Below are 112,143 nucleotides of genomic sequence, written 5' to 3' on the forward strand. Positions count from 1 at the left end.
GGACCTGCCTGGCAGCACATGGACATGGGGAGTGTCAAGGGGCCCCTGGGGCGCAAGCCAGGCTGTGCCCCACTGTTGTCTCTCAACAGCCTGGGGGTTGGTTGTAGACACCCAGGAAGCCATCTATGCCCAGGTGAAGCAGGAGGGACTCAACTGGGGAGTGGCCACCTCTGCTCCCCCCTCCCCAACCCACCTGGCAGGGACAGACAGGACAGAGCCGGTGAAGGGGACACACTGTGGGCAGTCATGTAGGCCCCTTCCTCTCCAGCCCAGCCCCCCACCCTTTCACTGACTTCCCTTCCCCCACAGGCTACTGCCTCCACAGTTCTCCAGAATGTGGCCCAGCTGACTCTCAGGCAGGAGACAGCTCCCCCTTCTTCCTGGTGAGAGTAGCCCCCCAGGAGCCCAGCCTGTATGCTACTCTGTATGCTACTCTGGCCACCCACTAGCCCAGGGGACTGGACTGCAGGGACCCCAGAAGTCACAGAGCCTTATTCTTCTCTCCCCACCTCGACACTTGCTGATGGGCAGCCAGCGAGGACTCCCAGGGTCCTGAGGGTGGGGGAATCTCCCAACTCTACTCTCCCAGAGAACACTTCCATGTCTGTATAATAAAGCAGCTGGTTTCTTAACAATCAAGGTGTGAAGTGACAGCCAGAACAGGAGTGAGTGTGTCAGATACAGGACTGCAGGCAGCATGCAGCTAACCTCAGTCCATGACAGCTCACAGCGGGGAAAGTCAGGAAGCAGGGCATCTGCAACATCAGGAACTTAAAGAGAACTGCAAACCAGCTGAGAGTGATCAGAAGGGAAGATGCACATTCTAGAGACATGGGTCTCAGGGTCATCCAGTCGCTGCTGCCAAGGAGGAACACAGAGCTTCGCATCTCTGCTGTCGGATACTCACACACCCTGGAGAGTAAAGATATTGATTCGTTATCGGACAGGGGGTGGACAGCATAGTGGTTATGCAAGAGACTCTCATGTCTGAGGCTCTAAAGCCCAAGGTTCAATTTCCTACACCACCATAAACCAGAGTTGAGTAGTGCTCTGGGAAAAAAAAAAGAAATGTAAATAATACATACATACATATATATATATATATATTATATACATATATACATATATGAAAGAGAGAGATTCATGAATGAGTCTAAACCAGGAGGAAAAAGAATGTAGATTACATTGACAACATGAGCAAAAATAGATCTGAATTCTCTGTGGGACCTTGCATAAGACGAGTTCTAGCCTGGTGGGGGCCTGGCTCCTCCAGCTCCTCCCACCAGCAGTGGTCAGAGCTCAGCGACCCCCTGTATCTCGAGGTCACAGGTGAGAGGCCCTGCTTGTCCTGTCTCTCCAGGTGCCCATGATGCCCTAATCCATGTGCACAGTGGGCCCTGGGGGATCTGGGGAGGACCCTAAAAGCACGTGTCAGTGGGCCTAATGGTGTTGGGGTGACCTCCTGGGCTCAGAGGCCCAGAGGAGCCTGGGGGAGCACTGAGGAACTCAAGCCCCTTGAGCATGAGGTGAGTTCTGTGTGTCTGTTCGTCCCCAGGCGTGTTCGAGGAGCCCTACTTGGAAGCCCAGCCAGGCCCACTGGTACTGACTGGGGACAGCCTCACCCTGCAATGTCACTCCCAGGCTGGCTTTGTCACAATTGCTCTGGCCATGGATGAGGGGCCTCGGGGCCCCCAGAGGCTGGATGGGCAGCACAGCCCTGAATTTCTCCTGGGCTCTGTGAACAGCTCGAACAGGGGGGAAGTACTGGTGTCTCGGCGGTCACAGCCTGGCCCATGTGTGGTCGGCATCCAGTGACCCCCTGGACCTCCTGGTGGTGGGTGAGGAGCCCCCAGGGATCTGGGCCTCCCTACCCCTGTGTGATGGTGCAGGGGATGTGTGTGCTGGAGGAGGCTGGGGTAGGGTTGTGCCAGGAGCCATTTCTCTGCTTGATAGATGATAAGCTTTGAGACAATGGAACCCCTCAAGACAAGTGTTAATTCCCCCCTGGGCAGGCCATTTTCCCTTAGGTAAACCATTTATCAGTAATCAAGTGAGTCAACACAAGTGAGTCAACACACAGTTTGGTTCCTGCCATTTGTTGCAAGGAACATTCCACTTTGAAGATTGCTCCCCCTCCCCCTCCTGCAGCACTACCCCCCTTCCCCAAAGCCTTATAATGCCTGTGAACACAATAAAATTTTTGCAGCTTGATCAGAAACCTGTCTTGCTGTCGTTCTCTCGTGTCTTGTGTCCCTTTCATTCCAGATCTTTTTGAGTTCCTAGCCCCTGCTCACCGCCCTGCTGGTCGGGGCAGGGTGGAGGGGGAGGTTAGGAGGGACCACAGAGGGGTGGGGGATAGGAGGACCACAGCAGGGTCCTTGGAGAATAGGGGCTCCCAGACAGGGTCTCTGGGGTTGGGGCTTCTGTGACCCCCACAAACGGCCCCCAGGTGCACACAGCAGGCCCACCCTGTCAGCCCTGCCGGGACCCCAGGTGCCCTGGAGAGGGGACGTGACCCTGCAGTGCTGCTCTGACATCCCTGCTGACACCTTCCGGCTGTCCAGGGAGGGGTCCCCTGCTCCCCCGCAGCTCCTGCGGCTGCGGGACTTGGCTGCCCCCTCTCAGGCCAACTTCACCTTCAATGCCGTGACCCGGGAATAGGAGGGCACCTACAGGTGCTACAGCTCCCTCAGCCATGTCCCCCAACTGCTGTCCCTACCCAGTGCCCCCCTGCAGTTCCTGGTCTCAGTTGAGGCCCCTGTACTATATCCCGTGGAGTGCAGACCCAGGCACTGCCCTGTCCAGAGCTCAGAGCTGGGATGTCAGGAGGGAGACTGGAGAGACCAGCCCCAGGGCCCCATCCCATGGGGGATGGAGATGAAGGGATCCCCCAGCTTGGTCCCACCCCAGGTGCAGGTCAGGGGGACAGTGAGCACTGAGAGCTGGTGGCTCAGGGGGACGGGCAGGGACAGCCCTCAGCCTCCCCTGTCCTGTCCCTCAGCCCATGGACAGAGGGCATGTCTGCAGGTCAACAGGGGTCTCTCAGCTAAAGGAGTCCCCCAGCTGTCCCCTCCCCTGAGCCCCCCCAACCCACAGCAGGTTCAGGAGTTTAGGGGGCTAGGCCTCAGGCTCTGTAGGTCCTGATGCCCTGAGGCCTTGGGGAGGACACTCCTCAAAGGAGGGGCTCTGTGAGGGAAGGGGAGGGAGTGCATGCTGCCCGCTGGCCATGGTGCTGATCCCGAGGCCTTGGGCCCAGAGCTCCTGGCTCAGCTGCTCCCTGTGGGCTGCCAGGCCTCACTCAGGGGCAACTGCTGTGCCTGAGCCAGGAGGGAGGCTCAGGAAGAGAGATGCTCTGTGTCTGAGCCCATGTCATCCCCATGTTGAGAGACAGACACCGGTGCTGTCTTTTCAGACTCAGCCCCTCTGCCATCTGCCCGGGACCTCCCCTCCCAAGGACACAGGAGCTGCTCTGCCTGGGCTGTCAGCTCTGCTGACTCGGGGTCTCCTCCACTCCCCTCACTGTGGGAGAGGGCGCTCCAGGCTGCTGTGCCATCTCCATGAGCTCCGGGTGCCAGCCTGCGAGGGGCCCTGCAGCTCAGCCCCACAGGAGCTGCTTCAGTCTCCTGCCCCCACATGGGCCACTTGGTGTCCGTCTGTCCATCCAAGCCCGTCTTTACATCCATGGCATGGCTCCTGTGTCCATGTGCACTCACTGTGTTGTGTGTCTCCTAATGACTTTGCCACCAGAGGAGTCGGGTGAAAGGGGGTGATGACAGGTTCACATGGTGGGGCTGGCCGGCCAGGAGAGAGAACCAATTCTGTTTAATCTGCACAGAGTCTCAGGTGAGCCTGAACTATTGAGACGCTGGCTCACCTCCTCTCAGAATTACCTCAGGGCTGGAGGTTTGCAACACTTGCTGTTTCTAAGGGGCCAGTTGATGGATCAGGGGCAGGGACCTGGACTTGTGTCAACCTCAGGCTTAGACAAGGAGTTGCCTGGGGCACAGGAGGGGAAGGGTGCCACCCTTTCAGTCTTCTTGCTCCTTACTGGTGGGTCACAGGACCCCCAGGCCATCTTGCCCTCAGGAGAATGAGAGGAACTCCAGGGCACTGGCCTCAGGCACTGAGAGGTGCTGGGTGGGCTCAGGACTTGTGGAGCTCCGGCTGACACAGGCAGTGCTCTCTCAGACTCACTTCCCTTGGTCCCTGTGAGACCCTCCCACGGGGGCTGGTACTAGTGCTATGGGGGTCACAGCTGATCCTCCCTGTGGTCAGTACCCAGCAGCCACTTGGACATCCTGGTGGTAGGTGAGGAGCTTGCGGCTCAATCTGGACAGACTCTGACAGGGGAGCCCCAGGGTGAGGGCAGGGGAGGGATGTGGGATCCCCAGGGAGAGAGGGAGAGGTGGGCAAGAGAGGAAGAGAGACTGATGGGGCAGAGACAGAGAGGAGGGTCTTCAGAGACAGGCCCTGGGGACTGGGTTCAGAGCCAGGGGGCAGCAGCCCTCACCTCTTCCTCTCTCAAGGATGGCTGGCTGACACCCCCTCCCTCTCGGTACAGCCGGGCCCCTCTGTGGCCCCAGGAGAGAAGGTGACCCTGTGCTGTCAGACACAGAGCCCCAGGGACTCTTTCCTTCTGTCCAAGGAGGGAGCGCTCCTGCCCTCCAGCATCTGAGGTCAGAGTTCTGAGCTCAGGGGTTCTGGGTTGGTTTCTCCTTCCAGCCTGTGACCACAGCCCACGGGGGCACCTACAGGTGCTACAGCTCAAGTGACAGCGTCCCCCACCTGCTGTCCCAGCCCAGTGCCCCCCTGCAGCTCCTGGTCTCAGGTGAGGCCCCTGATGTGCCATCAGTTCCTGCCAGGTGTCTGAGCAGCAGTAGTTGAGGACCGAGCCCCAGGGCACAGCAGATGGCCGTGGTGACACTCTGCCTCTGGGCCTAGTGTCCTCAGCCCTCACCAGCTGCATGTCCACACTGAGTCCTACGTGAGAATTAATTTGAAAAGTGAAGATTTCTAAAGATTTTATTTATTTGTGAGAAAGATAGGAGGAGAGAGAGAAAGAGCCAGACATCACTCTGGCACATGTGCTGCTGGGGATTGAATTCAGGGCCTCATGCTTGAGGGTCCAGTACTCTATCCACTGCACCACCTCCTGGAGCAGAAAACCTTACTTCTTTATTGTGTAGATCATCTTGTTATGATTTTTTTTTAGTCTTAAAGTCAAAGTTTTGTGAAAAGAGGTAGAGGCTGGTGTGAGCGGGAGCTGAGGGAGCACAGAGAAGTAATGAGGGAGCAGAGGGGACCAGCACTGGGGACATAGGGGACCAGCATGGGAGAGACAGAGAGGACCAGCACTGGGGACATAGGGGACAAGCATGGGAGAGACAGAGAGGACCAGCATGGGGAACATAGGGGACCAGCATGGGGGAGACAGAGGGGACCAGCACTGGGGACAGAGGGGACCAGCATGGGGGAGACAGAGGGGACTAGCACTGGGGACATAGGGGAACAGCATGGGAGAGACAGAGAGGACCAGCACGGGGAACATAGTGGACCAGCATGGGGGAGACAGAGGGGACCAGCAAGGGTGACAGAGAGGACCAGCACAGGGATGAGGGTACCAGCATGGGTGACAGAGGGGACCAGCACAGGGAAGAGGGGATCAGCATGGGGACAGAGCCCCCAGCTCGCCACCTGCAGGCGGGTTGCTTCACAGGTGGTGTAGCAGGTCTGCAGGTGTCTGTCTTTTTTTTGCCTCTCTCTCCTTCCCCTCCTCTCTCCATTTCTCTCCGTCCTATCTAACAACAACAGAATCAATAACAATAAAACATCAAGGGCAACAAAAAGGAACAAATAAGTAAATATCTTTTAAAAGAGTAAAGACCACATTCAAGTCTTTAAAAGAAGATTTTTTGTTTTAGATTTATTTAGTGAGGAAGAGTGCTAGAGACATGGCCAGAGCATCTCTCTGGATGCTGGATTTCCCTTCAATCCACAGAAATCTCAGTTTTAATGGACTTGGACATGCCAGGGAATCCCTGGAGCAGCCTCCACTTGATAGACTCCTGCCTGTATCATGTGGCCTTCGTTGGGTCTCCCTGTGCTTTCTTCCTGTTTGTGATTTGTAGAAATGCCTCCTAGATTCTGCCCAGCTGGCTTCTCCAGAAAGACCATGAGAAGCAGTTTCTTCTGCCCAGATGTCTCACAATTAGCAGTGTCTTTTGGTTCACAAAAATTTCTATTGCTAGGAAATTAAACATTTTTCTAGAATGTTCATGATTTTTACATCAAATGTGAAACTGAGGGGGCTGACAGTGATGCACTCGGTGTTGTTTTCACCGGGCTGGCTTCACGGGTGGGTAACAGACGACCAGGGACTCATGGTTGGGTTGTACGCAGTATCTCTTTATTCATGCAGGACGCAGCACAATCTCACCTGAGCTAAGTTAAACTAACAACTACAAACAATCTTGTCCTTATAAATATACTAGCCCAGTAGGGTGGGAACAGGATGCGACGCAGAGAGGGTGGAGAGAAAAGTGACTGGTGAAAATCAGTGTATGACAAGGAGAGGGGGCGGAGCAGGTGAGAATTTTACCACTGAACCACCAATGCCCTGGAGGGAGGGTGGTGCTTGTTAACAGCGGTTATGTAAATAGAATGAAGTGGTTATGTAAATACAATGCAGTGTTAAGCAGGGGGGATTTAAACCAAATGAAACAGAAGGGGTTTTTAGAAGCATACCAACAACACGGTTAAGCAGACATACTGCTAAGCGCAAAGAGCCACGTGAAGACCTGGGCTTCCTGCTCTAACCACCTTCCAGGGGTCTATTCACATGCAGTGAAGCAGGTCTACATGTGTGTAGCTTACTCTCTCTATCTGCCCCTCCCTTCACAATGTATCTCTGTCCCATTGAATACAATTTTAAACACATAATAATAATAATGAAAAATGGCTGTCAGGCGCTGTGGATTCCTAGTGCTAGCACCGAGCCCCAGCATTAACCTGGCGGCAAGGAAAAAAAGAAAGTGACTGAGACCCAAGTTCCTAAAGAATGATCTGCTAGTCCATTCTACTTGAAGCACATTGTTATTTTTGGCCACCACTGGAGTTTCCCCATTTCAGGCCGCATTGTTTTCTCAGGTAGACACACACACACACACTGGGGCCGGGGCCACAGCACTGAAGCCGCCCGCAGGTGGTGGGGCTGGGCTTGAACCTGGGTTGTGTCCATGAGAAAGCACCTTCAGTATCCAAACAAGCTAACTTGCCCGCCACAGCGCAGTTTCTGTGTGGACTGCACGTGCGATGCACAGAACACTGGTTCTTCCCTCGGGGCCGCCGGCTCTTTGCCTTTTCCTAGGCTTTCTCTCCTGCGACAAGGGGAAGACTCCAGGGGACTTGGTCATTTCTGTGCCAGCTGCATTCTGCTGCGTGTCCACAAGGCGACAGCAAAGCACCAAAGTTGTCTAGCAGCTTGTGGAATGAGGAGCGCTCAGGCTTTGGACACAGCGCATTTTCATGTGTGAGTTGTACACGACTCACAAAGTGTGTGTGAGTGTGTGAGTGTGTGAGTGTGTGTGTGTGTCTGTGTGTGTGTGAAATTGCCACTAGTTGTTGTGGGCGTGCCCTAAGGACAGCAATGAGATTACTGGTAGAGGTTGAGGGGTTGCCCTAAGGACAGTAGCCAATGAGATTGCTGGCAGGGATTGTGGGCCTGCCCAAAGGTCCTGACCCATCAGAGCACAGACAGCAACCAGTGGGCGGACCTTATGATACCTGACCAATGTGAGCCCAGATGTGGGCTTTTGGGGCATGCTCAGTCACAGGCCAATCAGCATCAGGAGCTTGGAGGCGGACCTTACAGACGTCCAATGAGCATTAGTGGAGGCCCCTCTGGGCGGTCCTCCAGAAGGCTGGCCAATGGGAACAAGGAGCCCTGCCCTCACTGGGCAGAGCTGGAGAGCTCTGGCCAATGAGAGTCAAGCACAGGTCATGGACGAGTCTCCAGTCCCTGGAGCTGGTGGAGGGCAGCACCCTTGGGCGGCAGGTGGAGTCACAGGGCTGGCAGGAGAGTCCAGCCGCCCCCTGGTGGCAGCAGGGAGCCGGGGGCATGTCGCTGCCTGGGGGCCCTTCAGCTCTGTGTCTCTACATGTTGATCTGAGACTCCGTGGGGACTGACGCCCCGTCCTCGCCGTCTGCTGCGTGTCCACAAGGGTCGCGAGGCCGCGGGTGCAGATCTCGGCCTGTGCCCTGCACACCTGAGCTGAGAGTCCAGGTGCGCGGCAGCTCCCGGAGGCCTCTCTGCCTGCCGCCGCCTCCCTCCTGCCTCCATCCACACCCTCGCTCTGGATAAAGGAGACACGTGCCGCTCACCATCTTCAGACCCGCGAAGAGCCTGAGAACCGCCGTGCGAACACAGCTCAGCAGAACAGAGTGAAAAGCCCGTCCCTGGACGCACGGCAGCACCGGAGCGTCTGGCTCAGTCCGTGCGGTTCCCAGGCGCAGCCCCGGGCAGAGCGGAGCCCCGGAGGACACAGGCAGCTGCCGACACCCGACCCGGAGCTGCCGCGTGTGGACACCGCAGAATCAGCGGGAGAGGACGGGCAGCCGACAGCTGTGCGCACGTCAAGAGCCTTTAAATCCGGGGGCAGGGGCGGCGCCGGGGCGCCTGGTTACATACCAGACGTGCTGTGGGTGATGACCCAGGTTCGAGCCCCTGGGCCCCACCTGCATGGAGCTTCACAGGCCATGGAGCAGGGCTGCAGGTGTCTCTCCCTCCTGCGAGGCTGCCCCTGCAGGTGCTGTCCTGTGGCGATGGGTCCCTGAACCCACAGCAAGTGCAGGTTACAGGTGCACCAGGTGCACGTCTCCCCGCACCGCGCTGAGGAGCCTCCACCGGGGGCCGTCAGAGCTGGAGAGCGCCGAGGACACACGGACACTCAGCTCAGGACCTGAGTCCCAGGGAGGCCGGGCGGCGGCGCTGCTCCTCTGGCTCCTGGGCACTGTCTCCCTCCCCTCTCAGCGGCTCTCTGTCCTGTCACATAAAACAGAAGGAAGGAAAGACAAGAAAGGTCACCTTGAGAGGAGGGTTTGTAGTGCCCCTCACACGCAGCAACAGTCCACTTGGGGAAATATATTTACGAAATAAAATAAAATAAAATGATAAATAAAATAAATCTGGGGCGTCTGTCTGCAGGGAGCTGCCTGCCCGTCTTGCTCTCTCACACCGAGCTTTTGGCTTTATTCCGCGGTACAAGAAGCTGGTGCCGGTGGGGCAGGCAGCACAGGGCTTCTGCAAACAGACTCTCCTGCCTGAGGCTCCCAGGTCCCAGCTTCTATCCCCTGCACCACCAGAAGCCAGAGCTGAGCAGGGCTCTGGGGAAAATAATGACGATAAAATAAAATGAAAGAAGCTGATGCAAAAGGGGCATCAGGGCCCCCTGATCTCCCCAGCCCGCCATGAACCACGAGAGGCCTCGCAGCTGGTTTCTGTCAGCAAAGGTGCTGGGCTCTGCCAGAGACCTGAAGGGGCAGGCGGGAAGCCGGCAGGTCAAGTGAGGCTGAAGGAGCCCCGGCCCCAGTGCTGGGAGATGTCGGAGCAAGTGGAGAAAGGCCGTTTGTCCCAGTGTCAAAGTCCCTGGGTTTGGGGGGGTCAGGCCCTGGAACATGACGGAGGACCTCGTGGGGGTGAGCAGATATGTGGACAGTGGGAAATGTCCTGCAGGTACAAACTATTGTACTGTACAGCACGCTGCTGACTGGGAACCATGAATCCCCCATAGAGATTCTAAAGAATAAATCGGGGGCCAGGCAGTTGTGCACCTGGATACAAGCACACACCACAGTGAGGGCCATGGGAGGCAGCCCCAGCTGGACCCTCACTGCCCTTCTCTGCCTGGGTGAGCTTGGGGACAGAGGAGGGGTCCCCTCCCTCCCAGGTCCTGTCCCTGAGGGACCCCCGACTCAGTGGGGGCAGGCCTTCTGGGAGGGGGTGTGCTCATCCCAGAGGGGACCCCACGCTCAGGGCCCAGACCAGGCCTGGAGCTGCTGTGTGTGATGGGTGGGTGGGTGAGGGTCTCATAGGGACTCTCTTCCTGGGCTGTGTAGGGGGCTGTGGGACCAGGTCCAGGCAGGTGAGTCCCCCCACTCCTCAGCCTCAGCCCAGAAACCCTGGGAGATGGGCACAGTGGGGGTGGGGAGGTTCCCTTGTGGGAGGAGCCAGAGGACAGCTGGGGAAACGGAGGCAGAGGCAGCCCTGACTGTCAGCTCTGACTCCTCCCCAGGGACCCTCTCCAAACTCTCCATCTGGGCAGAGCCAGGCGCCATGGTCCCCAAGGGGAGCCGGGTGACCCTGTGGTGTGAGGGGTCCCTGCAGGCTGGTGGCCTCCGTCTGTATAAAGGGAACGTCTCTGTGGACTGGGAGAATGACGTCCTGCAGGAATCCTCAAACAAGACCGGGTTTGTCTTTGAGCCTGTAGTCTCACATTATGGGGGGCTGTACCAGTGTGGCCCTCAGCCCCACCTCCTCCTCAGAGTGCAGTGAGCCCCTGGCCCTGGTGGTGACAGGTGAGAGGGGACCCAGGGCCCTCCCCACGGGGGCTCCTCCTCACAGGAGAGGGGCAGAGTGTGGGCTCAGGGGCCTCAGCCCACAGTGCAGCCTGGGGTGTTGGGGTGACGGCCCCCTAACACAGCTCCTCTTCTCCCTCAGGAGTGTTCCCCCCACCCTCCCTCTCAGCCCAGCGGAGCCCTGTGGTGGAGGCAGGAGGGAGGGTGACCCTCTCCTGCAGCTCAGAGACAGCATCGGGCACTTTCCACCTTCTGAAGGAGGATGGCGCTGACCCGCCCCTCCACATGGAACAGAGACCCTCTTTTGAGAGACCCCAGGTCCTCTTCCCTGTGGGCCCCGTGAACGCCTCCCACAGGGGCACCTACAGGTGCTACGGCTCCTCCAGCTCCTACCCCCAGCAGTGGTCAGAGCCCAGTGACCCCCTGCATCTCGGGGTCACAGGTGAGGAGCCCTGCTTGTCCTGTCCCTCCAGGTGCCCTAAACCCTGCACTCAGTTGGTCCTGGGGGTGGTGGGATGACTCCATAAACCATGTGCCCAGTGGGCCTCAGGGATAGTTGGGGGTGACCTCCTGGGGTCAGAGGCCCAGATGAAACTGGGGGAGCAGTGAGGACCCCGAGCCCCTTGGGCATGAGGTGAGTTCTGTGTGTTTGTCTGTCCCCAGGCGGGTTCTAGGCACCATCCCTGGTGGCCCAGCCAGGCCAGCTGGTGCTGACTGGTGACAGCTTGACCCTGCAGTGTCACTCCCAGGCCGGCTTTGACAGATTTGCCCTGGCCAGGGAAGAGGGTTCTTGGGTCCCTCAGCGGCTGGATGGGCAGCACAGCCTTGACTTCCCTCAGGGCCCTGTCAACAATCCCCATAGGTGCTGGAACTGGTGTCTGGGGGAACACAGCCTGGCCCACATGTGGTTGGTCCCCAGAGAACCCCTAGATGTCCTGGTGCTGGGCCTCGCTACCCTTGGGTGATGGTGCAGGGAGGGGTGCTGGGAGGAGGCTGGGACAGGGAGGAGGGGTGGAGAGGGGGTACCCCAGAGGGGCTTGGGGCTGGGAGGGCCACAGCAGGGTCCTTGGAGGATGAGGGCCCCCAGACAGGGTCTCTGGGGTGGAGGCTGCTGTGACCCCCACAAGCCTCCCCCAGGCACAAACAGCAGGCCCACCCTGTCAGCCCTGCTGGGATCCTGGATGCCCTGGAGAGGGGATGTGACCCTTCAGTGCAACTCTGACACCTTCCCGCTGTCCAAGGAGGGATCCTCTGCTCCCATGCAGCTCCTGCATCTCAGAGACTTAGCTGCCCCCTCTTGGGCCAACTTCACCTTCAGTGCCGTGACCCAGGAACAGGGGGGCAGCTACAGGTGGTACAGCTCCCTCAGCAGCGCCCCCCACCTGCTGCCCCCTGCAGCTCCTGGTCTCAGGTGAGGCCCCTGCCCCATGCCCTGAGGGGAGAGAGAACAGCAGCCCTCAGCTGGGCCCAGGATTCAGCAGAAACACCTGTGCAGCGTGGGTGTCCCAGGTGGATCCCGGCTCCAGGGAGCTGATACTCAGACCCCTGTGACATCACCTTCATCCCTGGCCTCACAGATCACATTGTGGAGAATGCTGTCCGCATGGCTGTGGCCGCTTTGGTACTGGTGGTGCTTGGGGTCCTGCTGTTCCAACAGACTCAACAGCCTGTAAAGAACTCAGGACACAGCTGTGAAGAGGCCCGAGGGAGGACAGACTCCCGGGACTGTGCACTTGCCCTGCACCTCAGGGATCTGACCACCCAGGGACTTTGGATGGACTCTCCCCAGGATGCCTTTGCTTCCCTGACCCTGGTGGCCCCTGGGACCCCAACTTGGGACACTCCTGTACTGAGCCTTTAGGGTGGCTGCTAAAGCCTCACGTTCAGTAGGTTCTGGGAGATCATCTGGGTCCCAAATCCCGGGAACTGTCACTGAGAACACGGAGCAGTCAGGCTGTTGGCATTAGGAAACACGGGCTGTGAGAGATCTGGATTAAACCGGTTCTTCCCTCCCACAGTCTGGATGTGATGTCTGCCTTCCTTCTGCCCTGAACTGAGGCTGCAGCACACCACAGATTTGCACCCACATCCGACTTTGTGTGAGAATCAGCCACTTCACCCTAAATCCCAGCCCCTAACTGTCCCTGCAGAGGAGGCAGAGGGGCACAGGACGGGGAGCTCTGCCAGGAGACGGGACTGAGGGACAGGAGGGCCGGGGCTGCTCACAGAGGGAGGAGGAGTCAGCTGCCCAAACAGAGAAGTCCATGCGGGCGTGGTGGGGAGAAAGCCCACGCTCTGGGCTCTGCTTCCTTCCCTCTCTGCCTGGCTCTTCTGGGTGCCCAGACCACAGGGACCTGAGCTGACAGCACAGTAATCTGCGAGCCGAGTCTGCAGATCTGAGCCTGCAGGCAGCATCCTGAGAACCCTCACAGCTGGGGGGAGTGGGGGTCACTGGCCATGGGAGGGTCCAAGGGTCTGGGGGTCAGCTAAGGGGATGGGATCCTTGGGAGAGGCACTAGGGCTGGCTGCTCTCTTAGCAAATGAGGGTGAGCCTTCTATGGGGGGCAGTTCCCCTTCCTGTGGGGGTGCTGACGTGACAACCTTGTGACAGGGAGGTCCAGCCCTGAGAGACCATACTGTGTGTCTGTCCATCCTGCCGCTCTCAGAGGGGACTCTGGGCTCAGAGGAGGACACACCATGACCCCCACCCTCACAGCCCTGCTCTGCCTGGGTGAGATGGACCAGGGGGGACACCCCAGTCTGGGAGGGACCCCACAGCCAGGCCTGCTGGGTCAGGGCCCCAGGACTCATGGGGTGTGTGGGGGAGGGCTGGTGCTCAGGACTCAGGACACCCCTCTTACAGAGACTTTCTTCCAGGGCTGAGTGTGGGCCCCAGGACCTGTGTGCAGGCAGGTGAGTCTGTCCCCAGGCTCCCTGAACCCCTCACTGAGGACAGGGGACTCCTGGCCCTGGGGATGGAGAGGAGCAGATCTGAGCTGATGGGGATGTGGGGGGAGATCAGGGAGGGTCTTGTGTCAGGCTGCACTGTGGAGAAGAGAGAGGGGAGATCCAGAGCAAAGAGGGAACACACATCTTTATTCCCACAGGCACCTCAGAGTTGGGTGAGAGCGCAGTGGTTCAGGCCATGTGGAGGTAGCAAAAATGGCTGCCTCCCAGACCACCCTCCCTTGCGTCTAATCACTAATGTGAAAAACGGGCAAGAGGGGTGAGGGGTGAAGGGAGAAGGGCTTTATAGGGCAAAAACCGGGAGTGATGAGCCGGGACAGGAATGGTTGGGAAAGGCACTCCGAGAACGTCCCAACTCTCGTGGGAACTGGCACTAGCCTGAGGGGCCAGCTTGGCAGATGTGACTGCATCTGCATAATTCCCCAGCAGTCCTGGGCTGAGAGGTCTGGGGGTGGGACTGTGCTGTGACCCTATCTCTGATTTCTTTCCAGGAACTCTCCCCAAGCCCATCCTCTGGGCTGATCCAGGCCCTGTGGTCCCCTGGGGGAGCCCCGTGACCCTCTGGTGTCAGGGGACTCTGGGGGCCCAGAGCTGCAGTTTCTATAAAGACAGAAGCACAGAGGCCTGGAACATACCAAGGCCATTGGAGCCTGGAGACAAGGCCAAGTTCTCCATCACCAATGTGCTAGATCTCCATGCAGGCAGATACATCTGTTACTGTGTCAGCCCCACTGGCCTGTCAGAGCCCAGTGACCCGCTGGAGCTGGTGGTGATGACAGGTGAGACTCACTCAGGCGTCCCAGCTCAGGTTCTCCCTCAGGAAGGGGCTCTGCTCTCACGAGGCCCCATCACACCAGCCCTGGGGAGCAGGGGGACCCCATTTCCCATGCCGCCTCCTCCTCTCCTAGGATCCTACCTCACACCTTCCCTGTCAGCCCTGCCGAGCCCTGTGGTGAGCCCAGGAGGGACCATGACCTTCCAGTGTGCCTCAGGGCAGGGGTTTGACAGGATGGTTCTGACTCAGCAAGGAGAAGACACATCCCCCTGGACCCTGGACACACAGCCACACCCCAGTGGGCAGGTCCAGGCCCTGTTCCGTGTGGGCACCATGAGCCCTAACCACAGGGGGACCTTCAGATGCCATGGCTATTACAGTGACAGACCCCAGGTGTGGTCACCCCCCAGTGATCCCCTGCAGCTCCTGGTCCCAGGTGAGGGTCTCCTCCTGCTCCCTCCATGATCTGAGGCCCCACATAGATTACTGGGGTCTTTGCTCTTAGGGGAGCTCCAGGAAGGAGGCTGGGCAAGAGCACCTGGGTTTCCCTGTTCTGCCTGGGTGAGATGGACCAGGGGGACACCCCAGTCTGGGAGGGACCCCACAGACAGGCCTGCTGGGTCAGGGGCCCAGGACTCAGGGGCTGTGTGTGGGGGAGGCTTGTCTCAGGACTCAGGATACCCCTCTCACAGGAACTCTCTTTCATAGCTGCATGTGGGCCCCAGGGCCCTTGTGCAGGCAAGTGAGTCTGTCCCCAGGCTCTCAGGACCCTCACTGCAGGCAGTGGCCCCTAGGCCCTGGGAATAGGGAAGGGCAGATCTGGACTGACTGCAAGGGAGGGATGTTGGAGTGTCCAGGGCTGAGAGCTGGGGCCTGGGGTGGGACTGTGCTGTGACTCCACTTCTTACTTCCTTCCAGGGACCCTCCCTAAACCCACCATCTGGGCTGAGCCAGGCCTTGTACTATTCAGGGGGAGCCCTGTGACCCTTTGGTGTCAGGGGGTCCCGGGGGCCCAGGAGTTCCATCTCTATAAAGAAGGTGCAACAGCCCCCTGGGACAGACAGAGGCCGCGGGAGCCTGGGGACAAAGTTCACTTCTCTATGAACATGAAAGATGAACACACAGGGAACTACAGCTGCCGCTATCTCAGCCCCCCTGACTGCTCCGAGCCCAGTGACTCCCTGCAGCTGCTGGTGATAGGTGAGACTCACTCAGGGGCCCAGCTCAGCTTCTGCCCTCAGGGCATGCCATCACACCAGCCCTGGGCAGCAGGGGGACCCTATTTCCCATGCTGCCTCCTGCTCTCCTAGGATACTACAACAAACCCTCCCTGTCAGCCCTGCCGAGCCCTGTGGTGACTCCAGGAGGGACCGTGACCCTCCAGTGTGCCTCACAGCAGAGATTTGACAGGATGGTTCTGACTCAGCAAGGAGAAGACACGTCCCCCTGGACCCTGGACACACAGCCACACCCCGGTGGGCAGGTCCAGGCCCTGTTCCGTGTGGGCCCTGTGACCCCCAGCCACAGGGGGACATTCAGATGCCATGGCTATTACAGTGACAGGCCCCACAAATGGTCACCCCCCAGTGACCCCCTGCAGCTCCTGGTCTTAGGTGAGGCCCTGCCTGGTCCTTCCTGCAGATCAGGTTCTACCTCGGGAATATGAGTCATTATCAGTGAGGTGACCCCTGTGGTCTACTGAGAGCCACCCCTGCTCATGCCTGGGTCTCATTGGAGATAAAGAGGGAGGGCTGAGTACAGGGGTGTGTCTGCAGGGAGAGTCAGACCTTCTCCCCAGAATCTTTACCATAATCTGGGGCCGAGTGGGCTCCTGTTCAGCTCCTGGTGCTCAGGACTCATCTGGGCTGTGGTCCCCAAGTGGGAGCTCACAGGGCAGTGCTCACAGCTGACCTGCACAGAGACCCACAGAGTCCCCACAGGGAGCAGAGGCCAGGTGATGTCCCAGTGAGCTCACAGCTCAGGCAGGAGAGAGATGTGTGCAGACAGGGTGTGATGCCCTGTAAGCATGAATGAGTGGATGAATGAGTGAGGAATGATTGAATGAATGAAGGAATGAGTTAATGCTGGACCCCAGGTGATGAAAATGCAGAGCTGAGGGAGAGAGGGAGGGAGCTGTCTGGAGTGGAGAGAAGGGGCCCAGCCTGACTTCAGCCCCTGTGCTCCTGACACTGGGCCCCTCAGCCCAGCCCTCCCCCTGGAGCGAGTGCTCAGCTGGGAATCAGCATCAGACTCCTGTCCTGACAGTCAGCTCACTGCCCCGTGTTCCCGGCAGAGCACAGCCAGGGCGCAGGCATTTCTCTGCTGAGGGACAGTTCACCGTCTGGGATGTGCTCAGAAGCAAGCTCTAGATTTGAATCCAGGGAGGACTGAGAATTATTGAGGGGTCCTCCTGGAGCAGAGGAGGGTCACCCAGGGATGGCACTATCCGGAGAAGTGCAGGAGTTAGAACAGGGTCCAGGACAGACGTCAGGAATGTGAACCCCTGTGTCTCTCCTTGTCTGTGATTCCAGGAGCAGCTGATCCCCCCAGCCCCATACGGAACAAGCCCAGCTCTGAGAATGGTGAGGAGGGTCAGGGCTGGAGCTGGGCAGAGGGTCCCATCCTGTCAGGGGAGGAGGCGCCTGGGTGATGTCAGGGACTGGGTGACACTGACCTCCCCTGACCCCATGTCCTCTGTGTCCACAATTCCAGTCTCTCCCCTTGAAGACCACACTGCTGTGTCCACAGTGGCAGCCCCTCAGCCCCAGGACCACAGGGTGGAGAACGTGATCCGGATGGGCGTGGCTGCCCTGGTGCTGCTGGCCCTCGGGGTCCTGCTGTGGGAGGCTCGGCACAGCCAGAGGAGCACCCAGGGTGCCGCCACCTGCAGAAGGGACCCCCGGGGGACCCAGGTGCCATCTAGTGTGGAGAATCCTAGAACACATGATCCTTTCAGGACGTGACAGTGGAAATGGACCACAGGGGCCAACATCCAGTGACCCTTGGAGCTGCATGTGACCCTGCAGCAGACCCGGCCCAGCATGGCCACCATGAGTCAGAGCCTGCAGGGGGGAAGCCTGTGCAGAGACGGTCGCTGTCTGATGTCTCTCCTCCTCTCTCCCCCTCTCTCATTCTGTCTCTCACTGTCTATACAGAGGAAAGAAAGAAGGAAAAGTCTGCAGGTAGTGGTGGACTCATGTAGGCTCAGAGCCCTGTGTGAGGGCCAGGCTAGAGGACACAGTCAGGGAGAGATGGCCGCCTTCTCCTTCCTTCCCCACGCTGACACTCAGGGGTCTGTGAGCAGGGCTATGGTGTGGGGTGGAGACACAGCAAAGCCCCAGGGAGAGAGCAGCACCTGTCAACCTCAGGGTCAGGTGGGCTTCCTGGGCACAGTGCCCCTGGCAGGCAGGGACCAGCATATGTGAGATGGAAGAGCCTGAGGCTCTGGAGGCAGAAACAGCTGGCCCCCAGGTCTGTGCACCTCCTGCTATCTTCACACCTCATGTTGAAGTCACTGACTTGGCCGGGTGGGGAACACCTGGTACAGTGCACACATTACAGTGCCCAGGGACCCGGGTTCAAGCCCCCGGCCTACACCTGCGGCAGGGAAATCACACACACTGAATCAGGGATGCAGGTGTCTCTCTCTGCCTACCTCCCCTTCCCCTCTCAAGTCCTCTCTGTCTATCCTAATAAAAAACACAATATTAAAGAGAAAGACCTCGAGTCATGTAGTGCAGGCATGGCGTCACCTCAAGGGGGTGGGGGGCCTCAGGAGCCACAGGGCCTTTCTGCCTCCACACCTGGGTGTGTTTCTCTGCTTATCTCACTGTGGCTGATGGGAATTCCTGGGAACAGGGACCAGACACTTCTCCCTCTGCACTGCCCTGTGTCACTGGCAGCAGCCCTGAACCATTGTTTGTTTTTGCCTTCAGGGTTGTCACTTGTGCTCAGTGTTCGCACTAGGAATCCACCGGAAAAATAGTGGCCATTTTTCCTTTTTTTAAAAATCCTTTTTCATTTAATTCAATATGATAGAGAGGAATACAAAGAGGAGGGGGAGATAGAGATGGAGAGAGAAGAACAGAGACAAAGATAGAAACCTGTAGACCTGCTTCACCACTTTTGATGTAGCCTCACTGCAGGTGGGGTTCAGGGAAGAGAACCCAGGAACTCATGGGTTTGTGCATAGTATTATATGCAGGTAACCAGGTGCACCATGGCCTGGCCATAAAAAAAAGCCTATGGACAAAGAAAAGGTGAAGAAAGGGAAGAGAAAGGAAAAGGAGGGAAAAGAAGGAAAGGGAAGGGGATGGAAGGGAGGGGAATGGAAGGGAGGGGAATCACGTCTTGTTCTCTGTCAACTGGGTCTGGACAAGACAGCGGAGCAGTTCTGGCATTTCTCTGCTGGTGGGAATTCCCTAGGCCTGGGTGCAGGGCCTGGTGAGGGAGAGAGAGGCCGAGACATAGTGTCCAGTAAGGTGGCACCTAGCTCTGGGTAGTGCACAGCCCGGGGTCTACCCCACACACACACCAAAACCCTCCTCAGCCGTGAGGAGGCATCTGTCCATTGTGCTTCAGGCCGACGCTTCCTCTCACCCTCTTGCACTAGGTGTCCCTCCCCATGACTTCACTGCCTCCAGAAAGCTACTTCTGGGCCCACGTCTTCCTCTCTCAGGAAAGACACCTCGTCCCACAACTCAGAGCGTTGTCACCATGATTTGCAGGGGCAGGAAGGGTGCTGAGAGGGGAAGTGTCCCCCCCTCCTCCCTCCCTCCCTCCTGCAGTGGCTCTGCTCTGAGTATCTCCTGTGTGCTTGAATTTGTGTTCAGCCTCAGATGTTCTCTGATGGGCCCTGCTGCCTGGATCTGAAGAGGCCTCAGTGTGAGGAGGGGCCAACACCACAGCAGCTCTGAGAGGTGGGGCTGATGGGTGACTCAGCCTGCAGGGGGTCACTGCCAGGACCCAGAGGCCTTGGCCTCAGTCAGGGGGCTGTGTGAGCAGACTCCTGTGCTTGGCATCAGCAGGGAGACTGGAGTCTCCAGGGCTGAGAAGGTGGCAACCCTGGCCCCACGTGTGTTGTTGTGTGCGGGCCACAGAGAAGAGAGAGAGGGGGTCTGGAGCGAAGAGGAAACACAAATCTTTATTTGCGCTGGCACCTCAGAGTTGGGTGCTAGAGAAGCAGGTTGGGCCACGTGGAGGTAGCAAAAATGGCCGCCTCACGCAGTAACCTTTCCTGTGTCTGAACACCGGAGTGGAGCACTGGCAAGAGAGTGAGGTGCGGAAGAAGAAGCGCTTTTATAGGAGTAGCTTTCATGAGAATGGGAAGGGGGAGGAGTAACCATAGCACTGCAGGATAGGATAATAACTCTCGTGAGAATGGGGGGGGGAGTAACCAAAGCACTCCAAATATCGCGGGGATATAGACAATGCCCTGAGGGCACAACATGGCTGAACAGGCACTCCGAGAATGTCCCAACTCTCACGGGAACTAGCAGTAGCCTGAGGGGACAACATGGCAGATGTGACTGCATTGGCACAATATCCCAGCATCTCCCCCTTTCTTTTTATCTAATGCCCAGGGCAACAGTGTTTAAAGTCTATGAACTACTCAGGGTCAGTCTATGAAAAACCAGCAACGTGAAGGGAAGGAAGCTGCTGTAAAATTGTCTAAAGTGTCCAAAGGGTATACCAGCAAGTCCAATAGAAGTCTCAGTCCAAAGTAGGCGACTAGGGGGAGAAATGGCAGGGGATGAAATGCTGCATGAGGAAGGTCAGCCTCCGGAATTCCGCTTTTCTGTAGACTGTGAGCTGGAACCACCAAAACATGACAGGCAAAGCAGAAGCAGGAAAGGCAGACAGATGGTAAAAAAGTTCTGTCCTTGGAGTCTGTGAATCAGGTTCTTCAGATCGAGTCAGGTGACATCTAGGGTTTTGGGGGGTGGTGCCACTGTAGTTGTGCCATCTAGTGGGTGATGTCAGGGTGTGCAGGGGTCCAGATGTTTTTTTCCGGGATTCCTGTGGAAGAAACACAAACAATCTGCTTCTCGTGGTTAGCAGGGCATCTGATTTGAATGCTTTATAGAAAAAGAGGTTTGGTGCCTTAGCCAACTGAGTATTGAGGGATGTATCTTTCCTATTCATTTATTATTATATATTCATGGGGAAAAAGAACTTATCTTTTAACAAAGACTCTAAGGTGTGGGGAAGCGGGAACTATCTTATCCTTTTTTTTTGTATCTTGCCTTTTGTTGCCCTAGTTGTTTTATTGTTGTAATTATATTGTTGTTATTGCTGATATTGTGGTTGTTGGATAGAACAGAGAGAAATGGAGAGAGGAGGGGAAGACAGGGGGAGAGAAAAACACCTGTAGACCTGCTTCACTGCCCGTGAAGTGATTCCCCTGCAGGTGAGGAGCCGGGGGCTCAAGCTGGGATCTTCAAGCCAGTTCTTGCCCTTAGCACCACCTGTGCTAAACCCGCTGTGCCACCGCACGATTCCCAGGAACTATCTTTTAACATAAACTCTATGGCCATGCCAATAGCAACCTTGAGGGCACATGTGGCTCCCCACATGTCCCCCTGTCTTATATCATATTTTGATGTTTGGCGGACTTTGTTTTGTGGCAGGATGGACTGTGCCTGTCTTAGGTTGGATATCAGCCTTCCGTCTTACTCGTCATTGGAACACCTGGTCATTTTTGCCCAGTAGTACCACGTGCCCTGTCTTAGGTTGACTGGATAGCGCTAGTTTCCTCTTACCCGTCATTGGCTAGCCACCCCTCTACATTGTGGACGTTCTGATGGAGGGGGGCAAATCCTCCACAGCAACTCAATGTTCTGCCATGTCCAGCCTATGATAGTGAGTTTGTACAGGTTTCATCTTTATGGCATCAATCTGTTGCCGCAAAAAGGCCATGATCTTGTTAAGAATTATAGGGCCGTGGTCTGGGAGGTGTCACAGTGGATAAGGTGTTAGACTCTCAAGCATGAGGTCCCAAGTTCGATCCCTGGCAGCACATGTACCAGAAAGATATCTGGTTCTTTCTCTTTCCTTCTCTCTTTCTCATTAATGAATAAATTAAAATGTTTTTTGTAAAAAAGAATTATAGGACCTATTGTGAGCAGAAGTAAAACAAACTAGGGTCCCACAACTAAGGGTAGACAGGTAAGGAAGGGGGAATGTATCCATTGGTATGAAGAGGTGGGATCATATCTTAAGTCTAAGGGAAGCAGTCAGTGGATGTGATGTCCAGGGGAATAGCCATTTGTCTTTGGGGGTAGTAAAGGATGTCTGTGGCATGGGTGATGATATAAAGGGAAACATCTTTAAATTGTTGGCTGACAAAGGCAGGCCTATGGTGGAAAGACAAAATACACCAGTTAAATGTACAAGAAAATGTGAATGTTCTTAATTCACATAGGTTGGATATGGAGGAACTTCTTACAGTTTAATACCTTACCATATGAACAGATGACTTCTCTTATGAAAGCTTGATAGCTGTAATCGCTTACTTGTGAAAAAAATAAAACTTGGAACAAGTTAGAGGTTTACTACAATTGACTTTGGACTATAAACAGACTCAGGTTACTTAGAGAGTTAACGCATGTTAGTGACAATGGTTTTAACATTTAGAGTATTCTCAGCAGATGGGTCATACAAAAATTTTTGGTCATTCAACACACTCACTCACAAAACACAACTGGCCAGTCATAACATAAGACATTCAGGGAAGGGGTAGGAGAGAGGGTTCTGTGAGCCAACTTTTGTAGGTTCTGCCATGTCATATTATGGATCCTGGGATTTATCCTGCGGCTAGTCCTCTTGTATTTCTTGTTCTTCAGGGATAACAGTGCCATCATGAGGGTATTGTTGGACATGGCAGGCAGGAACCCAGACAGGTTTAGAGTAATTGTGTGGGAAAATGCATGCAAAACCTCTTCCCATGGTCAATAGAGGGTCAAGCCCTTTCCAAATTTTATCAAGTGGGTCTTTCCATTTGACCTTAATAGATGGGAGAGTAGATGGTGTTTGCCAGTGAAGAATAATAGGAGCTAAGTCCGAGTTATTGTAAATATTAAAGAGACTTAACGTAGTTAAGGCTTTTGCTAGCTGGATATTGGGGGGGTACATTCCTCCTTTATCTTTATTTAATTGAGCCTTAACGGTTTGATGGGCCCTCTCGACAATGCCTTGTCACAGTGGATTATAGGGAATGCCTGTGGTATGAGTAATGTTCCAGAGGGAACAAAAATCTTTAAATTGTTTGCTGGTAAACGCAGGACTATTGTCAGTTTTCAGTTGAAGATGTAAGCCCATCACAGAAAAACAGGAGAGCATAAGGCTTATAAGCTTTATAGAGCTTTCTCCTGTCTGAGCTGTTGCCCACATAAATTTAGAAAAGGTATCAATTGAGACAAACACATATTTTTGTTTGCCAAAGTTTGGTATGTGGGTGACATCAATTAGCCAAAGAGCATTGGCTTTTAAGCTTCAGGGGTTAACACCAAGAGCCTGAATATCAGGTGTTTTTATGAGACTTGCACAGGAAGAGCATGTAGCAAGGATATGTTTTAACTGTGGTAAAGGAACATCAGGAAATCGAGCTCGAAGGCCTTTAAGATTAATAGGTTAGAGAATGGAAATCAGCAGGATCAGAGACAGAGACTGGGAAAGTTCCTGTGGAGGCAAGGCGGTCAGATGCAGCATTCCCTTCAGACAGGGCACCAGGAAGAGGGCTGTGGGAACGAAGGTGCTGAATATGTAGTGGTTGGGTTCGAGAAGAGAGCATAGATGCGATTTGAATCAAGAGAGGGGAAAGTGGGTTGTCATCAGTTTTCACATAGGAACGAACAAGCCATGGAAGTAAGTTAACAGTATACACACTGTCAGAAAAAAGGTTGAAGGATTCTGGTACAACTTTTAATGCAAGTAAAACAGCATAAAGTTCTTTGTACTGAGGGGAATTCTCAGGAAGCTCAGTAAAGAGAGGTTTAGGGGGTTGTTTGTCCAGGTAATATATGAGGGCAGCAGCTCCCTTTTTTCCATCATCAGTGAAGACTGTAGGAGCAGAAGGGATGGGATCTCGAGAGAAAAGTTTAGGTGCTAGTAGAGGCAAAAGAGGTAAAGAATCTATCAATTTATTAGAAGGAAAATGGTTATCTATTTGTCCTGGAAACCCCACGAAGCTTATGGAAAAGTGGGAATGATGCATATGAGCCACTCTGTATCTGTGAGAGAAAAGGGCAGAATAATTAAATCCGGTTCTTTCCCTAAGACCTGCACAGACAGATTTCTCCCTTGGCGAACCATGAATGCTAACGCACCTATCTCAATGAGGAGTCTTGGAAATCCTCCTGCTGGTGTGTGAAGCCACTCAAGAACCCCATGGTCTTGCCACAGTGCCCCTACTACTGTGGGGGTGGAGTTGAAGATTAGAAGGTTTACCGGAGAGGAGGGGGAGAATCGAACAAGATGCATGTCCTGGAGGGCCTGGTTAACCCTTTCCAGTGCTGAGGAGGCCTGGGGAGTTAACTTACGTTTTGAGGAGGGCTGTTTGTTTCCTTTCAACAGGTCAAACTGTGGTTGGAGGCATCTTGTAGGCAGATAGAGATACTGCCTAAGCCAATTTAAATTTCCAAGAAAACTTTGTAAAGAAGCAAGAGTGAGGTTAGAAGGAAAAGCAACACTAGGTTATAAGGGACGAATTGGCGTTAGAGAAATCTCTGAACCTAAAAAAGGTATTGGAGGAATTAGCTGTATCTTCTCAGGGGCTACATTAAGGCCTGTTTTCTTTAATGCAGGAATGAGAAAATCACGTAAGGCATAGAGATCTGTATCTGATTTTCCCCATATTAATACGTCATCCATGTAATGAAAAACATTAAGGCCCTTATGGATATATGGAAAAAGGGCAGATTTAACAGCCTCTTGACAAATTGTAGGACTACTGGCCATGCCCTGGGGCAGCACCACCCATTCAAATCTGTCAGCAGGAATGGCATTATTAATAGAAGGAACAGAGAAGGCAAAACGTTTACAATCTTGTGGATGCAAGGGAATAGAGAAAAAACAATCTTGTATATCAATAGCTATGATTGGAATTCCAGTGGGAATTGCAGAAGCAAGAGGAAAACCCCTTTGGGGGGAGCCCCAGACCTGCATGGTTTTATTAACCACATGGAGATCTTGGAGGAGGCGCCATTTTCCCGAGCTCTTTTTAATCACAAAGACATTCCATGGGCTTTGAGAATGACGAATGTGTCCCAAGGACAACTGCTCTCAGATGAGCTCTTTTAAAATTTCTAGTTTATCTCTAGGTAAAGGCTACTGTTCCACGCAGACAGGCTCATTAGAAAGCCAGTTTAAGCAGGGTGTTTGGCTACGAACAGTGGCATTTAATATTGGGGGTGCTGATTAGATATGGTCTCGAGGGAGCGGGTGTTACGCTCTGCAGAGGCATCTGTGGATATCCTAATATCAAGACATTCTAAAAGATTCCTGCCCAGTAGGTTGGTGCTAATATTAGTTACCAAAGGGCGGAAGTGTCCGGTAGAACCTTCCGGGTCTTCCCACATGAGCGAATCTCATGTGCAAAATGATGGGGTCACCCCTCCTACTCCATGTATACTGGGACCAGGGAGGAGTTCCAAATATTAGGGAACCTCTGCTTGCCTTAAAATCGTCTTTTCTGCTCCTGTGTCAATCAAACATTTAAAAGGAATATTGCCAATCCTTACTGTCATAGAAGGGTGACCTCGTTCTAAAAGAGGAGTGGTCCACAAAATCTCAGGCCCCGAATTTGTACCATTCAGAGGCGTGCCATATTTGTGAAAATTTGACCAATAATCTCTCTTCCAGTGAAACCCTTTACGACATCTTGGACAGACCGTATGTGGCTTCTGGCTCCCTGACTGAAGGCGGGGTTGTCCTGATTGGAGGCGGGGTTGCCCTGACTGGAGGCGGGATTGCCCTGACTGGAGGCATGGTAGCTCTAACTGAAGGTGTGGTCGCAGCTTATCTGGACATTGGTTACACCAATGCCCTTGGCGACTGCACTGAAAGCAGGCCCTGTTTTGATTACATGGGGTAACTGCATAAACCTGTATCATAGAGGGTGCCCCATAATTGCCTGATGTAAGTTCCTGTGTCACTAAAATCCAATTATCTGGGTGTAGGTGTTTAAGACTAAGGCATGCCTGATGGAATTGTGGTATTATGCCATCTCAGACAATAGAACGCAGGAGGAAAGAGAGGATTTCAGGATTATAAACCTTTCTCTCTAAGGTTTGCCTCACTGTTGAGATGAAATTTTAAGATTTCATCAGTGTTTTGGCGAAGAGAGTTAATAGGGACTGAGGAATCTACATTGGTTGGGGTCACCCTTTCCCATGCTTGTGTTGTGCAGATGCATACCTGTTCAAAATAACCAGTTGGAAACTTAGCTTCTGCCTGCTGAGTTCCAGATTCAAACTCTCCTGCTCCAAACAATGCATCAAAATTCCATGCTATCTGTTTGTTACTATTTTCCTGAGATTGTCTAGAGCATTCATCACGGAAGTATGCTGTCCACTGTAGGTAGAGGGGGTCTGGGAGTGCAGCACAAACCAGGTCTTTCCAGTCCTGGGGGGTGTTAAGGTGCTGGTAAAAACTCCTTAAAATGGATTTGGCCTATGGAGCATGAATTTCGTCCTCCTTCACGGCTTGTCTGAGTTCCCTGAGCTCTTTGGAGGAGTATGGATGCCACACCTGAGGATTTTGTCTACTTGGGGCCACATTTACAGGGAAGGTGTGGATTTGGTTCGATGACACTGGGGAGAGATCTACGGAAGTGGAAGGTGCTGTAGTGGCAGGGGAAACTGAACACTTATCTATGGGGATGGAGCTCTTGGGGTGGACTTCAAATGGTTTAAGGTCCCTAAATGCTGAAAAAATATCCTTTAACTCTCGTATCTCACCCACAAGGTCTCGTAATGATGAGGTGTCAGCAGGGGGAGGAGTCAAAGAAGCGGAAGCCGCAGCAAGAGAAACTGAACCCGTGTCTGTGGGGACAGCTGGGGCAGGGGTCAAAGGAGCGACTGAACACGTGTCTGTGGGGACAGCTGGGGGAGGGATCAAAGGAGCAGAAGCCGCTGAAGAAGAAAGCAGACACGTGTCTCCAGGGGCAGTGGGGGGAGGGGTCGTGGAAGCGGAAGCTGCCGCAGGAGAAACCAAAGCAGTTTGGGGGGGTGACTGCAGATTGCTTAAGGCATTTAAGTCTTAAGCTAATATCCTTTAATTCCTGTATCTCAGCCTCAAGGTCACTTAACCTTTTGGCAGGAGGCCTTGTACATATCCTGAGAATAGTAAATATAGCCATGAAAATCCACGGTGTAGCGAAAATTAAAGTGTCTCTGAGATCAAAAGCCTGTCCCAGGAGAGAAGGATAGAATGTCTGGGACACCTCATAAAACGGAAAAAATCCCATGGTGGAGGGAAACGCAGGGCCACAGAGGCAGGTGGATGCCACTTACCTGTGTCTGGGCGGCTTTTCTGGACCTCAGGCTGGGCATGAGTGTGGGGCACGTCGGGCGCCAGATGTTGTTGTGCCAGATCTTGTTGAGCGCTGGCCGCAGAGAAGAGAGAGAGGGGATCGGAGCGAAGAGGAAACACAAATCTTTATTTGCGCTGGCACCTCAGAGTTGGGTGCTAGAGAAGCAGGTTGGGCCACGGGGAGGTAGCAAAAATGGCTGCCTCACGCAGTAACCTTTCCTGTGTCTGAACACCCGAGTGGAGCGCTGGAGAGTGAGGTGCCGAAGAAGAAGGGCTTTATTAGGAGTAGCTTTCGTGAGAATGGGAAGGGGGAGGAGTAACCATAACACCCATCTTTAAATTCTTCTGGAATCCATTTTCAATGTAAGTTGAGAGGGCCAGGACTTGTTCGCAGGTAGATCTTCCTGGGCGGAAACCAGCTTGGGCAGGTGATAGGAATTTCTCTGTGAGAGGAGAAATACATGACAGAAGCAGCCTCTCAAGGAGTTTGTAACACACGGAGAGGAGAGAAATTGGTCTATAGCTGTCGGCCAGTGTTGGGTCTTTCTTGGTTTCAAAACTGCTATTATCTTCGCACGACGCCAAATTTTGGGCATAGATTCGGATTCCAAGATGTGGGACAGGAATGAAGTGAGCCACTTCTTTGCCGCGGGGCCCAAATTAAGAATGAGTTCTGGGGTGATGTTATCATAGCCAGCAGCCGTTCCTGGTTTAACCCTCTTCAAAGCATCTTCCAGTTCAGACAGTGTAAAGGGAGAGAGTTTTGAAGATGGACAAGATAAACAGAAGTGGCATGACCACTCATGGGAAATTTCTCTTTTCCAGACTGGGTCGATCTTAGCACGTCCAACTTGAGTTAGGTGACTGTCCACTGAGTTTGGATATATGGGAGGATGGGAGATGGGAGAGGGTTGGCTACCGGCACCCAGACTATGAAGAAGCTTCCAGGCCTTCCTACTTTGTTGTTTTCGACGGGTTAGGTTGTTTTCGCTGGGCTAGCTTCACGGGCGGGTAACAGATGACCAGGGACTCATGGTTGAGCTGTAGGCAGTATCTCTTTATTCATGCAGGACGCAGCACAATCTAAGACGAGCTAAGTTAAACTCAAAGTACAGTACCATAAAACTCACAATGCTGTCTTTATATATACTTGCCAAGTAGGGTGGAAACAGGATATGACATAGAGAGGGTGGAGAGAAAAGTGACTGGTGAAAATCAGGGTGTAATAAAGAAGGGATCAGGGTGTGACAAGGAGGGGGGGTGGAGCAAAAACATCATGAAACAGTGGGGATTGAACCAATGCCCTGGAGGGAGGTGCTTGTTAACAGCGGTTATGTAAATAGAATGAAGTGGTTATGTAAATAGAATAGTGTTAAGCAGGGGGTATTTAAACCAAATGAAACAGAAGGGGTCTCATGCATACCAACACTACTTGAGTGGGTGAAGTTCAGACTTTCCGTGAGTTGTTGCCAGCGGGCTTGGCTTGCTGCATCCAGGGAGGCAATGAGATGGTCAGCCACATCTGGGTCGCCCGACTCATCATACTGCTTTTGTAGTTGCTCACATTCAGCATCAAGACAAGGCGTATAGTTAGCACGTCTCCCACGAGGAATAGCTTGGGAAGCTGCTTTGAAGATGGCTTGGTGGAAGCGCCTGTAGGAATCTTCAGAGGGGATAGAGTTAATTGGAATTGCAGGAATAGATTTGTTGGTAAGATCACTGAACAGATGCCAGTTTGCTTTCTGAAAGTTCCATCTTAGTTTCTCTGAGCACAGAATCAGTGGGAGCTGGAGACCAATGTGGATGATAGCTGGGCGGTGATGACTGTGCGGGAAGTCCTTGAGAACTTGTCTCATAGCGGGAAAGGCTTGGCCGTTGACTGTGCTAATCCAGCACAGGTCAGGTGATGAGTCTTTATTCCATCTAGCACTGTGAAAAGAGCCTGGCTGTTTGGGATCGTATAATAGGGAGAGATCATTCGCTGAAGCCCTGTCGGCTAAGATAGAGCTGTCAGCACAAGTGGAGGAATATCCCCAGTCTTGGTGATGACTATTAAAGTCTCCAACGTAAACGGCTGGGTGATTTGGGCTACGCAGTGCCCCGGCCTGTGGGGTTATCGACGGAAACCTAGGGTAGGGGGCGAGAGAATGGAGGGGACAAGAGGCATGAAGAATGAGAGCAAGACAGTTTTCTGATCAAACTCTGAAATTTTTTATTTTACAGCCGCGTTTTAAGCACACACCATGAGGAAGTTTTGCTAAGGTAGTGGGGGGAAGGAGGTGGGTGAGCAACTTTCCAAACAGTTAGATGGTAATCGCAGTTACAATGATCAGAATGTCCGTTCACCGGTTATGTGAGAGACTTAGCTAAGTTTTGGCTCCCGGCATGTCCTCCCTTTTTACAATTTAAGTGAGGCGGCAATTGAGGGTAAAAGCTAGGAATCTTATCAAGAGATAAGCAGGCATTAACCAGAGGGGAGAAGTATTGACCTGATTTCTCCCGGGTAAATATAGAACTGATCTTCCCGCATCTTATACGGCTCTTGGTGTCTTTTTTGGGAGAGAAGGAAGAGCCACTATTTCTAAGGTGGGAAAAACTCATGGCGAAGAGTTCTGATGACTGACAGCAACCTCCATGCAAATCAGGTTTGCTTCACGGGGGACTCAGAGGCGGACTATAGGGTCCTCCCCCTGCAGTGCTTAGCCCTGCACCCCTTACCGGTGCCCACGCCATGCCAAGGCTGGCGTGCATAAATCTGAGTTTTATGCAGCTCCTAAAAGAGGTGTGTCACCCTCAGGTTCAGCCAAGCCTCTGTCAGCCAAATCAAGTCTGTGGTAATATATTTGTAAGGGTTTCGATGCCAAGGAGTCAATTTGTTGTTTTATAAAGCCAATAATATTATTAAAAATAAAGGGTCCCAAGGTAATCATTAACAAAAGACTAATCAGGGGTCCCATAAGGGGCATCAAAATGTCCTAGCTCGCCACCAGCAAGTCTAAGGGAAGCAGTCAGTGGATGTGATGTCCAGGGGAAGAAACAGCACGTCTGGTCCTCCGGTGGGTCAGCGCCAGCTGATGAAATTCTTCTTCTTCATAGAGGGTCAGCTGTGGAACAAGCAAAACTAGGAGGCAAGGACCAGGTAGAGAAAAATTGACATGAAAATATAGGGGGGTGTTGTACCAAAACACAGAGGAGGTGCATACACATTAGGTAAGGTTCCTTGAACATGAGGAATATTTTGAGAAAAGTGAGCAGTCAATAAACATGTAAGGATGAAGTCAGCAGTGGTAGGTCAGCAGAAAGAGAAGACTTGGATAGGCTGGTCAGGTTAGCTGGACTATATACTGCCATGGCGTCCTTTGTGGTAAGGACTTGCCAACAGGGACTGTGAATTTTGCAAGATCAATAATGTCATCCACCATAATAAAAGGAAAACAAAACATGGACATCCAGTGTTGAAAAACAGAAGAAAAAGAATATGTCTGTCTCTATGGCTGGGAGAGTGGGTGGCTTTGTCAATGAGATATAATAAATGGACAATTCAAATTTTTGTAAATATTAAAAAGGCTTAGTATAATTACTTCATTGACTCTTTAGCCAACTGAATATTGGGGGGTGCATTCCCCTTCTTTCTTTCTTTATTTTTTGAGCTTTTAATGTTCTAAAGGAAACAAAAATACATGGATTGGATGTCTATTGAAGCAAAACAGAGCATATGACTCCTAAGGTTTTTGAGCTTTTTCTTGTTTGAGCTGTAGCCCACATAAATTTAGAAAAGGTATCAACTGAGAAAAAAAAATGTTTTTGTTTACTAAACATGGGCAGGTGAATTACATCAATCTGCCAGAGAGCATTGACTTTTATCAATGGGGATTAATCTTAAAAGTCTGAATAGCAGGATCTTAATTAAACAATGCAGGAGCCAGTAAAGTGCTCTCACTATGGCAGGTCAAGCATTAAAATTTTAAGAGGCTTGTAAAAAAATGAGAAAAATTTTAGGATATGAGTGACTTTAGGAGATCACCACACACCCATAAATAAAAAATTTAAAATGTTTAGTTTTAAATCTTACCATATGATCAGTCACTTCTTCATGTGCAGATGTACCTATAATTATACTTAGGGAGAGAACTTGTACTAAGTTAATTGATGATCTAATGGTTAGAATTAGCTTCAGTTCTTTCATATGATTTTAGAAGGCTCTTTATTAAAATATACCAATATGTTATAGAAAGTCAATACCTAATGTGTTGACATGATAAAATGTTTACCATTTTTTAGCATTATTTTAAACTGACTAGACAGTTTAAGCATACTATTATAACTTAGTTTATTAAGATCTTTACTCATCACAAGGCTATCATGAGTAAGCATAGATACAAAACTCTTAATAGATTTTGCTCTTTAGAACTCTAATATGGCAACTTAAAAGGCTAAAATAAAACCTCATAGCTTAATTGTTCAAAGTACTAATTTTGTTAAATCAGGATTTGCCAAAACAAATCTATCAGACAGAAGCACCATGTATTACCTTAATTTATTAAGAACAAACCTCTGACAGTGTCTTAAAACAAGCCAGATAATTTTTTGCTCTCTAAAAGAACTGATTAAAGTTTGACATGTAGAATATGTACTCTCAAAAACCAATTATTTGATAATTTTTGTAGCTTTTTTTAAATAGGGGAGTTATCTCAGTAACAACTTTATTAGAAGGAGTAAGTCACTGTAAAAGCAAAAGTAACTAACTCGTGAGTAGGATTTAAAAATCTCTTAGCAAGTTTTAAAATAAAAGTTTTAACTGGAACATTTTTGTCTATATCAGACATAAAACTCTCTTAACTTTTTACCTAGTCTCTCATGTTTTAATATCTAGAGTTCTTTTTCAGGGAAACCAGGGGCATACTTCTTGAATAAAATGTAAAAAGGTTAGCTAAAACATCTATACAGCTCTACATTAGGCCGCCCCATATTTATTTGATAAGTTTTATTTGGAAAAAAAAATTTTTTTACATACCTTATTTAAATTAAACCTCATTTATCAGAGCAAAAGCCTCTGGCGTTAGATAACTAACATAACCATTGTGTTATCTTTTACTAACCCAAGCCAGTTTTGCCTGTTTAGTTGAGAAAGTATTTTAAAAACTTTTTTTTTAATTCACTTAAACAATTTTAAGTAAAATGTTAAACTTTGTTAGGATCTTTGCTTATCACAAAGCTATCACACCCTTAGGGCAGCTATGAACAAGGGTGGGTATACAACTTAATTGATATTTCACTTTGATTTGGATAGGTAACTTAAAAAGCTAAGATAAACCTCATAGCTGAAAATGTTCAAAATAAATTTTTACTGTTAACATTTCTTTTAGATGACCATTTTATTCTAAATAATTTTGTTGAATCACATCTACCAAATGAAAAATTTTTATCAGGCCAGGAATACCACATTTAACCCTTTTTTCCTGGCAAGGCCACTGCTCTACACTGACTGGGTTATTAGAAAGCCATTTCAAGCATGAATCAACAAATTAACAAACAGTGGCAGTTGGTATTGGGGTGCTGGTAAGATTTACAATTCTCACAAGAGGGAGAGAGACTGCAGGGGCATTTTACCATGCCTAGAGATCTCAGAAAATCTTTTAACTAATGAATTGATGCTGATATTAGCTATCAGAAGGACGAAACTGTCCTATATTTTACTCTGGTAAAGGTGTGCCAACTCTATGAGTCGGGACCTTTAAAACCACATTTAGCTTAACTGAATCTTATTTAAAACTTAAAACAACCTTTAGTTACTTAGGAGTTAACACACATTAATGGAAACAAGATTAACACACAGACTTACAACAGACATTCTTGGTGAAAAGAAATATTTCCCTTTGAAAAACCGCTTTGGATTTTGGATTCTTAACTCCATCCTCTACACACACCCCCCACCAGGAGGGGCCTTTGTGGCTTAGGGGAATGATTGACTGAATTTGCCAATCTGTGGAGCAGTAGCTCTGTGCCATGATTGGCTGCACGGACAGAACAGGTGGGCTTAGTTTACCGCGCAGAGAAAAATCTTTGAAATTCTTTTTTCTGGGCTAAGGTACATTTTTAGAGTTTTAAAGAAACAAATCATTAAATTTCTATCAAAAGTGTGTACTGGATCTCTGATTAATAGTTTTTAAGTTAGAGCTCTGGTGGTAGCCAGAGGGAAAAACCTGGATCTTTTTTTTTTTTTTTTTTTTGCTGGCTAGTTTTAAGATAATGCCAAATCAAGAGCCCACAGTTCTTTAACTAATTGTAAATTGTCTCCTTTTTCTTCTACTAATTTTCTAAGGGAAGCTGTTTTTTGTGCTAGTTGAGTTTTAGCCTTGGTGGTGTCGGCCAAGTCGAGGACCGGAGCACAAAACGGAGGGGTGGTGGCATAGGGAGGCGGTCTGGACAAAGAAGAGCAAAGGGGTGGCCAGTCAGGACTATGGTATTTGGCCATAGTTCATCAAGGGATAAAGCCTCTTCAGGAGAAAGACTATCATCAGGCCCATCTTTGGCGGGGGGTCTTAAGGTTGTCAAAGGGGTAAATCTTAACCAGAGGAGACTTAGCAGGAGCCTCAGGGATGGGGTCTCCTGAATTAGGCATGGGAATAGAGACAGACTCACAAACAGAAGGTTATCTCTTAAACAGTTTCCTACTCTGGCCCATCTTTTTTCATCAGTATTCCCTTCTAAGGGAAACTATGGACAAACATCATTCACAAAATCGAAAAACTTTTTGAGATCCTTGTTCCTCGTGTCTTGAGGGACTCTTTGAGGCCCCTAAGAAATAAGTCATGCTTGCTCAATGCTTGTCCCATAATTGCGTCGCTCTTTCTTACCTTAAAACGGATCAATCTCACAGATGGGCGAATCTGCGGTGATCACCACGCGGATCTTCACTCACTCTGGGCTAAAGCGGCGATCCTATGTGAACCTTCACTCACTCCTTCTCTGAAGTGGTGGTCCTATGCTCCTTGGTCGACCATCGGGGAGCGACGTTCTCTCAGACCCCAGACCCAAAAAGGGCCTGCGGGGTTATCGACGGAAACCTAGGGTAGGGGGCGAGAGAATGGAGGGGACAAGAGGCACGAAGAACGAGAACAAGACAGGTTTCTGATCAAGCTCTGAAAATTTTATTTTACAGCTGCATTTTAAGCACACACCATGAGGAAGTTCTGCTAAGGTAGTGGGGGGAAGGAGGTGGGTGAGCAACTTTCCAAACAGTTAGATGGTAATCACAGTTACAATGATCAGAATGTCCATTCACTGGTTATGTGAGAGACTTAGCTAAGGTTTTGGCTCCCGGCAACGCAGGACCTCATTATCCCATGAGGCACTGGGAGGCTTATATACGTTGACGAGCTGAATAGTTCCAATAGTAATGGAGTCGTAGAAGGTCAAAGAGGCCGTGTGGTAAATGTGGTAAAAGATATGATTTGGCGTAGATGGCTTGGCCATGTTTAGGATGGAGATTATAGCATATTAAATCGAATCCACTGATGGTGAATCGAGCACCTTCATTGACTACTATATGTGTTTCTTGTAGGCAAATGACATCTGCCTGATGCTGTATCTCCAATTGACCAATAAGAACGCATTTGGCAAAGGACAGCCCCTCAACATTAAGTTGGAGGACTCAAAGATTAGGACCAACAGCTTGAAAGCTGTCAGGAGTTGCTTGTTTCTGGCTTTGAAAGTGACTGGGATCCATGTGGATTCAGTCGGCTAGGAAGGATTGTCAGTTTCCCCAATGAATGGGTACTCATGGGATGCACCATGGGAAGGTCCATCCAATGCATCCAATGCTGATAATATGAAGCTGTAGCTCTTTCAGTAGATGCTTGATGTACTTAGATGGCCTCTCCTTGGGTGCATAGATGTTGATAATCACTAAGTCCTCTTGATTGACTGATCCTCTGAGCACTAAGTAATGTCCATCCCTATCTTTTAAATTTTTTATTTTAAATCTATCATGTCAGATATAAGCATAGCTATTCCTGCTCCCCTTTTTTGTGGTCCATTGGCTAAAAACCTATAATTTCTAATATACTATTAATCACTATTCAAAAATAAAAAGTAAACAATTAAATGAGATCAGGTTTGGTGGTGGAATCTTAGAAGGCAAAGAGAGAAAGTGAAATAGAGAATTTGAGAGAAAGAAGAGAGAGAGAGAGAGAGGAGGAGCATTCTGAGTAAACCTTGAATACACCAGTGCTGATGTCTCCCTGCCTGGTCACCACCCACACATCTGCACATCCCAGAGCTCAATGCACACCAACAGGACTGACCCGAGAAATGCAACTGGAAGCACCAGAGCCCAGTGAGGGAGCAGGGCCAAGACGTGGCCCCCTGGGACAGAGGGGCTCCCTCTCCGCAGGGGAGCTGCTGCTCCAGTGACAGGGACAAGGGCTTCTCACAGGGACACCGGGACATCGCTGAGGTGCTGGGTGATCCTGTGGGTCCAGTGACACACAGGTCCACTCTGAGAACCCAGAGCCTCTGTCCATGGTCTGGGGCTCCAGGGTGAGACTGGAGCCTCGAGAGGCCCTTCCCCTTCCTGTGAAGACAAGAATGAGGAACCCCGATTGTCACATGAACACAGAACTTCTCACCCTGGGGTGCTCTGTCCTGCCGGCCCTGGGACTCCCCAGCTCTGCACCCTGGGGGTCATGGGAGGCAGCCCCAGCTGGACCCTCACTGCCCTTCTCTGCCTGGGTGAGCTTGGGGACAGAGGAGGGGCCCCTCACTCGCAGGTCCAGTCCCTGAGGGACCCCCAACTCAGGGCTCAGTGGGGGCAGGCCTTCTGGGAGGGGGTGTGCTCAGCACAGAGGGGACCCCAGGCTCAGGGCCCAAACCAGGCCTGGAGCTGCTGTGTGTGATGGGTGGGTGGGTGAGGGTCTCACAGGGACTCTCTTCCAGGGCTGTGTTGGGGGCTGTGGGACCAGGTCCAGGCAGGTGAGTCCCCCCACTCCTCAGCCTCAGCCCAGAAACCCTGGGAGATGGGCACAGTGGGGGTGGGGAGATTCCCTGTTTGGGAGGAGCCAGAGGACAGCTGGGGAAACTGAGGCAGAGGCAGCCCTGACTCTCAGCTCTGACTCCTCCCCAGGGACCCTCCCCAAACCCTCCATCTGGGCAGAGCCAGGCGCCATGGTCCCTAAGGGGAGCCGGGTGACCCTGTGGTGTGAGGGGTCCCTGCAGGCTGGTGGCCTCCGTCTGTATAAAGGGAACGTCTCTGTGGACTGGGAGAATGACATCCTGCAGGAATCCTCAAACAAGACCGGGTTCGTCTTTGAGCCTGTAGCCTCACATTATGGGGGGATGTACCGGTGTGGCCCCCTCAACCCCAGCTCCTCCTCAGAGCTCAGTGAGCCCCTGGCCCTGATGGTGACAGGTGAGAGGGGAACCTGGGACCCTCCCCACGGGGGCTCCTCCTCACAGGAGAGGGGCAGAGGGTGGGCTCAGGCGCCTCAGCCCACAGTGCAGCCTGGGGTGTTGGGGTGACGGCCCCCTAACACAGCCCTCTTCTCCCTCAGGAGTGTTCCCCCCACCCTCCCTCTCAGCCCAGCGGAGCCCTGTGGTGGAGGCAGGAGGGAGGGTGACCCTCTCCTGCAGCTCAGAGACAGCATCGGGCACTTTCCACCTTCTGAAGGAGGATGGCGCTGACCCGCCCCTCCACATGGAACAGAGACCCTCTTTTGAGAGACCCCAGGTCCTCTTCCCTGTGGGCCCTGTGAACGCCTCCCACGGGGGCACCTACAGGTGCTACGGCTCCTCCAGCTCCTACCCCCAGCAGTGGTCAGAGCCCAGCGACCCCCTGCATCTCGAGGTCACAGGTGAGGGGCCCTGCTTGTACTGTCTCTCCAGGTGCCCATAACACCCTAAACCATGTGTCAGTAGGCCCAGGGATGGTGGGGTGACCCCTTAACCATGTGCCCAGTGGGCCTCAGGGATAGTTGGGGGTGATATCTGGGGGTCAGAATTGCAGAGAAGCCTGGGGAGCAGTGAGGACCCTGAGCCTCTAGTGCCTGAGGTGAGTTCCATGTGTCTGTCTGTCCCCAGGGGTGATGGAGGCGCCCTCCCTGGTGGCCCAGCCAGGCCAGCTGGTGCTGACTGGGGACAGCCTGACCCTGCAGTGTCGCTCCCAGTTCAGCTTCGACACATTCTCCCTGACCAGGGAAGAAGGTCCCTGGGGCCCAGAGCGGCTGGATGGGCAGCACAGCCCTGACTTCCCCCTGGGCCCCATCAACAGCTCCCATGGGGGCCGGTACCGGTGTCTCGGGAGACACAGCCTGGCCCACGTGTGGTCAACCCCTAGTGAGCCCCTGGACCTCCTGGTGGTGGGTGAGGAGCCCCCAGGGTGCTGTGCCTCCCTACCCCTGGGTGATGGTGCAGGGAGGGGTGCTGGGAGGAGGCTGGGGCAAGGAGGAGGGGTGGAGAGGAGGGATCCCAGAGGGGCTGGGAGGGCCACGGCAGGGTTTCTGGAGGATGGGGCTCCCAGACAGGGTTTCTGGGGTGAGGGCTGCTGTGACCCCCATAACCCTCCCCCAGGTGCACACAGCAGGCCCACGCTGTCAGCCCTGCCGGGACCCCGGGTGCCCTGGAGAGGGAACGTGACCCTGCAGTGCCGCTCTGACACCCCTGCTGACACCTTCCGGCTGTCCAAGGAGGGGTCCCCTGCTCCCCCGCAGCTCCTGAAGCTGAGGGACTCAGCTTCCCCCTCTCAGGCTAACTTCACCTTCAGTGTCGTGACCCAGGAACAGGGGGGCAGCTACAGGTGTTACAGCTCCCTCAGCCTTGTCCCCCACCTGCTGTCCCTCCCCAGTGCCCCCCTGCAGCTCCTGGTCTCAGGTGAGGCCCCTGGACCATGTCCTGTGGTGAGAGGGAGTAGCAGCCCTCAGCTGGGGGAAGGTGTCAGCAGTAACACCTGTGCAGGGTGGGCGTCCCGGGTGGGTCCAAGCTCCAGGCGAGCTCCTGCTCTGACCTGTGACCTTGCCCACACCTGCAGCCCCATCAGACCACATGGTGGAGAACGCCGTCCGCATGGCCGTGGCCGCCTTGGTCCTGGTGGTGCTCGGGGTCCTGCTGTTCCAGGCTCGATTCACCAGCCATGAAGAGCCTAGGACGCAGCTGTGAGGGGGCCCGAGGGATGACTGATTCTGGGGACTGTGCACTTGCCCTGCACCTAACCCACCTGCACCCACCCAGGGACTTTGGATGGACTCTCCCCAGGATGCCTTTGCTTCCCTGACCCTGGTGCTCCCTAGGATCCCACCACGGGACAGTCCTGCACTGAGCCATGAGTGTGGCTGCCAATGCCTCGTGTTCAGAAGGTTCTGGAAGATCATTTGGGTCCCAAATCCTGGGAACTGTCACTGAGAACACGGAGCAGTCAGGCTGTTGGCATGGGGAAACATGGGCTGTGGGAGATCTGGATTAAACCGGTTCTTCCCTCCCACAGTCTGGATGTGATGTCTGCCTTCCTTCTGCCCTGACCTGAGGCTGCACCCACACCTCAGATTTGCACCCACACCCGACTTTGTGTGAGAATCAGCCACTTCACCCTAAGTCCCAGCCCCTCACTGTCCCTGCAGAGGAGGCAGAGGGGCACAGGACGGGGAGCTCTGCCAGGAGACGGGACTGAGGGGCAGGAGGGCCCGGGCTGCTCACAGAGGGAGGAGGAGTCAGCTGCCCAAACAGAGAAGTCCATGCGGGCGTGGTGGGGAGAAAGCCCACGCTCTGGGCTCTGCTTCCTTCCCTCTCTGCCTGGCTTCCCTGGGCGCCCAGACCACAGGGACCCGAGCTGACAGCACAGTGACCTGCGAGCTGAGTCTGCAGATCTGAGCCTGCAGGCAGCATCCTGAGAACCCTCACAGCTGGGGCGATCATTGGCCATGGGAGGGTCCAGGGGGTAGGGGTCAGCTGATGGGAAGGGACCCTCTCGGAGAGGCCCTGACAGGACATGGCCTGGTCCCCACCCAAGGGCCCCTCAGGAGGGCACTGGGGCTGGCTGCTCACTTAGCAAATGAGGGTGAGCCTTCTATGTGGGGCAGTTCCCCTTCCTGTCGGGGTGCTGACATGACAAGCTTGTCACAGAGAGGCCCAGCCCTGAGAGAACACACTGTGTGTCTGTCCATCCTGCTGCTCTCAGAGGGACCTCTGGGCTCAGAGGAGGACACACCATGACCCCCATCCTCACAGCCCTGCTCTTCCTGGGTGAGATGGACCTCGGGGGACATCCCAGTCTGGGAGGGACCCCTCAGCCAGGCCTGCTGGGTTAGGGCCCCAAAACTCACAGGCTGTGTGGAGAGAGGCTTGTGCTCAGGACTCAGGACACCCCTCTCACAGGGACTCTCTTCCAGGGCTGAGTGTGGGGCCCAGGACCTGTGTGCAGGCAGGTGAGTCTGTCTTCAGGCTCTCAGGACCCTCATTGGGGACTGGAGACTAGAGGCTATTGGGGGAAGAGCAAATCTGGTCTAATGCAGGAGTGGGGATGCATTGGGGAGGGTGCTGAACTGAGAGCAGGGGTCTGGGGGTGGGACTGTGCTGTGACCCCACCTCTGATTTCCTTCCAGGAACCCTCCCCAAACCCACCCTCTGGGCTGAGCCAGGCCCTGTGGTCCCCTGGGGGAGCCCTGTGACCATCTGGTGTCAGGGGACTCTGGGGGCCCAGGAGTTCCATCTGAATAAAGAGCAAAGCCCAGCACCCTGGGTCATAGAGATCACGCGGACACCCAGTCACAAGGCCAAGTTCTCTGTCACCTACTTGGCAGAGCAGCAAGCAGGGATATACAGGTGTCTCTATCTCATCTCCTCTGACTGGTCAGAGATCAGTGACCCCCTGGAGCTGGTGGTGGTGACAGGTGAGACTCACTCAGGGGCCCCCATTCAGGTTCTTCCTCATGAATGGGGTCTGCTCTGTAGGGGTTCCCATCAAACAGCCTGGGGAGCAGGCACACCCCATTTCCCATGCAGCCACCTCCTCTCCTAGGATCCTACAGCAAACCCTCCCTGTCAGCCCTGCTGAGCCCTGTGGTGACCCCAGGAGGGACCATGACCCTCCAGTGTGCCTCAGGGCAGAGATTTGACAGGATGGTTCTGACTCAGCAAGGAGAAGACACGTCCCCCTGGACCCTGGACACACAGCCACACCCCAGTGGGCAGGTCCAGGCCCTGTTCCGTGTGGACCCTGTGACCCCCAACCACAGGGGGACCTTCAGATGCCATGGCTATTACAGGAGAAGACCCCAGGTGTGGTCAACCCCCAGTGAGCCCCTGGAGCTCCTGGTCTCAGGTGAGGGTCCCCTCCTGCCCCATTCATAGTCTAAGGTTCCCAACAGGTTAGTGGGCTATTTGGTCTCAGGGGAGCCCCAGGAGGGAGGCTGGGAGAGGAGAATTCAGGTACCCCAGTGAGAGACACAGAGTGCAGCACAATGCCTGGGTCAGGGCAGGAGAGTGTGAGCTGCCCTGAGTGCCCACTGGTCATTACAGGGGCATGTGGGAAGCCCTCCCTCCTGAGCCTGCAGGGCCCTATTTGTCCCTTGGACAGATGCTGACATTCCTCTGTGGCTCTGCCATGGGCGCTGACAGATTTGCTCTGTCCTGGGAGGGGACCCTGGCCTCCCCCAGCACTCTGGCCAGCTGACCCGGTCAGGCTCTCTGCCTCCTCTTGGCCTCGTGGGCTCCTGCCCGGCTCCTCGTGCTCAGGTGGGAGCTCACGGGGCAGTGCTCACAGCTGACCTGCACAGAGACCCACAGAGTCCCCACAGGGAGCAGAGGCCAGGTGATGTCCAGATGAGCTCACAGCTCGGGCAGGAGACAGATGTGTGCAGCTCTTGGTGAAGGAGGGGCTGCTGCAGAAGTGCCACAGAGGCAACGTCTAAATGCAAAACAGAAGTTTGAGAGAGTCCCATGGGATTGACCCCTCACAGCAGAGGAAGGGTCACTCAGGGATAGCTGTGTTCAGAGAAGTGGGGCATTATAGAACCTGCCCAGGGGACAGATGACAGGACCAAGAACTCCTCATCTGTGTCTCTCTAATAAAGAAGTTTAGAAGGATTTTATACTTCTCAGTTAGGTTGATGGTGGTGCTGGGGATTAAGTCTGGGACCTCAGAACCTGAAGCATGAAAGTCTTTTACAGAACCATTATGCTGTCTTTCCACACCCCAGGATTTTTTTGTTTGCTTGTTTGTTTTTTAAATGTCTATTGGGGGATTAATAGTTTACAGTCCACAGTAACATACAATTTTTTGTATATACTTAACATTTCTACACAGCAATACACCCCCCATAGGTCCTCCTCTGCCATCACATCCCAGGACCTGAAGCCAACCCCACCCCAGAATCTTACTTTGGTACAATACACCAACTCCAGTCCAAGTTCTGCTCAGAGTTTTCCCTTCTCATCTTGTTTTTCAACTTCTGCCTAACCCCCTACCCTAGAGTCCTTTACTTTGGTGCAATACACCAGACCCAGTCCAAGTCTGCTTTGTGTTTATGGTTCAACTTTTTAATTTTATTTTTTAAATTGGATTTATGTCATTGAGGGTGTCTTTAAAATTTGGATGGTAAAGAGTCCTGAAATATTTTCCTCGAAGTATTTGATAGTTTCTTGTCTAATATCCAGGGATGTTGAAATCCCCCACTATTACTGTGTTGCTGTGAATTTATTGTTGTAGCCTTTTCAGTAGGTGTTTGACGTATTTATATGGCCTCTCCTTGGGTGCTCTGCATGTTAAAAATCATTAAGACCTCTTGACTGATTGACCCTCTGAGCCTTAAGTAGTGTCCACCCCTATGTTCTAAATGTGTACTTGCTTTAAGGCCTATCATGTCAGATTCAGAATACTTGTTCCTGCTCCTTTTTTGTGGTCCATTGTCTTGTATGGTAGTTTTCCATCCTTTCACGTTGAGTCTGTGTTTGTCTTGTTGAGTTACGTGGCATTCCTACAGAGTACATAAGATTGGGTTGTGTTTTCTGATTCATCTTCCTAATCTATGCCTTTTATTTATTTATTTTATTTATTTATTTTTTATTTAAGAAAGGATTAATTAACAAAACCATAAGGTAGGAGGGGTACAACTCCACACAATTCCCACCACCCAATCTCCATAACCCACCCCCTCCCCTGATAGCTTTCTCATTCTCTATCCCTCTGGGAGCATGGACCCAGGGTCATTGAGGGTTGTAGAAGGTAGAAGGTCTGGCTTCTGTAATTGCTTCCCCGCTGAACATGGGCGTTGACTGGTCGGTCCATACTCCCAGTCTGCCTCTCTCTTTCCCTAGTAGGGTGTGTCTCTGGGGAAGCTGAGCTCCAGGACACATTGGTGGGGTCTTCAATCCAGGGAAGCCTGGCCAGCATCCTGGTGGCATCTGGAACCTGGTGATTGAAAACAGAGTTAACATACGAAGTTAAACAAATTGTTGAGCAATCATGGACCCAAAGCTTGGAATAGTGGTGAGGAAGTGTTAGGGGGGTACTCACTGCAAACTCTAGTTACTTCTGCTTTCAGGTATATATTTTGCAGTAGTTTATGGATACGTGTGAACATAAGCTCTCTCTCACAGAAACTGGTGTATATCTAGGTTATGGGACTTTGTTAGAAAGTGAACCACCTGAGAATAAATTAGAGTGTAGTATAAAAGTAAAGATCTCACCCGAGTAATGAAGCTGAAGGGTTGTCATTCTACTCGTGAAGTCTCTGGACACAGTCTGAGGTGAAGCATGTTGAGGTGGCAGTCGTTGCGTTGGTTAGGTTGTGATTGGCGGATGCAATATTATTTGGTATGGATTGGGAGACGCATACGGGAAAGTGGGCCCTATCCAAGGGTTCCAGGACTGGGGGAAGTAGGGGCTCTATAGTGGAGATGTGAGGTTCCTGCTGTCTTAGGGTTCAAAAAGACAATCGATAGTTAATGTTATCATCACATTATTTGGTAATTGGGTTAACTTTGAAAAGTCCTTTTGTTATGGTTTGCTGTACAGTATCCAGTATCTTGTATATAGCTGTGCTATTGGATGCAATCTATGCCTTTTAATAGGTGAATACAGGGGTCGGGCAGTAGCACAGTGGGTTAAGCACAAGTGGTGCATACTGCAAAGCCTAGAATAAGAATCCTGGTTTGAACCCCCAGCTCTCCACCTGCAGAGGAGTCGCTTCACAGGTGGTGAAGCAGGTCTGCAGGTGTCTCCCTTTCTCTCCCCCTGTCTGTATTCCCTCCCTTCTCTATTTCTCTTTGTCCTATCCAACAGTGACATCGACTACAACAATCATAGAAACAACAAGGGCAACCAAAGGGAAAGTAAATAATAAAAAGCCTTATTTAAAATAGGTGAATTCAGGCCATTGACATTAATTGATATTATAGAATGAAGATAATTTAATGCCATTCCATTATTTTTATTTCCATTAATTCCATAAAATTATTCCATAATTTTAGAGTGTCCTGATTTATGGCATATTTGTGGTCTGGTTTTTTCAAACCTTATTAATCTTTTTGTTTAAAAGAATTTATTTATGACAAAGATAGGCAGATACAGAAAAACAAGACATCACTCTGGTACATGTGCTGCTGGGGATTGAATTCAGAATCTCATGGTTGAGAAGCCAGTGCTTTATCCATTGCGCCACCTCCCAGACCACTGTGATCTGATTGTTTATAGGAGAACTTTCAGAACTTCTTGCAGGGCAGGCTTGGTGATAGTTGATTCTTTCAGCTGTTGCTTGTCTGAGAAGGTTTGATGCCTCCATCTAGTCTGAATGACAGTCTAGCAGGATACAGTAGTCTTGGTTGAAAGCCTTTCTCATTGAGCACTCGATAGGTATTTTGCCGTTCTCTTCTGGCCTGTAGTGTCTGTGTGGAGAAGTGTGCTGATAATCTTATGGGTTTTCCTCTGTCGGTGACTTTTTGTTTTTCTCTTGCAGCCTTCAGATCCTTTCTTTATCCTTATTTCTTTCCATTCTAAATATGATGTGTCTTGGTGTCTTGGGTGTCTTGTTGTCTTTAAGTCTGGGTTAATTCCATTTGGGACCCTCTGAGCTTCTTGAACCTTTATGTCTTTGATGTTGTCTAGACTAGAGAAGTTCTCAGCTATTATGTCCGGAAGAATGCTTTCTTCCTCTCCCTGTCTTTCGTCCTCTGACCAGCCAATAATGAGCATATTATTTCATCCGAAGTCATCCCATCGGTCTCTGTTGTTGTTTTAAGTAACTCTCAATCTCTTATTGAGATTTCTTACTTCTTACTTAGTTTTCTCTAATTCATCCTCAGTCTTGCTAATTCTATTTCCTGTCTCACTTATTCTCTTCTCTCTCTCCTCTGCTGTTTTCTGTAGCTCAGTTATTTTGTTACCCTGTTATGATACTGTCTTAGCTTGTTCAGCTAGCTGTGCTCTTAGCTCAGCTATTTCAGCTTCCATCTCTCCAATTACCTTCAGATAGTGTTTTCTTTCAGAGTCTCATGTGCTGTTTCCCCATTTCTGATGATGTTATTTTCAAACTCTTTTCTCACTCCTGTGACTAATAGGTCAATTAGTGTTTGGATGCTGTCCTCAAAACCCTTTGGGAAGATTTTATCTGGACTTTTGTCCTGGTTAATTTCTGCAATGTTTCTTCTTGGTTTAAACCTGGTATATGGTGTGTGATGAGGTCCCTGTCTCAGTGCCATTCAATCCACTATTCACACTGGCCTGAACTGACTTGTTTGTGACCAGGGACAGTGGAGAGATGCAGCAGCTGCTACTCTGTACTGGTTATTGCTGGCCAGCAGTGGCACTCTTGTGGTCTCTAGGTTTCTTTTGTTTGTGTGATCCTTGGCGGGTGGGATGGGGGTTGTCCTTTACGCTGCCTGTGGTCACAAGTGCTCGGGTTTATGTTGTGTCCTTGCATTAAGTTCAGAAGGCTCAATACAGCCTTTAAGATCGAGAAGTTTAAGCCCTTTTCTCTTTTCTCCTGGCTCTCCAAATTACCTTCATTATTGTTGCACTTAAAGTGAGATTGCCAAAATGTCACAGCTCACTGCTGTGCTGCCCAGAGCTCTGACCCAACTTTGCTGTTCCTCTACCCACACCCTTTTTTGTCCCACCCACATTATCCCACCCACATTTTGTCCCACCCACCTGAGGCCACAGAACCCTCAGCTATAGATTATGCCTTCAGTTGGGTCTCTCATTGTATTTATTTGATGTTTTGGGAGGAAGGACCCCAGTATTGCATGGCCACACTTCCTGGAAGTAGAATTTATTATTAATGAGAGAAACAGGAAAGAGAGAAAGAACCAGATCAGCCCACTGGTCTGTGCACTGCCAGGGACCCAATGCAGGGCCTGCTGCTGAGAGTCCAGGGCCTTCTCCACTGTGTCACCTCCCAGACACCATCTCTCCTTGACTCTGATGCCAGGACTAACTGAGCCCCCCAGCCCACACACAGCAAGCCCAGCACTGGGAACAAAGAGGAGGGTCAGGGCTTGGGCTGGTCAAAGGGTCCCATCCTGTCAAGGGAAGTAGCACCTGGGTGACATCAGGGCCTGGGTGACACTGACCTCCCCTGTCCTTTGTGTCCACAGTTCCAGTCTCTCCCCTTGAAGACCACACTGCTGTGTCTACAGTGGCAGCCCCTCAGCCCCAGGACCACAGGGTGGAGAACCTGATCCGGATGGGCGTGGCTGCCCTGGTGCTGCTGGCCCTCGGGGTCCTGCTGAGGGAGGCTCGGCACAGCCAGAGGAGCACCCAGGGTGCCACCACCACCAGGAGGGTGGTAGAGTGACAACAATTTCTCCCCTGAGTGATGGGGACACAGGCACAGACTCAGGCCCAGCAGGGCTGGGCTCAATTCTGCTGAGAGCTGGAGGTCGGGGGCCTGGCAGACAGCAGTCCTGGAATGCTCCCTGCAGAGCATTTTCAGCTTAGCTGGTTTCTGTTACTCCCTTGATCCTGACTGTTCCTGGATGGCTCTTCCGTTCCCCTGGAACCTGAGGCTGCACCCCCAGTTCCGTTTTGCCCCAAATCTGTGCTCACCTCCTGTCCTGCTGGTTCTCAGGACACATGTTTCCTGAGGTGGACTGAGTGCTGCCCCCTGCTGTTGGCAGATCCTCAGAGGGACAGAAAATCTTCCTCAAACAGCAGAATGGTGGTGACCATCGCACCCAGGGCCAAGCACAGCCCTGAGAAACAGCCCTGCAGCCCTCCTGGTCATGCAGACACCCCCTTTCAGCCAGTACCTGCCTAAGTTATTTCAGGCTCCTGTGAGGAGTGCCGGTCAGTGAAGGCTGCTTACCTGCCTTCTGTAAAGTGCTGAAGCCCCGGCTTGTGGCTCGTGGCATGCCCAGCTCTTGGGCCATGAGGAACTACCCGTGGGCAGGTGCTGAGAGCAGTGAAGGGAGTCCTGCCGTGAGGGGTCAGAGTGGGGAGACTGGGCAGAGCCCTGCTGAGAGCCATGCCTACAAAGTGCCCACTTCTGTGTCAGCAGCACAGCCCCTCCTTTATTCTTCCCTTCCTCCTCCCTCCCTTCCTTCCTTCCTTCCTTCCTTCCTTCCTTCCTTCCTTCCATCTTTCCTTCTTTTTTTCCGTATTTCCTTCCTTCCCCCTTTCTCTTCCTTACTTTCTTATCTTCCCTCCCTCCATCCTTCCACCCTCCTTCCTCCTTTTCTCTCCCCATCTCTCTTCCTCTCTTCCTTCCTCCCTCCCTTCCTTCCTTGCTTCCTTCCTCTCTCTGAGACCATGCCTGCAATGTGCAACCTTCCCTGTCAGCATCACAGTCCCTCTTTCCCTCCTTTTTACCTTTCTCTCTCTCTCTCTCTCTCTTCCTTCCTTCCTCCCTCCCTCGTGGGGCTATGTTAAAGCTTAGTAGAGCTTAGGGAAACTCCCCCCATCCGAGAATGGGGGTCTGGAGAGACACCCCACTTGTTAGCCTCTCTCCTTATAGAGATGAGCCAAGAGGGAACAGTCTCCCAGACTCAATTTCTCCTTGATAGACTCTCAAGCTCACAGAAAGCTTACAGACCCCTCACACTTAGTTCCCCCTGCTGACAGGCCAAATGGCTGCCTGATTTAGGGTTCACTCACTCAAACTTCACACATCCATTTCACCTTTTTATCACAAAGGAAGAACACATCCTGTCACACACTCCTAACACCAGACAGTGAAAAGCCCCCCAAAATCTTATTTCCTGGTTCCCTTTGATGTCCTTAATTTACATCAAGCCTTGTTCTTCCTTCTCTATCTCACCTTACTGGTTTAACCCCTATTCTTCTCTCAGCTGCCTTTGGATAATTAAATACCTACATCAGGAGACTATTGTTTTGACCTTTATGTGTCACATCAATTCTTGTCATACCAGCCCCCTATCATAGGGGCAAGCTGACCTTTAAGAAACCTGTAATTTCTGAAGTATTTCAAAAATGTTCTTTGTTTAAATCTCTATATATACTCAAGCTCACCCCCAAATAAAGCGAGTGTTTGTACCAGAATGCTCCCTGAGCCCTTTTTCTTTATCACACAGTCACTAGAACTGGTGAGAGAGGGGTCAGTCAGTAAGCTTGCCTCCTGGCTGGAGCTACCCCATTTGAGCCCCAGGACTCCCTCTCTCTCTCTCTTTCCAGAGAACAGCACAACTCTCACTTAAAGTGGTATGATGGAGGGAGTTGGGCAGTAGCACAGTAGGTTAAGCAAATGTGGCATGAAGTGCAACAACCAGAGTAAGGATCCTGGTTCAAGCCCCTGGCTCCCTACCTGTAGGGCAGTCGTTTCACAGGTGGTGAAACACGACTGCAGGTGTTTATCTTTCTCTCCCCCTCTCTGTATTCTCCTCCTCTCTGCATTTCTCTCTGTCCTATCCAACAACAATGACATCAATAACAACAATAATAACTATAACAATAAAACAACAAGGGCCACAAAATGGAAACTAAATAAAGAAATATCTTTTAAAAGTGGTATGGTGGATTGAACATGCCACCTTAGACGCTCAGGCACAAGTGTCTTTTACATAACCTCTGTGCTGCTCCCCAGCCCCTGCAGTGATCTCCATCTCCAGGTTCTGTCACAGATTCACCAGGACTCTGCCATCCTGGCTCCAGCGTCCTGGCACCAACATGGTGTCTGCCTCTAGCCTCAGAAAACACAAGGAACATTCAGTGTGGGACTATGTGGAAGTTTGGTAGACCTTAGGGGAGCTCCCCCATCTTCATGGATGGAGGTCTGAAAAGACACCCCTCTTGTTAGCCTCTCTCCATAGAGATGAGCCAAGAGGGAAAAGTCTATCAGACTCAGCTTGCCCTATGTAAGACTCCCAATTTCACAAAACGCCTACACTCTCTTGTTGGGACCATGTGTAAGCCTGATAGAGCTTAGAGAGAACCACCCCTGTCTTTGGATGGAGGTCTGAGAAGATAACCTCTCTCAGCCGTAAGTCTCTCTCAACCGAGGTGAGCAAAAGGGGGGAAATTCAGACTTGGTTCTTTCCTTCTTGACTCTCAGGTCCACAGAAACCCCAATATTTCCCTCCATTAACTGCAGGCCACATGGCTGCAGATTCACTTATTCAAAGTCACCTTCTGACCACAGAAGAACACACCTTATCACACACTTCATCACACACCTCAGACCCCAGACAAGAGAAATTCCAAACTGTATGGCCTTTTGATATCCATCTTCTCTCTGTCTCACCCTACGGGTTTAATCCCTATGCTTCTCTCAAATAACTTTGGATAATTAAGTTGCTTGTGTCATGGAGAATAACTGTCTTGTATCTCATCAATTCTGGTCATACCAGCCCCCTACCTTAGGGGCATGCCGACCGTTAAGAAACCTGTAATTTCTGACATATTTCAGTAATATTCCCTTCGTTTGTTTTTCTCTTAAACCCATGTCCCCCTTGCTAATAAACGAGTTCTGAGTTCTGAGTCCTGAACATGTGAAGAGCTCCCTGGTGTCTTTTACTTTGTGTCACCACTGTTGTGAGCAAGAAAGAAACAGTCTGTTACCTTTCCCCTGGAGATCACCCCAAACCAGAGAGAGACCCCAACACTCTCGCTTAGTTCCCCCTGCTGTCAGCCAAATGGCTGACTGCTTTAGGATTCACTCACTCAAAGTTCACACATTCCATTTCACCTTTTGATCACAAAGGAAGAACACATCCTGTCACACACTCCTAACACTGGACAAGTGAAAAGCCCCCAAAATATTATTTCCTGGAGCCCTGTTGATGTTCTTAAAGCCTTGTTCTTCCTTCTCTATCTCACCTTACTGGTTCAACCTCTATTCTTCTCTCAAATGTCTTTGGATAATTAAGTTCCTGCATCAGGGGACTGATTGTTATGACCTTTATGTATCACATCAACTCTTGTTATATCAACCCCTACCATAAGGGGCAAGCTGACCTCAAGGAAACCTGTGAATTCTGACATATGTGAAAAATGTTTTTTGTTTAGCTTTCTATGAACCAAAACCCACCCCCAAATAAATGAGTGTGTTCATACCAGAATTCTCGCCGAGTCTCTTTCTTTATCAAGCGGTCCCTTGAGCTGGTGATAGAGCCTCGGTAAGCTTACCTTTCTGGCTGAGAGACACCCCTACGTGAGCCCCAGCAATTCTGCAGTTCCTTAAGTTCTTTTCTGATATCCAGACAGCATTCTGTCTTTCTGAAGATTTCATGATACAATGTCACCTGTTAGAGGTAACATGCACTGTCAGGAAGCCTCCTTGGTCTCATCTGTGGTTGCAGATGAGTATGTAGAGTATTACTGATAAGTATTTAGAGTATACTGATGAGTATTTAGAGTATTACTGAAGGTGTCTGGGACCTGTTCCTATTTAGCTTTTCATTAAGGCAGGAAAAGGATATTAGTTATTAGCAGGTGTCTGAGAACTTTCAAATGTTCTCTTGTTCCTTCTGTCCCTAGCGAGCACGCACACACACACACACACACAGACACACACACTCACACACACACTCACACACACACAAACTGACACACACTCACACACACTCACACACACACACTCACACACACTCAGACACACACAGACACACACACAGAGAGACACACATACACACACACTCACATACACTCACACACACTCACACACACACACAGACACAGACACACACACTCACACACACAGACACACACACACTCACACACACACACACACTCACACACACTCACACACACTCTCTCACACATAATCCAAAGTCTCTGGATTCCTGAAGTGCATGTGCAGTACACTTCATGCTGAAGCCACAGGAAAGTAGACTTGGGGAGCTGTTCTCCCCTGAACCACAAACAGTGAAATGACAAGTTGTAATAGCCTCCATCAGCACTCTGGACTCCTGGTCAAGAAACAGCGTCATGGCTGGAAGGTGGTGGACTTGCGTGTGGTGTGGAGAGGATGTCAGGAAGCAAGACGCAGCTAAGACTTAGCGCCACAGCTAGTGCCAGACTGCAGCAGCCCTCAGCCATGACAGGACCCCACTCACAACTGCAACTAAGGGCCACAGAGGCCACAGGTACTGGAGCTGACCCAGGACACCCTTTAGAACCTAAGTGCTGAACACTGTGCCTTTGGCAATAGAAAGCCGACAAGCTGCGAGGAGGCCCAGCCACAGACCAGGTGTAACAGGCCACCTCCCTCAGGGAGAGCGGCAGAGAGCTCCTGCACATGAGACCAAGACTCTGACACCTGGGAGCCTCATCTACAGGAGACCCGGCATGGCGAAATCCACCATAGGATTCAAACACTGCTAGCCATCTGCCTTCTTTCTTCTTTTGTAAGTGCCTTACATTTCTAGGGTTTTGTTTGTGGCTCTGTGTTTCTGTATTTCACTTACTTGAGAGTTAAATGTGCCTTCATGTTTTTCTGTCACATTCCTTTCCATAGTGCTTGTCATGGAGGTCTGGTAATGGCAAACTCCCTTAGCTTGCTGTGGATCTGATATTTATACACAAACAAACACATATGTATACTCTCTCATGTGTGAATGATGGCTTTGTAGGACAGAGTATTCATGGACAGCTGGGAGGTGATGCATCTAGCTCAGCACACACAGTCCAGTGCTCAAGGTCCCAGGTTCAGGCCACAGGCCCCCATTTACAGGAGGAAAGCTTCATGAGGAGTGAAGCAGGTCTGCAGGTGTTGCCTTCTCTCTCCCTCTCAGTCTCCCCCAGTTTCTCCATCCAACAATCCCAATAAATAAATAAAATGGAAAAAGTGTTCATGGCCATCAGCTATTATTATTCAGCTATTATTATTATTATCAGACCACCACAAATAGGACATATAGCAAAACACTCTAAAACTCTACAAGAATGGTGTTAAAATATCTTCAGTCTCTGTTATCAATAAATGTCAATGGCCTGAATTCACCTATTAAAAGACACAGAGTAGGAAGATGGATCAGAAAACACAACCCAACAATATGTTATCTACAGGAAACACACCTAGCTCAACAAGACATACACAGACTTATAGTGAAAGGATGGAAAACTATCATACAAGCCAATGGTCTACAAAAAAGGGCAGGAATAGCTATTCTCATATCTAACACGATAGACTTTAAAATAGATAAGATTAAAAAACGATAGGAATGGACACTACTTAATGCTCAGAGGATCAGTCAATCAAGAGGACTTAACAATTATTAACATCTATGCACCCAATGAGAAGCCATCTAAATACATCAAACTTCTACTGAAAGAGCTACAGCAATATATTAACAGCAACACAGTCATAGTAGGGGACTTCAGCACCCCACTCTCTCAACTTGACAGATCATCCAGGCAGAAAATCAATAAAGACATAAGGGAGCTTGCCAGGAGCCATTTCTCTGCTTTATAGATGATAAGCTTTGAGACAACGGAACCCCTCAAGACAAATGTTAATTCCCCCCTGGGCAGGCCATTTCCCCTTAGGTAAACCATTTATCAGTAATCAAGTGAGTCAACACACAGTTTGGTTCCTGCCATTTGTTGCAAGGAACATTCCGCTTTGAAGTTTGCTCCCCCTCCCCCCTCCTCCAGCATTCCCTCTCCTTCCCCAAAGCCTTATAATGCCTGTGTTCACAATAAAATTTACAGCTTGATCAGAAACTTGACTTGCTGTCGTTCTCTCGTGTCTAATGTTCCTTCATTTCAGGTTTCATTGGGTTCCTAGCCCCTGTTCACTGCCCTGCTGGTCAGGGCAGGAGCTAAATGAAGAGATAGATAAACTAGAACTATTGGACATTTTCAGAGTCATTCATCCCAAGAAGCTGGAATACACATTTTACTCAAATCCACATGGGTCATTCTCAAGGATAGACCATATGTTAGGCCACAAAGACAGCATCAGCCAATTCAAGAGCACTGAAATCATCCCAAGCATCTTCTCAGACCACAGTGGAATGAAGAGCTTGCCAAACTCAACAACAAGACAACAAATAACCCCATCCAAAAACGGGGGGAGGAAATGGACAGAATATTCACCACAGAAGAGATCCAAAAGGCTGAGAAACACATGAAAAAAATGCTCCAAGTCTCTGATTGTCAGAGAAATGCAAATCAAGACAACAATGAGATATCACTTCACTCCTGTGAGAATGTCATACATCAGAAAAGGGAACAGCAGCAAATGCTGGAGAGGGTGTAGGGTCAAAGGAACCCTCCTGCACTGCTGGTGGGCATGTCAATTGGTCCAACCTCTGTGGAGAACAGTCTGGAGAACTCTCAGAAGGCTACAAATGGACCTACCCTATGGTCCTGCAATTCCTCTTCTGGGAATATATCCTAAGGAAGGCAACACATGCATCCAAAGATCTATGTACACATATGTTCTTGGCAGCACAATTTGTAATAACCAAAACCTGGAAGCAACCCAGGTGTCCAACAACAGATGAGTGGCTGAGCAAGTTGTGGTCTATATACACAATGGAATACTACTCAGCTGTAAAAAATGGTGACTTCACCGTTTTCAGCCGATCTTGGATGGACCTTGAAAAATTCATGTTATGTGAAATAAGTCAGAAACAGAAGGATGAATATGGGATGATCTCACTCTCAAGCAGAAGTTGAAAACAAGATCAGAAACGAAAACACAAGTAGAACCTGAAATGTAATTGGCATATTGCACCAAAGTAAAAGACTCTGGGGTGGGTGGGTGGGGAGAATACAGGTCCATGAAGGATGATAAATGACATAGTGGGGGTTGTATTGTTAAATGGGAAACTGGGGAATGTTATGCATGTACAAACTATTGTATTTACTGTTGAATGTAAAACATTAATTCCCTAATAAAGAAATAATTTTTTTTAAAAAAGAAACACCACAGATACTCATGTCTCTAGCTGACACGGAAATGTGAATTCAAAGGGACACATGCAGGCCAAGTTCAAAGCTGTGCTACTCACACAGCCAAGAAGTGCAAGCAGCCTACATGCCCAGCAACAGGCGACTGCAGAAAGAGTTATGGATATACATTCGGTGGGAGTCTTCTCAGCAAGTTGAAAATAGAATCATGAGTCCTTCGTATGGAATGGGAGGTGATTCCGCAATGAAGTTAGCAAGGAGGTGAAAGACCACCAGGTGGTTTTTGCTCATAAGTGGAACTGAGAGAATGGGAACACCAGAGCTCGCAGAGAAGAAACACACAGGACTAGGTCAAGTGTCTCTAAGATTCGGGAGAAATTTGGAGGTTGTCACTGGTTGGCGGTTAAGGGCACAGAACTCTGGTGGTGGGTGCAGTGGGAATGAGATCCTGGAATCACATACACAGGTGAACTACTAAATGACTTGAAGAGGGGGCTGGTGGTGGTGCACCTGGTTGAGCACACACATAACAGTGCAGAAAGACTAGGGTTCAAGCCCCTGTTCCCCAACTGCAGGGAGAAAGCTTCATGAGCAATGAGACTGGGCTGCAGCTATCTCTCTCTGGCTTGCTCCAGTCTGTCTCCCCTGTCAACCTTTGTCTGACTCTATCCAGTCAGTAAAAAATAAAAAGGACAAAGCCTTTGTGGAGCCATGCGCAGGCATGTGCCCACACACACACGAATGTGCTAGCCCACCTGGATCCCCTGGAGCCTGCCAGCTCCCAACACGCTCTCCAGTCTGTCCATCGGCATTCGCTTCAGTTACATGCATTGTATTTATTTTTTCCTTTGAGTAGGTGTGTTCTTGTTTCTAATTGGGACACATGAGTTGACAATGTCACAGGACTGTAAGACGGTGGGGTAGTGTCACACCGTGTCCACTACTGAATCCTGGAGGCACCTGCCCACAGCCACCACACTCAGCACAAAGTTTGAGAGACACTGCAGCTGCTTTTGCACCACCCTGTGTGTTTTTATCTACAAGTTCCTGTGTCTTTCTCTCTGTATGTCACATAGGACTGAGAGCACTGGCTAGTTTTCTTTTACATCTTGAACATTTCATTGAGCACAATCCCCTCTGGTTCTACCCATTTTGTCTCACAGGACACAATTTTAACTTTCTTAACCCCTGAGAAGTATGCTGCCGGGTACATATCCCATCACTTTTCCTTTGAACCAGAGCACTGGCCACTGGTGGTGCTGGGGACTGAACCTGGGAGCTCAGAGCCTCAGGATGAAAGTCTTCAGCAGAATCATGCTGTCTCCGCAGCCTCCCATAACTTCTGCAACCAACTGTCCACCAGTGGGCTGCAGCCGCTTCCCTCCTGGCCTCTTATGGATGCTGTAGCTGCACACGTCACCTGCTGTAGGGACTGTGGACACAGGGTGAGCAGCCATCGGCCTGCCCACTCCAAAAGTGCATAGACTAAGGTGTCCCTGTGCTTCTGTTCTCCTGCCTCAAGCTTCTGCTATCAGCCCGACCCCTGTTACATTTTACAGAAGCTCCCCAGCTGGTGCACCTGCACCACAGTTGAGCTGGGACCTGGCCCCCTCCCCGTGTGGGGATGGGGGTCTCTGTCCTGTCTGTCTGAGTGGATTCTCTGAACTGATCACTCCCGAGGGGGGGGGTGACAAGACCTGTGTCACTGCACTTTGAAATTGATCTCAGAGGCTCCTTCCTATTTTAGAAACTTTCATTTCTCCTTTCACTTGGAGGATGGAAGCGTTATGCTTCAGGACATGATTGGAGTGGTCATTCGCCTCAGGGGAGATGGGGCTGCTGCATGGACCTGACAGTCCTCCACCTCTGGACCAGGGAGGAGTGGACACTGAGGTGTACTCTCTCATACCTGTTCCCACAGGACTAAAAGACCAGGAAACGGGGAACTTGGTGTCATCCTGTCCAGGGAGCACTGAGGATGGACGCTGCCCTCACCATGACCACAATGAGAACTAACCAAGGGTCAGAGAACAGAAACTGTTTTGTTCCTGAGTGCCAGTCCTGACCCACCCTCTGAGCTCCGAGAGGAGGAGATGACGAGGCTGGGAGATTGTGTCAGAAGCATCCAGGCCTTGAGGGGGTGGGAGGGGCTCAGGGGATGGTCCCAGGAGGTGGTGGGGACTGCCGCAGAAAACAGAAGTCCCTAAAGGTGTGGTGGAGACAAAGTCAGTGTCTGGGCTCTGCTGAATGACAGCCCCATCATAGAAATGGTCAATCCCAAATGGGAACACCCTGAGAGTTTGTCCATCCTGCTGGGCCCCAGGCTCCCTCCATCTGCACAGCCACCTCAGAGGAGGACACGCCATGACTCCCACCCTCACAGTCCTGCTCTGCCTGGGTGAGATGGACCAGGGGGGACACTACAGTCTGGGAGGGACCCCACAGCCAGGCCTGCTGGGTCAGGGCCTCAGGACTCAGGGTCTGTGTGAGGGGAGGCTGGTACTCAGGACTCAGGACACCCCTCTCACAGGGACTCTCTTCCAGGGCTGAGTGTGGGACCCAAGACCCACGTGCAGGCAGGTGAGTCTGTCCGCAAGGTCCCTGGACTCTCATTGAGGATAGGGGTCTCCTGGCCTTGGGGATGGAGAGGAGCAGATCTGCTACGTGGGGAGGGTGGGGGACATCTGGGAGGATCCTGGGCTGAGAGCTGGGGTATGGGGGTGGGGCTGTGCTATCTCTGATTTCTTTCCAGGAACTCTCCCCAAGCCCACCCTCTGGGCTGATCCAGGCCCTGTGGTCCCCTGGGGGAGCTCTGTGGGCCTCTGGTGTCAGAGGACTCTGGGGACCCAGAGCTGCAGTCTCTATAAAGACAGAAGCTCAGAGCCTTGGAACATACATAGGCCACGGGAGCCTGGGAAGAAGGCCAAGTTCTTCATGATCAATGTGCTAGATCTCCATGCAGGCAGATACATCTGTTACTGTGTCGGCCCTGCTGGCCTGTCAGAGCCCAGTGACCCCCTGGAGCTGATGGTGATGACAGATATTTGTCGGGATGCGGCATCATCTAAGTTCATTTCCCACGTCTATGCTCGACCGGACCTGCCAATATACGTGGATGTCTTCGCCCACCCTGTCCAACGCTTGACGTCTCGTCATCCAATCTGGTCCCCTACGCCTACACTGAACTTCTCTGTTCCAGACTCTTGGAAACAGAGTTGGCAGTCAGCTGAGGTAAAGAACAAACACCTCATCACAGACCCCTGCAAGCGTCAACCCAGCTTTGACCTAGCATGTTATGATTGGGCCCTCCTCAATCGTTATTGAACAGGCCATGGCTGGTGCCACTGTTGGTATGCATGAGACCCCTTCTGTTTCATTTGGTTTAAATCCCCCCTGCTTAACACTATTCTATTTACATAACCACTTCATTCTATTTACATAACCACTGTTAACAAGCACCACCCTCCCTCCAGGGCATTGGTGGTTCAGTGATAGGATTCTCGCCTGCTCTGCCCCCTCCTTGTCACACTCTGATTTTCACCAGTCACTTTTCTCTCCACCCTCTCTATGTCACATCCTGTTTCCACCCTACTTGGCAAGTATATATAAAGAAAGCATTGTGAGTTTTACAGTACCTTGAGTTTAGCTTATCTCGTCTTAGATTGTGCTGCATCCTGCATGAATAAAGAGATACTGCCTACAGCTCAACCATGAGTCCCTGGTCGTCTGTTACCCACCCGTGAAGCCAGCCCAGAGAAAACAACACAGCCCGGCGAAAACAACACGCCTCTATGTTCCATCGCTGGGGAGCCAGGCACGACCTGAACTGCCCCTGCAGCTACAGACAGACTATGACCCACATAGTCAACAACTGCCACCTCTCCAGATTCAAAGGAGGTCTCGAAACTTTACATCAGGCTCAACCTGATGCTGTTGACTGGCTAAGGAAGAAGGGCAAACACTAGAAGAAGAAGACAAGTGAGACTCACTCAGGGGTCCCAGCTCAGGTTCTCCCTCAGAAAGGGGGTCTGCTCTCATGGGGCCCCATCACACCAGCCCTGGGGAGCAGGGAGACCCCATTTCCATGCTGCCTTCTCCTGTCCTAGCATCCTACAGAAAAGCCCTGCTGATCCCTGTGGTGACCCCAGGAGGGACTATGACCCTCCAGTGTGCCTCAGGGCAGGAATTTGACAGGATGGTTCTGACTCAGCAAGGAGAAGACAAGTCCCCCTGGACCCTGGACACACAGCCACACCCCAGTGGGCAGGTCCAGGCCCTGTTCCGTGTGGGCACTATGAGCCCTAACCACAGGGGGACATTCAGATGCCATGGCTATTACAGTGACAGACCCCAGGTGTGATCACCCCCCAGTGAGGCCCTGGAGCTCCTGGTCCCAGGTGAGGGTCCCCTCCTGCTCCCTCATGGTCTGAGGCCCCACACAGGTTACTGGGGTCTTTGCTCTCAGGGGAGAGCACCCAGGAAGGAGGCTGGGTGAGGGGACCTGGGTTTCCCTGTCTGCCTGGGTGAGATGGACCAGGGGGGACACCCTAGTCTGGAATGGACCCCACAGCCAGGTCTGCTGGGCCAGGGCCTTTTTCATTTAATTCAATATGATAGAGAGGAATACAAAGAGGAGGGGGAGATAGAGATTGAGCGAGAAGAACAGAGACAAAGATAGAAACCTGTAGACCTGCTTCACCACTTTTGATGCAGCCTCACTGCAGGTGGGGTTTCAGGGACTAGAACCCAGGAACTCATGGGTTTGTGTATAGTATTATATGCAGGTAACCAGGTGCACCATGGCCTGGCCATAAAAACAAGCCTATGGACAAAGAAAATGTGAAGGGGAGGGAAGAGAAGGGGAAAAAAAGGAAGGGGAGGGAAGAGAAGGAAAGGGAAGGGGATGGAAGGGAGGGGAATGGAAGGGAGGGGAATCACATCTTGTTCTCTGTCAACTGGGTCTGGGCAAGACAGCAGAGCGGTTCTGGCATTCCTCTGCTGGTGGGCATTCCCTAGGCCTGGGTGTTGGGCCTGGTGAGGAAGAGAGAGGCCGAGACGTAGTGCCCAGTAAGGTGGCACCTAGCTCTGGGTAGTGCACAGCCCAGGGTCTACCCCCCACACACATCAAAACCCTCCTCAGCCGTGAGGAGGCATCTGTCCACTGTGCTTCAGGCCAACTCTTCCTCTCACCCTCTTGCACTAGGTGTCCCTCCCCATGACTTCACTGCCTCCAGAAAGCTACTTCTGGGCCCACGTCTTCCTCTCTCAGGAAAGACACCTCGTCCCACAACTCAGAGCATTGTCACCGTGATTTGCAGGGGCAGGAAAGGTGCTGAGAGGGGAAGTGTCCCTCCCTCCCTCTCTTCTGCAATGGCTCTGCCCTGAGTATCTCCTGTGTGCTTGAACTTGTGTTCAGCCTCAGATGTGCTCTGATGGGCCCTGCTGCCTGGATCTGAAGAGGCCTCAGTTTGAGGAGAGGCCAACACCACAGCAGCTCTGAGAGGTGGGGCTGATGGGTGACTCAGCCTGCAGGGGTCGCCCCCAGGACCTAGAAGCCCTGTCCAGTCAGCAGGCTGTGTGAGCAGACTCCTGTGCTTGGCATCAGCAGGGAGACTGGAGTCTCCAGGGCTGAGAAGGTGGCAACACCAGCCCCACCTACACCCCACCCCCTGGCCTGCCAGGCTCAGGGCTGCCTCCCCTCCCCCTCCAGCATCCTGGGTGAGAGGACCCAGCACTGTCACAGCCGCCCCAGCTGTGGATGTCCCTCTCTCATACTCTGCTCAGGCTCTGCTCTGCAGGAAGGTGCACTGGGGCCTCACCTCTGTGGAGGGGATATGTCAGTGAAAGTTCAGGACGCCATTAGGCCAGGTTTGCTTCACAGTGGGAGACAGATGACCAGGGACACACGGCTGAGTGGAGAAACAATATTTCTTTATTAACAAGCAATGGTTCAAGAAACTAATCCAATCTAATCACCACACAATTTTTTTCTGGCTCTCTTTCCTCTGGAAGCAGTGTGAGGAACTCAGGAAGTACCTAGGATAGGGGTGGGGAGAAGCAAGAAGCGCAAAAAGGCAGACAAAACCAACATCTCCCAGAGTCAGGGGGAATGAGACCAAACCAATGTAACAGAATGACCGTGTAAATAGACCACAACATCAAGTAATGTAACAGAAGGGATCCCAGAAGCAGAACTATAAGCATACCAACAATTCCCGCTTTTCTTTTTAACTAATTGACCACAGTATCAGGAGTGTGGGGTAAACAGAAGCCTATATTGTACAGGCATTTTCAAAAAGAAACTGGCACAAACATGGAGGAACAAGAAAGTCAGTAACAAGAACCTGTGTGATGCCAAGGGAAGGCCTGAGGGGGGGCGTTTCTTGCCTCTGTGGGCAAGGCTTTATCAAGATAAAGGACATTTTCTTGCCTCTGTGGGATTCTTGCCTCGACAGGCATTTCCTACTCTGTGGGCCATTACCTAGCAGGGAGGGAGGGTATGCCCTATAGAGTCCCAAGGCAGCTGGCTGCAGTCAGCCTTTGAGAAACACAGCAGCATAAAAGAAGCTACTGTAGGGTTGTGTACCAGTAAGTCCAATAGAAGTGCCAGTCCAAAGCAGATGTCCACTGAAGAATTGCTGGGGGGTGAAACATTGCATGAGGAAGGTCAGCCGCTGGAATTCTGCTCTTCTGTAGAGAACTTGACAGCTGCAATTCACGTACTTATGAAACAAAACTTGTAGCAGGTTAGAAGTTTACCACAACTGATAACTTGATGATTATAATTGGTTTAAGTATCTTTATAAATTTGGAAGGTCTTTCTTGTTTCATTTTAAGGCTGCTTAACCAATTTAAGTGCAATAAAATGTGGTAAGGCAAAGAACCACTGCTAGAGCCTCAGGCATGAGAATCATTAGCATAACCATTGTGCAATCCACCATTTCTAATTGAGAAGGTATTGGAGAGCTTCACATATCAACAACATCTTATTTAACCTTTTGTTACACCCATTTAAGATGGAGACACACCCTAGGTGTGCGCAGGTTTTTTAGACCAACTTAGTTAAAATATATTGATTTTTAACTAATTTTTACCTCAGACTTTAAATGTAAGTTAATGTTACCTTATGAGAATTATGTTGAAAACCTTTTTTATTTAACTTTGCCTGGTAAGAATGTAGCCTTAAATTTACATTTCTAACCTTAAAGGTAATGTTTACCAAACTTCAAACACACACATAAACATGGTCTTCAATACAAAAGGAGAAAAACTTTTGTTACGAAGACATGTCATTTTAAACACGAGTTTAGATCTATACTGTTTTAGCTGTTTGGGGGGTGCACCATCTGGAGGTGGCCTCCCACACAGCTCCACTTCTAGGAATTGTGGGTTGCTATCACTGCACAAATCTCTGCGTATTCTAGCTCCCCTGCCTTCAGAGCTGAGCTGGTGATCTTGGCCAGGGGACCCAGTCCCAGCAGGCAGTCCATGGTCTCCGGATGGTCCATGATCTGCCCAGACTTCATAGCAGGAGGGCGGGTGGGCCCGCCGAGCAGAAGGCACAGGCCGAGGTGCCCCAGGGCGGGGGCCAGGATGGGCTTCACCTCTGCCCGCCATGCCCGCTGCCCTGCTCCTGGCTCCCGAGGCTGCAGAAGCTGCACCAGTGGCGGTGCCTGTGGTGCAGCATGTCTCTGAGCCCTGCCCCTAGGCCAACAGCAAGCAGGCTCCTGTGGGCGAGTGGCGGGTGGAAACCAGAGTGTGGCCCAGAGCGAAATGTTCCAGACACAGAGAAACAGTCTCATGAAGATAAAGCAGAGGCCTTTGGAAACCTCTTCACAAGCAGAAAAGCAGCCCATAGTGGATAGGTAGCCAAATGTCTTCACTTACCTGGGGATGGGCAGGTCAGGTCCCATGTTGTGGCGCCATTTGTCGTTCAAAGTTCATGACACCATTAGGCTGGGCTAGCTTCATGACGGGAGACAGATGACCAGGGACACATGGCTGAGTGAAGAAACAATATTTCTTTATTCATGAGTGAACGGTTCAAAAAACTAATCTAATCTAATCAGTTCTGTCCTCCATCTTTCTCCTCCAGCGGTAGTGTCAGGAACTCAGGAAGTTCCTAGGATAGGGGATGAGGAGAAGCAAGAAGTGTGAAAAGGCAGACTAAACCAACATCTCCCAGAGGCAGGGGGAGTGAGACCAAACCAATGTAACAGAATGACCATGTAAATAGACTACAACATCAAGCAATGTAACAGAAGGGATCCCAGAAGCAGAACTAGAAGCATACCAACAGGGACACATCAGTGGCCTTTGCTCAAGTCACTTCACCTGAGGGGACAACCAGGGAGGGACAAGATGTCTGCTGCTCCATGGAGACAAAGCTCAGGGTGGGGGTGGCAGTTCAGCTTCCTGTGTGGGTGACAGCAGGACTGTGAAGGAGAGGACCAGCCCTGAGTGGCTACATTCTGAGAGTCTGTCCATCCTGCTGGGCCCCAGGCTCCCTCCATCTGCACAGCCACCTCAGAGGAGGACACGCCATGACCCCCACCTCACAGCCATGCTCTGCCTGGGTGAGATGGACCAAGGGGGACACCCCAGTGTGGGAGGGACCCCACAGCTGGGCCTGCTGGGTCAGGGCCCCAGGACTCAGGGGCTGTGTGGGGTGGGCTGGTGCTCAGCACTCAGGACACCCCTCTCACAGGTACTCTCTTCCAGGGCTGAGTGTGGGGCCCAGGACCTGTGTGCAGGCAGGTGAGTCTGTCCTCAGGCTCCCAAGACCCCCATTTGGGACTGAGGACTCCAGACCAGGGAGGTGGGGGGGGACCATATCTGGGATGTTGGTGGGTGATTCTGAGAGGGTCCTGGGCTGAGAGCTGGGGTCTGAAGGTGGCACTGCTCTGTGACCCCACCTCTGAATTATTTCCAGGGAACCTCTCCAAACCTACCCTCTGGGCTGAGCAGGGCCCTGTTGTCCCCTGGGGGAGCCCTGTGATCTTCTGGTGTCAGGGGACTCTGGGGGCCCAGGAGTTCCACCTTCATAAAGAACAAAGTCCAGCACCCTGGGACAGACAGACCCCACTGGAGTCTGGGACAAGGCCAAGTTCTCTGTCACCTACATGGCAGAGCAGCAAGCAGGGATATACAGGTGTCTCTATCTCATCTCCTCTGACTGGTCACAGCTCAGTGACCCCCTGGAGCTGGTGCTGGTGACAGGTGAGACTCACTCAGGTGTCCCAGCTCCCACTCTGCCCTCACAAAGGGATCTCTGCTCTCAGGGGGTCCCCATCACACCAGCCCTGGGGACAGGGGCCCCCATTTCCCATGCTACCTCCTCCTCTCCTAGGATCCTACCTCACACCCTCCCTGTCAGCCCTGCCGAGGCCTGTGGTGACCCTAGGAGGGACCCTGACCCTCTGTGTGCCTCAGGGAAGAGATTTGATAGGATGGTTCTGACTCAGCAAGGAAAAAAAAGTCCCCCACACCCCAGTGGGCAGGTCCAGGCCCTGTTCCATGTGGGCCCTGTGAACCCCAACCACAGGGGGACGTTCAGATGTCATGGCTATTACAGTGACAGACCCTAGGTGTGGTCAACCCCCAGTGAGCCCCTGTAGCTCCTGGTCTCAGGTGAGGCCCCTGACCTGTGCTACCTGAGTCCTGTCAGCTCAGTCCTGTTCCTGAGGACTCTGTGGGGAGGGGAGTGGGGAGACCTAGGTGGGTTCAACGGAGTGCACTCCCTGGGTACCAGAAGGATTCAGAACCCCTTCCTTGTACCTTCTCATTTCCATGGAGAAAAACGAGGTGGCAGACCCCAGCAGCCTGCCCCCAGGACCTGGCTCCGCAGCTGGTGAGTGAAAGGTGTCACCCTGGGTCACTGGCTGGACCCTCAGCTGGCCCCAGTCTCGGCTTTGTGTGTTCACAGAGCTGGGGGTTGGGGAAGAGAGTGGGGTTCCACAGGGCTCCAGGCTCTGAGACTGGGGGTGATGGAAAGGGGTTCTCAGTAGTAGGAAATGCCGGCACCCCTGAGGTCAAGCTGGGTTGGGAGAAGGCAGCCCCCACCTCCCTGTCTGACCCAGAGGCTCTGGGATGGATGGTGGTGTGGGCAGGGGCTGAGCTGTGCTGACCCCTCTGCAGATGCCCACTGTACCTGCCTTTCCCCAGCCTGGGCCTCAGTTTCCCCAACTATAAAAGGCCCAGATCCCAGACTTCCTTTCAGTCCTGTGGCTCTGGCCCCTTCCAAAGACTTCAGCACATCACATGATGATGTGGGTCTGTTCCCACAGCACCTGTGACAGTGACAGTGACAGTGCACAGGGAGGGAGAGACAGGGTGGCCAGGAGATGAGGATGGACCCTCAGTTAAAGGTGAGACTCTGGGACTCCTGTGTCCTTGCAGGTGAGGAGATCAGAAGACAGCAGGTGTGCATGATGGGTGTGATGTAGGGGCTCAGGGATCCTACCCTGCCCAGTCCCACCCTTCCCAGTCCCACCCTGCCCAGTCCCATCCTGCATGCCAGGTGGGGTGACCTGAGCTGGCTGTCCCTCCCAGCCTCAGTTTCCCCGTCTGGCCCATGCTGGGGGCCTGTGTGCCTGCTGTGTAGGTAGAGCACAGCCCCAGCAGTGCTGCACACAGTAGGTCGCACCCCCATTCTCGCCCCTCCAGATGGCACAGGACACCAAGGGCCCCCCATCCCCCACCCTGCTCTGATTGGTGTCCTGCTGCTCTCCTTCCTCCTCCTCCTGCTTTGCCACCTCCTCAGAGGCTGGTGTCAGAGGAAGCTCAGCAAAGCAGGTGTGTGGGAATGGGGGGTCCTGCCAGTGGGGTGTTGGCTCCCCCATGGCTGCTGAGTGGACAAGGTCTCAGGGAGGCCACAGCCTGTGGGAGAGACCCAGTGAGGATAGGGTTGGATGGGCAGGGACCAGCATGGGGACTGAAGTCCTGAGAGGACCCCAGCCCCCAGCCTGCATCCCAGGGGTTCAAGGGGGCCACAGCCCTGAGAGAGAGCAGAGAACCCACTGACTGACACCCCTGCTTTCCCCCCCTCAGTTCTGCAGAGTCAGACCCACGGCCTGAGGAGGGGGCACAGCTGGACCCTCAGGTGAGCCCCTGCTCCCATCAGGACAAGGACCCTCCTGTACCCAACCTGAAGGCAAGGACTCCTCTGCCTCCATTTCAGGGCACCCTCTCCTCCAGCAGTGGGCACCTTGCCCTCTTAGACCCTGGGACTTCCCTGGCCTCTGGGCATCCCCTTCACACCTCCCCACCTCTGCTGAGGTTCTGGGTGTTGGGAGGCAGCCCCAGGCTCAGGGACACCTGGATAAGCTCAGAGCTCACCTGGGCCACTCAGGGTGCAGGGCCAGCACTGAGCCATGTCTCTGTCCTGAGTCACCTGGGGGCATTAGGGGGGCTGAGGCCTGGCTGCCACTCACTGTTGTCTCTCAGCAGCCTGGGGGTTGGGTGAAGACCCCCAGAAAGCCACCTATGCCCAGGTGAACTAGGTGGGACTCAGCTGGGGAGCAGCCACCTCTGCCCCCCCCGCCTGGCAGGGACAGACAGGACAGAGCAGGAGAAGGGGACAGACAGGTGGGCAGCCAGTCAGGCCCCTTCTTCTCCACCCCAGGCCCCCCACCCGCTCACTGTCATCCCTTCCCCACAGGCTGCCACCTCCACAGCCCCCCAGGATGTGACCTACACCCAGCTGACCCTCAGGCAGTGGATGGCACCCCCTTCCTCCCGGTCAGAGGCGCCCCCAAGGAGCCCAGCCTGTACACTGCTCTGGCCGCCCACTAGCCCAGGGGTCTGGGCCCCTGACAGGCAGAGGTGCTGGGCTCTCTCTTGGGTGTCTGTGGCCACAGCAAACTGCTTCCTGAGCATCCACACACAAGCCCCAGAGACACCAGAAACAGATGCCTCAGCAGGACAGTGAGGAAGGGCACAGTGGGGAGTGTGGCCTGAAAACTCCAGGGAGACTCGGTGGAGTCCAGGGTCTCTGCAGCAGAGCTCAGAGGATGGGGGTCCTTCTTCTTCTAGTGTTTGCCCTTCTTCCGTAGCCAATCAACAGTGTCAGGTTGAGCCTGATGTAAAGTTTCGAGACCTCCTTTGAATCTGGAGAGGCGGCAGTCGTTGACTATGTGGGTCATAGTCTGTCTGTAGCCGCAGGGGCAGTTCGGGTCATCTCTGGCTCCCCAGCGATGGAACATAGCGGTGCACCGGCCATGGACTGTTCGATAGCGATTGAGGAGGGCCCAATCATAACGTGCCAGGTCAAAGCCGGGTTGATGCTCGCAGGGGTCTGTGATGAGGTGTTTGTTCTTGACCTCAGCTGACTGCCAACTCTGTTTCCAAGAGTCTGGAACAGAGAAGTTCAGTGTAGGCATAGGGGACCAGATTGGGTGATGAGACGTCAAGCGTTGGACAGGGTGGGCAAAAATATCCGTGTATATTGGCAGGTCAGGTCAAGCGTAGACATGGGAAATGAACTTAGATGATGCCGCATCCCGACGAATATCTGGCGGGGCGATGTTGCTAAGAACTGGCAGCCATGGAACCGGGGTGGAATGGATGGTTCCAGAAATGATCCTCATGGAGGAATATAATTTGGAATTGACCAAGTGGACATGGGGGCTACGGAACCATACTGGGGCACAGTATTCTGCAGTGGAATAGCAGAATGCCAGAGATGATGATCGTAGTGTGGAAGCGCTCGCGCCCCATGAGGAGCTGGCCAGTCTTGCAATGATGTTATTCCTCACGCCCACCTTTGCTGCAGTTTTTATGAGATGTTCGTGAAATGACAGAGTGCGATTGAGAGTAACGCCAAGATAGACTGGCTGGGCTTCATGCCGGATTCTCGTATCGCCAAGCTGCACATTAAGCTCACGCGAGGCCGAGGCATGGAGTAGATGGAAAACAGATGATACCGTTTTTGCAGTGCTAGGGATTAGTCGCCATTTTTTACAGTAATCAGATATCAGAGACATGTCCTTCGTGAGTGTTTCCTCGAGGATGTTGAACTTGGATGCCTGAGTTGCACAGCAGATGTCATCGGCGTAGATGAACTTCCTTGAAGAAGTTTCTGGGAAGTCATTGATGTAAATATTAAATAGCATAGGAGCCAGAACAGAGCCCTGGGGGAGGCCACTTGAGACAAGTCTCCATCTGCTAGACTTGTCACCCAGATGCACCCGGAATCTTCTGTTTTGGAGAAGAAACGATATAGTGTTGGCCACCCATGGAGGCAGGCATCTTGAGATCTTGACTAGGAGACCATGGTGCCAGACCGTGTCATAGGCTGCTGTGAGATCAACAAAGACAGCACTCGTCTATAAATTCTTCTGGAATCCATTTTCAATGTAAGTTGAGAGGGCCAGGACTTGTTCGCAGGTAGATCTTCCTGGGTGGAAACCAGCTTGGGTGGGTGATAGGAATTTCTCTGTGAGAGGAGAAATTCGTGACAGAAGCAGCCTCTCAAGGAGTTTGTAACACACGGAGAGGAGAGAAACTGGTCTATAGCTCGGGGCTAGTGTTGGGTCTTTCTTTGCTTTCAAAACTGCTATTATCTTCGCACGACACCACATTTTGGGCTAGATTTGGATTCCAAGATGTGGGACAGGAATGAAGTGAGCCACTTCTTTGCCACGGGGCCCAAGTTAAGAATGAGTTCTGGGGTGATGTTATCATAGCCAGCAGCCGTTTCCGGTTTAACCCTCTTCAAAGCATCTTCCAGTTCAGACAGTGTAAAGGGAGAGAGTTTTGGAGATGGACAAGATAACCGGAAGTGGGATGACCACTCATGGGAAATTTCTCTGGATTGATCTTAGCACGTCCAACTTGAATTAAGTGACTGGCCACTGAGTTTGGAGATACGGGAATATGGGAGATGGGAGAGGGTTGGCTACCAGCACCCAGACTATGAAGAAGCTTCCAGGCCTTCCTACTTGAGTGGGTGAAGTTCAGACTTTCCGTGAGTTGTTGCCAGCGGGCTTGGCGTGCTGCATCCAGGGAGGCAATGAGATGGTCAGCCACATCTGGGCCGCCCAACTCATCATACTGCTTTAGTAGTTGCTCACATTCAGCATCAAGACAAGGCATATAGTCAGCACGTCTCCCACGAGGAATAGCTTGGGAAGCTGCTTTGAAGATGGCTTGGTGGAAGCGCCTGTAGGAATCTTCAGAGGGGATAGAGTTAATTGGAATTGCAGGAATAGATTTGTTGGTAAGATCACTGAACAGACGCCAGTTTGCTTTCTGAAAGTTCCATCTTAGTTTCTCCAAGCACAGAATCAGTGGGAGCTGGAGACCAATTGTTGGTATGCATGAGACCCCTTCTGTTTCATTTGGTTTAAATCCCCCCTGCTTAACACTATTCTATTTACATAACCACTTCATTCTATTTACATAACCGCTGTTAACAAGCACCTCCCTCCAGGGCATTGGTTCAATCCCCACTGTTTCATGATATGTTTTTGCTCCACCCCCCCTCCTTGTCACACCCTGATCCCTTCTTTGTCACACCCTGATTTTCACCAGTCACTTTTCTCTCCACCCTCTCTATGTCACATCCTGTTTCCACCTTACTTGGCAAGTATATATAAAGACAGCATTGTGAGTTTTACAGTACTGTACTTTGAGTTTAACTTAGCTCGTCTTAGATTGTGTCCTGCATGAATAAAGAGATACTGCCTACAGCTCAACCATGAGTCCCTGGTCGTCTGTTACCCGCCCGTGAAGCCAGCCCGGCGAAAACAACAACCAATGTGGATGATAGCTGGGCGGTGATGACTGTGCGGGAAGTCCTTGAGAAATTGTCTCATAGCAGGAAAGGCTTGGCCGTTGACTGTGCTAATCCAGCACAGGTCGGGTGACGAGTCTTTATTCCATCTAGCACTGTGAAAAGAGCCTGGCTGTTTGGGATCGTATAATAGGGAGAGGTCATTTACTGAAGCCCAGTCAGCTAAGCTAGAGCCGTCAGCACGAGTGGAGGAGTATCCCCAGTCTTGGTGATGACTATTAAAGTCTCCAACGTAAACGGCTGGGTGATTCGGGCTAGGCAGGGCCTCATCATCCCGTGAGGCACTGGGAGGCTTATATACGTTGATGAGCTGAATAGTTCCAATAGTAATGGAGTTGTAGAAGGTCGAAGAGGCTGTGTGGTAAATGTCCGCAAGATACGATTTGGCGTAGATGGCTCGGCCGTGTTTAGAATGGAGATTATAGCATATTAAATTGAATCCACTGATGGTGAATCGAGCAGCTTCATCGACTACTATATGTGTTTCTTGTAGGCAAATGACATCTGCCTGATGCTGTAGCTCCAACTGACCAGTAAGAACACGTTTGGCAAAGGACAGCCCCCCAACATTAAGTTGTAGGACTCGAAGAGCAGGACCAACAGCTTGAAAGCTGTCAGGAGTTCCTTGTTTCTGGCTTTGAAAGTGACTGGGATCCATGTGGATTCAGTCGGCAAGGAAGGATCGTCAGTTTCCCCAATGAATGGGTACTCATGGGATGCACCATGGGAAGGTCCATCCAATGCATCCAATGCTGATAATATGAAGCTGTAGCTCTTTCAGTAGATGCTTGATGTACTTATGGCCTCTCCTTGGGTGCATAGATGTTGATAATCACTAAGTCCTCTTGATTGACTGATCCTCTGAGCACTAAGTAATGTCCATCCCTATCTTTTAAATTTTTTATTTTAAATCTATCATGTCAGATATAAGCATAGCTATTCCTGCTCCCCTGTTTTTGTGGTCCATTGGCTAAAAACCTATAATTTCTAATATACTATTAATCACTATTCAAAAATAAAAAGTAAACAATTAAATGAGATCAGGTTTGGTGGTGGAATCTTAGAAGGCAAAGAGAGAAAGTGAAATAGAGAAGTTGAGAGAGAGAAGAGAGAGAGAGGAGGAGCATTCTGAGTAAACCTTGAAGACACCAGTGCTGATGTCTCCCTGCCTGTTCACCACCCACACATCTGCACATCCCAGAGCTCAATGCACCTCAACAGGACCGACCTGAGAAACACAACTGGAAGCAGCAGAGCCCAGTGAGGGAGCAGGGCCAAGATGTGGCCCCCTGGGACAGAGGGGCTCCCTCTCCGCAGGGGAGCTGCTGCTCCAGTGACAGGGACAAGGGCTTCTCACAGGGACACCAGGACATTGCTGAGGTGCTGTGTGATCCTGTGGGTCCACTGACACACAGGTCCACTCTGAAGACCCAGAGCCTCTGTCCATGGTCTGGGGCTCCAGGGTGAGACTGGAGCCCCGAGAGGCCCTTCCCCTTCCTGTGAAGACAAGAATGAGGAACCCCGATTGTCACATGAACACAGAACTTCTCACCCTGGGGTGCTCTGCCCTGCCGGCCCTGGGACTCCCCAGCTCTGCACCCTGGGGGCCATGGGAGGCAGCCCCAGCTGGACCCTCACTGCCCTTCTCTGCCTGGGTGAGCTTGGGGACAGAGGAGGTGTCACCTCCCTTGCAGGTCCAGTCCCTGAGGAACCCCAACTCAGGGCTCAGTGGGGGCAGGCCTTCTGGGAGGGTGTGTGTTCAGCACAGAGGGGACCCCAGGCTCAGGGCCCAGACCAGGCCTGGAGCTGCTGTGTGTGATGGGTGGGTGGGTGAGGGTCTCACAGGAACTCTCTTGCAGGGCTGTGTTGGGGGCTGTGGGACCAGGTCCAGGCAGGTGAGTCCCCCCACTCCTCAGCCTCAGCCCAGAAACCCTGGGAGATGGGCACAGTGAGGGTGGGGAGGTTCCCTGTTTGGGAGGAGCCAAAGGGCAGCTGGGGAAACTGAGGCAGAGGCAGCCCTGACTCTCAGCTCTGACTCCTCCCCAGGGACCCTCCCCAAACCCTCCATCTGGGCAGAGCCAGGCGCCATGGTCCCCAAGGGGAGCTGGGTGACCCTGTGGTGTGAGGGGTCCCTGCAGGCTGGTGGCCTCCGTCTGTATAAAGGGAACGTCTCTGTGGACTGGGAGAATGACGTCCTGCAGGAATCCTCAAACAAGACCGGGTTCATCTTTGAGCCTGTAGTCTCACATTATGGGGGGATGTATCGGTGTGGCCCCCTCAACCCCAGCTCCTCCTCAGAGCTCAGTGAGCCCCTGGTCCTGGTAGTGACAGGTGAGAGGGGAACCTGGGACCCTCCCCACGGAGGCTCCTCCTCATGGGGGAGGGGCAGAGTGTGGGCTCAGGGGCCTCAGCCCACAGTGCAGCCTGGGGTGTTGGGGTGACGGCCCCCTAACACAGCTCCTCTTCTCCCTCAGGAGTGCTCCCCCCACCCTCCCTCTCAGCCCAGCGGAGCCCTGTGGTGGAGGCAGGAGGGAGGATGACCCTCTCCTGCAGCTCAGAGACATCATCGGGCACTTTCCACCATCTGAAGGAGGATGGCACTGACCCACCCCTCCACATGGAACAGCGACCTTCCCCTGGGAGACCCCAGGTCCTCTTCCCTGTGGGCCCCGTGAACGCCTCTCACGGGGGCACCTACAGGTGCTACTGCTCCTCCAGCTCCTACCCCCAGCAGTGGTCAGAGCCCAACGACCCCCTGCATCTCGAGGTCACAGGTGAGGGGCCCTGCTTGTCCTGTCCCTCCAGGTGCCCTGGACGCCCTAAACCATGTGTCAGTAGGCCCAGGGATGGTGGGGTGACCATGTGCCCAGTGGGCCTCAGGGATAGATAGGGTGGTGATTTTCTGGGCTCAGAGGCTCAGAGGAACCTTGGGGAGCAGTGAGGATGCTGAGTCCCTTGGACATGAGGTGAGTGTCCATGTGTCTGTCCGTTCCCAGGCGTGTTGGAGGCGCCCTCCCTGGTGGCCCAGCCAGGCCAGCTGGTGCTGACTGGGGACAGCCTGACCCTGCAGTGTCGCTCTCAGGCCGGCTTTGACACATTCTCCCTGACCAGGGAAGAAAGTCCTTGGGGCCCAGAGCAGCTGGATGGGCAGCGCAGCCCTGACTTCCCCCTGGGCCCCGTCAACAGCTCCCATGGGGGCCGGTACCGGTGTCTCGGGAGACACAGCCTGGCCCACGTGTGGTCAGCCCCTAGTGAGCCCCTGGACCTCCTGGTGGCAGGTGAGGAGCCCCCAGGGTGCTGGGCCTCCCTACCCCTGGGTGATGGTGCAGGGAGGGGTGCTGGGAGGAGGCTGGGGCAAGGAGGAGGTGGAGGAGAGGTGGGACCACAGACAGGCTGGGAGGGCCACAGCAGGGTCCCTGGAGGACGGGGTCTCCCAGACAGGGTCTCTGGGGTGGGGGCTGCTGTGACTCCCATAACCCTCCCCCAGGTGCACATAGCAGGCCCACGCTGTCAGCCCTGCCGGGACCCCGGGTGCCCTGGAGAGGGGACGTGACCCTTCAGTGCCGCTCTGACACCCCTGCTGACACCTTCTGGCTGTCCAAGGAGGGGTCCCCTGCTCCCCCGCAGCTCCTGCAGCTGAGGGACTCAGCTGCTCCCTCTCAGGCCAACTTCACCTTCAGTGCCATGAGCCAGGAACAGGGGGGCAGCTACAGGTGTTACAGCTCCCTCAGCAGTGCCCCCCACCTGCTGTCCCTCCCCAGTGCCCCCCTGCAGCTCCTGGTCTCAGGTGAGGCCCCTGGACCATGTCCTGTGGTGAGAGGGAGTAGCAGCCCTCAACTGGGGGAAGTTGTCAGCAGAAACACCTGTGCTGGGTGGGCGTCCCGGGTGGGTCCAAGCTCCAGGCGAGCTCCTGCTCTGACCTGTGACCTTGCCCACACCTCCAACCCCATCAGACCACACGGTGGAGAATGCCGTCCGCATGGCCGTGGCCGCCTTGGTCCTGGTGGTGCTCGGGGTCCTGCTGTTCCAGGCCCGATTCACCAGCCATGAAGAGCCCAGGACGCAGCTGTGAGGAGGCCCGAGGGAGGACAGACTCCAGGGACTGTGCACTTGCCCTGCACATCAGGGCTCTGACCTCCCAGGGACTTTGGATGGACTCTCTCCAGGATGCCTTTGCTTCCCTGACCCTGGCGACCCCTGGGACCCACCACGGGACAGTCCTGCACTGAGCCATGAGGGTGGCTGACAAAGCTTCATGTTCAGAAGGTTCTGGAAGATCATCTGGGTCCCAAATCCTGGGAACTGTCACTGAGAACACGGAGCAGTCAGGCTTTTGGCATGGGGAAACATGGGCTGTGGGAGATCTGGATTAAACCGGTTCTTCCCTCCCACAGTCTGGATGTGATGTCTGCCTTCCTTCTGCCCTGGCCTGAGGCTGCATCACACCTCAGATTTGCACCCACACCCGACTTTGTGTGAGAATCAGCCACTTCACCCTAAGTCCCAGCCCCTCACTGTCCCTGCAGAGGAGGCAGAGGGCCACAGGAGGGGGAGCTCTGCCGGGAGACGGGGCCTGAGGGGCAGGAGGGCCCGGGCTGCTCACAGAGGGAGGAGGAGTCAGCTACCCAAACAGAGAAGTCCATGCGGGCGTGGTGGGGAGAAAGCCCATGCTCTGGGCTCTGCTTCCTTCCCTCTCTGCCTGGCTCCCCTGGGTGCCCAGACCACAGGGACCTGAGCTGACAGCACAGTGACCTGCGAGGTGAGTCTGCAGATGTGAGCCTGCAGTCAGCAGCCCTGAGAACCCTCACAGCTGGGGGGGGGCACTGCCCATGGGAGGGTCCAGTGGTGAGGGGGTCAACTGATGGGACATGTCCCTGTGAGGGCACTGGGGCTGGCTACTCTCTTAGCATATGAGGGTGAGGCTCCTGTGGGGGACAGTTCCCCTTCCTGTGGGGTGCTGACGTGACAACTTTGTGACTGGTAAGCCCAGCCCTGAGAGACCATACTGTGTGTCTGTCCATCCTGCCGCTCTCAGAGGGGCCTCTGGGCTCAGAGGAGGACATGCCATGACCCCCACCCTCACAGCCCTGCTCTTCCTGGGTGAGATGGACCAGGGGGACACTCCAGTCTGGGAGGGACCCCACAGCCAGGCCTGCTGGGTCAGGACCTGTTGGTATGCATGAGACCCCTTCTGTTTCATTTGGTTTAAATCCCCCCTGCTTAACACTATTCTATTTACATAACCACTTCATTCTATTTACGTAACCACTGTTAACAAGTTCCACCCTCCCTCCAGGGCATTTGTGGTTCAGTGATAGGATTCTTGCCTAATCTGCCCCCTCTTTGTCACACTCTGATTTTCACCAGTCACTTTTCTCTCCACCCTCTCTATGTCACATCCTGTTTCCACCTTACTTGGCAAGTATATATAAAGACAGCATTGTATATATAAAGACATTTACAGTACTGTACTTTGAGTTTAACTTAGCTCGTCTTAGATTGTGCTGCGTCCTGCATGAATAAAGAGATACTGCCTACAGCTCAACCATGAGTCCCTGGTCATCTGTTACCCGCCCGTGAAGCCAGCCCATTGAAAACAACATAACCTGTCGAAAACAACAAGGACCCCAGGATTCAGTGGCTTTGTGGGGGGAGGCTTGTGCTCAGGACTCCGGACACCCCTCTCACAGGGACTCTCTTCCAGCGCTGAATGTTGGCCCCAGGACCCATGTGCAGGCAGTTGAGTTTGTCCTCAGGATCCCTGGACCCTCATTGGGGACCGGGGCCCCCAGGCCTGGCAGGGGGAGAAACAGGTCTGGGCTGATATGTGGGTGAGTCTGGAGCATCCTGGGATGAGAAGTACTACTCTTTAGGAATTCATTAGCACTAGACCATTCAGAAAAGACACGGTAAAAACACTTATAGACTGAAATGAAGAAATTCTAGACTTTACAAAAAAGTATGAAAGTAAGGGCCTGATTTTGGCACATCTGTTAAAGTGCACATGTCACAGTGCACAAGGATACAGGTTCAAACCCCTGGTTCCTACCAACAGGGGGAAATTTTCACAAGTGGTGAAGCAGGTCTGCAGATGTCTCTCTGTCTCTTTCCCTTTCAATCTCCCCACTCCTTTTAGTTTATCTCTGTGTCCATCCAAAATAAATGAATAAATATGAAATATAGCACTCTGCTAAAGGCAAACAGAGTTCCCCTGTATTACAATGCTGTAACACAACCAAAACAAATGTTTATTTCTGCTTCTGGGTCAGGGCTCCAGGACTCAGGGTCTGTTTGGGGGGAGGCTGGTGCTCAGGACTCAGGATCCCCCTCTCACAGGGACTCTCTTCCAGCGCTGAGTGCGGGCCCCAGGACCCATGTGCAGGCAGTTGAGTCTGTCCTCAGGATCCCTATTCTTAACACACATAAACCAGCCATCTGTGTTCTAGGATCATGATGTCTTAAAAAAAAATAGTCTAGCAGTCCAGGAGGTGACACAATGGGTTAAGTGTTGGACTTTCAAACATAAATTCCCAAGTTCAATCCATGGCATCACAAGTGCCACAATGAATCTCTGGCTCTTTTCTTTCTTATTAATAAATAAGACTTCAAACCTATAGACAACTAGTTTTTTACAATGGGGTCCAGAACATTATACAGAGAAAGGAGTCTCTTCAATAAATGTCAGTAGGAAAATCAGATTGAAAGGTGCAGAAGAGTGAAACTGAAGTATACGTGCTACCATCTACAAAAGCCAGCTCAAACGGATCAAAGGTGTGGGCCTGAGACCAGAAACTAGCAAATATATGGAAGAAAAAAAACCATTCTTGGTCTATACAGACACACCAAGAAGACAGCAAGAAGAAATACAAAGCAGCGGGACAGGGTCAATGTGAGAAGCTTCTGCACAGCACAGGGAACGAGCACAAAACAAAGATGTCCTTCAGGATGGAGGAGAACTTTATACAATAAATATCAGAGGACCAATCACCAAAGCAGGTAAGAAGTCCAGTGAACTCAGTGCTAGAAAAAGAACCCCACTAAAACGAGGGGAGGGGATGGACAAAGCTTTACCAAAGGAGAGATACTAACAGACATGAGAAAATGCTCAGAAAGGTGAAAACAGATAGCAAATCACTGCTATGCCTGAGACTGTGGTCAACAGGAAGACAGGAGGGAGAGGGCAAGCTTAGGACACAGGAGAAAAGGAAACGGAGAACCTGGGGAGGGAGAGAAGGCGAGCTTAGGACATCGGACAGACGGAAACAGGGAACCTGGGGAGGGTGGCCTGTGGGTGCAGAGCAAGGGCCATGGAGCGAGGGCGGGATGCTGGGGCCTGAGCCCACAGGGTCTCTGTTGGGGTGAGATACCCATGAGGGTGCGAGACTGTCAAGCTAGACTGCCAAGCTAGACTGTCCACCTAATTTGGAAAGCTGCTTATATACCCTTTAAGCCAAGTGCTGCGTGCATTGATTGGTTACAGGATGATTTTGAAATAGGTACATTTTGATTGGTTACAAGGTAGTTACAAGGTGCACCAATTAGGTGCGTTCAGGTACATGGGTCATGTGCTAAGGGATTGGTCACACTGTGAGTCATCAAGGTCCCTGTAAGACAAAGCATGAGGTAGATTGGTTAAATTCCATGCCCAATCCAGGCTGCCGAGGCTTAAGTGAATACAGAATGAAACATACAGTTTGGTTGGCTGCCACGCCCCACTCAACTCCAGAACGACCTGTCTGACAGGGTCAGCACCCAGGAAAACTCCCTTCAAGGAAGAATTCTGGGAGTGGGTCTTGGCATCCTGAGCAGATCTAAATTGGAAACTCTGATTATTGATTTCATTATGTACATGGTAATGATGCCGTGTAATCGGGGACAAACAGCCCCTGTTCCCAGATTAGATACAAATGAACAGGAAATGTACACAAAGCAATGAGGTAGATGAACTTATGGGTCATCAAATACATAAAGTTTTAGGAAAAATTTTTAATAATACTTACTCACCTCCTCTTACGAAATATGTTAAAACTCTACGTAAAATACTATCTGCTAAGCCTGTTACTCAGAAATGCATCACCCCATGAAGTACGACATTTCTGTGTAAAACCACAAGGCCATCTAATCAAGAAATGAGCTTTACTTTCTGTTCCAGATACTGTTTATGTAAGACTGAAAGATATATAAACTCTCACTGGATGAATAAAAATGGAGCTCAGATTCCCCCTCCAGCAGAGTGTGGTGTATTCTGTTCTCCCTGCGCAGACTCCTGACCACCCCCCCCCCCGCCCCCCGTGGTCGTCTTCCGAGTTCCCTCATCCTTCCTGCTGCTCCTCCACTCCAGCAGTCCATCGCAGTTGGGTTCATTCTGCCAAACGAAATGATTCTACCAAATTGGTTACATTTCTAGTTCCCTAGGTTTGCTGAAATGCAGGAACAGTGGAGGCATCTGTCTGTCTATTGTGGAATTAGGGAACATTTTATTTCAACACGCCACAGGTGCACATCCCAGTGAACCATCTGCCCACAAAACAGGCGCTGGTGCTAGTAGCACGAAGTAGCTGTGAAGCTTCCCAAGCGGGGCCAAGGAGCCATGGGGAAGGCCTGGCCGCAGCTCATCCTCAGGGACAAGACACAAAGCCCCTGCAGTCCTCGCATCCCCCTGGAAATTGAGGCAGGAGCAGAAACCCATGGCGGCCAAGGGGGGGGGCGGTCTGGAGAAGCCCTTCCAGTCTGTGGGATCTACATGGTTAACTGTCACGTGGCCAGAAGTGGGCGTGACCCGAGACCCCGTGGCCAGCAGTGGTTGGGGTAGGATTTAGGGGCGGGGCCTGCAGTAGGCTGGGGCGGGGTCTGTAGTGATGTGGGCGGGGCTTTGGGCGAGGCCTGCAGGTGGTACGTTGCTAAAAGCTGCTAGGTCTGTGTCTGGGTGTCACCTCTTACTAGTCATATATTCAGGTACTTCTCTTCCTTGCCAAGCTCCCTGCTGGCACAGGGCTGCCCTCTGCCTAAAATATGGAAGTAAAAGGGGCCAGGTGGTGGCGCATTTGTTACAATTTCTAGTGGTGCACTTCCTTACAAAGCCTCAAAACCTAGATATAGACCAGGGGCCATGAGATAGGGGATATGTACATGTATCCATAAGTTAGGGGGAAAATATAGACCTTAAAGAAAACTGAACAACAGTTTTCAGTGAGTCAATAAATGCAGCAGGCAAGTAGAAAGACCTAAAAAGACGCCATAAAGTACCTAATCAAATAGTTTCTGCTTGGACCTTATACCCTCCTAACCTACCTCCTATTATGCTTCTGTCAATCACTGCAGGGTAACCTTGTCAGACAATATAAGGACTACAAAAAAAAAAAAAAAAGAAAGTGCATATGTACATGGAGGGCTTGCTACTCAACTGTTAAGCACAACGAGCTCATCTCCTTCGCCTCTCCTTGGATTTAGACTGAATGAATGCAAATAGATAAGCCAAACACGGACAGATGATCTACAAATATGGCCTGGTTTCACTCATGGGTGGACTTTAAGAATGAGAACAGAAAGTGGGGATCCAAAGTCAAATGTGGACAAGGTGTGGTGTATTGCGCCAAAGGAGAGGACCCTGGGGAGGAGGGCTGGCTTTAGGGGTCCTGGTGCCCAAGTTGGGGTGAAGGTGTTTTGCAGACACCTGTCAAACACTTTGTCAACAACTGCGCTGGAAACCATTAGCCACACACTCCCCCCAATAAAGTGATAAAAACATTTCAAGTAGTTTGAGTTCCAGATATGTGGACCACTTGCACTGAAATCTAAGATGGCTGACTCTAAAAAAAATAGTGATTTGCCTGACTATAAGATAATGGGGGTGTAGTTCCACATCACCCACACCAGCCAAGGTCGGCCCCTCATCCCCAAGGAGAACCACCAGAGTTCTCCCAAGGTCTTAGAGGCAGAATCACCTTTCTTTTCAAGTCCACGCGTTTCAGTCTCTACATTCCACACATGAGTACAAGCACCCCGTGCGTGTCTTTCTCTCCCTTACTCCGCCAAGCACCATCCCCTCCAGTCCCATCCACTCGTTGGGTCCCACAGGACACATCTTCATAGTAACTGAGTAGCACTTGGGGGTCGGCCCACACATTCTCTCTCCAGTCACCTCGACGTGAACGTTCAGTCTGCGTCCAGACTGGCTGTTGTGAGCAACGGGGCTACGGACATGGGTGCACATGTCCCTTCAACCAGGACCTTCGTGTCTTTTGTTTCCTTTATTGCCTCCAGGGTCTCTGATGGGGCTTTGTGCCTGCATGTCAAGCCTACTGTCCCTGGAGCCAACCCTCCTTTCACCCTTCTATTAGTTAAGACAGAAAAATAGTGAGAGAAGGGAGAGAGAGAGAGAGAGAGACAGCAGCATGGCCTCACCAGTCCTGAAATACCCCCCCCCCCAGCAGGTTGTTCCCCAGTCGGCACAGATGAGAACACAGGTTTACATATGGCCGGTGAGAAAACCGACTTGGGGACCTTGACCTCCTTGGCGCTGGGCCCCCTGCATAGCTACCCCCAGCACAACTTCTCCCTAGCACCCGGTCAGTGGTGTCACTCCAGCCCCTCCATCAGGACCCTCTCTGGGTGGGCAGCTCACACATTTTCTTCCCTCAGCTGACAGGGTATTTCATTGGTATGCAGACATGAGTGACAGAAGAAGGCCAGGACACTCAGGAGGATGACAATGATGGGGTCAGGACACTCAGGAGGGTGACAATGATGGGTCAGGACACTCAGGAGGGTGACAATGATGAGGTCAGGGCACTCAGGAGGGTGACAATGATGGGGTCAGCACACTCAAGAGGGTGACAATGATGGGGTCAGGGCACTCAGGAGGGTGACAGTGATGGGGTCAGGTCACTCAGGAGGGTGACAGTTATGGGGTCAGGATACTCAGGAGGGTGACAGTGATGGAGTCAGGACACTCAGGAGGGTGACTGTGATGGGGTCAGGGCACTCAGGAGGGTGACAGTGATGGGGTCAGGACACTCAGGAGGATGACAATGATGGGGTCAGGACACTCAGGGGGGTGACAGTGATGGGTCAGGACACTCAGGAGGGTGACAGTGATAGGGTCAGGACACTCAGGAGGGTGATAGTGATGGGGTCAGGACACTCAGGAGGGTGACAATGATGGAGTCAGGACACTCAGGGGGGTGACAGTGATGATGTCAGGACACTCAGGAGGGTGACAGTGATGGGTCAGGACACTCAGGTGCCAGGCTAGCTTCACAGGCGGGAGAGAGATGACCAGGGACTCATGGCTGAGTGGGATGCAGTTCAATCTTTATTGATGAGGAATGCAGTGCAAGCTAGCTAATCTAATCTCTCTTCATTAGAAAGCCCTGTCCTTTATTTTTCCTGAGGCAGAAGTGTCAGATTGGAAAAGGATGTACGTAGGATAGGGGGCGGGGAGAAGGAAAAAGCGTGTGACCCAGTGGGGATTAAAGGGTGGAAAACATGCTGTGACTAGGAGAGGGGGCGGAGCGGAAAAGCGCGCGAACCAGTGGGCATTAAACCAGTGCGAACAAAACAGTGATTATGTGAATAGACCACAGCATCAAGCGATGCAACAGAAGGGGCCATAGAAGCAGAATTTAGAAGTAGACCAACACTCAGGAGGGTGACAGTGAGGGGGTCAGGACACTCAGGAGAGTGACAGTGATGGGGTCAGGACACTCAAGAGAGTGACAGTGATGGGGTCAGGACACTCAGGAGGGTGACATTGATGGGGTCAGGACACTCAGGAGAGTGACAGTGATGGTGTCAGGACACTCGGGAGAGTGACAGTGATGGCGTCAGGACACTCAGGAGGGTGACAGTGATGGGGTCAGGACACGCAGGAGGGTGACAGTAATGGGGCAGGACACTCGGGAGATGGACAGTGATGGGGTCAGGACACTCAGGAGAGTGACAGTGATGGGGTCAGGACACTCAGGAGGATGACAGTGATGGGGTCAGGACACTCAGGAGGGTGACAGTGATGGGGTCAGGACACTTAGAGTGACCTGGCTTTTTCAGAGAAGGCTCACAGTGGAGGGTCCCCCAAGGAGGCCGTCATGAGGCTGGTTCACAGGAGCAGCTCAGGGCTGAGAGGCAGGCTGAGAACTCTGGGAGACCCAGACTGAGGCCAGGCTTCAGCAGAAAGTCTGCTTCCTCCTGGTGGAGTCAACACTTTCTCACGGTCCTGTGCCTCCGGAGAAGTGAACCACACCCTCTGGCTGGCTGATAAAAAGTATGTGGTAGCCTAGACCAAGTAGATCAGAAGCATCCAATAGCACATCTATATACAAGATACTGTACAGCAAACCATAACAAAAGGACTTTTCAAAGTTAACCCAATTACCAAATAATGTGATGATAACATTAACTATCGATTGTCTTTTTGAACCCTAAGACAGCAGGAACCCCACATCTCCACTATAGAGGCCCTACTTCACCCAGTCCTGGAACCCTTGGATAGGGCCCACTTTCCCGTATGCCTCTCCCAATCCATATCAAATAATATTGCATCTGCCCATCACAACCTAACCAATGCAACAATTGCCACCTCAACATGCTTCACTTCAGACTGTGTCCAGAGACTTCATGTGTGGAATGACAACCCTTCAGCTTCATTACTCGGGTGAGACCTTTCCTTTCATAGTATACTCTAATTCCATCTCAGGTGGTTCACTTTCTAACAAAGTCCCAAAACCTAGATATACACCAGTTTCTGTGAGAGAGAGCATATGTTCACACGTATCCGTAAACTACTGCAAAATATATACCTGAAAGCAGAAGTACACTAGAGTTTGCAGTGAGTACCCCCCTAACACTTCCTCTCCACTATTCCACTTTGGGTCCATGATTGCTCAACAATATGTTTGGCTTCATATGTTAACTCTCTTTTCAGTCACCAGGTTCCAGATGCCACCAGGACGCTGGCCAGGCTTCCCTGGATTGAAGACCCCACCAATGTGTCCTGGAGCTCAGCTTCCCCAGAGACCCACCCTACTAGGGAAAGAGAGAGGCAGACTGGGAGTATGGACCGACCAGTCAATGCCCATGTTCAGCGGGGAAGCAATTACAGAAGCCAGACCTTCTACCTTCTGCAACCCACAATGACCCTGGGTCCATACTCCCAGAGGGATGGAGAATGGGAAAGCTATCGGGGGGGGGGTGGTGGTGGGATATGGAGATTGGGTAGTGGGAATTGTGTGGAATTGTACCCCTCCTACCCTATGGTTTATTAATTAATCCTTTCTTAAATAAAATTTTAAAAATGCATGCACACACAAAAAAAGTATGTGGTAATGAGAGAGAGACAGAGACAGAAAGAGAGAGAGAGGGAGAGAGATGGAGATTGAACCCAGCCTCTCCACTTCTCCCCAGCAAGGCTGTAGGTACAATGGTGACTGAGTGGCCCCCTGAGGCAGAGCACATAGTAGGGAGAGGGGTTGTGTCCCAGGGCTGCTGCCATTTGAAGGGTCGTGTGACTGTGCAGTATGCTACCACGTGTCAGGCACTGTTACAGTGCTAACAAGTATCCATGGTACCACTAAGATCTTTACTATAATACTTGTGGCTAGTTACTGACATCTTATTGGGGGGGTAGATGCCTAGATAAACTGCTAGAGATGTCAGACACAGAGAGACTCGTGGTCAGAATGTTCCCCATCACCTAACAAAGATCACAAGAATTTTTCTCCATCACCCCTGTTCTGGAAAAGGCCAGAAGAAAGGATCAGCCAGACAAGCTAGACTGTGATAATGCCATGTAAGTAAAATGCCAGCAACTGAAGTATGTGGCACAGCACATTTTAAGAAACGCCAAGTTACCCCTGCTCAGAAGGTAGGGAGTCATTAAGATTAGAGTAGCGTGGGCCAAAGAACTACACAGATGGTTTTCTGGAAAAGAAACACATGTGGCCCACAGACACATAAGGATATTCTCTATTGATATCATTAGATAAATGCAAATTAAAACTGCTCTGAGATGCCATAGGGGACTCTGCTGGTGGAATGAAATCTGTGACAGCCCCTTCAGAAGATTGTGTGTAGAATCCTTAACCAAACATGGAATCATCTTATAATTCAACAATACCACACACAGGCATTTATCCAGTGGACACTCAAACAGTAATTCGAATGGACACGTGGCCCCTGTACTCATGGCTACGTTATTCACAACAGCCAAAGAGTGGATGCAGCCTAAATGCCTGTCAACAGATGATGGGCTAAAGAAATTAAGGGAAGGGAGTCGGGCTGTAGAGCAGAGGGTTAAGCACAGGTGGCGCAAAGCACAAGGACCGGCATAAGGATCCCAGTTTGAACCCCGGCTCCCCACCTGCAGGGGAGTCGCTTCACAGGCGGTGAAGCAGGTCTGCAGGTGTCTATCTTTCTCTCCTCCTCTCTGTCTTCCCCTCCTCTCTCCGGTTCTCTCTGTCCTCTCCAACAACGACAACAACAATAATAACTACAACAATAAAACAACAAGGGCAATAAAGGGAATAAATAAATAAAATAAATATTAAAAAAAAGAAGTTAGGGGATATGTACTCTTTGGAATATTGCTCTGCAATAAAAAAAAGGCAATTCTTCTTCTTTTTCTAGTGTTTGCCCTTCTTCCGTAGCCAGTCAACAGCGTCAGGTTGAGCCTGATGTAAAGTTTCGAGACCTCCTTTGAATCTGGAGAGGTGGCAGTCGTTGACTATGTGGGTCATAGTCTGTCTGGAGCTGCAGGGGCAGTTCGGGTCGTCTCTGGCTCCCCAGCGATGGAACATAGCGGCGCACCGGCCATGGCCTGTTCGATAGCGATTGAGGAGGGCCCAATCATAACGTGCTAGGTCAAAGCCGGGTTGACGCTCGCAGGGGTCTGTGATGAGGTGTTTGTTCTTTACCTCAGCTGACTGCCAACTCTTTTTCCAAGAGACTGGAACAGAGAAGTTCAGTGTAGGCATAGGGGACCAGATTGGATGACGAGGAGATTGGATGACGAGACATCAAGCGTTGGACAGGGTGGGCAAAGATCTCCGCGTATATTGGCAGGTCCGGTCAAGCGTAGACGCAGGAAATGAATTTAGATGATGCCGCATCCCAGCGAATATCTGGTGGGGCGATGTTGCTAAGAACTGGCAGCCATGGGACCGGGGTGGAACGGATGGTTCCAGAAATTATCCTCATGGAGGAATATAATTTAGAATCGACTAAGTGGACATGGGGGCTACGGAACCATACTGGGGCACAGTATTCTGCAGTGGAATAGCATAATGCCAGAGATGATGACTGTAGTGTGGAAGCGCTCGCGCCCCATGAGGAGCTGGCCAGTCTTGCAATGATGTTATTCCTCGTGCCCACCTTTGCTGCAGTTTTTATGAGATGTTCATGAAATGACAGAGTGCGATTGAGAGTAACGCCAAGATAGACTGGCTGGGCTTCATGCCGGATTCTCCTATTGTCAAGCTGCACATTAAGATCACACAAGGCCGAGGCATGGTGTAGATGGAAAACAGGTGATACCGTTTTTGCAGTGCTAGGGATTAGTCTCCATTTTTTACAGTAATCAGATATATGAGACATGTCTTTCGTGAGTGTTTCCTCAAGGATGTCAAACTTGGATGCCTGAGTTGCACAGCAGATGTCATCGGCGTAGATGAACTTCCTTGAAGAAGTTTCTGGGAGGTCATTGATGTAAATATTGAATAGCGTAGGAGCCAGAACAGAGGCCTGGGGGAGGCCACTTGAGACAAGTCTCCATCTGCTAGACTTGTCACCCAGATGCACCCAGAATCTTCTGTTTTGGAGAAGAAACGATATAATGTTGGCCACCCATGGAGGCAGGCATCTTGAGATCTTGACTAGGAGACCATGGTGCCAGACCATGTCATAGGCTGCTGTGAGATCAACAAAGACAGCACCCATCTTTAAATTCTTCTGGAATCCATTTTCAATGTAAGTTGAGAGGGCCAGGACTTGTTCTCAGGTAGATCTTTCTGGGCGGAAACCAGCTTGGGCGGGTGATAGGAATTTCTCTGTGAGAGGAGAAATTCATGACAGAAGCAGCCTCTCAAGGAGTTTGTAGTACACAGAGAGGAGAGAAATTGGTCTATAGCTGGCGGCCAGTGTTGGGTCTTTCTTTGGTTTCAAAACTGCTATTATCTTTGCACGACACCAAATTTTGGGCATAGATTCGGATTCCAAGATGTGGGACAGGAATGTAGTGAGCCACTTCTTTGCCACGGGGCCCAAGTTAAGAATGAGTTCTGGGGTGATGTTAACATAGCCAGCAGCCGTTCCCGGTTTAACCCTCTTCAAAGCATCTTCCAGTTCAGACAGTGTAAAGGTAGAGAGTTTTGGAGATGGACAAGATAAATGGAAGTGGGATGACCACTCATGGGAAATTTCTCTTTTCCAGACTGGGTCGATCTTAGCATGTCCAACTTGAGTTAGGTGATTGGTCACTAAGTTTGGAGATACGGGAGGATGGGAGATGGGAGAGGGTTGGCTACCGGCACCCAGACTATGAAGAAGCTTCCAGGCCTTCCTACTTGAGTGGGTGAAGTTCAGACTTTCCGTGAGTTGTTTCCAGTGGGCTTGGCGTGCTGCATCCAGGGAGGCAATGAGATGGTCAGCCACATCTGGGTCGCCCGACTCATCATACTGCTTTAGTAGTTGCTCGCATTCAGCATCAAGACCAGGCGTATAGTTAGCACGTCTCCCACGAGGAATAGCTTGGGAAGCTGCTTTGAAGATGGCTTGGCGGAAGCGCCTGTAGGAATCTTCAGAGGGGATAGAGTTAATTGGAATTGCAGGAACAGATTTGTTGGTAAGATCACTGAACAGACGCCAGTTTGCTTTCCGAAAGTTCCATCTTAGTTTCTCCGAGCACAGAATCAGTGGGAGCTGGAGACCAATGTGGATGATAGCTGGGCGGTGATGACTGTGCGGGAAGATCTTGAGAACTTGTCTCCTAGCGGGAAAGGCTTGGCCGTTGACTGTGCTAATACAGCACAGGTCAGGTGATGAGTCTTTATTCCATCTAGCACTGTGAAAAGAGCCTGGCTGTTTGGGATCGTATAATAGGGAGTGGTCATTCGCTGAAGCCCAGTCAGCTAAGATAGAGCCGTCAGCACAAGTGGAGGAATATCCCCAGTCTTGGTGATGACTATTAAAGTCTCCAACGTAAACGGCTGGGTGATTCGGGCTAGGCAGGACCTCATTATCCCATGAGGCACTGGTAGGCTTATATACGTTGACGAGCTGAATAGTTCCAATAGTAATGGAGTCGTAGAAGGCAGTATTGTCTATGGGACAAAATGGATGGAACTTGAGGTGGTTATACTTAGTGAAATAAGAGATGTAGGGCAACTACTGGATGGCTTCACTCATGTGTGGAGTCTAAATATCTGATGTATGTGACTGGAAAAAACCCAAACTAAAATGAAACAAGCAAAAAGCAGAAACAAAGACTGTTTCTAAAACTTTGTGAGAACTCTGGTGGTTGGTTATCTTTGGGAGGCAGGTGGTGGGGACACAGAACTCCGGTGGGAGGTGTGGTGTGGGACTGTCCACTGCAATTTGACAATCCTGTAGCTCACTACTAATAACAAATAAAAAATATATAACATCACCCTTCTTAACATACATGGCAACTGAGCACAGAAACTAAGTATTTGAAAACTACAAGTGTTTTAATGAAAGGAGGACAAAGTCAGGGAGAAGAGGGAAAAAGAAGGACATTCAGAAGTAGTAACAGGTGTAGGTGTGACTTAGAAAGGAAGAGAAGGCAGGACCACAGAGAAAAATGGGCAAATATATAAATATAGATAGTTATAGAAATAAGTCAGCCAGTATCAGTGACCTTGGGAGAACCACTGCAGTTTCCCATGGAGGGAATGGAACACAGAATTCTGGTGGTGGGAACAGTGTGGATTCTTTTTTGCTCATAACTTTTTAAAAAATATTTTATTTATTAATGAGAAAGGAAGAGAGAGAGAGAGAGAGAGAGAAATAACCAGACATCACTCCATTGCATGTGCTGCGAGGGATTGAACTCAGGACCTCATGCTTGAGAGCCCAATGCTTTATCCACTGTGCCACCTCCCAGACCACTCTCATAACTTTGTAAATGGGTCACCCAACAGACCACACTCACCCAAGTATTTTTCCTCTCCTGTGTGAGGACCAGGGCTCCCCATCCTGTCAGAGGTGGGGACCCCACTCCGATGGCTGTTTCTAGCCCAGGAGCTGCTGCCACTTGACTCTGACCCTTCATTTGTCTTCTGTCCCCCTTCAGGAACTTTCATGTCTTTGCTTCTGCATCAGAATGAATCTTACACATCAGCCCTGTGGTCCCGGCTGACTCCCCATGTCACAGCCAGAGGGTCTCCTGAGGGGAAATCCAGCCCCTGCTTCTAGATGTTGGAAAGTGGGGTCTCCACAGGACCCCAGGTCTGAGCCCACAGGGATTATCAGGGATGGAAGTGAGCACTGCCTACGCCGTGTCCAGGAGGAGAGACCTCACACTTGGCGGTGTTTGTGGGGACAGGTCACGATGTCATCAAAATGAAGCTGTGGGTCTGAGAATCAGCCACTTCACCCTAAATCTCAGCCCCTCACTGTCCCTGCAGAGGAGGCAGAGGGGCACAGGAGGGGGAGCTCTGCCAGGAGACGGGGCCTGAGGGGCAGGAGGGCCTGGGCTGCTCACAGAGGGAGGAGGAGTCAGCTGCCCAAACAGAGAAGTCCATGCAGGCATGGCGGGGAGAAAGCCCACGCTCTGGGCTCTGCTTCCTTCCCTCTCTGCCTGGCTCCCCTGGGTGCCCAGACCACAGGGACCTGAGCTGACAGCACAGTGACCTGGGAGCCGAGTCTGCAGATCTGAGCCTGCAGGCAGCAGCCCTGAGTCCCCTCACAACTGGGGGGGGGGGCAATGGCCATGGGAGGGTCCAGGGGCAAGGGGTGTCAGTCTGGGACAGGGAGGGAGGCCACAGTGAAGACTCTGAGGGAAAGAACCGGTCCTGGGTCAGCTCACCTGGCAGGGGCATCGCAGAGGCACCAGGTCTGTTTGCTGCTCCATAGACAGGACAGCCAGGTTGGGCGGTGGGGCAGTTCCTTTCCTGTGGGGGTGCTGATGTGACAACCTGCCCTGAGTGGCCACACCCTGAGAGTATGTCCATCCTGCCAGGCCCCAGGCTCCCTCCAACTGCACAGCCACCTCAGAGGAGGACACGCCATGTCCCCCACCCTCACAGCCCTGCTCTTCCTGGGTGAGATGGACCAGGGGGACACCCCAGTCTGGGAGGGACCCCACAGCCAGGCCTGCTGGGTCAGGGCCCCAGGACTCAGGGGCTGTGTGGGGGGAGGCTTGTGCTCAGGACTCAGGACACCCCTTTCATAGGGACTCTCTTCCAGGGCTGAGTTTGGGCCCCAGGACCCACGTGCAGGCAGGTGAGTCTGTCCCCAGGCTCCCTGGACCCTCATTGGGGACTGGACCCCTCAGGCCCTGCGCTCCCAGAGGAGCAGGTCTGGGCTGATGGGGGGGGGGGCTTGTCAGGGAGGGTCCTGGGCTGAGAGCTGGGGCCTGGGGATGGGATTGTGTTGTGACCCCACCTCTGATTTCCTTCTAGGCCCCCTCCCCAAACCCACCCTCTGGGCTGAGCCAGGCCCTGTGGTCCCCTAGTGGAGACCTGTGACCCTCAGGTGTCAGGGGCCCATGGGGGCCCAGGAGTTCCGTCTGAATAAAGAGGGAAGCCCAGAGCCTTGGAATAGACAGAGCCCACCAGCTTAAGGAGACAAGGCCACATTCTCCATCACACACATGACAGAGCAGCAAGCAGGGGTATACAGGTGTCTCTATCTCATCTCCTCTGATTGGTCTGAGCCCAGTGACCCCCTGGAGCTGGTGGTGGTGAAAAGTGAGACTCACTCAGGGGTCCCAGCCCAGGTTCTGCCCTCGGGAAGGGGGTCTGCTCTCAGGGGGTCCCCATCACACCAGCCCTGGGGAGTAGCGGGAACCCCATTTCCGATGCTGCCTCCTCTTCTCCTAGGATCCTACAGCAAACCCTCCCTGTCAGCCCTGCCGAGCCCTGTGGTGACACCAGGAGGGACCGTGACCCTCCAGTGTGCCTCATGGCAGAGATTTGACAGGATGGTTCTGACTCAGCAAGGAGAAGGCAAGTCCCCCTGGACCCTGGACACACAGCCACACCCCAGTGGGCAGGTCCAGGCCCTGTTCCGTGTGGGCCCTTTGACCCCCAGTCACAGGGGGACGTTCAGATGCCATGGCTGTTACCGGAGCAGACCCCAGGTGTGGTCACCCCCCAGTGAGCCCCTGCAGCTCCTGGTCTCAGGTGAGGCCCTGTGTGTCTGTCTCAGCTCAGTTGTCCTTCCTGTCCCAGGAAACATGAGGCTGTAAATGTAGCATTTCAGGGTGGGGGAGAGACAGATGGTTCTGCAGAAAACTCTCGCCTGAGACTCTGGGCCCAGGACCAGTCCCAGTACCACCATCGCCCAGAGCAGAGCAGGGCTCTGGTGTCTCTGTCTCTCTCCCGTTAAAATAAAGCAGCTGAAATATATTCTTGTGGCACAGTGTGGGTGGGCTCAAGGAGGATCACAGAATGAATCACTCCTTATGATAAAGGTGTTTTGCTTGTTAATTTGAGCTACCTACTGACTGTGGACTTAGGACATTAGCTTACAGTCGCACGAGTCTCAATTGTTGTTCCATTAAGTTCTGATTTATCTTCAACTTTATGAAACTCAGACTTTAGGATTTCAGTTTTTTCATGATTTCACACCAATCCTACTGACGCCCGGCGCTGAAGACCATGGTTGTACAAGTCTGACGCTCTGCCCACCGCATACCTGCAGGCAATTCAGTCTGTTACACAGCTAAATACTGACTTGTGCCTGGTCTTCACTGACAGGAATCCTCTTCTCCTGAGCTCTTGCAAGGCGGCTCACCCGATCTTTCCTTTCTGCTCAGCTGTCTTTCCCTCTGGCTTGTGAGCACAGCCTGACACGCTGAGCCTCTGGGTCCTCACTCTCAGATAACAGCCTCATGGCATCTGCCGAGGCCCATGCTTGCGGGACTGTTCACCTGGTTCCAGGTGTCTCCTTGTCATTAGCAAGATGGGATCTTACACTACAGTCGTTTTGGCTTTTCTCTCAGAACCAGTGATCACAGATGAGCAGGGCGAGCTGTATTCTGTTAAGAGCTCGCTCAGGAGAACGTGGGCTCCGGGGTTTTGAGCGAAGGGGGGGGGGAAGTTGACCTTTAAGACAAAGATGAAAGAATTTGCCCTTTGTTCTGAGAAATGCAGTGGATTGCAGACTTCAGAGATTAAGGAGAAGGAGAAACAGAAAGAGAAAAAAGGGGAGGAGATGTAAGGATGTGTCCCCCAGCCCAAGTCAAATGCATCAGGCCCTGAAGCCCTTCTCCCTGCCCCTCATCCTCAGACAGGCCTGCAGTCCCTGTGGGCACAGGCTGAGGGCTCTCTGGGCCCTGTTCTCCCTGCAGCCTGAGACCTGCCTGGGGCCGTGTGGGCTCCTGCCAGGCTCCTGGTGCTCAGAAGTCAGCTGGGCTGTGGTGCCCAAGTGGGAGCTCACGGGGCAGTGCTCACAGCTGACCTGCATAGAGACCCACAGAGTCCCCACAGGGAGCAGAGGCCAGGTGATGTCCCAGTGAGCTCACAGCTCAGGCAGGTGAGAGATGTGTGCAGACAGGGTGTGATGCCCTGTAAGCATGATTGAGTGAACAAACCAATGAGTGAATGAATGAATGAATGAATGAGTGAATGAATGAGTGAATGAGTTAATGCTGGACCCCAGGTGATGAAAATGCAGAGCTGAGAGGGAGGGAGCTGTCTGGAGTGGAGAGAAGGGGCCCAGCCTGACTTCAGCCCCTGTGCTCCTGACACTGGGCCCCTCAGCCCAGCCCTCCCCCTGGAGTGAGTGCTCAGCCAGGAATCAGCATCAGACTCCTGTCCTGACAGTCAGCTTACTGTCCCCGGGAGAACACAGCCAGGGCGCAGACATTTCTCTGCTGAGGGACAGTTCACCGTCTGGGATGTGCTCAGAAGCAAGCTCTAGATTTGGATCCAGGGAGGACTGAGAATTATTGAGGGGTCCTCCTGGAGCAGAGGAGGGTCACCCAGGGACGGCTGTATCCAGAGAAGTGCAGGAGTAGAACAGTGTCCAGGAAAGACGTCAGGAATGTGAACCCCTGTGTCTCTCCTTGTCTGTGACCCCAAGAGCAGCTGACCCCCCCAGCCCCATATGGAACAAGCCCAGCTCTGAGAATGGTGAGGAGGGTCAGGGATGGGGCTGGGCAGAGGATCCCATCTTGTCAGGGGAGGCCGCGCCTGGGTGACGTCAGGGCCTGGGTGACACTGACCTCCCCTGACCCCCTGTCCTCTGTGTCCACAATTCCAGTCCCTCCCCTTGAAGACCACACAGCCATGTCCACAGTAGCAGCCACTCAGCCCCAGGACCACAGGGTGGAGAACCTGATCCGGATGTGCGTGGCTGTCTTGGTGCTGCTGGCCCTCGGGGTCCTGCTGTGGGAGGCTCGGCACAGCCAGAGGAGCACCCAGGGTGCCGCCACTGGCAGGAGGGACCCCCGGGGGTCCCAGGAACCATCCTGAGGGGAGGATCCTGGGGTCTCTCTGGGCCTGGGAGGCTCTGAAGCAAAGCCACAGCATGTGCTGGTGAGCCGAGTGCTGAAAGCCTCATGGAGGGTGACAGAGCTTGTCAGGAGAGAGTCGGGGTCCCCAGGGGGCTTCCCTGTTAAAGCTGCTGCTCCCCCTGCTGCCTCTGCCTCTGTCTTCTCACCCCGTGACAGGAGGGGATGGCACATGCAGGTCTGGTCCTCACCGTCACACTGCCCTGCTGTCCCTGTCCTGCCTTTCTCGTCCCTGCTCTGTGTCACCCCCACCCTTCCCCTGACAGACTGTGTCTGTCCCAGAATAAACAAGCGACGTAAGTTCCCGTGTGTGAAAACTATGTCTTACATCACCGTGAGACCCACTCTGGACCTGGAGGCCTCCCTGCCTGTCCGATGCCACCTGGCCCCGGGACCCTGGAGTGTCCCCCGGCTGAGTGACAGTGGGCGTCTGAGCTCTGGCCAGAGGCTCTTGGTCGGCAGCTCTGGGGGACGCCCGGACGCCCAGGTCTCTGGCAGTGATGCTGTGGGGGCTCCTCAGCTCAGGGCAGGGCTGTGTGGCTCTCTGTGGCCCCGAGGGAGGGTGGCAGACCCTCCTCTCAGCTGAGAAGGCCCCCAGGGTCCTCACTGGGCCAGGAGCTCCTAGGTCTGCCTGACCCGACGGTGATGAGGTCACCCCACTCCATGTCACACCTGACCTCAGTGACGTTGTGTGCATAGTCCTGGTGCTGCCATCTTCAGGCCAAGCTGCCACCTGATTCGGGACTGTGGGTCCTGGGAGAGCGCACTGAGTGCCCAGAACCCAGTGACCGTGGGCAGAAGAGCCACCTGGGTCAGGGCCAGTGAGGCTCCATGGCGGGTGTTGACGGAGACACCCCTGTCACCCGGGCGCTCTGAGAGCTGGGTGACGTGTTTGCTCAGCGCTGTGGCAGGGTCACAGCTGTGACAGGACACCCTCTGTGTCCTCAGAGCAGAGGCCAGTCTACCGGGCATGGCTGTTTTCTTTCTGCATCCCCCCTTGCTTCCTCCCTCCCTCCCTTCTTTCTTTCTTTACTTCCTTCCCTTTTTCTTTCTTATTTCTTCTTCCTTTCTCTCCCTCTTCCTTCCTTCCTTTCTAGCTTTCTTTTTCTCCCTCTTTCTCTCTTTCTTTCTTTCTTTCTTTCTTCCTTTCTTTCCTCCCTGCAGCAGTTATCCCTGGGGCTCAGTGCCCACACTACAAATTCTACACTTCCAGTGGCCATTTTTTCCTGTCCACCCCCATTTATTATATTTGATTGGACAGAGAGAGATTGAGAGTGCAGGTGAGATAGACATGGAGAGAGAAAGACAGACACCTGCACACCTGCTTTACCACTCATGAAGCACCCCATGGAGGTGGGGAGCGGGAGGGAGCCTGAAGCCGGGTTCTTGTGTGTGGTGCTGTGTGCGCTTACCCTGGTACACCCCGCCCGGCCCCCTCCTTTCTTTTTAATTGCTACCAGGGTATCTCTGGGGCTTGATGTCAGCACTGTGACCCTACTGCTCCCTCTGGCCATTTTTTCTTCCTTCCTTCCTTCCTTCCTTCCTTCCTTCCTTCCTATCTTATTTGATAGGACCGAGAGAAATTGAGAGGGAGGAAGAGACAGAGAGGGAGAGAAACACCTGCAGGCCAGCTGCCCTGCTCATGCAGCTTCCTTCCCTCCTGTGCTGGGGAGCTGGGGGGGGGGCTTGATCTTTCCCCACCTGCAGGGGGAAAGCTTCACGAGTGAGCGGTGGAGCAGGGCTGCAGCTGTCTCTCCCCTCTCTACCTTCCCCTCTCTTCTCCATTTCTGACTGTGTCTATCCAATAAATAAATAAATAAAGATAATAAAACATAGTTTTTATTAATGGTCACTACAAAAAGAGTCAAAATCTAACAGACCAAGGGTTGACAAAACTAGAAATAAGCAGGCACTCCTACAGCTGTTAAAGGCCAGAACCCACTTTCTAGACAGAACCCCTTTTAGCGGCTAACAAAAGGCAAAGACCCCAGCTGGCAAGATCAGAGGCCAAGTAGCTGTCTCTACTGCAGCATCCATCTCCATGGTTCACACGTGCCGTGGGAAGGGGATAGGGAAAGAGGTCCAACCCCCCCCCCCCGAGTGAAACATTGAAATGAAGTCAGGTCCCGGCGGCGTCTCCTCTCCCTCCTCAAGAGAGCAGCCTGTGCAGTGCAGGCAGGGGCGCAGGGAAACAGGCCTCCTGCAGCTGCGCAGACAGGAGGTGCCCCAGCCTCTGTGGGAAGTGCAGCGGTTCCCGAGGGCTCCTCTAGAATCCCCCCTCACCGGGCAGCCCCACTTCCAGGTCGAAGTCTCCACTGGGCAGCAACACCCCCCCCCCTAGAAGCTTCTGACGGTGCTGCAGCTCCTGGCCCTGGGCTGTGCGCATCCCATCAGAAGGCACGAGGCTCACAGCTGGTGTGTGTGTGTGTGTGTGTGTGTGTGTGTGTGAGAGAGAGAGAGAGAGAGAGAGGGAGAGAGAGGGAGGTGAAAGCAGGCAGGCAGCATTGGGCTACGAGCACTCTTCACAGTAGCCAAAGTGGAGCAGCCTGATGCCTGTCAGATGAACAGAGGCAGGTACGTTCTCAGACACAGGCACCTCAATGCGCCCTTGGGAAAGATGACAGTTACTTCATAGAGAAGGAACCCAGAGGGACAGGAGTCACTGGGACGAGTGTCAGGACCGGGCAGTGGGGGGTGGGGTGGGGAGTGGACTCAGTCATCACCGGGGTGGACATTCTGCTGGTGAGGGGAACACCTCGCGGAGTAGATTGGAGTTGGAGATGCAGTTTGAGTTTACTAAAAATAAAGGGAACCATATAGATTCCTTGTCTTTCTCCTTTCTTTCTTTCTTTCTTTCTTTCTTTCTTTCTTTCTCTCTCTTTCTTTCTTTCTTTCTTTCTTTCTTTCTTTCTCTCTCTCTCTCTCTCTTTCTTTCTCTCTCTCTTTCTTTCTTTCTTTCCTTCCTTCCTTCTCTCCTTCTCCTTCTCTCCTCCTCCTCTTCCTTCTGCTCCACCTCCAGGGTCATCTCAGTGCCGGCACAGTGAATCCACTGGTCCTGGAAGCCATTTTTCCCTTTATTTTTTTTTCTCTCTCAAAATTTTTTTGGATAGGACAAAGAGAAATTAAGAGAGGGGGGGAGATAGAAAGGGAGAGACAAACACATGCAAACCTGCTTCACCTCTCATAAAGTGTCCCCCCTCCACAGGTGGGGGGAGGGATTAAACCATTTGGGTCTTTGTTCAAGGTACTATGTGCACTTAATCAGGTGCACCACTGCCCGGCCCCAAATCACTCACTTTCAGATGAGCTATTTTAAGGACATGCAAACACTCATTTGAAGGGACACGTGCCCCTGTGTTCACAGCTGCACTATTCACAACAGCCAGAGAGTGGAAGCAGCCTAAATGCCCATCCACAAATGACTGCATAAAGAAGTTATGGGATATACACTCCATGGAATACTACTCTGCCATCAAAAAAGATGATACTGTGTCCTTTGGGACAAGATGGATGGAACTGGACGTGATGCTTAGTGAAATAAGAGATGAAAGACAGCTGCTGATCGGCTTCATTCATGTGGAATCTTGCTGCACAAGAACTAAGAAAACCAGAAAGGCAGAAGCTGAGGGCCTGTGTCCTAGGCTCAGTGGGGCTGGTGCTTCTCACTGGGAGGCGGGAACACAGCGCTGGTGCTGGCTGCGGTGTGGACTATGCCCTGCCTTACATTCTTGTAAACCACTGTTAGTCACTGATAAAAGTGGCCTGAGAAAGTGAAAATGGACAGAAAGCATCTAGTTTATATTCTGTGTCCTTTGCACCAACAGAAGGGAACAGAAGCAAGAGACATGGTTCCCAGAGCCCCTTACACCGGAGGGATCAGGTCCAGGCTCTGTCCCTGGCAGGCTGGACACTCACCAGGTCAGAGGGCCCAGAAGCCACCACAGTTCATGACCATGTGACAGGGACACCCCCAATCTCCACGTCTCACTTTGTTCCTCTGGAGCTTCCCAAGGCTGTGGCCATGTCCTTCATCGGAATCCCTGTGAGTCTGCCGTCACTGAGCTGAGCCCCCAGGGCAGCCAGGGGCTGTCACCTCCACCCTGAGCTTGTCACAGGGGCAGCGCAGAGACATGAGGGGATAGAGAAGGAAGTGACTTCTAGTCAGTTCTGCTTTCAAATCAGGTGACACCGCAGAATCACCAAGCCCTGCCCTGTGTCCTGGTCCCTCCTGGCCCTGCTCCAATGTCACCCTTGGGTGGGCTTTGCCCTGAGAGTAGGCTGAGCATGTAGGGTCTGCTGACACTCAGATCTGCTCTGAGGGCCCAGAGCCTCTGTCCTTGTCCCATCCTTCAGGGATAGAGAGGCCCCAAAAGGGCCCTTCCCCTTCCTGTGAAGACACACAGGGAACCTATAAAGTGTGACACCCAGCTGCACCTTGTTGCATCCTGGGGTGCTCTGCCCTGCCAGCCCTGGGCCTCCCCAGCTCTGTACCCTGGGGGCCATGGGAGGCAGCCCCATCTGGACCCTCACTGCCCTTCTCTGCCTGGGTGAGCTTGGGGACAGAGGAGGGGTCCCCTCCCTCCAAGGTCCTGTCCCTGAGGGACCCCCTGACTCAGTGGGGGCAGGCCTTCTGGGAGGGGGTGTGCTCAGCACAGAGGGGACCCCAGGTTCATGGCCCAGACCAGGCCTGGAGCTGCTGTGTGTTATGGGTGGGTGAGTGAGGGTCTCACAGGGACTCTCTTCCAGGGCTGTGTAGGGGGCTGTGGGACCAGGTCCAGGCAGGTGAGTTCCCCCACTCCTCAGCCTCAGCCCAGGGACTCTGGGAGGTGGACACAGTTGTTGTGGGGAGGTACGCAGTGTGGGATGAGCCTGCTGGGGAAACTGAGGCAGAGGCAGCCCTGACTCTCAGCTCTGACTCCTCCCCAGGGACCCTCTCCAAACCCTCCATCTGGGCAGAGCCAGGTGCCGTGATCCCCAAGGGGAGCCAGGTGACCCTGTGGTGCGAGGGGTCCCTGCAGGCTGGTGGCTTCTGTCTGCATAAGGATGGGGGCTCTGCCCCCCATGTGACCAAGGTCCTGCAGGTCCCCAGCAACAAGACCGGCTTCTCCATCAACTCCGTAACTGAATTCAGAGCTGGGCTGTACCAGTGCTCCTACCTCAGCTCCAACATGTGCTCAGAGCGCAGTGAGCCCCTGGCCCTGGTGGTGACAGGTGAGAGGGGACCCGGGACCCTCCCCACGGGGGCTCCTCCTCACAGGAGAGGGACAGAGTGTGGGCTCAGGGGCCTCAGCCCACAGTGCAGCCTGTGGTGTTGGGGTGACGGCCCCCTAACACAGCCCTCTTCTCCCTCAGGAGTGCTCCCCCCACCCTCCCTCTCAGCCCACCCGAGCCCTGTGGTGGAGGCAGGAGGGAGGGTGACCCTCTCCTGCAGCTCAGAGACAGCATCGGGCACTTTCCACCTTCTGAAGGAGGGGGGCGCTGACCCCCACACACACAAGATGTCAACATTCACTGGGGGCAAGAGCCGGGCGCAGTTCCTTGTTGGTCCTGTGACCTCCTCCCACGGGGGCACCTACAGGTGCTACGCCTCCTATAACAACAACCCTCAGGTGTGGTCACAGCCCAGCAACCCCCTGCACCTGAAGGTCACAGGTGAGGGACTTTGCTTGTTTCTTTTTCTCCCGGTTCCCAAATGACATCCCTAACCCTGTGTCCAGTGGAGTCAGGTGTGTGTGGGGGTCCTGCCCTCCTGGGGTCAGGGCCTTGGTGTGGCGCTGAGGGAGGGAGCAGCAGGGACTCTGTTGCCCTGTGGCTTGTGGCCTCATGTCCCCTCAGTGCCCTGTCCCCGTGCCTTCAGCTGAGCACAGCAGCCCCCTCATGGCCCCCACTCTGCACACTGGGGGTAGCTACTGGCTTCAGGCCTTGGTCTCTGCACTCAGCCTGTCAGGAGAGCTGAGCCTGCTAAATCTGAGTGGGGGTACAGCACAGGGTTCTGCAAACAGACTCTCCTGCCTGAGGCTCTGAGGCCCAGGTTCAATCCCCTGCACCACCATCAGCCAGAGCTGAGCAGGGCTCTGGAAACAAAGAAAAAAAAAGAGCAAAATCCTATCAGGCTGGGTCACCCAGGGGCCAGGAACTTCCTCTGGGCCTCTTTCCCTGCCTGAGCCACAGGGTGAATGTTGTGGCCACAGTGAGGGAGAATCCACAGCCAGAGAGACGGCTTAGGGCTTAGTCAGACCCAACCAAGCACCACCTCTGGCCCCTTCCTTTGGCTCAGGGGGTTCAGATGGCACAGGGCACCAAGGCCCCCTCTTCAATGGCACAGGGCACCAAGGCCCCCTCGTCTCCCTTCCTGCTCTGATTGGGATCCTGGTGGCCGTCCTCCTGCTGCTCTCCCTCCTCCTCCTCCTCTCCTTCCTCTTCGGAAGCCTGCATCATCAGGGGGAGCACAGGCTGCTGTGTGAGTGGGGCTGGGGTGACCAGCCACAGGGGCGGTGGGCTCCCCGTGGGCCCAGGACAGACAGAAGCAGGGATGGGGAGCAAGGTGGCTCTGGGTGTCTGACCTACAGAGAAAGCAGAGCAGTGAGGGCTGGTCCCTGGCTTCCACTCCTGAGCTCCTGGGACACACGGACTGTGGGTACCGGCCCTCTGGAACCCTGTGTGCAGGGGGGTCACCCCCAGGCAAGACTCACTTTTCACTCCCACAGGGGCTGCCGGCCCAGAGCCACAGGACAGAGGCTTGCAGACCAGGTACCCCCCACCCCGAGGACCCTCCATCCCACTCACAGCCCCTGCCTGCCCTGACACTGCGTCTCCCCTCCCCCCACAGTGCTGTGGCCACTCCCCAGGAAGACGCCCTGAGTGAGAGGAAGAGGAGGAGCAGCCAGGGGGACAGAGGTTTCTGGGTGAAAGGGCTGGGAGGAGTGGGGGTGGGGTGTGGATGGAGACCCACCTGTGTGACCTGGTCACCCCTCCCCCTGCATGCCAGGGCCCCACTGGGGAGCGGGGTGGTCACAGCCCTGAGAGATCTTAGGGGTCCCCACATGCCCCCCTGTTCTGCCCCCCAGATGCTGCAGAGGCAGAGACGCGGCCTGAGGAGGGGGCACAGCTGGACTGTCGGGTGAGCCCTGCTCCAGCCCAGGACAAGGACCTTCCCGTCCCCACTCTGACTGCAGTGCCCTGTCCGTCCCCAGCGTCCCAGCTCTCAGACCCAGCTCTCCTGCAGGTGGGGTCCCCTGACACCCCACCCTCCTGATTTCTGAGGCTTCCTGAGCCCCCGGGGTCTCCTCCCTGCCCCCTTGTCCTCTGTCTGACCTGAGTGTTGGGGTGAAGCCCCAGGGGACAGCTGGACAAGGGGCCCTCCCACCTCCGCCATCTCTCCCTCCTCCAGCACTCTTGGGGGCTCTGTCTGTGGGCTGGCAGTGAGCAGACTGTCCTCGTGCCCAGTGCCCTGGGGGTCTATGCAAATGAGCAGAGTGTCCCCAGAGCAAAGTGCCACCAGGAAGCCCCCAGGAGAGGGGCCTGTCTCAGGGGTGGTGGCCCTGAGACAGGTTCAGGGAGGACAGGCTGTCCACACCTGAGCCACACCCCGGGGCGTCTGCAGACCCTGCTGAGGATGGCTCCAGGGCCCCACAGGAACCGACCTGCCTGACAGCCTTGAAGACCATCTCAGGGCCCCTGGTGGCCAGGCCAGGCTGACCCCCACTCACTGTCTCTTAGCAGCCCAGGAGGGGTGAAGACCCCAGGAAGCCCCCTATGCCCAGCTGAACCAGGAGGGCTCAGACTGGGAGCGGCCAGGCAGGGAGAGGAAGGACAGAGCAGGGGAAGGGGACAGACATGCGGACAGTCAGGCAAGCCCCTTCCTCTCCACCCCGGCATCACACCGGCTCATGGATCCCCACCCTGCAGGCTGCCGCCTCCACAGCCCCCCAGGATGTGACCTATGCCCAGCTGACCCTCAGGCAGGGGACGGTGCCCCCTTCCTCCTGGTCAGAGGATCCCCCCGAGGAGCCCAGCCTGTACGCTGCTCTGGCCACCCAGTAGCCCAGGGGTCTGGGCCTCCCATGCCAGCCCCCCTCCAAGTGCAGAGCTGTCCCCATGGACACTTCCTGATGACCAGCCAGCCTGGACCCTGACGGCCACCCGGAGGCCCTGGGGCCCTTTGGGAGTCAGCTGGCTCTGCCCTCACACAGAAGGAATGTCCCACGTTTTGGAAATAAAGCGGCTGGCTCCTGAGTGACTGCTGTGTGGGTGACTGATGTGGGTGGACCCGGCTTCTTGGCTTCTCAGCGTCTGCAGGCCAGCAAGAGAGGGGCAGCTCCCGGACAAGGGGCCCTGGGCTGCTGTGTGGACACCCGGGGGCCAGGGGCGGCACGTCCCCGGGGAGCCCATGCCGCCATCTGAGGGGCAGGGGATAGTCAGCGGACAGGTGGCCTCCAGACCCACAGGTGAAGGGGACAAAAGAGGGGACAGGAGGGGGGCAGGTGGAGAGAGAACAGGAACTGGTCAAGCTGCCATGTGGCTCCAGCCAGGAGCTGTCCAGTCTAGGGCCACTTTGGGGACAGCTGGTGGCACCAGGGCAGTGGGCTCACCAGTTAGGGCCAGACCCAGGTGGGCAGCAGGTACCGGCCCCCACTGGTGCTCTGGGGTTGCCCTCACTTGCTGCTGAGGGTGCCGGGGCTCCGTGACTGTCTCCCCAGGCCCTCAGGGGCACTGCGGGTCTGCCAGCTTCTCACCAGGGCTCAGGGAGTTACCTGCAGTTTCTTGCCAGGCCCAGGGCAGCCCAGCCCCCTCTCCACAAGGTGCTGGTTGGTTGGTTGGCTTTTAAGCAGCTTGCTGCTCAGCTCTGGCTTGGGGAAGCTTGCGGAGGCTCCAGGAGGCTGGAACCTGTGAGCTCAGAGTTTTAGGCAGGAAGTCTTCTGCATAACCACTGGGCTATCTCCCCAGGGGATGAAAATGGAGCTGAACTGGGGTCTGAGTGCCCAGAGAACCAAGCTCTGACGCAGCTCCTGCAAAGGGCGTTTGCTTTATGGCCTCTGGGGTCCAGAGCCAGAGGACGGAGGCTCTGCGCTCAGTTGACCTCCCTGCTCTGGAGAGTCGGCCTTTATCACAGGTGGGGTGGTGAGGGCGGGAAAGGCGAGGGCGGATGTAAGGAGGACAACACCCCCTCCCAGGACGGGTGCATCAAAGCCCTGACCAAGGGCAAAGGGGCCTTGACTCTCCTCTGTTATGGGGGCTGCCCCTGTGGGTTTAGGCCCAAGGGCGCCTTCAGTTTCCAGGCTGCTTTTGGCTTTAGCAGATGAACGGATGGAGTTAACTGCACCCCAGTAACAGGTCACTGCCCCCCAGGTCACGCCCTGTCCTTGTGGGGCTGGCCGCAACAACAGAAACATCACACATTTCATGGGTGTCTTGAGATGGTGCCACCCCATCATGAGCCTGAGGGCTGAGGAGACAGCATGAGGGGTATGCAGACAGTCTGTCAGGCCCAAGGCTCTGAGATCGCAGCTTCACCCCTCCCTCCCCCACCCCAGCAGCACCACAGCTAAGCAGTGCTCTGGTAAGAACACAGACATTAACAAACATCAATGACCAAATGAAAGTTTCTTATAAAACACAGTTCTAGGGCCTCAAACCTACAACATGGGAAAATTGAGTCATTTCTGATAACAGATGAGTGGCTGAGAAAGATTAAGTCTATATACACGATGGAATAGTACTCAGCTGTGAAGAATGATGGACTTAGCACTTTCACCTCCTCTTGGATGGAGCTTGAAGGAATCCTGTGAAGTGAGATCAGCCAGAAAGAGAAGGATGAAGATGGGATGACCTCAGTCATGGGCAGAAGCTGAGAAATAGGAGCAGAAAAAGGAAACACAAAGCAGAACCTGGACTGGGCTTGGTGGACGGCACCAATTTCAAGGTCACAGAGGTGGGGGGCTTGGTGGAGGGCACCAATTTCAAGGTCACAGAGGTGGGGGCTTGGAGGGCACCAAAGTCAAGGTCACAGAGATTGGGGGGCTTGGTGGAGGGCACCAAAGTCAAGGTCACAGAGATTGGGGGGCCTGGTGGAGGGCACCAAAGTCAAGGTCACAGAGGTGGGGGGCTTGGAGGGCACCAAAGTCAAGGTCACAGAGGTGGGGGGCTTGGTGGAGGGCACCAAAGTCAAGGTCACAGAGATTGGGGAGGGGCTTGCAGGTCCTGGTGCTGATGGTGGAGGAGGACCTAGGTTGTGGGGAGAGTGTTTTGCAAAAAAACAGAGACGTTTGACACATGAACCAACAACTCTATTGACCGTAAACCACTAACCTCCCCAATGAAAATAAGAAGACCAGAGAGCCCAGGAAGTCAGCGAGCTGGGCTGCTGCGTGAACAGTCCAGACACAGAGAGCAAACCTTCCCGGGTGCGAGTGAGGAAGGGAAGAGAAGCCGCCAGTGCAGACAGGCCCGGAGCTGAGAAAAGAGTGGAGGCCAAGGAGCTCCTCCCAGAAAGCGTCGTTACAGGGACCCTTGTCAGCCTCAGAGCAGAAGAGAAGGCCGGCCTGGACTGCAGGGCTGAGGTGGGCCGTGCTGCAAAGTCCAGGGGTTGTGAAAGGCAGTAAGAGCCAGTGTAGCCACTGGACGCCGGCCTGGTAGACGCTGTGAGGAAAGGAGTGTCCCCGAGTGTGTGGTTCATGCAGGGGCACGAGAGGGAATAAGAGGGTGGTGTCTCTCTTGCTAAGGAGAGACTAAGCACTGACTCTCCAAACATTCCCCCCCCCCCCAGGCTGGGGAGTCTGACATGTGGGAGGAGAAATAGAGCAGTTACCAGAGACAGAGTGGGGAGAGACAGAGAAATACTGCTCAGTCACCGGGAGACAGGGTGGGGAGAGACGGAGAGACACTGCTCAGTCACCGGGAGACAGGGTGGGGAGAGACGGAGAGACACTGCTCAGTCACCGGGAGACAGGGTGGGGAGAGACGGAGAGACACTGCTCAGTCACCGGGAGACAGGGTGGGGAGAGACAGAGAGACACTGCTCAGTCACCGGGAGACAGGGTGGGGAGAGTCGGAGAGACGCTGCTCAGTCACCGGGAGACAGGGTGGGGAGAGACAGAGAGACGCTGCTCAGTCACCGGGAGACAGGGTGGGGAGAGACGGAGAGACACTGCTCAGTCACCGGGAGACAGGGTGGGGAGAGACGGAGAGACGCTGCTCAGTCACCGGGAGACAGGGTGGGGAGAGACGGAGAGACGCTGCTCAGTCACCGGGAGACAGGGTGGGGAGAGACAGAGAGACGCTGCTCAGTCACCGGGAGACAGGGTGGGGAGAGACGGAGAGACACTGCTCAGTCACTGGGAGACAGGGTGGGGAGAGACGGAGAGACGCTGCTCAGTCACCGGGAGACAGGGTGGGGAGAGACGGAGAGACGCTGCTCAGTCACCGGGAGACAGGGTGGGGAGAGACGGAGAGACGCTGCTCAGTCACCGGGAGACAGGGTGGGGAGAGACGGAGAGACGCTGCTCAGTCACTGGGAGACAGGGTGGAGAGACGGAGAGATGCTGCTCAGTCACTGGGAGACAGGGTGGGGAGAGACGGAGAGACACTGCTCAGTCACCGGGAGACAGGGTGGGGAGAGACAGAGAGACACTGCTCAGTCACCGGGAGACAGGGTGGAGAGAGACGGAGAGACACTGCTCAGTCACCGGGAGACAGGGTGGAGAGAGATGGAGAGACGCTGCTCAGTCACTGGGAGACAGGGTGGAGAGAGACGGAGAGACACTGCTCAGTCACCGGGAGACAGGGTGGAGAGAGATGGAGAGACACTGCTCAGTCTTCTAACTTCTGGCATCAGATTAGCAAGTTGGGAGGAAGCTCTGTGCACAGAGCACATGACATGCGTCAGCAGGTTCAGCCCCCAGCACCACCAGAGGCCGGAGCTGAGCGGGGCTGTGGCCTCTCTCATGCCCACACAGCCCTCGGGCAAAGCTGAGCCCCGTCGCCTACGGCATGGCGGCTCTAGCCAACTATAGGCCGTGCTCTCTGGGGTGTTGCTGTGGGAGGGGTGGTCATAGTGAGGTTCTCACCAAAAAGGAGAAGCTGTCGCCGTGGACAGACAGACAGAGAGGGTGTTAGGCAACACCTAGAACCATCTTCCCCTCAGAAGTGTGTCATCGAGGGGGCAGCGGTGAAGGGGCCTGACGGACATTCAGACAGAACAGGATGTGGAGACACAGGGGAAGCAGAGGAAGGACACTGGGAAGCTTCCCTCATTCCAGGTCCCATGGGAGGGGTGAGGAAGGGGGTCCTGACCCCACAGCCTCTTTCCCCCAACTCTGCAGTGAGCCCCCCCTCCTGGCTGTCGGGTCCCCTGGTGAAGTCAGGGGCGAACATGACCCTGCAGGGTCTCCCAGAGCTGGAGTCTGACAGCTGCATCAGCACCGAGAGGGGGTGTTTGGGACCCCCTGCACATGTGGGGCTGCTCCATCCAGGGGGCTCTCAGGCTCCTTCTCTGGGGGTCCCCGACACGGGCAGAGCTGTTGCAGGTCCCTGTGGCCCTCTCAGGGGGCTGGGTGTCAGGTTGGCCTGAGACAGCCTGAGGGTACATCTCCTGGGAACCGGAAGCCCAGGCCCTGACTGTGACCTCGAGCCCTGCCAGACATTTCCATTGGCTACACCAGGCTTGGTGGGCACCTGGAAGAGGCACTGGCCTCAGACTGAGCGTCTGGAGGGATTATTGCCCCCTGAGGAGTCGAGGGAGGAGGCAGAGCTGGGGACATGGACCTGTGAGGAAAGATGATGACTCCATCTCTGCTTCCCCGTGAGCTAGGAGCTGCTGCTGCCTCTTTCTAGCAGAAACCAACCGGACCCCAGGGATTCCCGAATGTTCTGAGCAGCTCAGCTGTGGAGTGTGTCACATCGAGCTGCAGGTCTTCCTCACAGAGGCGTCCTTTCTTCTGGTCAGCATCACATGGGGTGCCTCATGTCGCTGGTTGTGATTCTCAGCTGCAGGCATCAGTCTCCACATGGCTCAGTCGAGCCCTGGCTGCAGGCAGACTCCATGACTGTGAGGAGGGGGATCATCTTGAAAACCGCTGTTTGAAGAGCACCGGGGGGGGTGGAGGAGGAGAGTCTGGGCAAAGTTGCAGGAGCCCCACTTTCCTCTCTGGGCACTGTCTCTCTGCCCAGGTGTCAGGACGCGCCCTCCCTCCTGCCCGGCCAAGCCCCGCAGTTCCTCTGGGACAGTGGGTGAACCTTTGGTGCCGAGCCCACCACGGGCTCCACATCTTCAATCTGTACACGGACAGAGGACCAAATGCCTCTGGGCTGCAGGGAGAATATTCTAGAAGGCCTACGTCCTGGGGCCTGTCAGGGCAGAGCATGCTGGAACCTGCAGACGCCGCCGAGAGGTTTACCCAAACCCCCATCTGTGGATATCAGGCAGTGAGGCTGTGGTGATGGTGGCACAGGTCAGGGAGCTCCTCCCAGAGCTCTCCCAGGTGCTTCCTCACACCAGGCGCCCTATCCTCCCTGGGACTTCAGGTGCTGGTGCTAGTCAGGGTCTAGTCAGGGCAGCAGGACTCATCATTCCATGTGTGAAAAACTGTGAAAACACACACTGTCTATGCCTTAAAACAAAGACTGAGACACTTAGAATCATGAACAAGGCAAAATTCTTACATATATATATATGGGTGTAAGCACACCAAGGGCAATCTTCAGGATCTTTCTATACATTACTAGGAAAAAAGGATAGGGTACAGCCTGTCCTTTTCCCATTTGGAGAGAGGGAATTGGCTCACAATGTAACCATGTTCAGGAAAAAGGGGGTAGGAACGGATATGAGGAGGGGGCTGGGGAGTCTAAGCTAACTTTCAGGAACAACACGGCATGGTTGTGGTCACATAGACGTGTAAGGGTCAGGGGTCTGCAGTCAGACTGGATCAATAAACATCAGAGAAAAGACTACAACCAACTGGGCCATTTCTCACACACGTGTTTCCTACAAATCACACTGACACAGGGAAGACGGTCTGTGGGGCTCTGGAAATAATCGCCAATGTTTCTGCCTTGGATGCTACAGATTCACCAACTGATTGTGCAACTTTATTTTTAGGAGAAGGGCAAATCAAATGAAGTTGACATAGTCAGTACTTGACCTTGATATGGGGTAACTGCGCTGAATAATCCAGGTGAGGCCAGAGCCACCACCATCCTCATACAAATGAAGAAAGGAAGACAAAGTGTAGTAAGCAAAGGAATTTGAACAAAGGACTCACTCAGAGAGCGTGTCAGGGATAAACAATTTTTTTTTTTTACTTATTTTAGATGCCATAGAAAAATCACACAATTCATACAACACACAGTCAACCCGAAAAAAACCTCTTCATACTTAGTAGCTGTTTGCAGGTATGGTTCACTCACAAAGTGGTCACCACCCACTGGTTGCCAGGAGGAGGTCCTTTGTTCTTCTGATGCAACCAAATTAGTGAGGGGACTGCAGCAGCTGGGAAGCTTGTTACTGAGGCCAGCCTCCTGTGCTTTAAGACAGTGCCAGGATAGCCTGAGGGTACTTCTTCCCGCGCTAGTGCTCTCTGGGTTGGAGAGAACTCAACTAGAGCTGATCTAGGCTGCTGTGTGGGAGAGGGATCAGGAACTCGTGCTGCACCAACTTCCGCAGGAGATACACTCTGGAACTCTCGGAGCCGGAAAGCAATTTCCAAGTGTCTTTAATCAGAAGAGCAGCTTTTTTATACTCTCCAAGTAGGGTGGAAACAGGATGTGATATAGAGAGGGTGGAGAGAAAAGTGACTGGTGAAAATCAGGGTGTGACAAAGAAGGGATCAGGGTGTGACAAGGAGGGGGTGGAGCAGGCGAGAATCCTATCACTGAACCACCAATGCCCTGGAGTGCTTTATGTAACAGTGATTTATGTAAATAGACCAAAGCTTTGGATCAGTAAATCCCTATATAGGCATATGGTTAAGCAGAAGCCAGGGGGAGGTGGCATACTACCCAACAGGACAGCATGCCATTCAGTAAAGGTGGAATCGCTTCTTTTAGCTGATTTCTGAGCTTCTATTTATACTAAGCTTGCCTCTGGTTTCAGAGTTACATCTCCTTTGGCAAGGTTCGGGTTGACGTCTTATCTAATGCACACGTTTCTATCTTAGCACTCTATGCAGGCACACTATGGTTACTAAAGTTACACTTGGCTTACACGTTCATGTTCACTACAGTTATATATTCACTACATTAGGGTTACGTGTTCACTACACAGAGGCAGGAGACTGTTCAGTAGTAGTGATTACAAGAGACACTGAGGAGAAAGAGGAGCAAGTGAAGTGATGAAAACAGATGGAGTCCGAGAGAAAATTAATAGGTGGCATACAGACAGATGTATCAACAGGCAGACACACAGATACAACTAGCCAATGTCTCTGAAAAGGAAAAAGTGAGAGACTGAGAATGAATGAAAACATGGATCAAATCCAAGAAGAGGCAGCGAAAATTTAAAAATTCCCAAGAGATAGTTATGCCATGAGAACAAAAAAGAAGTTGCATGGAGGGCATTGGAAGCCGTCCCTCTCAGTTCCGCAGGACCCCGTGGTGGCATCAGGAGACAGTGTGACCCTGCCTACAGCTCTAAGAGCCCCTTTGATGACTTCCATCTCTCTAGGGAGGGAAAGGCCCTGCTGCTAAGTTTCCTGCAGGACACAGGCTCAACAGAACAAACATTCCAGGCCCTCTCCCCTCTGGGCCCTGTGGCCCAGCCCACAGAGAGGCCTACAGGTGCCATGGCTCCTTCAGGGACTCTCCCTACACAGGGTCAGCTCCCAGTGACCCGCTGCTCCTGTCTGTCACAGGGGAGGCGACCCCGTGCCTGGAGCCTTATGCTATGAGGGTCATCTTTGAGGGGTCCACAGCTGATGGGGAGATGAGGAGGTTCTGCCAAGGTTAAGGGCAGGTGGACAAGGAGAGACACAGGGAGAGATACTGATCTGTTGTGTAATGTAATTGATTGGCTGGAGATGGTGTCGCCCAGAAGCCTGACCTTCTTTGCTTGAGTGCATGTGGCGACCGGATGCTGGAGGCCGTGGTGCCGGGGAACAGCAGGATGGCTCTTTATCCGGGACTTGGACACACATAATTTAAAAAAATTATTTATTTAAGAAATTACAGAAGCCAGACCTTCCAACCTCTGCAACCCACAACGACCCTGGATCCATACTCCCAGAGAGACAGAGAATGGGAAGGCTATCAGGGGAGGGGGTGGGATGTGGAGATCGGGTTATGGGAATTGAGCAGAATTGTACCCCTCTTATGCTATGGTTTTGTTAATGTCTCCTTTCTTAAATTAAAAAAAGAAGAAAAAAATAAAGGAGACATTAACAAAACCATAGGATAGGAGGGGTACAACTCCACAAAATTCCCACCACTCGATCTCCATATCCCCTCCCCTCCCCTGATAGCTTTCCTATTCTTTATCCCTCTGGGAGCATGGACCCAGGGTCATTGTGGGTTGCAGAAGGTGGAAGGTCTGGCTTCTGTAATTGCTTCTCCGCTGAACATGGGCGTTGACTGGTCGATCCATACTCCCAGCCTGTCTCTCTCTTTCCCTAGTGGGGTCGGGCTCTGGGGAAGCCGAGCTCCAGGACACATTGGTGGGGTCGTCTGTCCAGGGAAGTCTGGTCGGCATCATGCTGGCATCTGGAACCTGGTGGCCGAAAAGAGAGTTAACATACAAAGCTGCGACGGACCGCTCAGGTCGGGGAACAGCAAGAGTTGTCTGGTCTGCTGAAGAGAGCCCCGGGTGGGTCAGGAGTCGGCGCAAGGGAGAACAGATAGACACCACACTCTATTGGAGGATGAATCTGAACTCAATGTTTATTAGACAGGCAAGTGTTTATATACTTTTTTTTAGCATTTACATATTTTGAAAGCAGGAATCTGGAACAGAAAGTAAAGCATTTCTGATCATTGTGGTTATTTCAAGGGAGTGTCAAGCCCTGCGGGAGTAACCTGCAATGCATTCATGAGTAGGAGCTCTCTGTAAAAATTTAACTTTCTCCCTATTGTGAAAATCTAACTCCCTCCTTAATCATGGGGGGGGGCAGCGTAAGCTAAGGCTTTGGTTTCTAAGGGGGGCAACATATGTCTGATTGAGAAATTTTCTTGAAAGTGTATGTTTGTCTTCTATTTCTTGGAAATGTGAGTCATTATGGACTGTATCCCGGGCTGGGCCTCCGGGAATCAGTGACTGAGTATCCTGGTCATTTGTTATTAATCTAGAGACCAGGGCAGCTTATCCCCACCTGTTCCCGCCATACATAAGACTCACTGTGTGTTGTTCGGCGCCACGGAGAGGAGAGAGAGGAGGTCTGGGGCGAAGAGGGAACAAAAATCTTTATTTGCGCTGGCACCTCAGAGTTGGGTGTGAGAGAAGCAGGTTGGGCCACGTGGAGGTAGCGAAAATGGCTGCCTCACGCAGTAACCTTTCCTGCGTCTAAACACCGAAGTGGACCGCTGGCAAGAGAACGAGGTGCGGAAGAAGAAGGGCTTTTATAGGAGTAGTTTTCAAGAGAATGGGAAGGGGGAGGAGTAACCATAGCACTCCAAATATCGTGGGGAATAGACAATGCCCTGAGGGCACAACATGGCGGAACAGGCGCTCCGAGAATGTCCCAAATCTCGTGGGAAATAGCAGTAGCCTGAGGGGTCAACATGGCAGATGTGACTGCATCTGCACAATTTCCCAGCACTGTGATCATAAAAATAAGGAATTGTAATCTAAATTTAATCGGCATGCCATGTCCCGTTCCCAGAATCACTCTTCCTTGAAGATGTGGTTCCCGGGTGCTGACTTTGTCAGACCCTTCGTTTCTGGTTTGATATGGACGTGGCACAAAGCCAAACAAATTGCTGAACAATCATGGACCTAAAGGCTGGAATAGTGCAGATGAAGTGTTGTGTGTGTGTGTGGGGGGTACTCTCTGCAGACTCTTGTGTACATCTGCTTGCAGGTATATATTTATCCCTGGTTTATGGACATGTGTGAACATATGCTCTATCTCAGGGGACCTGGTCTATATCTAGGTTTGGGAGCTTCATTGGGGAGTGGACCACCTGGAATTAGAGAATACTATGAAAGGAAAGGTCTCACCGGAGTGATGAAGCTGAAGCAAACCAATGGGACTATATCAAATTGAAAAGCTTCTGCACAGCCAAAGAAACTATCACACAAACAAAGAGACCCCTCACAGAATGGGAGAAGATCTTCACATGCCAGACATCAGACAAGAGACTAATCACCAAAATATACAAAGAGCTCAGAAAACTTAGCACCAAAAAAGCAAATGACCCCATCCAAAAATAGGAAGAGGATATGAAAAAGACATTAACTTCAGAGGAGATCCAAAAGGCTAACAAACATATGAAAAACTGCTCCAGATCACTGATTGTCAGAGAGATGCAAATAAAGACAACACTGAGATACCACCTCACTCCTGTGAGATTGGCATACATCAAAAAGGACAGCAGCAACAAATGCTGGAGAGGCTGTGGGGACAGAGGAACCCTTCTGCACTGCTGGTGGGAATGTAAATTGGTCCAGCCTCCGTGGAGAGCAGTCTGGAGAACTCTCACAAGGCTAAACATAGACCTTCCATATGAACCAGTGATTCCTCTCCTGGGGATATACCCCAAGGATTCCATAATGCCCAATCAAAAAGATATGTGTACACCTATGTTGGGGCTATGTGTAAGCTTGATAGAGCTTAAGGAGAACTCCCTCCCATCCTTGGATGGAGGTCTGAGAAGACACCCTCTTGTCAGTCTCTCTCAACCGAGGTGAGCAAAGGGGAGAAACCATCTCTCAGACTGAGTTCTTCCCTTCTTGACTCTCAAGCCTACAGAAACTCCAATACACTTCTCCATTAACTGCAGACCACATGGCCTGCCTGCCTTATGGTTCATTCAAAGTTCACATAGTCACCCAGAGTTCACACAACCACCCCACTTCTGATCACTAGAGAAAGCATACTCCATCACACACCTCTCTGACAACAGTCAGTGAAGCACCAAACTTTATTTCCTTATAGCTTTGATACCTACCATGCTCTGTTTATCTTTACCCTATCTCACCCTGCTGACTTAACCCCTGTGTTTCTCTGATACCTTTGGATAATTAAGTTGCTTGCATCATGGAGAATAATTGTCTTGACCTTTATGTATCTCATCAATTCCTGTCATACCAGCCCCCTACCATGGGGGCAAGCTGACCTTTAAGAAACCTGTAATTTCTGACATATTTGAATAATGTTCTTTGTTTGGTTTTCTATTTAAACCTTTGCCCACCTGCTACTAAACGAGATCTGAGCACACTGCAGTCTCCCCAGTGTCTTTACCTCGTGTTGTCCCTTTCTCCTGGAGATCACCCCACCAGAAAGCCTACACACCTATGTTCATAGCAGCACAATTCATAATAGCTAAGACACACGTAAATTTTAACCTTGCTAGTTATCCTTCTCATGATTTGGCCGGCTCTTAACCCTGATTACCTGATACCTTCTCTGGGACATGGTGACCCCAGCTAGGCTTCCCAGGACCTGCAAGACCACTGCTGACTGCAACAGTGAACTTCAGGTAACTGACTCACGTACTTTTTGGGCCTAGCATGTTCTCAACCCCAGCTGATAACTGCTTATTTTGCAGTACCTAGATATTTGTCCTTTACCCCTGAATCACCCTAACAAAGCTTTGAATTGTTTAAACCCACTCCCAGCTGCCCTGTGGCTCTTTATGCAACATGCAGCAGCAAAAGTCTTTTGTTTTAGTTACAACACTGTCCAGTGTTACAAAGTTTCTGTTTCGAGACAAGCACATTCTAGAGGCCAAATGTGCACACAGCATGGCAGCTGGAATTGACCTCAAGGAACCGGCTAGTTGGCATTGGTGACGGTAGCTGACCTCGTGTGTTTTCAGCACACCTGCACCCACGCACCATGGTACCATATGAGAGACGGGCACTTGGTGGGGGTGATTCTCTCAACATCTGTGTGTCAAACAGCGAACTGTACACACACCTGCAGACTGGTTGTGTCTGCCAGCCGTGGGCTTTCGGGGAACCAAGATTCCGGCCGATGCATTTTTGTCGAAGAACTATGACATTCAGTGCAAGTACGGAGATAAAATGTATTAGGTGAATGACAGAGATTCCTCTTCTGAGGGTTTTTAATTTGAGTTCATGAATTATTACAGGACAGGAGGTGGAAGGTAATGTTATCCATGAAACGATACCAGAAATAGCCTGGTATCTTCACATCTTAACTTGAGTCTCTCTGTCTCTCTCTCTGCATTATCTCTCTGCCTGGAGATGAAGGAACTGAATGATACCTTAGTGTGAGGTTTGTTCAGGGCAGTGCTCAGGCCAGGTGTCCAGCATCCCCATCCTCCGTGGTCACCTTCCTGTGTGACTGGGGAGGGCAGCAAGCAGGGGTGAGGACACAGGTGACATCCTCTGAGGTGGCCCAGGGCTCAACTTCTGTCCTTCCTGACAGATCACAGTCATGGCCCCCCAAGTGGCCGAGCCTCCTGGGTCTGGGTAAGTTGGGGGGGGTCATAGTGTCAGTCAGACTCTGCAGCCCCGCCTATGCTCCTGGGTCCAGAAAGCCCAGGGTCTCCTGAGAGCAGCCATGTGCTGGGCTCTTCTTGCAGGGTTCTGCCTGGCACAGAAGATCTGGGCAACACAGGGTGAGTCCTTCCTTCTTGCCACTGTCGTGTGGCCAGACAGACGGGATGCCATGGTCTCTGTCATTCCTGGCCTCCCGCCTGGATGTCCCAGAGTCCTGGGGCTCACTGAGGGGGGCTGTGATGTTGGGAGCTGGGATCTGTCCTTTCTCCATGAGGGGACACAGCTGAACTCAGAAAGTGCTCTCAGGACCAGGACCCCCACCTGCCCTTGAGGAGGGGCCTGTGGATGCTGCCTGGGGGTGGGGGGAGAGGACTCAGCAGACAGGATTCCTCACATGGGACTTCACTGATGCGGACATGAAGAATAGAGCAGGTCCAGAAGCCCTGGTTTTCACCATACTTCTCTTCCTCTCCCCACAATGCTCCATGTTTGCTGGCATTTTAGGAGACCCAACTGTGCTTCTGACCCCCATCTGGCTTAAGGTTCCCTCCTGCAGCTTCTCTGGTATCCACACGGGATGGGTCCCTGTCTGCCAGGGCACCCTGGATGCCAGGGGCTTAGATGGGAAGCAGCCCTGGGAGGATGGAGGAGGAAATGCCCTGAGGGCAATGGGGCTCCCCCTTTGCCCTCTGAGGCTGAACCCCTTCTCTCCAGGTGCAGACAAGCCCTCTCTGTCAGCCCGGCCAAGCCCCGTAGTCCCCCTTGGAGGGCAGATGACTGCAATGTGTCTCTCCTGTTCACACTGTTCACACTGTTCTCCTTATGTTCACACTGTTCAAAGTAGGAGGGGCACTGATCCTGAGATCCACGTCTCCTCAGTGGCAGCTTCACCCTGAGCCCAGTG

The 112,143-nt window shown here is 52.6% G+C and overlaps 6 protein-coding genes and 1 pseudogene across 12 annotated transcripts; all 7 read left to right on the forward strand.

The window, feature by feature from the left end:
• Nucleotides 1-485, forward strand: part of LOC103127643 (leukocyte immunoglobulin-like receptor subfamily B member 3) — a 4,081-nt pseudogene extending 3,596 nt beyond the window's left edge.
• Nucleotides 486-10,102: 9,617 nt separating this feature from the next.
• LOC132533690 (killer cell immunoglobulin-like receptor 3DS1) lies at nucleotides 10,103-11,321 on the forward strand. Its single transcript, XM_060175740.1, has 4 exons — nucleotides 10,103-10,139; nucleotides 10,290-10,572; nucleotides 10,715-11,014; nucleotides 11,236-11,321. The coding sequence occupies exons 2-4, from the start codon at nucleotides 10,494-10,496 to the stop codon at nucleotides 11,244-11,246; spliced, it is 390 nt and encodes a 129-aa protein (XP_060031723.1). The 5' UTR covers nucleotides 10,103-10,139; nucleotides 10,290-10,493; the 3' UTR covers nucleotides 11,247-11,321.
• Nucleotides 11,322-13,195: 1,874 nt separating this feature from the next.
• On the forward strand, nucleotides 13,196-90,931 carry LOC107523543 (leukocyte immunoglobulin-like receptor subfamily A member 5). Of its 3 annotated transcripts, XM_060175693.1 has the most exons (7): nucleotides 13,196-13,303; nucleotides 13,450-13,485; nucleotides 14,031-14,318; nucleotides 15,625-15,927; nucleotides 16,846-16,896; nucleotides 17,027-17,226; nucleotides 90,579-90,931. In XM_060175693.1, the coding sequence occupies exons 1-7, from the start codon at nucleotides 13,270-13,272 to the stop codon at nucleotides 90,588-90,590; spliced, it is 924 nt and encodes a 307-aa protein (XP_060031676.1). In that variant the 5' UTR covers nucleotides 13,196-13,269; the 3' UTR covers nucleotides 90,591-90,931. The 3 variants fall into 3 exon arrangements, with proteins under 3 accessions (XP_060031676.1, XP_060031662.1, XP_060031669.1); XM_060175679.1 differs by lacking the exons at nucleotides 13,196-13,303; nucleotides 13,450-13,485; nucleotides 14,031-14,318 and adding exons at nucleotides 14,452-14,750; nucleotides 15,233-15,514; XM_060175686.1 differs by lacking the exons at nucleotides 13,196-13,303; nucleotides 13,450-13,485; nucleotides 14,031-14,318 and adding exons at nucleotides 14,452-14,750; nucleotides 15,233-15,514 and having other exon boundaries at nucleotides 15,625-15,789.
• Nucleotides 35,470-38,320, forward strand: LOC132533508 (leukocyte immunoglobulin-like receptor subfamily A member 6). The gene is made up of 7 exons (XM_060175581.1): nucleotides 35,470-35,578; nucleotides 35,783-35,818; nucleotides 35,970-36,254; nucleotides 36,397-36,696; nucleotides 36,923-37,204; nucleotides 37,412-37,711; nucleotides 37,869-38,320. The coding sequence occupies exons 1-7, from the start codon at nucleotides 35,533-35,535 to the stop codon at nucleotides 37,994-37,996; spliced, it is 1,377 nt and encodes a 458-aa protein (XP_060031564.1). The 5' UTR covers nucleotides 35,470-35,532; the 3' UTR covers nucleotides 37,997-38,320.
• On the forward strand, nucleotides 38,464-90,931 carry LOC103124466 (leukocyte immunoglobulin-like receptor subfamily A member 5). Its single transcript, XM_060175736.1, has 6 exons — nucleotides 38,464-39,076; nucleotides 39,223-39,258; nucleotides 39,436-39,723; nucleotides 39,852-40,160; nucleotides 90,204-90,248; nucleotides 90,379-90,931. The coding sequence occupies exons 1-6, from the start codon at nucleotides 39,043-39,045 to the stop codon at nucleotides 90,588-90,590; spliced, it is 924 nt and encodes a 307-aa protein (XP_060031719.1). The 5' UTR covers nucleotides 38,464-39,042; the 3' UTR covers nucleotides 90,591-90,931.
• On the forward strand, nucleotides 69,473-72,404 carry LOC132533505 (leukocyte immunoglobulin-like receptor subfamily A member 6). Its single transcript, XM_060175570.1, has 6 exons — nucleotides 69,473-69,593; nucleotides 69,798-69,833; nucleotides 69,985-70,269; nucleotides 70,413-70,712; nucleotides 70,935-71,216; nucleotides 71,426-72,404. The coding sequence occupies exons 1-6, from the start codon at nucleotides 69,548-69,550 to the stop codon at nucleotides 71,986-71,988; spliced, it is 1,512 nt and encodes a 503-aa protein (XP_060031553.1). The 5' UTR covers nucleotides 69,473-69,547; the 3' UTR covers nucleotides 71,989-72,404.
• LOC132533512 (leukocyte immunoglobulin-like receptor subfamily B member 4) lies at nucleotides 72,812-98,867 on the forward strand. Of its 5 annotated transcripts, XM_060175593.1 has the most exons (10): nucleotides 94,850-95,175; nucleotides 95,375-95,410; nucleotides 95,555-95,590; nucleotides 95,710-95,745; nucleotides 95,981-96,280; nucleotides 96,954-97,088; nucleotides 97,336-97,378; nucleotides 97,458-97,525; nucleotides 97,696-97,853; nucleotides 98,537-98,867. In XM_060175593.1, exons 1-10 carry the CDS (start codon nucleotides 95,130-95,132, stop codon nucleotides 98,669-98,671), a joined length of 993 nt encoding a protein of 330 aa, XP_060031576.1. In that variant the 5' UTR covers nucleotides 94,850-95,129; the 3' UTR covers nucleotides 98,672-98,867. The 5 variants fall into 5 exon arrangements, with proteins under 5 accessions (XP_060031572.1, XP_060031590.1, XP_060031576.1 ...); XM_060175589.1 differs by lacking the exons at nucleotides 94,850-95,175; nucleotides 95,375-95,410 and adding exons at nucleotides 72,812-73,038; nucleotides 87,358-87,393 and having other exon boundaries at nucleotides 95,555-95,839; XM_060175607.1 differs by lacking the exons at nucleotides 94,850-95,175; nucleotides 95,375-95,410 and adding exons at nucleotides 87,144-87,212; nucleotides 87,358-87,393 and having other exon boundaries at nucleotides 95,555-95,839.
• The last annotated feature ends 13,276 nt before the right edge of the window (nucleotides 98,868-112,143 follow it).

The sequence above is a fragment of the Erinaceus europaeus genome, chromosome 2 (genome assembly GCF_950295315.1).
Source record: "Erinaceus europaeus chromosome 2, mEriEur2.1, whole genome shotgun sequence".
NCBI classification, from domain to species: Eukaryota; Metazoa; Chordata; class Mammalia; order Eulipotyphla; family Erinaceidae; genus Erinaceus; species Erinaceus europaeus.

Bases quoted from the DNA above. Each gene is read 5' to 3' on its own strand.
- LOC132533690 (XM_060175740.1), top strand. From the start codon at position 10,494: ATGGGGGGCTGTACCAGTGTGGCCCTCAGCCCCACCTCCTCCTCAGAG. The intron at 10,573-10,714 runs GTGAGAGGGGAC...CTTCTCCCTCAG, and splicing joins CCTGGCCCTGGTGGTGACAG to GAGTGTTCCCCCCACCCTCC.
- LOC107523543 (XM_060175679.1), top strand. From the start codon at position 14,510: ATGACCTTCCAGTGTGCCTCAGGGCAGGGGTTTGACAGGATGGTTCTG. The intron at 14,751-15,232 runs GTGAGGGTCTCC...ACTTCCTTCCAG, and splicing joins CCTGCAGCTCCTGGTCCCAG to GGACCCTCCCTAAACCCACC. The intron at 16,897-17,026 runs GTGAGGAGGGTC...CCACAATTCCAG, and splicing joins CAAGCCCAGCTCTGAGAATG to TCTCTCCCCTTGAAGACCAC.
- LOC132533508 (XM_060175581.1), top strand. From the start codon at position 35,533: ATGGGAGGCAGCCCCAGCTGGACCCTCACTGCCCTTCTCTGCCTGG. The intron at 37,205-37,411 runs GTGAGGAGCCCC...ACCCTCCCCCAG, and splicing joins CCTGGACCTCCTGGTGGTGG to GTGCACACAGCAGGCCCACG. The intron at 37,712-37,868 runs GTGAGGCCCCTG...CCACACCTGCAG, and splicing joins CCTGCAGCTCCTGGTCTCAG to CCCCATCAGACCACATGGTG.
- LOC103124466 (XM_060175736.1), top strand. From the start codon at position 39,043: ATGACCCCCATCCTCACAGCCCTGCTCTTCCTGG. The intron at 39,724-39,851 runs GTGAGACTCACT...CTCCTCTCCTAG, and splicing joins GGAGCTGGTGGTGGTGACAG to GATCCTACAGCAAACCCTCC. The intron at 40,161-90,203 runs GTCCCCTCCTGC...CCCCAAGAGCAG, and splicing joins GCTCCTGGTCTCAGGTGAGG to CTGACCCCCCCAGCCCCATA.
- LOC132533505 (XM_060175570.1), top strand. From the start codon at position 69,548: ATGGGAGGCAGCCCCAGCTGGACCCTCACTGCCCTTCTCTGCCTGG. The intron at 70,270-70,412 runs GTGAGAGGGGAA...CTTCTCCCTCAG, and splicing joins CCTGGTCCTGGTAGTGACAG to GAGTGCTCCCCCCACCCTCC. The intron at 71,217-71,425 runs GTGAGGAGCCCC...ACCCTCCCCCAG, and splicing joins CCTGGACCTCCTGGTGGCAG to GTGCACATAGCAGGCCCACG.
- LOC132533512 (XM_060175587.1), top strand. From the start codon at position 95,130: ATGGGAGGCAGCCCCATCTGGACCCTCACTGCCCTTCTCTGCCTGG. The intron at 95,411-95,554 runs GTGAGTTCCCCC...ACTCCTCCCCAG, and splicing joins GTGGGACCAGGTCCAGGCAG to GGACCCTCTCCAAACCCTCC. The intron at 97,854-98,536 runs GTGGGGTCCCCT...CCCACCCTGCAG, and splicing joins CAGACCCAGCTCTCCTGCAG to GCTGCCGCCTCCACAGCCCC.